The sequence below is a fragment of the Cricetulus griseus genome, chromosome 2 (assembly GCF_003668045.3).
Source record: "Cricetulus griseus strain 17A/GY chromosome 2, alternate assembly CriGri-PICRH-1.0, whole genome shotgun sequence".
Taxonomy (NCBI): domain Eukaryota; kingdom Metazoa; phylum Chordata; class Mammalia; order Rodentia; family Cricetidae; genus Cricetulus; species Cricetulus griseus.
Window position 1 is genome coordinate 427,431,889 of NC_048595.1, and position 140,752 is coordinate 427,572,640.

The 140,752-nt window shown below is 46.3% G+C and overlaps 6 protein-coding genes across 10 annotated transcripts; 3 read left to right on the forward strand and 3 right to left on the reverse strand.

Annotated features, from left to right (window-relative positions):
• Positions 1–7,122: 7,122 nt before the first annotated feature.
• On the reverse strand, positions 7,123–8,166 carry LOC100769459 (C-X-C chemokine receptor type 1). Its single transcript, XM_027396069.1, has one exon. The coding sequence runs from the start codon at positions 8,164–8,166 to the stop codon at positions 7,123–7,125; it is 1,044 nt and encodes a 347-aa protein (XP_027251870.1).
• A 34,999-nt stretch (positions 8,167–43,165) lies between these two features.
• Arpc2 (actin related protein 2/3 complex subunit 2) lies at positions 43,166–74,591 on the forward strand. The gene is made up of 11 exons (XM_027397199.2): positions 43,166–43,302; positions 43,510–43,591; positions 54,473–54,507; positions 56,153–56,265; positions 60,852–60,897; positions 63,624–63,810; positions 64,871–64,964; positions 69,336–69,462; positions 70,649–70,749; positions 71,324–71,424; positions 74,138–74,591. Exons 2-11 carry the CDS (start codon positions 43,518–43,520, stop codon positions 74,160–74,162), a joined length of 903 nt encoding a protein of 300 aa, XP_027253000.1. The 5' UTR covers positions 43,166–43,302; positions 43,510–43,517; the 3' UTR covers positions 74,163–74,591.
• A 9,704-nt stretch (positions 74,592–84,295) lies between these two features.
• On the forward strand, positions 84,296–87,219 carry Gpbar1 (G protein-coupled bile acid receptor 1). Its single transcript, XM_027397204.2, has 2 exons — positions 84,296–84,822; positions 86,058–87,219. Exon 2 carries the CDS (start codon positions 86,100–86,102, stop codon positions 87,093–87,095), a length of 996 nt encoding a protein of 331 aa, XP_027253005.1. The 5' UTR covers positions 84,296–84,822; positions 86,058–86,099; the 3' UTR covers positions 87,096–87,219.
• Positions 87,220–87,364: 145 nt separating this feature from the next.
• On the reverse strand, positions 87,365–92,389 carry Aamp (angio associated migratory cell protein). Of its 2 annotated transcripts, none has more exons than XM_027397200.2 (11): positions 92,177–92,389; positions 91,575–91,733; positions 90,646–90,765; positions 89,917–90,056; positions 89,512–89,656; positions 89,213–89,296; positions 89,006–89,121; positions 88,794–88,897; positions 88,580–88,670; positions 88,262–88,416; positions 87,365–87,833 (listed from the first exon to the last, which is right to left on the reverse strand). In XM_027397200.2, the coding sequence occupies exons 1-11, from the start codon at positions 92,295–92,297 to the stop codon at positions 87,758–87,760; spliced, it is 1,311 nt and encodes a 436-aa protein (XP_027253001.1). In that variant the 5' UTR covers positions 92,298–92,389; the 3' UTR covers positions 87,365–87,757. The 2 variants fall into 2 exon arrangements, with proteins under 2 accessions (XP_027253001.1, XP_027253002.1); XM_027397201.2 differs by having other exon boundaries at positions 91,575–91,730; positions 92,177–92,387.
• Positions 92,390–92,657: 268 nt separating this feature from the next.
• LOC100751315 (probable hydrolase PNKD) lies at positions 92,658–95,366 on the forward strand. The gene is made up of 3 exons (XM_027397209.2): positions 92,658–92,811; positions 93,543–93,711; positions 95,000–95,366. Exons 1-3 carry the CDS (start codon positions 92,745–92,747, stop codon positions 95,190–95,192), a joined length of 429 nt encoding a protein of 142 aa, XP_027253010.1. The 5' UTR covers positions 92,658–92,744; the 3' UTR covers positions 95,193–95,366.
• Positions 95,367–96,071: 705 nt separating this feature from the next.
• Tmbim1 (transmembrane BAX inhibitor motif containing 1) lies at positions 96,072–113,500 on the reverse strand. Of its 4 annotated transcripts, none has more exons than XM_027397205.2 (12): positions 113,368–113,500; positions 104,091–104,332; positions 102,875–102,966; positions 101,166–101,230; positions 100,992–101,045; positions 100,488–100,538; positions 99,755–99,794; positions 99,049–99,086; positions 98,844–98,931; positions 98,444–98,539; positions 97,610–97,663; positions 97,180–97,326 (listed from the first exon to the last, which is right to left on the reverse strand). In XM_027397205.2, the coding sequence occupies exons 2-12, from the start codon at positions 104,290–104,292 to the stop codon at positions 97,180–97,182; spliced, it is 927 nt and encodes a 308-aa protein (XP_027253006.1). In that variant the 5' UTR covers positions 104,293–104,332; positions 113,368–113,500. The 4 variants fall into 4 exon arrangements, with proteins under 4 accessions (XP_027253007.1, XP_027253006.1, XP_027253009.1 ...); XM_027397208.2 differs by lacking the exon at positions 113,368–113,500 and adding an exon at positions 103,685–103,757 and having other exon boundaries at positions 104,091–104,232; XM_027397207.2 differs by having other exon boundaries at positions 97,313–97,436.
• Between the last annotated feature and the right edge of the window lie 27,252 nt (positions 113,501–140,752).

Here is a 140,752-nt window from a genome sequence, read left to right on the forward strand (position 1 = left end):
TGGAAAACATGCTTGTTTCTGACATATAAATAAAGATGGTTGGAGCTATTCATGGTGGCCACTCCTGTGAAACTCATCTGATGATCAGACAATTCATTTCTTCTTGCCAATGCCCCGACCCGATCTCACAACCTGAACCCAGACTGTGGCTGGACTTCGGCAAAGTTGTTTGCCACAAAGCCTGATGACAACCCGAAAGTTGCCCTCTGGCCTTCACACAGGTGCCATAATGTACTCACATTCATATTTATTTCTTTATTTCTGAGGCACTTTATTTCTGTATGTAGCCCTGGCTGTCCTGGAACTCACTCTGTAGATCACAGGATGATCTGAAACTCACAGAGATCCACCTGCCTCTGCCTCCCAAGTGCTTTTTAAGGAAGCAAAACAAGACTGGCTTGGTGTTTTCTCTTCTGCTTTAATTTTTTTACTTGTTAATGTGCATGTGAGGTTGTTTGTGTGAATGTATGTCAAATGTGTACAAGTGTCCAAGGAAGCCAGAGGAAGGCACTGGATCCCCTGGAGCTGAAGTTACAGGAGGTTGCAAGCTATGTGTCATATATGCTGGGAACCAAACTTGGGTCCTCTGCAAGAACAGCAAGTGCTCTTGACCTCTGAGCCATCTCTCCCACCCCTGTCTTCTTCAGTGTGTCCTGTTTTGTTGTAATGTCATGGTATTCCTAGGATATGTTGCTCTAACAAAATGGTCTTAAAATGGGAGACAAGGGCTACAGTCTAGACAGCTCAAACTTAAAACCACACTGGCTATACTCTAAGAACATTCTCAGTCATACTTTTTAAATAGTTAAGAATACAATAAACTCCAAATATTACTAAATAAATTAAGACTTGATTAAGTCTATCTTTGCCCAAAGGAATAATTTATGCCTTTTATCTTGTACTGAGGATTGAATCCAAGACTTCACTTGTTTTAGATGAACTCTCTGCAGCTAAGCTACATTTCCAGCCCCACCAAAAAAGGCATCCTGAAGTCATTTCTGATGTGTATGGGCTTTTGATATATCCTTATTTATTACCTTTGGGTGGCAGTGGTATGGAAAGTGGGTTTTGAGACATGGTCTCAAATAGCCCAAGCTGGACTCGAACTTACTATGTAGTGAAGTATGACCTGATCCTCTGTCTCCACCTCCCAAATGCTAAGATTTCAGGTATGTACCTCCGTGCCTCAAACTGTCTCGGGTTCTGTCTGTCTGTCTGTCTGTCTATTTGTTTGTTTGTTTGAGACAAGGTCTTGTGCAGTGCAAACTGGCCTGAGTTTGAAATACTCTTGCCTCAGCCTCCTGAGTGCCTGGATGTCAGTGCCTGGCTTCTTCTCACTTTTAGTGTCCATCCTGAGGAAGAATGATATTCCAAGAGGATAAGACATTTACTTCCTGGAACTCTGGGACTCTGATCCTCTATTTTGACCTGGTTTCAATTAATAGTAGTCTTTAAATTAGGCATGATGGTGTATTCCTATTATTCCACCACTCAGTGGGTGGAAGCAAGAGGATCAAAAGTTTAAGATCATTCTTAGCTGCATAGACAATTTGAGGCCAGCCTGAGCTGCATAGAGACCCTTGTAACATGAGTTTTCTTGGCCCAGCTAGGTCCTGGTGCCCTTCTCTGCCCCAAAGAAACACTCAGACACTATATTAATTATAAAGCTGTTGGCCGTTGACTATGGTTTCTAATTGGCTAGCTCTGACTTAATTATTAACCCATAACTACTAATCCATGTATTTCCACATGGTCTTGGCTTACCAGACCTGCAACTCCTTGGCCTGCTACATGATGACCGCTGGATCAGCATCTCTGAAGGGAAGAGAAGAGGAGAGCAATTTCCTGTTTGTCCCTGCTTATATTCAGATTCTGCCCAGCTACGTCACTCCCTGACTGGCCGATCAGCCAATCAGCATTTTATTCATTAACCAATAGGAGAAACATATACACAGAAGGACTTCCCCCATCAGACCCTGTCTGGCTTCTTCTCACTTTTAGTGTCCATCCTGAGGAAGAATGATATTCCAAGAGGATAAGACATTTACTTCCTGGAACAAAACAAAATTAAACCAAGTAATCTACAAAGTGTTCCTTGCATGGAAGTGCCTGCAACAGTGTATATATTAGCTCCCCACTTTGTTTTTTGAAGCAAGGTCTCTCACTGACCTGGAGCTTACCAAACTGGCTGGTCATAGACCCCAGGGGTTTGCCCTGCTTCCTCAGCACTACTTCACAAGGTGCACCACCATGCCCAGCACCTTGTGTGAGTTCAGGGGTTCAAACTCAGATCCTCATACTTGCAAGGCATGGGCTTTATCAACTGAGCCATCTCCCCAGTCCCTCAAAAGTTACCCAAAGACATCTATGAATGCTAATGGCAACATTACTCACCATAGCTAAAAACTAGCAATGACCCAGATCCACCAGGGGAAGCAGCGACTGTGATACCCATACAATCGTGCACTACTTCTTTGTGAATATTTACTTGCAACACTTCAACACCAAGTATTCAGGGGTCTCTTTCCATACCAACCAACCCTCTGTCTCTCCAGACACGAACTGGGTGTCCAATGGTTTAATTCAATTTTCACAGGCAAAGTTAGTGAAGATTCCATAGTCTAAAAGTTCAGGCTTGGGGCTGGAGTGATGGCTCAGAGGTTAAGGGCACTGGTCACTATTCCAGTGGACCCAGGATCACTTCCCAGCACCCACATGGTAGGTCACAACTGTCTGTAACTCCAGTTCCAGGGCATCCGGCACCTTCCCACAGACATACATGTAGACAACACACCAATGCACATAAAAATTTTTAAAAAGTAACAAATATTTTTTTAAAAATGTTCAGACCTGACAAGTGTGGTGATCAGTTAAGTGTCACATGGTCTACCAGGCTATCAGAACACTTCATTGCCGCCAAGGAGGCTGTAGATAAACATATATTAAGATGAAGACTTCATGAAGAGCAGACATGTCTTCTCCAACAGGACTTGGAAGCAAGAAAAATTGTCGTCCTCTTGAATGCCAGGACAATTGGCACATGCCACCATGCCTTGTTTATGTGGTACTGTCAATGAAACCCAGGGCTTCATGTGGGGTAGGCAAGCACTTGCCCACTGAACTGCATTCTGGGGTCACCTTGATGGTTTCATCAGGATAAATACATACAAGTGGAATCTGGGTGGAAGAGTATAGCAATTTGGTTTGAGAAGCTCTCATGGCTAAACTTGGTTGTTAATTTGACCACATCTGGAATGAACTGAGAAATTCTCCTGATTGAATCACTTGAGGTGGGAAGACAGACCTCAGTCTGGGTCACACCTTCTGGTGGCAGCCCACATGAAAAGCACATAGAAGAGGAAGTGTACTTATTGCCTGCCGGTTCATCTACCCTGTTGCTGAGTCATTCCTTCACCGGTGTCAGCACCTACTTCTTTGGGATTCCAGTGTGGACTGAAGACCAAAGCTCTCTAGGAATTCCCTGAGACTCCAGCACCAAACTGAGACTGCTGACACACCCACCTCATGGACTGAACTACCAGATTTGGCCTTTCTGTCAGGAGACAGCCTGCAAGCTACTCTAATAAAGTCTAAAACCTAGTATGGCAAATTATATTTACGTGTGTGTGTGTGTGTGTGTGTGTGAGAAGCATATTACTAAACTCATCATTTGCCTGATGCTGAGGATCAGGCTGAAGTGGTCCTAGCAGATACAGGGCCTGGTCTTCCTGAGGTATACACAGTGCTAACAGCAAACAACTAAACATAAGTGTAGTGTCAGGTAGTAATGAGTGCTATGCAATGCAGATGAGGATGAACTTGAACTCCTCATGCTCCTGCCTCCACCGCCCAGGTGCTGGGATAGCAGATATGTCCCACCATGTCTGGTTTAAGTGCTAAGAATTGAACGTGGGACTTTATTCATGCTAGGCTACCACCCAACCAAGTGAACCACGACCCAGCCCCTTTTAGTCTTTTGGAAGCCCCTCTTCCTCTTTCAGTCCCTTGAATACTGGCATTCTTTTTATCTGTTTATCTGTCTGTTTTCTACCCTCTCTAGTAGCTTTCACAATCTGCCACCTTGATGAGAAGGAATTCTAACAATGTGAGTCCAAGCTAGCCAAATTCTTCCCGGACTTTCAGAACTAGCTTGCCCCTTGTAAGTGGGTATATCTCCTTGTACCCCACAAATGGAAGGCAACCTTTTCCTGTAAACATTCCCCCACCCCCACATTTTTTTGGCTTTTTGAGACAGTCTGTAGCCCTGACTTGACTATTCTGGAACTCTTTCTGTAGACCAGGCTGGCCTCAAACTCTGAGATCCTACCTCTGCCTTCCACATTCTGGGATTAAAGGCATGCACCACACTCACCCGAGATCTTTTCTTTTTCTTTTCTTTTCTTCTTCTTCCTTTTTTTAAACAGGGTCTTTCTCCATAGCCCTGGAGTTCAAATATTGGTCACGCTGAGTGGTCTTTGAGTCTCTAACCTGAGTTCCCCCTCTCCTTCCATCACTGTCACTACCTTGTCCATACCCTCCCCATTTCTGCTACTGCCTCCTAACAGGATTCCAGTGTGTGTCTCTAAGATCAGCAACAGCCAGCTCAAGGAAGCCACCTGACTTCATTACATAAGCTTTAGGCTCAACCCGGGCTGGACACAAGCTATGGTGTAAGGTTTGCAAAGCACTCAGTCCCCTTCCAGGCTTGGCCTGCTGGCCCAGGCTGTGCCCTATCTCTCCCACATTTGCTTATGCTCTGCAGGATTTCTTAGATCTCCCCTAACCCACCGACAGCTGTTCCCTGGTAAGGTCAGAGGAGGACAGCTATCAATAATAGGGGGAAAATCTAAACATGGGGAGACTGAGAGTGGGAGAGTAAGATTTAGGGACCTGTTGAGGGTTGGAGACAAGGAGAATCCAGCGAGGAGGGCCTGGACCAGGTCAGGACTAGAGGAAGGCATATGAGAATGTCAGAAATGGGATGAGTGCCAGTGATGATTGAAACTAAAAGACCTCACAGGTAGGGTGTTAGCATTCAGGCATCGGTACTGGCCTGCCCTTGGTGTTCTGATAGGACGCGTCCTCAGTTGCAGCCACTAAGAGCACAACCTGTGAATATTCACTGTTCTCTCCCATGTCCCCATCCCCCTTTCCTTTTCCTCTCTGCTTCTCTGCCTATCTCTCCGTCTCTTCCCCCTCTTTCTCTCTCTCTCTCTGTATCCTCTTCTGCTGTTCCTGTCCCCAGAGGCTGGTCTCGTCCCTCCCTTTCCCCCCTTTTACAACCCCTTCCCCCCAATTAAAAAAAAAAACCCTCCACATGAACTCTGTCACACAGTGTCTTTCTCTCTTGCTGTGCTTTATTTAAAAAATTACAACATAGGGTCATCATCCTCTTTGGAAAATTATCTCAGACACAACTTCCTGAGTCAGGAAAGAGGCTTCTTGGGGGTAGGGGAGGAGTCAGGAGCTCGAGCCCATGGAGATAGATCTGAGTCGGGGGAGAGGATACTTTAGTTCTGTTTCCCTACAGTTCATGAACTCTATTGCCTATAGCAATAATTGCAGTGGATATGTGGAGTACTCTCTCATGTTAAGAACTATGCTGAAGGACCTTGCCTTATGCCAAGCTGTCACCCAGCCCTGTATCCACCCCCAGGCTTACTCCAGCCTTGGTTCCTGATCCCAGTCTCAGACTTCACTGCAGTCCCTCCTGGAAGCTCAACCTCAGGCCATCCTGGACCCTCTCCATCCCCACACAAGCCAGTACCTTCTCCATTTTTCTTTATGCTAGTAGAAATTTCCATTTCTACTGTGCATATCTAATGACTACAGAAGTCAGAAGAGGGCATTGGATTCCCTGGGACCTAAGTTATAGATTATAGGTTGTGAGCTACTATGTGGGTGCTGAGAATTGAACCTGGGTCCTCTGAAAGAGCAGCAAGTGCTCTTAACCACTGAGCCTTCTCTCTAGCCCCAATCACAATTTCTTGAAGTCATTTGAAGGTGAGGAAGTCCGGGCAGGTCAGGAGACAATGGTTATGCATAGACATAAAGCTGAATGCACACATTTTCATGTACGAGGGACAAAGGGACTCTCCTGAATGTGAGATGTGTTGATGATCATGAGACTGTGCCTGCAAAGATGGCTCTAGCAGGGAGTAAAGCCACTAGCCCACAGTCAGTGAGGAGAGCTAACCCCATTCCACCACCAGCCACTCCACACACACCTTATACTCTGTGGCATACTCAAGGTACTTTCACGTGGACAAACATGGAACAGAAATTTTGTTGGAAGTAACTGCCCGTCCAGCTAATTGACAGCTATATTTTGGTTTTTAAAGTTGTTGTCCCCTGTCAAACCGGAAGTGCCAAGAGGGCAAAAGTTAGCTGCCAGTGTTGCTCCATCCTTGGCTCAGCTGGTCCCCAACACACACACACCCCTCTGTGACTCTGATCACAAGGTAAAGGGGATTCTCAGACTTGGTTTCCCAAACACCCTTTGTCCACCCATGACACCTAAAAGGAAGACTCCTTCAGCTCCATCACAAGGCTGCCTGGTGGCTTGGTGCTTCAGCAGCACCTGACTGATGTCCTCAGCAGGCACTGCAACATTCCCCAACATGGGAAAACAGTTTCATGAACTCTGATCACAGGACAAGTAGTTACTAGACAGCCTGCTGGAATGTGCTGAGCAGTCGGTGAAGTTCCAAGGAGAGAGTCCAACCCATGAGGGCTAATGTCAGATGCAAGCTCCAGTTCTTTGTTCTAGCAGAGTTAGCCTAAAGATGTGATCGCAGTCATTACCCAGATCACAAGTCAAAGATGTATGTGTTCAATAGAAGTGGTGACATTCTTTCTCATGGAAGTATAAAGGCAGTCCTTGGAGGGCTATCAGTACCTCTGCAGAAAGTATGTGTGGGCCCTACAGACAGTCCACTAACTTCTCCTGATCCTGTCACCTCCCTCCCCATACCAGATAGTATCTGTTCATAGCCATACTGCACACACGCACACGCACACGCACAGAGCACAGCACATTAGCATTAGTTATTCTCCCCTTGAGGGAGCGATAGTACTCTCTGGTAATTTTCAGAGGTTTAACAGACAGACAGTGAGAGGCGCTCAAAAAGTAGCACGATGATGTGTCAAAAACTCCTTTCGAATCAGGCCACAGTTAACAAGCATCTTGAGGAATTCATGGCGAAAATTTTGGCCAATGAAGGCATAGATGATGGGGTTGAGGCAACTGTGAGAAAAGCCCAGGATCTCAGTGATATACAGGGCCTGGTCAATGTCATTGCGGCGCTTGCAGGTGTCCTCAATTAAGTGGGTTCCTAAGAGAGTGTCTGAGAACAGGACCATGTTGTAGGGCAGCCAGCAGAGCAGGAAGACAAGCACAACGGCAAAGATGACCCGCATGGCCCGGTGCTTCTGCCCCATGCGGGCCTTAAAGAGTGTGCGCAGTGTGGACCCATAGCAGAACAGCATGATCAGCAGCGGCAGAAGGAAGCCAAACATGTGGGACAGGCCACGCAAAATTATCCGAAAATATGTTGTGGCTTCACCCAGGACCTCGTAGCAGATTGTTCCAGAACCGTATGGCTTATATGCCTGGCGGAAGATGGCAAAGGGCAGGGACAGAATCAAAGATAGACCCCAGATGCCTAGACATATGAATTTAACCAAGTGGCGCTTTTGGGTCAGTGTGCCTGTGGCATGGACGATGGCCAGGTATCGGTCCACACTGATGCAGGCCAGTAGCAGGGTACCACTGAAGAAGTTGACTTCTTTCAGGAGTGAGATCATCTTGCACAGGGGAGTTCCAAAAATCCAGCCTTTCAATTTGGAGACAGCCCAGAAGGGCAGGGTCAATGAAAAGAGAAGGTCGGCAAGGGCTAGGTTCAGCATGTAGACATCGGTGACAGAGCAACTCCTTCGTCTGTATAAGATGACTAGCATCACCAGCGAGTTTCCCAGCAAGCTCAGCAAGGACACCAGTGCATAAAAGACAACTAAAGCCTTTGTGTTGCTTATTGGAACTCTCTTACAAGGGCTGAAATAATCTCCAGTAGGTGGCATTCTGGTGCTAGTCCCAAAGTCTTTCTCAAAGTCATCCCATGTCATATTATCAGGAGCAACCCAGTAGAAATATTCAGTCTTGGCCATGCTTCAATCTAGGTGACAGGTTAGGAGAGAAATAGGATTTAGTAACCAAATTCAAGTGTCATGAATGTTGTGGGATAGTATTATTGGCTTCTCTGTTGCTTTGACAACCAGAGTTCACCCCATTGGACTTCAACTTGAACTTCTGTAAAAGTTAGATTCCTAGTGCTGTCAAAGTTCTTGGAGACTCAGTATGGGATAAAATAAAACACAGGGAAGATGCTTTTGCCTTCAGTTGGCTCTACAGTTCTCACCTCTATCTCCGGATACTTTGTCTCCTTTTAGTCATCTTTGTCCTCAGCCATGCCCCTGCATTCAGATGCAGCCAGAAGGCTGCTCTTATATACTCAGGAAAGAGCCAGCACACAACAAAACAGAAGAAGGTAAGGTGTATCTGGGTGCCCCTTCCTACATTATTTCATATATGTATCCCCTCAATATTGTTTTCCCTTTTAAAAGCAGACTTATTATTTCTCATTGCATTTACTTACGTGTGTGTGCAGGATGCTTGTCTATATGTAAAGGCCAGAAGAAGGCATCAGACCCCTTGGAACTGGAGCTACAGAGAGTTGTTAGCTGCCCAGAGTGTGTTCTGGGAACTAAACCCTCAAGACCAATTCATGCTCTTAACTACTGAGCCATCTCTCCAGCCCCTTGTTTGCCTTTCTTGAAATCTGCCTGGAGAAAAAAGTAAGAGAGACAGATTACATTGAACTATCCAGTGTGCCTTGACTTATGATGAGGTTCCGTTCAATTTTCATAGCTGCAAAAATCACATCAAAAATACAAGAAGGGGGGTCAATGAGGTGATTTGTGGACAAAGGTACCTGCTGCCAAGCCTAACAACTTGAACTTGAGCCCACAAATTTGAAACCTCAAGGTAGAAGGAAAGGGCCATCTCCTTCAGGTTGTCCTCTGGCCTCCATACCCAAGCGCATGCACACACACACTAAATGTGGAAAAGAAAAAAATTAAATACACTTAACAGTTGGTGAGATAGCTCAACAGGCAAAAGAACTTGTCATACAAGCTTGACAACTTGAGATTGCTGCAAGAACCTCTGATGGATGGAGGGAACCATCCCCTGATAGATAGATAGATAGATAGATAGATAGATAGATAGGTAGGTAGGTAGATAGATAGATAGATAGATAGATAGATAGATAGATAGATAGAGATATATTCCTGAATACACACAAACACACACACACACACACACACACACACACACACACACACACACACAAATAAGCCTCTACCCAACTGAAGATTCTCCAATCTGGAAGCATTTAGAAGTTAACCAGGTTAGAAATGAGCTGACTGTTACTGAATGCTCACTCTCTCCATGGTGAGCTTGACTGAGGCCTTTAACTCCCTACAGAGTTTCATTCATCATCTGCAAATTGAGGGATGACAAAGAAGCTCTTACTGGCTCCCAGGCCTTGGATTCTATGGCCAGTGAATTCACATCCCCACACCTTGGGATGCTCTCTCCCTGCCACTGTTTGCATCTTCACAGAAGACGAAAGCTTATCGGGGAGCAACCACACTGAAATGAGGAATTGTCCATCTCAGCCACATAACAGGAGAGGAATAAAAACAAAGAATGAGGGGACTGTGCCACAACCACTTAGGAAGTCAGAGTTCAGAACTTACTCCCAGTGAGTAGACAGTGGTGGTGCATGACTTTAATCCCAACACTCAGGGGCAGAGGCAGGTGGATCTTTGAGTTTGAGTCCAGCCTGGTCTACCAAGTGAGTTCCAGGACAGCCAAGGCCACATAGAGAAGCCATGTCTCAAAAAAGGAAGGAAGGAGAGAGAGAGAGAGAGAGAGAGAGAGAGAGAGAGAGAGAGAGGGAAGGAGGGAGGAAGGAAGGAAGGAAGGAAGGAAGGAAGGAAGGAAGGAAGGAAATAGTTTATCAGAAATTCCTAAATTCCACAGAAACCAGTCAGTGTATTTTCTAAAATAAAATTGAAGCAAGCCTTCCTACCCCAACAAGTGTGCTGATACACAAGGATGGCTTCCTACCTGAGGCACCAGGTGCATATGTTCTGTGTATAGGAGCCTGCAGTTCAGGGACCAAAATGACCCAACAGTTGAAGGAACTAGATGGGTAAAGAAAAGAGAAACCACACTAGACCATACCTCCCCTGAGAGCCCCACCCACGTCTGCATTTGGGTGCAGATTAGGTCATGGGACCCAACAGCATCAGAGGTTCTGTGGGATCAGCAGGGATAGCAGGATGAAGCTGCAGTTAAGGGTATGCTCTCTAAGTCCCTCCCTCCATAGATGATCGTTTTCAGGTTCTTGAATTTCCCCTCATGTGCTATCCCCAAGTTCCCTAATAGAACTGGGAACCTTCCAACTTTCCCTGAGAAGAATAAAAGGGAGGGCCTTTGACTTTCTACAACAGAATTTTCAAAAGTCCGTGGTATGAAAGACTTGGGGGAGTCTATAAGGAGAACTTAGGGGACAGCTAGAGAGAGATGGAGAAGTCTATTCTCAAGCTGTGTTTGGACAGCTTATGTTGGAGTTGAAATAGAACCCAGGACCCGGTACATGCTGCGACAAGCAATCTACCACCAAGCTCCATCTGCAGCCCCAATGCTTGCATTCTGGTTTGGTTTTGTTTTGAGACAGTCTTTCATAGCTCATGCTGGACTTGAACTCTATGTGGCTGATGAGCATGACCCTTCATCTATTTTCCAAATGTTTCAATTAAAGGTGTGCACCACTGGGCTCAGCTATAACTACACCATTTCACTTATGGCATCTTTAGGGTCTTTGTGGTAGAGACTTTGGAAGAAAAAACTAACCACCCTTCTACACAACCATTTCCAATTACTGTTTGGTTAGAGTAGCAATGAGGTTTGGGGCATGGCCACGCCCTTCCCTGGAGTCTAGCTGGAGGAGAGACCGACAGGGCTAGGAAAATCAGTGAAGGACCAGATGAGGGTGACGTAATTGGAGGGTGATGTAATTGGTTATGTAATGGGGAGCAGCAGCTCCCCATTTGGTACTGAAGGACAGCTTCTCTGGAAAACTGCCTGAGAGGCCCCTGCGCTGTTCACAGCTGACCCCTGACATTATTCCTTTAGCTCAGTGTCCTGGTTAGCTTTGACTATCAACTTAACACAGCCTAGAGTCATCTGAGAAGCGAATCCCAGTTGAGGGATTTCCCAGATGTGGGTGTGTCTATGGGAAACTGTCTTGATCACCTATCGATGTGGGAGGCACTGTGGGAGGCACCATCTCTAAGCAGGTCAGGCACAACACCCATATACACAAGGTTGCCTTTCTGTGTGCCAATATGAACTTTTCCCGAAAGCAGTTTACAAAGAATTGCACTTAAAATGTAATATTTTCCTACTTGTTTCCTCTTCTGAATTTATGCTTATAATTCACATAGCAAATAAGTTACGCTCTATTATCTCCTGTATATTTCATGCGGTAATTCTTCCTTTCCAAATAAAAATGAAACCTTTGGGTTCCACAAATTAAAAAGAAAAAACAAATTTAAACAAAAGCTAGCTAAGCATGACTCTGTGGGTGAGCCAACAAGCAGCACTCTTCTGTAGTTTCTGCACCAAAGCCCTGCTTGAGATCCTGCCCTGAATCCTGCTGTGTTGGACTGTGACTTGCAAGGTGAGATACATTCTTTCCTCCCCTAAGTTGCTTTCAGTCACAATCTTTTATCACAGCAGTAGACATGAAACCAGAGCACTTTCAAACCTCCTTCTAGTCTTACACAAGCTTACACACGCTGCAAAGATGTGCTTACACCAGAGGCCCCTTCTTTGCACTGTGAGAAGCTAGAGAACAAAGATTCCCTTTCCTTTTGATCTGTCCTCTGCCAGGGGACATAGTAAGTGACTGCCAAGGGTTTTAAAGAATAGTGTTTCTCCTATGACTCATGGAGCATACAGCACCATGATAAGAAGGCCGGAGACACTCAGAAGCTCCTGGGACAGATAACACTGGAGAGCCAAGAGGAAACTGTGGGACCGAAACCTCAAGAAATTATCCCTCCCTAGTTGGGTCTTATGCAGGTTCCCCAGCTGTCAGTCTGGAGTCTGTGAGCTCCCACATGCTCAGGTCAGCTGTTTCTGTGGGTTTCCCCAGCATGGTCTTGACCCCTTTGCTCATCACTCCTCCGTCTCTACAACTGGACTCCAGGAGTTCAGCTCAGAGCTTAGCTGTGAATCTCCGCTTCTGCTTCCATCAACTACTGGATGAAGGCTCTATGATGGCATTTAAAGTAGTCATCAATGTTCTCCCCTATAATGACATTGATGACTATTGCTTAGACTCTTAGTTGAGGTTATCCTTGCAGATTCCTGGACATTTCCCTAGTGCCAGATTTCTCATTAAGCCCATAATGGCTCCCTCTATCAAGGTATCTCTTTCCTTGCTCTCCTTCCTGATCCCTCATGTTCTCCTCCCCCTCCCTTTGTCCCCTCCTCTCTCTCCTACCTCCTTTCCCCCTCCCCCCACACTCCCAATTTACTCAGGAGATCTTGGCCCCCTGAACTGAGTGTCAGTTGGGGGACTTGGGCAGTCAATGAGACCCAGTGGCAGTGGATCCAGTATTTATCCCTAGTGCATAAATGGACTTTGGGAGCCCATTCGCTATGGAGGGATACTCTCAGCCTAGAGAGTACACAGGGGCGGGCCTCAGTCCTGTCCCAAAAGATGTGACAGACTTTGATGATTCCCCAACGGAGGCCTCATCCTCTCTGAAGATTGGATGGGGGAGATGGGGGGATGGGAGGGCAGAAGGGAAAGGGAACTGGGATTGGTATGTAAAATAAGATTGTTTTTAATTAAAAAAAAAAAAAAGTATCCCAGCCGGGTGTTGGTGGCACACACTTTAATCCCAGCACTCCGGAGGCAGAGGCAGGCAGATCTCTGTGAGTTTGAGGCCAGCCTGGTCTCCAGAGCAAGTGTCAGGATAGGCTCCAAAGCTACACAGAGAAACCCTGTCCAAAAAAAGAGCACTTGCTGCTCTTGCTGCTCTTGCACGAGACCCCGATTCAGTTCCCATCACCCATCCTAAGGGCATCTCAAGCAGAGGTTGTACAAAACACCTATGTACGTAACATAATAAAACTTAAACTAAATAAGATCTAGTTTCAAGTTCTTTTAATATAGTTTCCTCTGTTGAGCCAGTTCACCATTCTTGTGGATTTTAATGAATCACAGAGAGATTGGGAAGGGCAGGATCTGCCCCACAGTCCAAGAGCCAAAGGGAAACAGCCCCCTGAATGAGTGTGGTGGAGGCAGCATCCTTTTCAGGAAGATGCAGCTGAAGGATGAAGGTCAGAAGCATCTCTCAGCTCCAGGTAAAGCATTTCACCGGAGGAGAAGAAAGACACAAAGATACAGAGGGAAATAAATCTTTCCCACTTGAAAGGCCAGCCAGCCTACCAATGCGTCCTCGGCAGTCGGTTTCCCACTCACAAGTGCTCCTGTATATTCCAAGCACAAAGCTCCCAACGGGGAAGTGCTCTCTATTCTAAGAGAACACTCAGTGCCACAAAGATGACTGAATGCAGCCTGGGTTCCAGGCAACTCGCAATGTGCAGGCTCTCTGTGATAGCGCCCTTACCACTGTGTCTTAAACTCAGTGACTTCTCTGCAAAACAGATGGCAGCACAGGAGGGCTCTGGGTCGGCTTTTGTTCATGCATGAACACTTTTAACACATAAACATCTGTTCACATCCTTCCAGGAGGACCCACTTCAATCTGGAGGTCAAAGTGGAAGAGTGTTTCTCTCCTCTTCCTGTGACATCCCCGTGGCCACAGCAACAAGGGTAGAGGGCAAGAATGTGACCTGAGATGAGCCAATCAAAGCGAAGGCCAGGGTGTTTGCACAACGCAGAGTATGTCATGTCATCTTGTGATAAAGGATGGACATTTTGTTACCACAGTGACAATATTGTTCAAGGGCCCAAACAAACACAGACAAGGGAAGAAGATCTGAGAATAATAATAATAATAATAATAATAATAATAATAATAATAATAATAGAAAGAAAGAAAGAAAGAAAGAAAGAAAGAAAGAAAGAAAGAAAGAAAGAAAGAAAGCCAGGGTTGGAGACTGTCCTGGAACTCTCTTTGAAGACCAGGCGCCTATAAATTCTTTATGCAGTTCAAACCAGTTCTGGAGCTGAAGAGAGCTCAGTTTTTTTGTTTTTGTTTTTGTTTAAAAAAAAAAAAAAGCCTCCCTTACGAGTGCAAAGATCTGAGTTTGAGCCCCAGAACCCCACCGTGCACACACACACACACACACACACACACACACACACACACACACACACACGGAGGACCAGTTCAAGTTGAGTTTTCTGTTCTGCGCAGCTACAATCATGCCCCAATAGAATGGGTATTTGGGAAAGCAAAAGCTATCTAAGAGGAGAGTAAACAGTCAGTGTGGACTATAATGAGAAGAGGAGGGGGCAGAACATCCATACACATAAAATAAAGTATTAGCAAATATTTAGAAAGAAAGGAAGGAAAGAAGGAAGGAAGGAAGGAAGGAAGGAAGGAGGAAGAAAGAAAGAAAGAAAGAAAGAAAGAAAGAAAGAAAGAAAGAAAGAAAGAAAGAGGGAGGGAGGGAGGGAAAGCAGGGGAAAGAGGGAGGGAGGGGAAAGGAGGGAGAGAAGGAAGGAGAGAGAGAGAGAGAGAGAGAGAGAGAGAGAGAGAGGACAGACATAGTAGCACACACCTGTAATCCCAGCACTTGGGAAGCAGAGGCAGGCAGATCTCTGTGAGTTCCAGACCATCTACATACAGAGTTCGAGGACAGCCAGAGCTACATAGTGAGACCCTGTCTAAAAGCAAAGATCAGGCTACAGTGTTGCATGCTTAGTCCCAGTGTTGAGAAAGTGGAGACAGGTGGATCCCTGGGTCTCAGTGCCCAGCCAGCCTACCCAATTTGTCAAGTTCCAAGCCAGTGAGAGAGCTTGTCTCAAAAACGGGTAGATAATGAACTAAGAAATGATACCCAAGGTTATCCTCTGGGTGATGGTGTGCATCTGTAATTCCAGTACTTCAGATGCTGAGGCAGAAGAATCACTGATTAGACTCCACAGTGGAACCTTGTCTAGGGAAGAACAATAAATAACTTTAGAAAAAGAGAGTTCCACTGGTCATGGTTGCATTTAGCTTTAATCCCAGCTCTCACTAGGTAGGCAGAGGAAGAGGATCTCAGGCAGATCTCTGAGCATTCAAGGGCAGCCTGGTCTACACAACAAGTTCCAGGCCAGCCAGGGCTACACAGTAGTACCTTGTCTTAAAAAGAAAGCTGGGGTCTTAAATAAATAAATTAAATAAATAAAACCCAAGATAAACTTAAATAAAAATAAAAACCAAATAAACAAACAAAAAAAAGCATTCCTCCCTTGGACCCTTGCTGCTCAGAGCTCTTTCTCACTTTTTCTTAGTGAGTCAAATGTTTACTATGTACACAACAACAAAAATTCTTTTTTTAAAAGATTTATTTATTATGTATATAGTCTTTTGCCTGAATGTATTCCTGCACACCAGAAGAGGGCACCAGATCTTACTACAGATGGTTGTAAACCATCACGTGGTTGCTGGGAATTGAACTCAGGACCTCTGGAAGAGCAGCCAGTGCTCTTAACCTCTGAGACATCTCTCTAGCCCCCCAAAAATCCTTAAACTTTAGAAGAAACAATATATACAAATCTGTATTCATTCACTCATTCTTGTAATACTAGGAATCAAACCCTTGGGGCTTCACACATGCTAGGCAAGCACTCTGCCACTGAGCTAGGTCTCCAGCTCTCCATCTGTTTTAATTGGCACCTAAAACCACACATACTTCTGGGTGCTATGTTTTCATTCATGTACATACTATGGAATTTTCAATTCCAGGTAAGTATATTGACCTCCTCAAAAGCCATTTTCTGTGGAGAAAACACTCAAAACTCATCCTATCTTTGTTGAAACATAGACCACATGATCGTTATCTACATTCAACCTGGAGTAACAGATCACCAAAATTTATTTCTTCCATCTTGCCAAGACTTAGTAGCCACTGGCCACCTCATCATCTTCCTTTCTTCCCTCCCCACTCCCTCCAGACTCTTAGTTTCCATTATATATCACTACTGTTTTCTTTCTAGATTCCAGATGAGGTCATGAAGGATTTGTCTTCTAGTGCCTGACTTAATTTCATTTAATACAATGTTCTCCTGTGTATTCCATGTCTTCACAAAGGACAGGATCCCATGGTGTGCACATACTATACCTCCGTATCCACTCCTCGCTTGGCAGGTACCAACTTCCATTCCCTGGCTGTGGTGAATAGAGCAGCAATGAGCTTGCAAGTGCAGATGTTTCACCAGCAGGCCGACTTCATTTCCTTCGATGGAAGACCGAATCACACGAAGGTTCTGTTTTTAATTTGCCAAGGAACTTCCATGGTGCTTTTCGTAGTGGCTACATTGATTTCCACCCCCACTGTCTTTTATCTTTTTACTGATAGCCTCTCTAACAGCTATGCACTGATGTCTCATTGTGGGTTTTTTGTGGGTTGTTTTGTTTTGAGACACAGTCTCATTGTATGGCTCTGACTGGCCTGGAACTCTGTAGACCAGGGTGGTCTTGAACTCACGGAGATCTGCCAGTCTTTGCCTCCCAAGTGCTGATAGTAAGAATATGACGCTGTGGTTTTAATTTGCATTTGCATTATTATGACTGGTAGTGTTGAGTATTTTTTCATGTATCTATTGGTCATTTGTACATCCTCTCTTCCCTCTGTGCATGTGCTCATGTGGGCAGGTATACATACATGTATACGTGCAGGTTTACATGTGGAAGACAGAGATTGGTGTTGGGCATTATCTTCAATCCCTCCGCACCCTTTTTTTAGATTTTATTTTTATTTATTTTTAATTATGTATGTGCACATGAGTGCAGTGCTCTCAATGATCAGCAAAGGGTGTTGGACCCCCTGGAGCTGGCGTTGTAGGTAGTTGTGAGCCACCTAACATGGGTGCATGAAAACTGAACCCAGGTCCTCTGGAAGAGCAGGGAACCATCCCTCCAGGCATCCACCTTAATTTCTGAGACAGGGTGTTGCAAGTTATTTGATTACACTGTGTAAAGATATGTCACTGTGATCAATTTAATAAAAAGCTAAATGGCCAATAGCTAGGCAGGAGGTACAGCAGGGACTTCCGGACAAAGATGGCTCTGAGAGGAAGAAAGGTGGATGCAGAGGAAGCAGGACAAGCAAAGAAGAGGTAAAAGGCACAAGCCTCATGGCAGTGCATAGATTAATAGGAATGGGTTCATTTAGGTTTAAGAGCTAATTGGAAACAAGCCTCAGCTAAGGCCAAGCTTTCATATATTAAGAAGTCTACGGGTCAGGGGGCTGGAGGGATGGCTCAGACGTTAAGAGCACTGACTACTCTTCCAGAGGTCCTGAGTTCAATTCCCAGCAACCACATGGTGGCTCACAACCATCCGTTATGAGATCTGGTGCCCTCCTCTAGTGTGCAGATATACATGGAAGCAGAATGTTGTATACATAATAAATAAATAAAATCTTTAAAAAAAAAAAAAAGAAGTCTACGGGTCATTTTCTGTGAGCTGGCAGCTCGAAGAAAAGTCCAACTGCAACACGGTCTTTCACTGAACCTCAAGCTCACTGATTTAACTAGACTACCTAACCAAACAGTCCCCAGGAATTCTGTTTCTGCCTCCCTAGAACTGAAATTACTGATGTGTGCTACCAAACCCAGCTTCTACAGAGGTTCCTGGATCCAGCTCAGGCCATCATGTCTGTACAGCAAAGACTTTACAGATGGAGCTGTCTTCCCAGTTACTTGGTGTATAGAATCACTAACAATGACTGTCTGCTTTTGTTTTGTTTAAGATTGCTTCACTGGCCTCATATTTACAATTCTGCTTCAGCCCCCCAGTGCTGGAAGCACAGGTAGGTGCCACCATGCCTGGCTTAATGTTCTTTCTTTGACCTGATTGCTCTTGTTAGAAATAACTAAAAAATTAAAGCTGGGCAGTGGTGGCGCATGCCTTCAATCCCAGTGCTTCGAAGGCAGAAGCAGGTGGATCTCTGTGAGTTCAAGGCCATCCTGGTCTACAGAGTGAGTTCCAAGACAGCCTTCAAAGCTACAGAGAGAAACCCTGTCTCAAAAAACCAAAAGAAAAAAGGAAAAATAAAGAAAGCAGGCTGAGCAAGCCCTGGGGAGCTAGCCAGTAAGCAGCCCTCTTCCATGGCCCCTGCATCAGTTCCTGCCTCCAGGTCCCTGTCTGAGTTTCTTCCCTGACTTCCTGGATGATGAACAGTGCTGTGGAAGCATAAACTAAATAAACCCTTTCCTCCCCAAGTTGCTTTTGGTCATGCTGTTTCATCACAGCAATTAAAACCCTAAACAAAATTTTTATTTGTTTTGGTTTTTCGAGAGAGGGTTTCTGTGTAGCCCTGGCTGTCCTGGAACTCACTCTGTAGACCAGGCTGGTCTTAAACCCACAGTGATCTACTTGATTCTGCCTCGAGGAGTGCTCTGATTAAAGGTGTGTGCCACTACCACCTGAAACAATATTTTTTTTTTAAGGCAGAGTCACTCTGTGACCCCGGCTAGTTTCAAACTTGTGTTGCTCCTCTTTCCTAGCTTTGAGAGTGCTAGTGTTACAGGTGTGAGCCACCCACCTGGTTCAATAGATGGTTGTTAAATTGTTCCAATTTTGAGCTTATTTTTTTAATCAAGAATGGGTTTTGAATTTTGCCCATTATGTAGATAATCATATGACTGTTTCCCTCAAAATAGATTAGTAAATGATTTGTGTTGGTAGTTTTCTAATGCTGAAAGGTGCTTGGACTTTTAGAATAAGTACCATTTCTTAAATAAAAAGAATGGAATAAAAGCTGGAGCGCTTAAATGATGTTGTCTTAGTTAGGGTTTCTATTGCTGTGATGAAATACCACCACTAAAAAGAAACTTGAAGAGAAAAAAAAAAGGGGGGTTTATTTCAGTTTACAGTTCCACACCACAGCCTGTCAATGAGGCTGAATCAGGGCAGGATCTCAAGCAGGGCAGGAACCTGAAGGCAGGAACTGATGCGGAGGCAACAGAGGAGTGATGCTTACTGGCTTGTTCCCCATGGCTTGCTAAGCCTGCTATCTTAGAGAACCCCAGGACCAGTCCAGGAGTAGCATCACTTACATTGGGAAGGACCCTGCCACATTAATCATAATTATGAAAATGCATCACGTACTTGTCCTATCTGGTGCGGATATTTCCTAAACTCAAGTTTTGACTTCCCAGATGTTTAGCTATATCAAATTGACATAAAACTAGCCACAAAAATGGCCTTCGAGGCTCTGCTCCCTCTGCCTCTCCCTCTCTTCCTACTTCACTCTGTTACTCCCCTGTAGTTGTTTTCTCGGGCTGCCTTACCCGAGTGGCTTAAACACTGGAAACTTACTGTATCATGGCTCCTGAGGCCGAACATCCCAAACAGAGATGTCAGCAAGATTTTTTCCCCTTGAGGGCAGTGAAAGATGTTCTAACCTATTCCATACATTGCCCCCATCCTCTGGTTTGCTGGGAAAAGGTAGAGTTCCTTGGCCTGCAGAAGCATAATCCAATCTCTGCCTGTATGTCCCCATGCACCCTCCGCTATGTCCCCATTCATGGGTTCCTAGGCACATAACCCATTTTATAAGGACACCGGTTTTAGAAGACTGGAGCTCCTTTAATATCCTCAGGGGAACTAACTACTTCCTCAACACCCTAATGCCAAATGATGTCACATTCTGATGTCCTAAGGGTTAGGTCTTGGACATAAGACTTTGTAAATCAGCAACACAATTCCACCATCTAGGAGCATCTGCCATAGCCTCTGGCTTTGGCCTTGGGGTAGTTACTGCTCCAGTGTTCAGCTGTTGACTTACTGTTTCCTCCATCCAGAAGGGCCTGCCTGCTTCACCGGTGATGTAAGGCACTTACATGCCCCAAGCTTGCAGCCTGGGACTTGACCCACTCCTGACCACTGTTTATAGCTCTCCAGGCCTTCCTGATGTCCTTCCCCCCTGACCACTCAGGGACACACTGCACACCCCACTTTTTCATCACGTATCACTCATTTCCACCCCCTTAAGATTATAAGTATCAGGAAGACCTGGATCCTTTTGTGGGTTTTGGTTTGGTTTGGTTTGGTTTTTGGTTTTTCGAGACAGGGTTTCTCTGTGTAGCTTTGCAGCCTATCCTGGAACTCGCTCTGGAGACCAGGCTGGCCTCAAACTCACAGAGATCCGCCTGCCTCTGCCTCCCAAGTGCTGGGATTAAAGGCGTGCGCCACCAACACCTGGCTTTTTTTGTTGTTGTTGTTGTTGTTGTTGTTGTTGTTGTTCTTTTGGCTTGGGGTTTGTGTGTTTATTTGTTTGTTTGTTTGCTTGCTTGCTTGTTTTTCAAAACAGGGTTTCTCTGTGTAGTTCTGGCTGTCCTGGAACTCGCTCTGGAGACCAGGCTGGCCTCAAACTCACAGAGATCCGCCTGCCTCCACCTCCCAATTTCTGGGATTAAAGGCATGCGCCACCAACACCCGACTCCTTTTGTGTTTTGACCACCATGTCTCATGCACTTTGGAAATAGCTTGGCAAGTGGAGGGTGAAATAAACGTTACAGAATTAAACTCCATGGAAAGATGGATTGTAAAAACTAGGAGACTCCACCTGGTATGTAGCCAGTAACCAGATTATCCTGGACAACTTCAGCCTGTGTCAAAAACAAACAAAATAAACAGGGAGACCCACCAGTGATTTTTCCCTATAATTTTCTTGACCCTAGGCTCTGGAAAGTCACACTACAGAGAAGTTCAGGCTACGTGTCTGTAGGAAATGACTTAGCAAGTTGAAGTGTTTCAGAAATGCCTCAGATCAAGCAGGAGTGGAAAAAAAAGAGAGAGAGAAAGATCTACTCCCAAAGGTCGGAGGATGTAGTTGCAAGGCTCGACCAGCAGAGGGAAGCATTGTCTTCAAAGCAAATCACATAACTGCCATGATCTGATGAAACCACTGCCAACAGCCACATAGCTGGAACCTAAGGCCACCATAAGGCTTGAAACTCTTTGACATGCATTCATTTTCTAAGTTCTCCCATGCAAGTGTTTAGTGATTTGCAGAGTGTGAGCAGCCTAGTGACAGTACCCATGTGTGCTCAGGAGTTACTGGAGTTGTCATGGGACTCAAGCACAAGTCTTGTCTCTAGGGTCGACTCCTTCCTGCAGCCCCAGACATTTTCTCCTTTGGGTTACCTTACTTTCTTCTTCATCGAAGCCATTAAAAGCTACACAGAAATCAGGCACACGGCTTGGTTGGTATAGAGTGTTTGTTTTGCTTGCACAAAGCCCTAGGTTCCATCACCAGGGAGCTATCCGTGAGGCTTAGAGATGAGGCTACCTTCTTGGTTGTTTGCCTTCAGAAGGGAGGGACGCTCTGGTATTTCCCACTTCTGACTTTTTTTTTTCCCTCTTTATAAGTCAGGGTTGGAGCTGGGAGTGTAGCTCAGTGGTAGAGCACTTGCCTGTAATGTCCAAAGCTCAGCCGAGCGGTGGTGGTGCATGCCTTTAATCCCAGTACTTGGAAGACAAAGACAGGCAGATTTCAGTGAGTTTGAGTGCCAGACTCTTACACAGAGAAACCGTGTCTCAAAAAACAAACAAACAAGCAAACAAAGAATGACCAAAGCTCTAGTCCCTGCATCCTCTCCTTCCCAAGAGAGGTCTTGCTGTGCTGCCCAGGCTACCTTGGATGCATGGGCTTGTGCAATGCTTTGCCTCAGCCCCCCAAGCTGGGACTATCAGCACTATCAGCCCAGCCCTTTCCTCCTTGTACAAAGCACATTGATCCCGTGATAGGGCCCCAGACTCCCTTCGTCACTGGGATACAAACCTGTCAAAACCATCTTAGAGGAAAGGCTTGCTCCCAGTTTCAGGTGCCTCAGCCTGTTCTGATGTGAGGAAATGGTGGAGCATAGCATGAAGGCCTAGAAGCAGCTGTCCTCCTTTCCCTGTTAATCCTTTTACTGGATGATGCCTGCCTCCTCCAGGGCAGGCTTCTCCGACTTAGTTAATCCATTCTGGAAACACCCGGACAGACAACCCTAGTGGCATTTACTGATCCATCAAGTTATCAATCTAGATGAACCATCACAAGGGCTGGGGATACAGTTCCATGATAGGGTGCTTGCCTGATATGCTGGGTTCAATCCCCAACACCCAGCGTATACCTCATGAGAAGAATATAGCATCTCCTAAAAGACTGTCCCAAAACCCAATGTCCTCTCAAAGGTCTCTCCTCCAAATGCCATCACATTGGCATATCTGGAGTATGTGGATGTGGTAATACCTTTTTCTGAAAATACCTCTTTCTTTTGAAGAGACTGAACTTTCCAGCAAACCTTGTATGCTGGATGGTTTTATGTCAACTTGATACAAACTAAAGTCATTTGAGGGCTGGTGAGATGGCTCGGTGGTTAAGAGCACTGACTACTCTTCCAGAGTAGTTTAATTCCCAGCAACCGCATGGTGGCCCGAAATCATCTGGTGCCCTCTTCAGTCATTAAGTTGTACATGCAGACAGAGCACTCATACATGAAATAAATAAATCTTAAAAAAATAAAAACTTTAAAAAAATTTTAAAAAGTCATTTGAGAGGAGGGAACCTCAGTGAAGTGGTGGCCTTTAATCCCAGCACTCAGGAAGAAAAGGCAGGCAGATCTTCATGAGTTCAAGGCCATCCTGTCTGCAGAGCAAGTTCCTATCTCAAAAAAAATTTAAAAAAGAAAGGAAGATAGGAAGAAAACAACATTCTAATCAACTTAACTGTGCCTTGACTTTTCCATTACAATCAGCTTTTCCAACTTAAGCTAATGCATAGCTTTAATCTTTCCTTGTGTTTTCTTCCAAACCCCTGACCCAGAAGAATGTTTGTGTATATGTGTGTTGTAGTCATTTGCTGATAGCAGCCAAGAGGTTGAAAGCATCCTTAAAAAAACAAACAAACAAATATCTGTTAATGGGTGTTTTATCAGCATGTATGTCTGTGCACCACGTGTGTCACTGGGACTTGAGAAAGTCAGAAGGGGGCATTGATCCCCTGGAACTGCAGTTAAGAGCTGCCATGTGAGTGCTGGGAATCTAACCCAGGTCCTCTGGAAGAGCAACCAGTGTTCTTAACCACCAAGCCATTTCTGCAGCCCACTGTGTGCAGTTTGAGTTAGTTAAGAGTCAACAGAGTAAATTTTTTCCTTGTAAAACTCAATTAAAGATTTCTGTGCAAAAGATTTTCTCATTCTTTTCCTGTACGGTGATTCCTGTGCTGTTCAATACATACAGGACAAAGCTCTTTATTAAGGACAGGTAATAGAGAAAGACACCAGAAACACAACAGAGAGGCAAGGAGATGAACACATCAAGCACACACAACAGATAGGCTACAGTCAGGCTAAAGACTACAAACTAAGGAGTGATAGAAGACACAGGGAGGGGAACGGAGAATTCAAATTTGGCCTCACTCTTGGTGGAAGCCAGTGCTTCTCAACCTTCCTAGTGCTACTATAATTTAGTACAGTTCCTCATGTTGTGATGACCCCCCAACCATAAAATTGTTTTCATTGCTACTTCATAACTGTGATTTTGCTATTGTTGTGAATCCTAAGGTAAATATCTGAGTTTTTCTGATGATTTTAGGCAACCCCTATGAAAGGTCATTCAAAGGGTCATGACCCACAGTTGAGAACCACTGGTCTAAACCATTCCAAGAGGAAGTTCCTTCATTCCTTAATGGGACATCAAAACATTTAGGGCTTCAACCCATGAGCTACTCTAGGGCGGACACAAACATACACTCTGTGACGAGCACCATAGCAGTTTGATTGAAACCATTTCCTTCTCTGTGGGCAGGGTTTTGCATCTTGGTGAGGTTCCAGAGAGTTCTAATGAACATTTATGTCTCTGATGTAGGCTTGCTTATTTCCTCTTACAGGCTTCCAACAATACCCAGTTCTACCCTGTGTGTCCCAACCAGCAAAGTCGACATTCTGTCTGACAGACTGACTGTCAACGCAGTCTCCTTGGTTGCAGTAAAAATAAACCACACAAATGGTTGCTGCGGGTGAAGGGCTGGAGCTGGGAACCGGGCAGATGGGAGACAGGTGGGGAAGACTGCTCATTAATAGTTGCTTTTTGTTTTAAAAACAGCGTCTCACTTTGTGCACCCAGAGAGCACAAGAGGCCTCCAGCCAGCAGGGGGGTCCATGCTTCTGGGCTTCATCACTCGTCTGCACCACCCATTTTGTTGGTTTTTGTTTTGTTTTGAGATTTGGTCTCACTGTATAGCCAGACAATCCTTGAACTTTGATCCTCCTGTCTCTGCCTCAGAAATGCTGGGATCACAGGTGTGCACCACTACACTGAGCTGGCTGACTCCTTCAAACTGCCCTATGTCCAGTTTCATGCTCTCCAGCCCTGCCCTGTCCTGCTTTACTCCCCGTGCGCTGCTTAACACATGACTTTGCTCTGTAGTGCACACCACATGCGTGCACGCTGTTAGCTGAGTCTCTGGAGGAAGTAGGATGATGCTTATACCTAGGATATGGAAAATGCAAGAAAGTCAAACTCCAAACTAAGGCCAGAAAGATGGCTCAGAAGTAAAAGTGCCTGCCATCACGCCTGGATGTGAGTTCCATCCCCAGGACCCACAGGGTAGAAGGAGAAAACAGACTCCCCAAAGTTGTTCTCTGACCTCCCCAGATGTGCCTATATACAGAAATCAATAAAAATTAAAAATGTAAGTATATTTTCTATCAGCTAGTCAGAGTGCCTGTGTAAGCATGAGGACCTAAGTTCAGACCCCGACACTCACATAAAACGCTGGATACACCACCAGGCACCAATACCCCGAGGCTATGTGAGACAGAGACAAAGGGATCACTGGGATTGCTGATCCCAGATTCAGTGAGAGAGATCTTGTCTCAAGGGGCCAAGGTGGGGACTGATAGAGCAGGCCACCCACCTGAAGTCCTCTTCTGACATATGTGCCTCACACATAAGCACGTGAGATAAAAAAAAAAATGCATGTGTTTATTTTTTAATAATAACTTTTGAGTTATTTTGTATTAGTCCCTCTTCCCCTTTCACTCCTTGAAACTCTCCCATGTATCCCCCTTCTCTCTTTCAAATTCAAAGCCTTTTGCTTTAATTACTGGTGTGTGTGTGTGTGTGTGTGTGTGTGTGTGTGTTAGAATATCATATTTTGCTTATGCCGCATTTGTTTATCTATGTGAAGCTGTGATTTTTTGCCTGTCTAAAACACCTGATGGTCCTAATAAAGAGCTGAATGGCCAATAGTGAGGCAGGAGCAAGGATAGGCGGGGCTGGCAGGCAAAATATAAATAGAAGGAGAGCCAAAGAATAGAGGAGCAGCAAGAGAACAAGAGAGGAGGACCTTAGGCCAGCCACCCAGCCACCCATCCAGCCACAGAGTAAGAAGGAAAGTAAGATATACAGAAGTAAGAAAGAAGCTAGTCCCCCAAACACCAAACAATCCAATTAAAAAGTGGGGTACAGAACTAAATAGACAATTCTCAATAGAGGAATCTAAAATGGCTGAAAGACACATGAGAAAGTGTTCAACATCCTTAGCCATCAGGGAAATGCAAATCAAAACAACTCTGAGATACCATCTTACTCCTGTCAGAATGGCTAAAATCAAAAATACCAATGACAGTTTATGCTGGAGAGGATGCGGAGAAAGAGGAACACTCCTCCACTGCTGGTGGGAGTGCCAACTTGTACAGCCACTGTGGAAATCAGTATGGCGACTCCTCAAGAAAATGGGAATGAGTCTACCACAAGATCCAGCAATTCCACTCCTAGGCATATACCCAAAAGAAGCACATTCATATAACAAAGACATCTGTTCAACCATGTTCATAGCAGCATTATTAATAGCCAGAATATTATGTAATAGCCAGAAACTGGAAGCAGCCTAGATGCCCCTCAACCGAAGAATGGATAGAGAAAATGTGGTACATTTACGCAATGGAGTACTACTCAGCAGAAAAAAACAATGGAATCTTGAAATTTGCAGGAAAATGGATGGAACTCGGAAAAACCATTCTGAGCTAGGTAACCCAATCACAAAAAAACAAACATGATATGTGCTGATTAATTTTCTTGAGTGATTCTCAAGAGTTAGAGGGGTATTCTGTTTGTGCTATAATACATATCATAGAAAAGATAGAAGGATACATGTAAAGTTAACCATAAAAGGTGGGGGCATAGCTCATTGCTAGCATGTTTGCCTAGCCTGCATGGAGCTCCAGGTTCCATCCCTAGAACAAGGGGAAAGAGAGAGGGACTGTGTGGAAGGTTTGCCCTCCAGGGACCTCCCAGCATTCAGCATGCCGGAAGTTCCTCGAACCCTGTCATTTGAGGTGCTTACAGAACAACTGCTAATGGATTGGGTAATGAAGCCAGATAGGCCTTTCTGTTCAGATTCTTCCCTTCGGGGGGTCCAGGCAAGAACCTCTCTGGCATAACACACAGGTTGTATATCACAAGGGTCAGCTGCTGAAAGTTCTTTTATTTTTTTTTAAGGTTTTTATTTCTTTTTATGTGCATTCTTGTTTTGCTTGCATTTATGTATTCGTGGAAGTGCCAGGTCCCCTGGAAATGGAGTTACAGAGAATTGTGAACTGTCATGTGGGTGCTGGGAATTGAACCTGGGTCCTCTGGAAGAGCAGCCAGTGCTCTTAACCACCGTGCCGTCTCTCCAGCCTCATGCTACAGAAGTTCTCTATTGTTGACTCCAGGACAAAATAAATAGGGGGAAGATTAGTTTTTATAAGTATCTTAGGAGAATAATAGAATAGATTCAAGCTACAAGGGCAACTTAGAAGCTTCCTACGCCTACATTTTATATATTTATTTTCTATATTATATTTTATTATTTGTGTTTGAATAATAATAATAAAATATGTATATGAAAATTTATATGTATATAAAACATCACAACACTAATTCTGCTCCTCAGCAATTTTGTTTGGTTTTGTTCCAATTTTTAATTTAATTATGTGTACAGGTGTTTTATCTGCACGTATGTCTGTGCACTGATTGCATGCCTAGTGCTCACAGAATCGAGAAAGGAGAACTGGATCCCCTGGAACCAGGGTTATATGATGAATCACCATGTGGGTGCTGGGATTTGAACCTGGATCTTCTGGAAGGGCAGCCAGTACTCAACCACTGAACCATCTTTCCAGCCTATTGGCCATGCTACAGAGTGCAGGTTGACCATAGCACCATACCACAGCACACTTTAAAAAGATACCAGCAGGGCTGGAGCGATGGCTCGGCAGTTAAGAGTACTGACTGCTCTTCCAGAGGACCCAGGTTCAATTCCCAGCACCCACATGGCAGCTGACAACTGTCTATAACTCCAGTTCCAGGGGACCTGACACCAACGGTAAAACACCAATGCACATAAAATAAACAAATCAAATAACTCCTTTAAAAATATATTTAAAAAAAAATACCTGCAGGACACAGTGGCCTAGACTGTTGAGGGACCAGGAAAATGCCAATTCTGTCCACTGGAACAACTACTATGCACTCATATCTCCATCCTATCTCCATCCTGTGGAAATGAGTCTAGAGAAAGAGCCACATTATAGGGTGAAAAGGGCCGAGGAAAAACACCCTTATCCTGATTTGACCCCAGGACCAGGGCTTGAAATCCCACCAATCTCTGAGTTTGTCCCAGAGTTAGGCTGCAGAATCCTACCAACTCCTGAGCACAGAATCCCACCAATCCCTGAGCTTGCCCCAGAATCAGTTTATAAAAACCCACCAATGAGCCGGGCGTTGGTGGCGCATGCCTTTAATCCCAGCACTCAGAGGCAGAGGCAGCTGGATCTCTGTGAATTCGAGACCAGCCTGGTCTACAAGAGCTAGTTACAGGACAGCCTCCAAAGCCGCAGAGAAACCCTGTCTCGAAAACAAACAAACAAACAAAAACAATGGCAAGCCACCCTGGAACGCTCCACCTCCCAAGAAACCCTATATAAGTTCTGTGTCCTGTTTACTTTGCAGTGGCTTCTCACCCTAGAGGCAACCACCCTCCAGGATTCTTCCCAATAAATCCCTTGAGTTTTGTTGTACCGTGTGACATTTTTGTCTGAGCAGAGCCAGAGTAAAGCTGAACTGTAACACTTTTGCTGGGGAAACTTTCCCTTAGTGGAGCAGAAGTGTAACAACTTCACTGGGGAAACCCTCCCCTGCCAGAGCAGAGTTGTTACAGTTGCACTGGGGAAACCTTTCCCTGGAGCAGAGCTGTAGACTGTACATTTACAGTGACTTTGTTGTATTCCTTGGCTCCCAACTGCCAGGATATCTTTCCGGTTGAGCTACAATGCTTACACATGGTAAACAGTGCCCTATGTTTTCCAAGGTCCAGGAGATAACAGACCCATCCTCTGAAAGGGAGGCTAGAAGTCAAGGTCCAAGAGGGAAAGAAACATGGACTAGATGTGATGTCCTGCATAGCGTGGGGTGGGGTTTCCATGCCTGGTGATGATGTCCCTCAAGCTGTCTGCATTGTGCCTTCTTAAAGAGCAGGGCACAGGCCTAGCAGTGGTGGCACAAGTCTTTAATCCCAGCCCTTGGGGGAAGGCAAATGTCTGTGAACTCAAGGCTAGCCTGGTCTATTTAGAGAGTTCTAATTAGATAGATATATATAGATATATGTGTGTGTGTGTGTGTGTGTGTGTGTGTATTATTTCATGCACATTGTTTTGCCTGCATGTATGCCTGTGTGGAAATGTTGGATCTTCTGGAGCAGGAGCTACCGACAGTTGTGAGTTGCCATGTGGTTACTGGGAAATGGACCCAGGTCCTCTGGAAGAATAGCCAGTGCTCTTAATCGCTGAGCCATCTCTCCAGTCCCCTCTACCCTATCTTTAAAAAAAACAAAAAAGACGCAGAGCAGACAAGCTGCCTCCTGCCTTAATCCAGGCCTTGAAGTACATCTTGTCCTTGTGAGACTGGAGCTGGGGGCCTGCTGTTGCTTCTGTGGCAGTGTTCTCTTAGGAGCCATATGGTCCCCATCTCTGCTCTCTCCCTGAATCCACACATGCCTGCACAGAGATGTGACAGCTGTCCATCCAGTACGTTTCTCTTCCTCTTTCTCTAGCTGGTCCTCAGTGTGAGGAAGCTCATCTGAGCCATCTGATTAAAAGTAAGCACAGAAGAACAAGTTGGTTTTCTATTGTTTAATTAAACCATAGGATGTGGCAGATGGTTCAGTGCTTCCCAGGCAAGAATGAGGATCTCAGTTCAGGTACCTAGAACCCACTTAAGTGCTAGGAGGGAGTGGCAGGCCACCTGTAACAGTAGAACTCCAATCTCTGCCTCAGTGAAGAAAATAGAATTTATGGAAGAATACTCCAGATGTCAGCCTCTGGCCTAGACACACACACACACACACACACACACACACACACACACACACACAGACCCACACACGGACCCACACACATAGATATATACACCCACACACATGCAAACATGCATGCATGCTTGAATGCACATCATACACAGACTCAAGTCAAAATCAAACCACTAGGTAGAAGAAAAGTCACAGAATTATTTTTAAATTGTGATATTATTAATAGTATTAAACCATGGATTACTTTGAAATGCTTAAGAAAATACAGTCTCAGTTTTACAGCAGTAAAAGCATGAAAAGCACTATTAAAAGTACATGCTGGGGGCTGGAGAGATGGCTCAGTGGTTAAGAGCAGTGGCTGTTCTTCGTGAGGACCCGGGTTCTACTCCTAGCACCCACATGGCGGCTCACAACTGTCTGTAACTCCAGTTCCAGGGGATCTGATATCCTTACACCAATGCACATAAAATAAAGTTAAATAAATTATTTTTAAAAATAAAAAATAAAAAAGTACATGCTGAGCCAAGTGGTGGTGGCATATGTCTTTAATCCTAGCACTCAAAAGACAGAGGCAGGTGGATCTCTGTGAGTTCAAAGCCAGTTTCAGGACAACCAGAGCTACATAGTGACACCCTGGCTCAAAAAAAAAAAAAAAGAAAAAGAAAGAAAAAACATATCACAGGAGCTGAGCACAGGCTCAGCATAACTCCAGTTAGAGGCTCCAACACCCTCTTCTGGTCTTTGTGAGCACCAGACACACTTGGTGTTCAGACATACACACCAGCACAATACCCACACATATAACATGTAAATAAATCTAAAAAGTAAATAAAAATAAAGACATGCCTGTAGGGAGACACCCTAGCCCCGCCCAATAGTCCTGGGACAGGTACCAGGTGGACCCGGGACTCGCCCATAAGGGCGTGGTGAAGGAAAGCAGGGGTGACGTAAGGGAGCTTCTTAAGGGGCTGCACATGGGGACCCTGGCCCATTTGTTCTGGCTGCGCTTGCTGGGTTCTATAACCTAGCTCTGGCCTGTGACTTGCCTTGGTGTCATCTGGAATAAAGAGACTTTAATCCTACACATGCCACAGGCCAAAATTCACATTTGAGTCATTTAATCTCACTGATAATTGCAGAGAAGCAAATTAAAATGAATTATCCATTTTCTTTTGATAGACAGGACTAAAAGGGGGTCTAGCCAATTGTTAGCAAGAGAGGAAGAAAACAGGTGCCCCTTTATTCTGTGAAGGGAGCCTAAATAGGCACAGCCTTTGGAGGGTCATTTAAAAGCCAACTGTCCAAATTTGAAATGAGCAGGCATGTTACGCCCTTTGGGTTCCCTGGGGAATTTATTTTAAGGAAATCATGGCACAGGTGTGTCAAGCTTTTTGAATAAAAATGGCCATCGTATTGAAAAGCTGTAAATGGGGCAGGAGGTACCACTCAGTGGAAGAATGCTTGCCTTGAAAGTACCAGGCCCTGGGTTCAGTCAGAACCACCACCAATTCAAGGAAGAAAAAAAGGAGCTGGAAAAGTTTAAAACAGCCTAAATGTCCATTAGTTCGGGTTTTTTGTTTGTTTATGAAGCTCAGAGACAATTCTATTAATCTAAAAGAAACCCCTAGGGCAGGCGAACTGTAATCCTTTAGCAGCTGCCTGGAAGAGAATGGGGGGGGGGGGTGGCTGCCATTTAAACCAGCAAGCAGGCAGCATGGTGAGCTTTAGAGAAAGGGTAAAGAAGCTGACAATGGCAGGGGAAGTGTACCTAGGCTCTGTCTGGACAGAACAGATGAGAAGAAAAATGATAACTAGTCCTCTCTGAATCAGAAATGTGATCAGAGCCCATCCATATGGACTGCTCATTACTAAGGGTTTGGTTAAGAGTTTATGAGGTAGACGTTATGAGGACCAAGCAGGCATTATTAAAGACAGAACTAACAAAAGCGTGGTGTGTGTGTGTGTGTGTGTGTGTGTGTGTGTGAGAGAGAGAGAGAGAGAGAGAGAGAGAGAGAGAGAGAGAGAGGATAGGAGAGAGAGAGAGAGAGAGAAAGAGAGAGAGAGAGATATGCTGGGAATCAAACTTGGAGCTTTGCCCATTTTTTCTTTTATCCTTCCTATTCTTTTGATTCCTCCTCCCTTTTATCTATAGTTTGTATTTTATTCATTTACTTATTAGTGTTGTGTGTGCATGGGTACATTGACTACGTGTATGTCTGTGCATATGTGTGCGCAATGACCTCAGAGGCCAAAAGAAGGCACCAAAGCCTCTGAAACTAGGGTTTCAGAGAGTTGTGAATCACCATGTGGGTGCTGGGAATTGAACTTGGGTCCTCTGAAAGAGCAGCCAGTGCTCTTAAACCACTGAGTCATCTCTCCAGCTCCCTTCTATTTAATAGGAAATTCTGCCCAGCCATGGTGGTGCAAGTCTTTAATCCCAGCACATGGGGAACAGAGGCAGGTGGATCTCTGTGAGTTCAAGGCCAGCCTGGTCTACAGAGCAAGTTCCAGAACAGCCAGGACTGTTACATAGAGAAACCCTTTTCCTGTCCCATCCCACCCCCCCCCATAAAAAAAGAAAGAAGAAAGAAACTCCTCTCCTTGAATGGTTTTCATTGCTCACAGGGCAAAGATAAAGAAAACAAACATAGCTGGACAAGTTGTCTCATGCACATAATCCCAGCACTTGAGAGGTGGAGGCGAGATAATCACGACTTCAAATCTATGGCTTCCCAGAGAGAGTGAGGACCATTGCACAGCCTTGGTGACTTCTGAAATTTGTCTTCCACAGAGACCTTGCACCCACTTCCCGGGGGTGGGGTCTGCAGAGGCCTCAATCTCCAAAGATTTCATCTACTCACTCATCATATTGAACACCTACTGTGTGACAGGAACGCCAGTGGGCACTGTCTATGGAGTAAAGAACACAATAGCCATGGCCCTGAGTACCTTAATTCCACAAGAGGACAACTGAGTTCAAGGCCCTCCCTCAAGCCAGGTGCAGTGGGTAATAAGCTGCAGTCCCAGTACTCTAGAGGCTGAAGCAAGAGGATCATCGGTTCAAGACCAACATGGGTTGCAGAGTAAGTTCCAGGCCAGTCAGAGCAAGATAGATACATACAAATACATATACATATACATACACACATGCATGCATGCATGCATACATACATACATACGTACATACACACATACATATATACATATACATATACATATACACATACATATATACATATACATACATACATAACCCAGGACATGGCATTAAAGACATGTAAACCCAGGGATTGTCATCTTGGTTACACAGTCTGGACCCTGTCTTTCTCTCTTGAGAAGCCTATACCATTCACTGAGTATGTTTTACTTTATCAGCTCTTTGAGAAGCCCATGTCCATGCTCTCAAGTGTGCCTTTCTTCTGAGTACATCTCTTGCTCTTAACCTCATACTTAAGCCTATATTAAAAGATCTTTACTAAACCCTAACTCTACTTCATTTTATAAAAAGGTGGTGGTGGGGGAGATGGAGTTCAGAAGACATCTTGCTCTTCCAGAAGACCCAAGTTAATTTCCCAGAACCCATGTCCATTTCCCAGAACCCATGTCCAGCAGCTCACAGCTCACAACCATCTGTAACTCCAGCTCCAGGGCAGTCTGGCTTCCAAGGTCACCTAAACTCATGGGAACATTCCCACACATAGGCATACACATACATATGATTTAAAATAGTAAAAATGGGGGCTGGAGAGATGGCTCAGCGGTTAAGAGCATTGACTATTCTTCCAGAGGTCCAGAGTTCAATTCCCAGCAACCACATGGTAGCTCACAACTACCTTGAATAAGGTCTGGTGCCGTCTGCTGGCATGCAGGCAGAAGACTGTATACATAATAAAAAAAATTTTTTAAATCGTTTTAAAAATAGTAAAACTAAGTATTTTCTAAAAAGTAGAGGCTGTAATCCCAGCACTCGGGAGGCAGAGGCAGGCAGATCTCTGTGAGTTCGAGGCCAGCCTGGTCTCCAGAGCGAGTGCCAGGTAAGCTCCAAAGCTACACAGAGAATCATCATTAGGAGTGTTTGCTGCTCTTGCAAAAGACTGGAGTTCAGTTCCTAACACCCATGTCAAGTGGCTCACAACACCCTGTAACTCCAGCTCCAAGGGATCTGATGCCTTCCTCTGGCTTCCACAGGCACCTGCACACATGTGGTATTCATTCACACAGATGCCATGCATGCCCATAAAATAATAAAATAAATCTTTGAAAAATGAAACAAGGCAAAAAATGGAATTTTTTTAGATTAAAATTAACATAAAGAGTCAGGTGTGATGGTGCTCACCTGTCTCTCAGCACTTGAGAGACAGAGGCAAGCTGATCTCTCTGAATTCAAGGCCACCTGGTCTAGATGGTGAATTCCCTAACAGTCAAGAGTATGTAGGGAGACCATGTCTCAATAAGCCACAAAAAAAGAAAGTAGTTTTTAAAAATCCTCCATGTTTTGGTTTGGTTTGGTGTGCTTTTTCGAGACAGTGTTTCTCTGTGTAACAGCCCTGGCTGTCTGGAAGTCACCTTGTAGACCAGACTGGCCTTGAACTCACAGAGATCTGCCTGCCTCTGCCTCCCGAGTTCTGGGATTAAAGGCAGGCACCACGGCCGACCAGCTCCCTTCATGTTTTTTCTTAATAAAAAGCATAATTTCTTTCCACATTCATACCAGAAATCTGAAAATTACATACAGCCTATGAGGGATACTCTACACATGCACGCGCACACACAAACACACACACACACACACACACACACACACACACACACACACACAGGAGCAGAACCTGTGACGTGCTTCCCATTAGGTTAACAACTGTCAGATCACTATAACATCTGCCGGAAGATAGCTGTCAACCTGAGTTGTGTGTTAAGGGTAACAGGAAGTCATTCATTTGAAGACTGGAATGAGAGAGACCCCTTGAACTTGTTTTTGTTTGTTACCAACTCAGAGTCTCATGTAGCCTAAGCTAGGCTCAAACTCTCTGTGATGCCCTTGAACTTCTAATCCTCCTGCCTGGTTTAAGTGGTGCTGGGGATTGAACCTAGCACCCACCTAAGCAAGCACTCTACCTAAGGGCTGCAGCCCTAGCCCTTTGCAAGCTTTGAAGAAGTATGCTGTCATGTTTGCTAAGGACTAGCAGGTTACAATCACACTGTGATAGCTTCAAGAAGTTGAATTTTACCAACATTCTAAGGAAGCCTAGAAATAGATCATTACCCTAGTTAAGCCTGGGATAGACCATAGCCCCGGCCAACAAATGGAATAAAATCTGGTGGGATCCAAAGCAGGGCACCCAGACATGCTACATCTGACTGCTAGCCACAGACACTGTGAGACAGTAAATGGTGTTTAAGGATTTGAATTGTGGCAGCTTTTTATTCCACATGGAAAATAGTGCAGCACCTATCGAATTCATCAAAGAAGCTCTTAAAATAGCCTCCTGGGGGCTGGGGCGAGGAATCAGCGGCTCAGCGCACTTGCTGCTCTTGCAGGGGAGTCAGCATCTGTAACTCCAGCTCCTTTGGATGTGATGTCCTCCTCTGACCCCCAAAGGCACTGCACAGTACACAGACATACATGCAGTCAAAACACCCATATACATAAAATAAAAATGAATTACTTTTTTTTTGTTTAATCCACTTCTGGGGCCGGGGAGATGTGTATAAAATACTTGCCACACAAATGTGAGGACTGGAATTTGGATCCCCAGGTAGACAAGGCAGCCCATCCTTGTAGTCCCAGCAGTCAGGAGGCAGGGACAGGAAGTCCCTGAAGCAACTTGGCTAGTTAAGACTTGTCAATTAGGTCAGCTCTGGGTTTATCTGAGAACAAAGAACAGCTGAGTTTGAAGACCTCCCTCAAGCCAGGTATGGTGGCATATTTGCAACCTTAATGCTCTGGAAACTGAAGAAAAAGGATCACTAGTTCAAGACTAGCCAGAGCAAGAAAGTTACATGTATACATACATACTATATACATACATTAAAGTTTACATACATAAAGCAGTAATGTAAATAAAATGGAGAGTGATTGAAGAAAACATCTGAGGTTAATCTCTGACCTTCACACACACAAGGCCACACATACATATGAAATCACACACCTAAATACCTATACACATTTGAATGTGTACCCATACACACACACACACACACACACACACACACACACACACACACACAGATACAATTGTATATCTGTCCATCACCACCACTCTACCCAGAGCAAGCTGACATCACCTTCTACCCAGACAAACTGAATATACTATGGATTTCTGCCTCTCCTTATAAAATTGAGCCAAGACACAGAGCCCCCAGGCAAACCAATAATTTGGCATGTCTTCCTTTTAGTAGAAATGGGAGATTTTGATAGTCTATTAATAAAAAGGAGTATGCTTCTACTTTTATGCCAAAATGAGACGTTCGATGACAGCTTCCTGGAAGGCACATTAAGCCTCTTAATGTTTAAACAACAAATTGATAAATCCCTGTTTCCAGTAAACACAGCTCACTGCTGACTCTCAGCTGACTGTAGGAAAGGATAGTTCTTGAGGGACTCATACAGGGTTTGGAAGAACAGTTTGTATATGCCAATCGCCAGTTTTTAATTTTGATGAAGAGCAGTTTATCTTTTATTTGGTGTTTATGCTTTTAGGGCCAGCTCTGAGGTCATGAATATTTGCTCTTATGTTTTCGTCTAATAATGCTACAGTCAGAGCATTTACATTTAGGGCATTGATCCAGTATGGATTGTTGTTTATATATAGAACAAGGAAGGGTGTGTGGCTCAGTCAGGTAACACTCACATAGCGTTCATGAGGTCGTCGGTTCAAGTCTCAGCACAGGCAAGGAAGAAAAGAAAATAACAATGAGGCAAGGATACAGTTTCATTCCTGTGTTGTCTTGTTATCTAATTATCCACAATTTGTTAAAGAGATTGAATTTTAGGCCCATTAAATGGCACTTTGCCAAAAATCAACCAGTTGCAAATGTTTTGATTTGTCACGAGATTTTAAGATCTACTATGTTGTTCTATACACGCCTAGCTACATGCCAGCTCAACACTGTCATGACTGACATGCAAAAGAAACCAGAAAGTATGAGTCTTCCGATTTTATTTTTATTGCTCAGTATTTTTTTTTTTTTTTTTTTTTTGGCTACACAGAGGTCCTGGCAGCTCCTTATCAGTTTGAAGGTCAGTTTCAATTTTTGCAAAAGAAAAAGAAAAAGACATTGCAAATTTGATAATGATCGAACTGAAGCTATAAATTGCTTTAAATAATAATAGCTTAGTAACATTAACTGTTTCAGTCTATGAACATAGGGTGTCATTCCATTTTATAGATCTTTTTCAATGTCTTTCCCTGGTGCTTTATATATTTAGTGCAGGAGTCTTTCATCTCATTTAAATTTGTTCCTAATTTATCCTTTTGGGTGAAGTTTAATATTTTCTGGCCTGGAAACTTACTGTCTAGACTAGGTTCACCTCAAACTTGCAATCCTCCTGCTTCAGCCTCCTGAGTATTAAGATTATAGGCATATACCATATTTTGCCTTGTTCTTAATTTTTTAAGATTACTTTATTTCATTTTATGTGTATTTATGTTTTGCCTGGTGTGTGTGTGTGTGTGTGTCTGTGTGTCTGTGTGTGTGTCTGTGTGTCTGTGTCTGTGTCTGTGCGCGCACACGCGTATGGTTGTAGTCTTCAGGCTCCTGGCACCTCAGTTTCAACAACTATAAGATGAGGTTTAGGAGCCGGGCGTTGGTAGCTCACGCCTTTAATCCCAGAACTAGGGAGGCAGAGGCAGCAGATCTCTGTGAGTTCGAGGCCAGTCTGGTCTCCAGAGCGAGTGCCAGGATAGGCTCCAAAGCTACACAGAGAAACCCTGTCTCGAAAAACCAAAGGGGGGAAAAAAAAAAAAACAAAGATGAGGTTTAGGAGCATCTACTTCTTAGAGTTGTCACAGGAACTTAATGAGTCAGCACAGGAAAAGCACCTAAAACAGAGACTGCCTTCAGCCTCTGAGAATTAGTCTCCATCTGTCCAACTGTACTTTCCCCTGCAGCGTTACCTGTAAGTTACTAGTCTGTTTCCCTTCCTGGATGACATCATGTTCTCTTCCCTGTAAGTATTCATCCATGATTCTCTAGCTGCCTGGCTAATTACTATGTTAAAACAACCAGACACTTTATCATATTGGTCCATTTTAAAGTATAACAGAATTAAATGCTAGCAAGAGGCAGGCTTAAGGGCTGGACAGATGGCTCAGTGGTTAAAAGCACATACGCTACTCTCTTGGAGGACCCAAGTTTGGTTCCTTAAACCCACATGTTAGCTCGAAACCGCCTGTAAAACTCCAGTTGTTGGAGATTGACACTCTCTTCTGACCTCCAAGGGCTCCAGCATGCATGAGCTACATACACGAAGGTAATTTCAGGGTCACACATATACATACAAAAATGAGTAAAAATACAAAAATATTTAAATAAATTTTTTAAAAGAAACAATTTTCAAGTAGGAGATAAATAGTTTGATACTATTAAGTTTATAATAATGAAAAACAATTTTTTTGGTTTTTGCTTAGAAGAAAGTTGAGCTTTTGTTTTCTTTTTGTTCTTTGTTTCCCTCAAGACTAGGTTATTCTGAATAACAGCTCTGGCTGTCCTGAAACTTGCTCTGTAGACCAGTCTGGCCTTGAACTCCCAGAGATCCACCTGCCTCTGCCTCCCAAGTGCTGGAATCAAAGGCGTGTGTCTCCATGCCTGGTGGTCCTCCTTCTATCTCATTTGAGACAAGATCTTTCTTGCATGTTCTTCTTGTTGTCTGGTCTGGAATGGCCTGGAACTAGTTATAGAGGTGAAACTAGCCTTGAACTCTTAACTTTCCTGCCTTCGCTGTCCAGGTGCTGGGATTATAGGTATGTGCCAACATGCCCAACTTTGTATACTGTTTTTAGACACATGCATATAGAATAAGAGCACAGATTAAAAACATGCATGGGAAAGGTAAATATCAAATATCATGGTTCTATTTTCAGAGAGATTTCCAAGGAGAAGAGGAAGGAATATACTTAGGTGGAGATGACAAAAGGCTTCAGCTAGGTGGGCAGTGTTGGTGAACACCTTAGATGCCAGCACTTGGCAGAGGCAGGTTGATCTCTAGGAGTTTGAGACCAGCCTGGTCTACAGAGTGAGTTCCAGGACAGCCAAGGATACCCAAAGAAACCCTGTCTCAAAAGACAAAAACAAAAGACTTCAGCTGTATTTCATCTTTAAAAAAAAAAAAAGACCCAAAACAAGTTTATGAATGTTAAATTTCAAGAAAGCTTGGTAGTAGGTATAAAAATATTTGTTTTCTTAATCATAAGTTTAAATAGACCAAAAGCAAGACAAAGGACCTGGGAGTGCTGGCTAAAAGTCAGTATTAAAAGCCTTTAGAATTCTTGGTCCCCAACCAGTGAGTAGTCTCTGTCCCAGCCACCCATTCCACCCCCACCCCTTCCTCCATCTTCACCATTGTCAATTATTTCTCCATAGACCATAGCCCAGAAGAAGGCCGTGGGAGGCACAAGCTGCTGGGGCTCAAAGAGCTCTCTCCTCCTGAGCACACACTTTGGTTTCTAAGCCTCTCTGCTTGGGAACATTGTCTGTGCAAAGCCCATCAGTCCTTCACTTCTCAAACTGAACTAGGGCTGCTATTCACAAGGTTCTTCTGGTTTTATTTTATGAGACGGGGTTTCATGTAGTACAGGCTGGCCTCAAACTTATATGTAGCTAAGGATAACCTTCAATTCCTGATCCTCTAGCCTCCTCCTCTGGAGTGCTGGAATCATAGGTATGTGCTCCCCACCACCCATTCACTTCACAGGATTCTTTTGTCCTTTTGGTTGGTGGGTAGGTTGGTTGGTGGTTATTTTTTGAGACAGGGTCTCTTGGAACCCATACTGGCCTTGAACTGGCTGTGTACCACCACCACTAAAAGTTCTCTTATTGTGTTATTGTTTTACTGAAGAAAATATGTTAACTGGGTTTTATTTAAATGCAGATTATTTTTGCTTGATTGTTTTTTTTTAATATTTAAAGATTTATTTATGTGCGTGTTTGTATCATTGCCAGTGCCCAATGAGGCCAGAAGAAGGTACTAAACGCCCTGTAACTGGAGTTTCAGATGGTTGTGAGTCACCCAACATGGGAGCTAGGAACTGAACGCTGGTCTTCTGAAAGAACAACTGCTCTTATACACTAAGCCACTTTACCCACTTAGGTCCCCAGGCTAGCCTCACACTCCATTTATGTGTCCTTCTGCCTAATTTAGGTTTTAAAGATATGAAGTTTGTGTTTCAATATTATTATTATTATTATTATTATTATTATTATTATTGTTACATTTATTTACTCTCTTTCTGTGTGTGTGGGGGGGGTCACAGATATGGAGAATAACCTGCAGGAATTGATTCTTTCCCTTTACCACGTTTGCCCTGGGAATCCATTTTACTTATATGAATGTTTGTATTTATGTATGCGAACCTCTTCTTTATTTTAACTTTTTTTATTAATGTTGGGGAGATGGCTCAGAAGTTAAGAGCTGCTCTTGCAGGGAACTCAGATTCATTTGCCGTCACCTAGATGGTGGCTCACAGCTGTCTGTAACTCCAGTCCTACACCCTCTTCTCCCCTGAGAGGGTACCAGGCACACATGTGTTGAACACTCATGTACACAGGCAAACATTCATACACATGAAAATAATCTTTCTAAAAATAAAAATGTTTTAAAAAAAATAGAAAATTATAGAATCAATCCAGGAGGTGAATGAGTGAGAATATTAATGAGAACTTTTAAAACTAAGTACCACTTTCCATTCTCAATGAATGCCCAGAGCAAAGCATTAAGAAGAAAGTATTACATGTGCTTGCCCGACCTTGCCTTGGTCACTAGGAGGTCAGATGCCTGCCTCGTGGCAAGGAACCAATCAGAAGTTAGCTGGTGGTGCTATGCTTTACCGCTCTGGGTGTGCTTTATGGACAAGCGCACAGCAATGACCGTGCAGAGCATAGCAACCACCCTGGGAGGGCCTATGTGCCATAACCACCAGTTGACCAATCAACACAGGGCAAGCCCTCCAAGCCTGGAGGCACACCAATCCTGAGCCTGTGCGAACCCCTAGACACTCCCCTTATGCTGCCATATAAGATCTCTATGCAGTGGCTTCTCGCCATCTTTCCTAGCCATCCGCCATGATGGATGATTGAAAGGCCCAAGGTTAGCTCGTTAAAAAACTACAATAAAGCCTCGTGTTGTTTGCATTAAAAAAAGAAGAAAGTATTAAAGCAGGGCTGGAGAAATGGCTCAGTGGTTAACAGCACTGGCTTCTCTTCCAAGGACCTGGGTTCAAGTCCCATCCATCACCCACGTGGCAGGTCACAACTGTCGGTAACTCCCAAGATCTAATACCTTCAATGCATATAAAATGAATTTTAAAAAAGTATTAAAGCAAGGCTCATCATTATAGAACTTCCAAACAACGGGCTAAAAAGAAGCTCTTAATGCTTCCAGAGATGGGGGGATGGAACACGCAAAGGGTTCGGAAGAGGAATCAAACTTTTTTTTTTTTTTCTCGAGACAGGGTTTCTCTATGTAGCTTTGGAGCCTATCCTGGCACTCACTCTGGAGACCAGGTTGGCCTCGAACTCACAGAGATCCGCCTGCCTCTGCCTCCCGGGTGCTGGGATTAAAGGCGTGCGCCACCAACGCCCGGCAGGAATCAAACTTTTTAAAATATAATCCTACAAATGTGAAGAAGATATAAAGCAAGCACAAGTAGTTTGTGCTTCCCAAACCAAACTGTGGCTCTTCAGAGTGCACATGCTTAGGGAAGGGCAGTGCAAATACCTTCCGGGGATGGGGTCTTGTTCCTCAGTGGGCAAGAGGTCAGCTATCAGACACTTGCTTAAGCCTAAGGGGTCTGTGGTCTCACTTTGAGATAGACAGATGCTGCCTTCAACTTCCTGGAAAAAAATAACTGGGCAAAGATTACCAAGGCCTTTACAGCATAGGTGTCATCTATGGCAAAGCTAGTGGGACTTTTATAATCTATTGCTTAACATAAACAGACCCTTAAAATTGGTGCTTTGGGGCTTGAGAGATGGCTCAGCAGGTTAGAAGAACTTGCTAGGCAAGCCGGACAAGCTGAATTACATCCCCGGATTCCACAGTAGAAGGAGATAACCCATGTCCTAAAGTTGTTCTCTGGCTTCCACTCAAGCACCATGGTGAACACGTACTCACTCTCTCTCTAATAATAATACATTTTAGAAATATTTTTTTTTCTTTTTTCTATTCTAAAAAGTTTTTTCATTTGTTTTGAGGCAGGAGACAAGGTCTCAACTTGTAGCCATGGCTAACCTGGAACTTGCTATGTAGCCCAGACTGGCCTTAAACTCACAAGAGATCTGTCTCTACCTCCCAAGTTCTGGGATTCAATGCCTCACCACACACAGCAAAAAGTGATTTTTAAAGTCAATTAAAACCAAGCAAGAAGCCAGGTGGTGGTGGCATAAGCCTTTAATCCCAGGCAGCACTGGAGGCAGAGGTAGGCAGTCTGAGTTCAAGGTCTGCCTGGTCTACAGAGTCAGTTCCAGGAAAGCTAGGGCTGTGATACAGAGAAACTCTGTCTGGAAAAAAGGCCAAACAGAAAAGAAACATTTTCATTGCATGGAAAAGAGACTTAATTAAATTTACTATATTGTCCCTGGAAGAGGGAAAAATGGAAACATGGTACCCAGGCAGAAAGGTCAGGTGGAGCATAGTGATGAATTCCGATTCTAGCAGAGGTACTGGACAGTGAGGATCACCTGAGGCGGCACCTCTGCCCAGAAACGGAGATATGACGGGAATCAAGGAAGGCCCATCTGGATTCCTGTTAACCTTCTGGGCCACTCATTCCTTTCCTTTATTGCCCTGTAATAATGTGTAGTTCCTTGAGAATTTATTGTGTCTCCTTTATCAGACTATAAGCTTTAGGAGGGCAGGTCCTTGTATATTGCGTTCATCATTGGCTCCCCAGGAAGAAGAGATGCCTACTAAACAATCACTGGCTAAAAGAGGGCCTGATGGTGCTTCAGGGTGGCCCCTGAGTACCGAATGGGTCGAGGGCATCCTCAACAAGTTGGAAAGCAAGGAAATCCCCAAGGGGAAGCTTCTTAAGGGTCCTCTGAAATGACACCGGAAGGGTGGAGTCAGACCTCTGGAATACGCAGAGAAGGGAGCAGCAGGACACTAAGGTCAACCTCGAGGAATGACAGGTGTGAGCGTGGGACTCTAATGACCAGGAGAGGCGGGCCGGTGTGTCGCACATGCGCACGCGCGCCCTCTGCCTGCTTCCTCACCAGGACGCGCTTGCGGGCGTGTGCTCGCGAGGTTGAAGCGGAAATGGCGCCGCGGGGCCGCGCGTCCTGGCGGCGAGCGGAAGTGGGTGTGAGAGCGGAAGTGGCCGGCTGGAGCCGGGGGCTGGGCGGGGACCGGGATCGTCGGGGAGGCAGCGGCGGAGGCGGCGGCGGCTCGGCAGGCGGGTTGAAGCTTCAGGGGCCAGGTCGGTCGGGTGGTGGCTGCCTCCAACAGGCAGCGCGTGCCGGGCCAGCGCGCGTGTCCGCCTCTCCCCGCCCCGCTCCCCGTCCCCTGCTCCCCTCACCTACCGCACCCAGCCCCCCTCGTCAGGGGCAGCGGGGCCGCTCCCTCCGTCCTGCCCTCGCTTGCCCACCCTCACCGCCCTTGTTTCTCCTTCCCCTGCCCGGGGCAGCCGCCGCCATGATCCTGCTGGAGGTGAACAACCGCATCATCGAGGAGACGCTGGCGCTCAAGTTCGAGAACGCGGCCGCCGGGTGAGCGCACGCCGGGTGGAGGCCGGGTTGACCCTAGCTAATCCCGGGCGGCATCCGGTTCCCAAGCCTCGGACGGGGGAGATCGGGAACCTGGGGCGGCTTCGGGGCTTCTCCGGCAGGGTGGACGTTGGGAGGCCATGGGGCGCGGTGGGCCGAGGGCCTGAGATGCGTGGGGAGAGGCTGAGACAGGGATGCGGAAGCAGCGAGTGGACAGGAGCAAGGCGTGCCAGCGAACAGACCTGTGGGACGTGAGGGCAGCCCAGGCCAGAACTCAGGCCCGAGAGCCCCACTGCCTTGTGCGGGGAATGGAGGGGCCCACTTCCCTCTGTAGTCTCCGTCATTGTTCCGAACCCAAAGACACCCCTTTGGGAAAGCTGGATTGAATGGAGCTTTCAGGAATTCCCAGGGCGAGGTGGGAAGAACATGCAGGCCCAGATCGCCGGCGGCATTCTGCTTCCCCACCCCCATCTCTCCCCTAGGAGAAGCAGGAGGCGAGACTGAAAGTAGACCCAGTCTCGGAAGCTGGGGGGCCGGGGGGGGGGAGGTAGGGGAGCAGGAGGAGAGAATAGTGATCTCTACCTTCCTCTCTAACCTGTGAGAGAAACTAGCCATTTTGTTATATATTCCTCAGGCAAAGCCAACAGTCCTCTATCCACACCCTCCTTAGCTCTCTTGAGACCAGCTTTTTATGTGGTTGTATGTCGTCAGTTCTTATCCAAGACTCCTGGCCTTTGATTTCGTCTGTGGTAATGCTGACCTGACCTGGTTAATCTACTTCTGCTCCCAGAATCTGTGAAGTTTTTAGATACCCTTGTTAAAACATCGGCATCGTAATATACGGGTCGTATTTCGAGCCTTTTCTGTCAAACACAAAAAGACAAACTCCTCCCCCGAAGCTGCTTTGCCTTTCTAATACATTTAAAACCTGAGCAGAGAAATTTTGGGTCTTAGGTTCTAATTTATGGTGGCCTGTGGCCATTCCTTTGCCTCATTTCCTCATTGGTGAGGATGGGGCTTCACATTTTGGTTTCACAGTTAGGAAATAAGTGCTGGCTGTTTTCTGTGAACTAGGAACTGGAAATTGGATAGTAAGTGCTTGTAGATCCCACAGAAGAAGCAGATTGGGAAGATTCTAAGCATTCATAATGAACTTGTGGCTCACAGACCACTACTTATATCGAATATATTGTCTGTCCTGTCTCTTTGGTAAGGTCACAGATTTTATCTGCAAAACAAAACAGGAGTTCCCTTGAATCGGTGAATTCAGTGAGCATATTGTTTCCTGCCCAGGACTGCAGTTGAGTATGTGTGCAACTCTCTTGCTTCTTCAGCCTCCCATACCAGTTCTTTGCATTTTAAGTTATGAAGTGAATCAACCCCGGAACTTGGTGTAGGTGATGGGTGTGTACTTTTTTTTTTTTTTTTTTGAGTAGTGTAGCACAAAGGAGGAAGTTAAAATAACTTCTGCATTTTCACAACTGATCTTAATACATACATTCTCAAGTCTAGACTAGCAAAGAATGAGTCCTGGGTGGTTTATACGCTGATCCTCAAGATAAATGGCTGTGTGTTCAAGTGACGGCATGCCTTCTAATGCTGGAGGACTTCCATGTTTGTGTATTGATAATGTGTGATTCCAAAATGAGACACATTATTCAGAACTTTACTTAGTCCTTTCTCTTCTTAGGAAATTTTCCACAAATAGTGCTGGGATTGGTGGTGTGTGGTTGTAGTCCTCACACATCCAACTGTAAACCAGGCTTTCAAGAATCTGAGATAGGAGCAAAAGCTCTGGGCTATAGTGAGAGCCTGTATCAAAAAAAAAAAAAAAAAAAGGTGGGGAGGGGCAGCTGGGTGTGGTGTGCCTGTAATCACAGCACTTGAGAGGTGGGAGCAGAAAGGTCAGGAGGGCAAAGCCAGTTTGGGCCACCCTGTTGCAAATAAAAAAGTTTACCCTTTCAGAGAGCTTAAAGTGGGTTTTTAAATCTGGAGGACAGAAAATGGAATTTCTAAGGCTTGCTTTTTTTTTTTCTTTTTTTTCTTTTTTTTTTGATGTTTGAGGAGGTGGTATGTTTTGTCTCATCCTTTGGAGATGCTCAAAGCATTTTGTTTAAAAATACTTTGAAAAGAGACTAGAGAAGGCATGGTTTTCCTAAGATTTCCTGTTCTACAGAGTGTGGTTGCACCTTCCTATAATCCTAGGGAGGCAGAGGCAGAAGAATCAACACAAGTTTGAGTCCAGCTAGGGATATATAGTGAGACTGTCTCAAAAGAAAAAGAAAGCTGAGCAATGGTGGCGCACACCTTTGATCCCAGAGATTGGGAGGCAGATGAAGGTGAATCTCTGAGTTCAAGGCCACTCTGGTCTACAGAGGAGTTCCAGGACAGCCTGCACAGAGAAACCCTGTCTAGAAAAACCAAAAAAAGAAAAGATGGGGAGCTTTTCAAAGAGAGCCTGTTAGCACTGTTAGGGAGGAACCGATAGATAAGCTGTGTTGGGAGAAGATAGTGACCTTAAAGGAAGGAGTATCCCAGAGGAGAGCCCCTGGAGTCGTGAAAGGCTGTGCAGTGTGGAAACCTGGGGGCACTTAGCTCTAGTCTGCTGGCTGCACTTCTCAGAACAAATTAATCAGGGAAATTACACTCAGGGAAGCCTTTGCCAGAGGGAATCTTTGTGTTGTGCAGTGTCCTGTGCCATAGGCACTCACTACATGTAGCTTGCTAGATTGAAGGAAAAGATGAAGTGAAATTGGTTTCCTGAGTGGCACTATCTGTGCTGCATTTCTAGGACTCCATTGCCACTTGTGCTGTCTTTGCACAGTGTCCATGTCCATGATCACAGACAGTGCTGTTCTGCCTGCTGAAAATGAAATCATGAGATAGTTTAGTTTTCGGGGAGGGGTATGTTTGAGAACCCAGAGCACCTAGGTAATTGTTCCCATTGCACTACTTCCCAGCCATCATGAGGTATTCTTCAAAGTAGTTTTAGAGTATGTGCTCCGTAATGAAGTTGCATTATCATTCCTTTTCAGTTTTTTTTTTTTCCACTTTATCCTATTTATTTTTAATGATCCCTTGGGGTCATCTTGCTGGATCTTTTTGCCTGTAGCATCAGACTGAAAGTTTACACTTGCATCTGGGTGAGTATTCTGTAAGACAAGCTCTTTAGCATACAGTTGGCCACAGTCATCTTGTATTTTAAAGGCAATTTGAACAAAGCTTCCCACTTTCCCCACCACACCCCTCAGTGGTGGCTTTATTGGATCTATTTGTGCGTCTTCACAAAGGGATACAGTGAAGCACCTTCCTGACAGGTCTCCACACTGTGACTAATTAAAAGTTACGCCCAACAGTGTAAATAATGTCCTGCACATGTCTTATCAACAGCATTGCCTTTTCATTTAGGAATTCTTGCCCAGACCACAATTAAAGCAGAAGTAATCTGGAAAATTAATTGAATTCTTTTGGTATCTCATACATACCAAGAACCTTTCCATCCTCAGAAGCAAGGCTTGTCAGCTTCGCAGTTACACAGTCCAGAACTGAGGAAAGCTGTCAGATGCAAGCTACTGTTGATTTAAACTGCCTTCTGGCTCCTTACCACAGCCTGTGCATGTTGTGGGGAGCTATGGTTCTGTGAGGGGGAGAAGAACTCGGTAAGCAAGCCGCACTGAGTGGGGTAGGCGAGGACTGTGGGAGGAGAAATTTGAGAAAGGAATAAATTAAGTCTTGCTGATACCTTGTTCTCATTCCCAACTATGCCACATATGTCCTCAGAGAGGCAGGCTGGCTTGAAGATACTCAGAAATAGGACATTGTTTAAGTCTATAAATGCAGTGGAATGTACTATCTGACTATAAGATGGAGTTGATCTTTTTCCAGGGCATTATGGTTGATACACTGCTACCTGTCCTCTGGCCTCTTTGCATTTTCTTTGAGATATGAGTCGCCAGAGTTACATAGGACTAGATTGAGGGCTGGGACTATCATTTCAGCCATCTTCGTTTCCTCAGAATCTTCAGAGTATGTGTGTGTGTTCAGCTCAGTAAATATTATTTTGAAGGAATTAATGGGGGCAGATAAAATGATCCTTTGTTTCTTTAGAAGCTTATCCCTTTTCCTTTTTAAAGTGTGTGTGTGTGTGTACATGAAAATACTGGTTGTCCTGCTCTATCCCTTTTTGCCTCATTCCCTTGAAACAGGGTCTCTTACTGCTTTAGGCTGGCAATCAGCAAGCCCCAGTCATCCTGCATCAACTGAGGTTGCAGGCTTTTTCTGTGGGTGCTGGGGATTCTAGCTCAGATCCTCTTGCTTATCCAGCAAGTACTCTTACACTGAGCCATCTCTCTCCATCATTTTTGTTGTTGTTCTGAGACAGGGTCTCACACTGTAGCCCATGATGGCTTCAAAGCCATTGGCTCCGCCTGACTCAACTTCTTATATCTTCCGCCACACCTAGCTTGTTACCACTTTTCTGAGAGTGTGTGTCAGCTTTTATATCTTTTTATTCTCTGTATTTTGAGGTATAGTTTAGTAAGGAAAAGGACCATCTTTTACCTAATATGATCTGTCTGTGGGCTTTGCTCAGAAAGAATGATCAGAACCTTGTAGAGGATTTAGAGAAAGTAATCAAAAATCTTTAGTGAGCACAACAAAATAATTCCTCTAATTCAGGACTTGGAAGGATAACCAGAAGAGGGTCTCAAATGCCAGAGTGGATAACTGTTTCCTGGGTGCATTTAGGAGTAAAACCTCCAAAGACCTCACACAAAAAATGGGGCACAAAAGTTGCTAGTAGTACTTGACTGACGGTTGGCATTCTAGAAGCTTCCTTAGAAAAATATAGAGCTCCACACCCAGTTTTAAGGAAATATTTTGGGTGCAAAAGAGATGGCTGGTCAGTTTAAGAACACTTGCTCAGGCCAGGCGTTGGTGGCGCACACCTTTAATCCCAGCACTCGGGAGGCAGAGGCAGGCGGATCTCTGTGAGTTTGAGACCAGCCTGGTCTACCAGAGATAGTTCCAGGACAGCCTCCAAAGCCACAAAGAAACCCTGTCTCGAAAAATCAAAAAAAAACAAAAACAAAACAAAAGAACACTTGCTCTTCTTACAGAGTATTCAGCAGTTCTGAGCCCACTTCAGGTAGCTTACAGCTACCTGCTGCTAACTCCAGCTTTTCCAAAGGATCTGATGCCCTCTTTTGGCTACTACAGGAAGGCGCCCCCCCCCCCCCCCCGCACTTAGCATAGACACACATGCATACAAATAAAAATAAATCTTTAAAGAGAGACTTTCCTAAGGAAATTCTTTTAAGATTCATTTTTTACTTTATATTCATGAGTGTTTGCCTGCATGTATGCATGTGCACCACATACAAGCCTAGAGCCTGTGGAAGTTAGAAGATGTCTGATCCCCTGGAACTGGAGTTGTAGACAGTGCAAACCACCATGTGGGGGGTGGGAACTCAAGTCTTCTGGAAGAGCAGCCATCTGCTGACCCATCTCTCCTTTTTAAGAGATTTTTAAGAATATCTATTAAAGTCAGATGTGGTGGTTCATGCCTGTAATCCCAGCACTTGGGCAGGAGAATTCCCATGAGTTTGTGGCCAGCCTAGGCTACATAAGAACAACCCAGCATAGGCTACAGAATCTGTCTTTAAAAAAAAGAAAGAAAGAAATCAGCCCATCTGAGTGAATTGGGTAATGTTTCAGTGTCTTAGGCTGTCCAGTCAATAACCCTAAGAACCATCCAGCTTTCTTAGTCACAAATTACAGTCATTTTAACAGTCTGATGCTAATAGGAATCCTATTTCTCCTTTGACTGGGTAAGTAATAACTGATCTTGAGAGCTTCCACAATCCCCAAAACTTCCAACCACAGCTTCAGATCTGGTCCTTTGTAACTCCACCTGGAAGAAAAGCCTAATTTATAGATTGTCTTCTGTAAACCAGGTATTGTGCTATGTTGTATGTGTGCTTGTACCTATGTTTTTGACACAGTTTCACTTAATTTCAAAATGTGCCTATGTGACAGATTAGCATTGAGAAAACTCAGGGTCTTAAGAATCCAGGAGCAAGCTGGGAGGTGGTACACAGCTTTAACCCCAGCACTTAGGAGGCAGAGGCAGGTGGATTTCAGTTCGACGCCAGCCAGGTTTACAGAGTTCAGGACAACCAGGACTGTTAAATAGAGAAATGCTGACTCGAAAAACCAACCCCACCCCACCCACCCCCCAAAAAAATCCATCGTGTAGGCTGACTTCTGTGACCTGGGGATTGGGGACTGTTGTGTGCTAAGGACTGTTATGTGGCTCTGTGCATGATTTCCACCACTGTGAGTGCTGAAATGTATCATGCAGCACAAACACAACATAGTGGTGCTGTGTGGCACATTTATTAAGATCTTGCCATTCACTGCTGTGAGAACTATAGGAACTATTATCTCAACATACCTGTAATTTAGTCACAAGCCACTTGTTGGAAAATATGGTGTGTATGTGTATGTGTGTGCTCTTTATCATCTCAATTAAGATTCAGGACAGTCTTGTAATATGGATCTTTTGTCTCCATTTTGTAAAAAAGGAACTTCAGAGACAGCCGCATCTTAGAGAACTGAACACTCAACTCGAGAGGACTAATTTACATGTGTCTGTGCACACCATGAGATGAGCATGGAGGTCACTTACACAGGACTCAGTTCTCACCTTCCACCATGTGGCTTCCAGGGATTAAACTCAGGTCCTTGGGTTTGGTAGCAGTGCCTTGCTGAACCATTCGCCAGCCCCTAGGACTTGTTCCTTGAACCTGAAGCTTGAGCAGATGATAGAACAGTAAATGCTTCCTTCATCTTTTTGGGCTATTAAGTGGAACATTCTATTACCATGATTTTAAGCCATAGAAAGGCAGAACAAGCTAGGTGTGTGATGCACCTGTAACCCCAGCATGTGGGAGGTGGAAGCAGAATGGTCATTTGTAGTTCACATCCAGCCTCAGCTACATGAGATTCTGTTTCAGAAATAAACTAATTAAAATAGAGGGATGGTGGAGGCAGAGGCAGGCAGATGTTTTGAGTTCCTGGACATCCAGAGCTACACAGAAGCCTTGTCTCAAAAAAAAACCTCTCTCACCCCTCCCTCCCTCCCTCCCTCCTCCTCCCTCCCTCCCTCCCTCCCTCCCTCCCTCCCTCCCAAATGCTGGAAATAAGGACATGAGCCACCATACTTGGCCTTTTGTCATCCTACATGGATGACTTTGAAGAAGCAGGAGCCAGGTGTTGGTGGCACATGCCTTTAGTCCCAGCACTTGGGAGGCAGAAGGCAGGTGGATCTCAGTGAGGACAGCCAGGACTGTTACACACAGAGATATACCCTCTGTGGGTGTGTGTGTGGGTGTGTGTGTGTGTGTGTGTGTGTGTGTGTGTGTGTGTGTGTGTGTCACTGGGGAGTTGAAGATGCAGGGTAAACTTTGATATGTTTTATGCACACACACAGAGGTACATAGGCATGTGCAGTGATGAAGACCTGTTCTTGGATTAAGTAATAATTGTGACACCGTGCACCGTGGGGTTTTTTTGTTGTTGTTTTGTTTTTTGGTGTTTTTTTTTTTTTTTTTTTTTTTTTTTAGACGGGGGTTTCTCTGTGGCTTTGGAGGCTGTCCTGTAGACCAGGCTCGTCTCAAACTCACAGAAATCCACCTGCCTCTGCCTCCCAAGTGCTGGGATTAAAGGTGTGCGCCACCAACGCCCGGCTTGTGACAGCGTGTTTTATATCCAACATTCTCCTTGTTGGGAAACAGAGCTTACAGACCTCCAGCTCCTAGATATGTTCTATTCTTTTTTGTTGTTGTTAAGACAGGGATTTCTGTGTAGCCATGGCTGTCCTGGAACCTGCTTTTTAGACCATTCTGGCCTCAAACTCAGAGATCCGCCTGCCTCTACCTCCCCAGTGCTAGGATTAAAGGCATGGGCTACCACTGCCTGGTTTGTTCTGTTCTCTAATCAGGTACCTTAGCAGCCTTTCTCCTCCAAACCTTTTGTGCACCCTTGAAGAGTGAACTAAAATATTAATGGCAGTGGTTTAATAGATGCTCCCAAGTCGAATGGCAAGCTCCTTAGAATTGATCTTAGTAGTGTTTCCCAGTGGAGACCTATGCTTAGGGTGCTTTCGAACCCAGAGAAACAAACCTTCAGTGGGTATCACTTAGAACATTAAGGTTCTTCTTAAGTTGATTTTTCTCGGGTCTACTAAGTAGTAAGGTGAGAAACTCTTATCTTTCCTGACTGAGGAAATCTTTCAAGCCTAATTAAGGGGAAAACAACACCCCCAAATACCCCACTCCACCCCAGTTAAGTCAGGCAGTATGGTTCCTAACTCCAGGACTGCCAGGAGCCCCTCTAAGAAAGTATGCTTGTATGTTTCCTCTACCCTGGGACATCTGGGCTTTTTAAAAATTATGTATATGTTTGTGTTTTAGAGGTAAGGAATGGTTTATTGTCAATCATTGTCTTTATTTCTTGGGTACAGTTTGAAAGTGAAAGCTCAGGAGCAGTTTAAGCTTTTTTTTTTTTTTTTTTTTTTTTTTTTTGGAAGGGGCACTCATTTCTTGAGACAGGATCTAACTCCATCTCAACATTCAGCCACAGATGACTGAACTATGATACTCCTGTAACCACCTCCCAAGTAACAAAGTAACTCCGTCTCCTTTTTTTTTTGTTTGCTCTTGGTTTTTTGAGAGATAGTTTCCCTGTATATCCCTGACTAGCCTGTATTGAATATGTTTTCTATAGGTGGGTTTTCTCCATCATACACTTAATAAAAAGCTAGTTTGTTTAAGGGATGTCATTTAGCCTCTATATCAGCATATTCACAGTCATAAATTACATTATGCAGAGCTGGAAGGCATCTTGATTCCTTTCACAGTGAGGAAGCAAAGAGAGGAAGGAAAAGATTCATACTCAAGGGCTGAAGAAATGACTCAGCAGTTAAAAGCACTTACTGCTCTTACAGAGGACACAAGTTCAGTTCCCAGCACCAACATGGCAGCTCACAATTGCCTCTAACTCCAGATCTAGGAGATCTGATGCGCTCTTCTAACCTTTGAAGGCCCTTGCTCCTCATATATGGTGTACATACCTTTATGTGTAAATAAAACTTTTTTTTTTTTTTTTTTTTTTTTTTGGTTTTTCGAAACAGGTTTTCTCTGTGGCTTTGGAGCTTATCCTGGAGCTTCGCTCTACAGATCAGACTGGCCTCGAACTCACAGAGATCCGCCTGCCTCTGCCTCCCGAGTGCTGAGATTAAAGGTGTGCACCACCAACGCCTGGCCCTAAAACATTTTTTTAAAAAAAGATCTTGAGTAGGGGCTGGAGAGATGGCTCAGAGGTTAAGAGCGCTGGCTGCTCTTCCAGAGGTCCTGAGTTCAATTCCCAGCAACCACATGGTGGCTCACAACCATCCGTTATGAGATCTGGTGCCCTCTATTGGTTTGCAGAATGTTGTATACATAATAAAAGAGATCTTGAGTAAGGGAGCAAAATGTAAAGTATGGATATCTTGTTTGCTAAATGTGAAACAAACTAGCATCATTTGAATTAACTGCTAGCAAGTTGTTAATACAGTAGAGTTTTCTGTCGGTGTTGAAGAGAAAGATAGACTATGACTTTTCACTGGGGTTTAATTTAGTTGACTAAAATATGAAGTAGCTCAAGGCCTGTTTGTGAAGTAGCTCAAGTTCTGCAAGATCAGTGAGATCTTTTGTATTCTCTCATTTTATAAATGAGATAAGAAAAAGGATATAAGAATTCTTATTTGTCCCTGAGCATAAGCCTAGTAAGAAAGATAAAATTGGAAAGCAGATGCTTTGACTGTACTTGATTTTTTTTTTTTTAATTTTGTGCCATGCTTCTGTGTAAGACCTGAGTTAGAACAAAAGTAAGGTAGAACCAAAGCAGGCTTGATGGAGTGTGGCAGGTACTTTGATGATGCAAGGAAGGAGCTAGGCGGTGGTGGAACACGCCTTTAATCCCAGCACTTGGGAGGCAGACAGAGGCAGGTGGATCTCTGGGAGTTGGAGGCCAGCCTGGTTTGCAAAGTGAGTTGCAGGATAGCCAGGACTGTTTGTTGCACCACAGAGAAACCCTGTCTCGAAAAACAAAAAAATCAAACAAACAAAAACTACAAGGAAAATTGCATAGAAAGGCTTAAGAATGTTCTTTGGTATGGTATGACTTCAAATAATCCTTTCACCTTAAACACAGTAGAACCATTCTATATTATTACACTTAGCCATATTTGTGTATGTTACTTCCATAGGCACTATCCTATGGGAGGAGGCATTGATCAGAATGAGCACTAGCTGTGGCAAGCAGTTGAATAACAGTTGGAAAACACAAGCTGTAGGTGTCCTTTGTCTAATCCTCCACCTTAAGCAAGTCTAAAGATTCAGGCCCATGAGAGAATGAATGTGTATTCTCTTATCTTTAAGCCTTGAATTTATATAGAATGCTTCAGTCTTAAGTAAAAATCGGTGCTGGAGAGATGGGTCAGCAATTAAGGTCACTGACTGCTCTTCCAAAGGTCCTGAGTTCAATTCCCAGTAAAAATCAGGAGCCTTTTCAAGTCCCCCTAAAAGACAGCAACAGTAAAATTATTTCCCCCACTTACATTTGATCTCTTTATTTGTGTATATGTGTGGATGTACATGTCCAGCTTGTATTTGGAGGCTAGAAGACAACACGGAAGAGGCAGCTCTCTGCCTTCACCCTAGGGATCCTACAGATCCACCTCAGGTCCGAGGTCATGAGGCCTAGCTGGCAAGTGTCCCCATCCACTAAGCTATCCTATCCTAAAATTACCTTACTAAGGGCCTTTTTGTTGTTTTACAGAAACAAACCAGAAGCTGTAGAAGTAACATTTGCAGGTAAGTGTCTTATCTCATCTCTTTTTAAGAGAGGGTATAATAGAAAAGAAAAAATTGATGTATTGGTGTTTTGCCTGCATCTGTGCTCCATGTGTGTACCTGATGCCCAAGGAGGCCAGAAGAAGGCATCAGCTCTGGAACTAGAGTTGCAGAATATTATGAACTGCCAAGCAGCTGCTGGGGATTGAAACTGGTCCTTTGAAAGAATAGCCAGTCAGTTCTCTTGAACACTTGAGGCAGCTTTACATTCCTGAAAAGAAAAGTTTTGATTGTCAAGTTTTTGAGTCTTTCGAGGACTGTTTCTTGTTACAACATTGCTAACTGACTTTGGGGTTAGGTAAACTATGTACTTTACATATCTTAGTGGATGGGGCACTCCATATCTTAGAAATTTGGGGTTTGTTTTATACAAAGAACCTTCTTTTTACTTTGGAAGTCTACAGAATTATAATCTTGTAGCTATCATATAAGTTTGCCTAGCATTTGGGAGAGGCAAGGTAAGAAGGTGCTGGAGCTTGTTTGTCAAATCAAAGCAGTAGTGTTTCTTCCATTCCCTTTTGTCCAGGCATGGTGGCACAAGTCTTAAATCCCAGCCAGCACCCAGGCAGGTAGAAAGTTCCAGGCTGACCAGAACTACATAGTGAACCCTGTTTAAAAAAAAAAAAAAAAAAAGAAAGGGGGGAGGGGGCTGGTGGGAGGTTGGGGGAAGGGGAGGGAAAAGGAGAAGGGATTGACATGTGACACAAGCTTGTTCCTAATTTGAACTAATAAGTAATAAAATAAAAAAAAGAATTGGCTATTCATATGTGACCCTGGAGATTTTACAGCTAAGTGCCATCTAGAAAGACAAGTGCTTGACTAGATCATCTCAGAAGACTTGCCGCCTAAGGCCCTAAGGTGGTTACCATCTGTGCCTCCTAGTCACTAGCAGTACCAAGTCCTCATGGTTCTTGTGGTTCCTGTGCAAGTTCTCTGTGATCTGGACCTCCGTGCCTAGCTTTTGCAGTGATACAGATGAGCTCATCTCACTTTGTAGGACAGGAAGAGAGAACCTAAAAAGAGGATAGGCCAAGAGATTAAAACAGACTTACAAGATAATCATCTATGTTGTGTTGATCTTGTTTAGATCCTAGTTAGAATATTTAAGACAAGAATGTTTATAATTTTTTTGAGACAATAGGTAATAGTTGAATAGCTTACCAGGTATATCTCCCAAAGATACATCCTGAAGTATATATTGATCAAATGTTGCATCTGGAGTTTGCTTTGTAGTGAATTGGGGTGGGGGCAAATACGTTCTGACAAAAGGGCCGTGTGCTGATCAGTATTCATGCTGCATGGGTGGATATCAGTTTGTTTATAGCTCTTTCTCCTGAAAATGTGTCACAATGAAAGTTTTTGTAAGGTTATTTTAGTACAAACTGTGGATGCAGTAAAAATAGCTTTGTAATTTTAAGTAAGACCAAAGATATGGCCACTGAGCAGTTAATTCCTCAGCAGCTTTTCTGTTGGCTCCCCAGTGAAATCAAACGAGCATCATTTACTTACATGCTCTCTTATCAGAGGTCTCGTAGCCAGCCCTCTGGTGGGTGCTAGGAGATTGCTCCCGTTTCTAGAGTAAGCAACCTTACTTGCTTTTTCACAGATTTTGATGGTGTCCTTTACCATATTTCAAATCCTAATGGAGACAAAACAAAAGTGATGGTCAGTATTTCTTTGAAATTCTACAAGGAACTTCAGGCACATGGTGCTGATGAGGTAAGCCCACATTGGTTTCCTTGGGACTCTTATTTTCCCTTCACCTTCTGTTGGCCCCTTGCTGCCCAGAGAATGGGCCAAACTACTCTTACAGACGGAGGGGACTTTACACAGCTAACTGAGGAAGGACTCCGTTTCCCACAAGGATGTGAAAAATATTTTCCAAAGAAGATTTTGGCACTCTGCTTGTTTGCTTTTAAACTTGGAGAAATAATGATGTTCCCTAAGGAAATTTTTAAAGCTTTTTTATAAAAAGGATCTCATGTAGCCCAGGCTGGCCTTAAACTTCTCATGTGTTTGAAGAAGTCCTCAAATTCCTGATCCTTCTGCCTCTACCTTCAAAGAGCTAGGATTACAGATATGTACCACCACACCCAACTCAGGATTTTATTCTTTCCAAATTATTAGGTTATCCAAATTTTACAAAATAATGAAAACAGAACAGTTAATCCTCCAGTAACAACAGAGAATATTTTCTTAACTAGTACAAAAATAGTTATGGTAACCCTAAATAAGACAGGTTTTGTTCCGTATTAAAATCTTATCAAGCATGAAATTTGTGGCATATTAAACCTCATAATCTTCGTTTTAGTTTTGAAGGTTGAAGCATAAGTAACTGCCTTATAATCTTTTTTTTTTTTTTTTTAATATTCTTTAGAACTGACCTTTCCAACTATCTCTTCCTTATAATTACCTTGGGGGGAGTAAGAAGGAATGTCTAGGCCTTGTGCCCTGGCTTTGGATAGCTAGAGTAGGAGGTTTGGTTCCTGTTGAACTGCAATTGCTCTGGGGAGAGCCATTTAAGGAAGAAAGAAAATGCTGTTACACCAGTGTGTGCACATTGTGGTTGGGTCTCAAAGCAGGAAGTATGACTCAGTTCCTGAATCAGTTTTCAAATATCTTAGTTTTAACAAACTAGGCTCTTCCTTATCTGCTACATGAAGATAGAACCATTTCTGTCTCTTTCTGTAAAGTGGTAGCTTTTGAACAATGTCAGATTTCTGTAATGGAAGACCATTTGTCAAGGAATATGATCCAAAACTTTGTAACTTTTTGCTCTAAAATGAGACTTAAACAGACTATTAAGAACTGTAGGGAATTGAGTCTTTTATTGTTCAGATGCTTTTGGTTTGCTCGTGGAAGAGAAGAAACTAAGGGAATGTGAAGTAAATTCATCAGAAGAGGAGGAACTGGTTCGCAGCTTGTAGCCAGATCTGGCTTGGGTCTCTTAGACTCTTTCCATCCTGTGTTTGGCCTGCTAGTGTAACTCCAGAACACACTGCAGTTTTCATAGCTGCCACACAGGCCAAAAGAGCTCAAGTGGGTGAAGGAAGTAACAGGCCCAGTGTGGGAGCAGAGTAAGCAGTAAATGACTCCCTAGGTGGTTTAAACAGTGACCAGCCTGTGGTAACCACAGGAAGCTTGTTGTATTTTCACAGGCCCTTGTTAAAGGCAGAATGCTCTGGTTCTCAGGTAGGCAGATCTGATAGTTAAAGTTGACAGATTGCCTCCACTCTTCTCTTGACAGTCAAAAAGAGGCACACATTTAAAAATGAATCATGATTGGAGGTGTAAGTGAGCAGTGTGATGTAGTGGCACACAAACGATGATCCTAGCGATGGGGGGGAGGGGGTGGAGGCAGGAAGATCATGAGTTCAAGGCCAGTGTGGATTACACAGTGAGAGTGGTCTTTAAAAAAAAAAAAATGTCAGTGAAATAGCAGAAAAATGTTCAGGAGTTATGCCAAGAATAGAAAGGCTTTCAGGATGGCTCAGTGGGTAAAAGCACTGATGCAAACCTGATGACCTGAGTTCAGTCTCTGGAACTATGGTCGAAGGAGAAAATTTGACTACCACACTTGGCACTAGCACTCACACCCATGATAATAATCATAAATTTAAGAAATATATTAAAAGAACAAAGAAATTAAAAGTGGTATGGATATGGCTCTAAATACTTCATAGATTTCAGAATATTCGCTCAGTAAAACTGGAGTTAAACTAAATTGAAGGGGCTTTGGTTTCTCCATGTCTGATATCCCCTTTCTTCAAGTACCAGTGGTTTAGTGTTGTAGCTCAGGGAGCATGCTAATTACCCCAGACTCTTGGAGAAGTGGTACATGGAACACCTAAAGGTCAAAACTCCCATGTGCCACCAACAAATTCTGTGACCGTGAGCCCTTCCTTCCCTGCAGTTCCTCTTCAGTAAAAGCTCACTTTGCTGTGTGATCACCACCTAGAAACTGTACCAGACATTGCTTGTTTTTCCCTTTATGTCAACAAGTGTGGTCATGAGTTCATACTGCTACCAAATTCTGTAGATAAGGAATTTCTAAAGTGATCAAGTATAGAAATACTATACTATTTTCAGGCCTTTACTAAGATATTTCTAAAGGATATTTGAGTAGCAGCTGCTAGAGGACATAGCTCCATGGTGAAGTGTTTACCGAAGTTTTAACAAGGGTGCACAAAGCCCTAGGTTTGGTCTCTGGCATCACCAAGAAAAGGAATGGGTTGGGAGTGAAGGGTTTTTTTGTTTGTTTTGGGGTTTTTTTGGGGGGGGGACTTTCAAATGGAACATAAACATAGTTTATTGTTAGTTTTTACTTATTTTAATGCTGTCTAGAGGGTTCATTGAATGTAAGATAAAAACATTGGTGCGCCTTTGGACAGCCATTGAATGTCTGTATACAGGGTGGTTCTGTCTGAATACAGCAGTAAGCCTGACAGCTCCTGCTGTTACGGGGCTGGCCTACTGCTACCTATATTTGTCTGGGTACTAAAACTCTGTTTTTCTTCTTCCTCCTCCTCCTCCTCCTCTTCTTTTTAATTAAATGTCTTAGGTGTGTGAGTATTTTGTCCACATATGTATCTGTGTATCATGTGTAAGAAGAGCATTGTATCCCCTGAAACTGGAGGTCCAGAGGGTTGTGAACCACTTCGGGTGCTGGGGATTGCACTGGGGTCCTGAAAGAGCAACCGTTGTTCTTAACCACTGAAATGTCTCCAGCCCCTACCCTGAGATTCTTTTAAAGCATGTGTAACTCTTAACCAACAAGACAAAAGCTTTATTTGCCTCTGTAACTTGATAATGGCGTAGCCGATACTTTGTGATACTGTAGACTACAAAAAAGGTTATTTGTAGTAAGCAACAGAATGGTGACTGGATACCTATAGACAGAACTTGTATCTTCGTGGGCACATACCTGGAATCCCCAAACTTGGGAGGTGGAGACAGGAGGATCATCCTCAAAGACATAATAAATTCCAGACCAGCCTGGGATACATGATACCTTATCTCCACAAAAGGGAAGCCCTGCTTCTTCTCTACACTGCTGGGTTTTCAGTGTGTTCTTTACCATCTGTGGAGCAATGGTGCCTCTCCCTTTCTAAATTTTTGTTGTTGTTCTGTTTTTCCACCCAACCCTCACCCCCACTCCTTGAGACAGGGTTTCTCTGTGTAACAAACAGCTCTGGCTGTCCTGGAACTAGCTCTGTAGACCAGGCTGGCCTCAAACTCACAGAGATCCACCTGCCTCTGCCTCCCAAGTGCTGGGATTAAAGGTGTGTGCCACCACTGCCCGTCCAATCTGGGATTTTGTTCTGGCAGCGTTTACTTCTGTTTTATTTTTAGAGGTTTGAGACTTTTTCCTTTGGTTTTGAAATAGTCTCCTTTGTAGCCCTGGCTGATCTTAACCTGGAGGTCCTTCTGCTCCAGCCTCCTGAGTATTGAGGTTACAGGCCTGGACTTCCTTATCTAGCCCCCATGTCTGTGTTCAACTGTCGGGGAACGAATGAAGTCTACTAAACCCTGAAAAGCTTCTCAGATTGTTCTCAGTTTTACTACATGTTTTCTTTCTGTCTCTAGACATCTCCCTTTCCACTACTTACTGTGTTCCTTACACACTTAAGTGAGCCTGGATCCTGCCTAAGTAGGATGTCAGTTAAGGAAGATTTCACCAGGGGGATAGTCACTCTAGCAGAAGAAATTGAGAGGAGTGTGAGGGGCTTTTGTTTGTGCTCTGCTTCCAAAAGCTGGAAAGTAGTCCACAGAGTAAGGTGTTGGATAGGGAAATCCAGCTCGCTAGGATACTGTTGTGTGGGCACACTGTGTTACTAGCCAGCTGAGATTTTGTCATCCTTTGTCCTTTCCATTAAAAGCCCGCTACACATACAAGATTAACACACTAACAGAAGTCAGTGCCCAGAAATTGGTTTTATCTCTTCATTCACCTGGGTTAGGGTTTCAGCCTGTGCTTAATAATTGATGCAATCTGTTGTCATAGCTGCATCTGTCTACTCTCAAAAAGGATAGACTTGAGTACATTGTAGAATCTGAAAAGAAAAAATAGGAGGGGTATGGTCAGGTCTTTGAGAGACAACCTCTGAACTGACCTTTGGATTATAATCCAGTTCTATGAGAGATCTGCTTTGTCACTTGATGAATTCACTTCCCCTCTAGTTTGCCACCCACTAAATGAAAATTAAGCATATTGGTTTAGGAAGAGCCTATTACAAAGTACTGTGTGTTTCAAAAATAATGAAATTACCATGGATTTTGGATTAACTTTTTTTTTCTCTCTCCAGTTATTAAAGAGAGTATACGGGAGTTTCCTGGTAAACCCAGAATCAGGTAGGTAGAAATGCTAATGGCTATGGAATGATGGCAAAGCACCACATCCTGTTTGTATCAGGTCTTTTTTTTTTTTTTTTTTTTTTTTTTTTTTTTTTAGCTAGAGGATTTCACTTAAATTTTCATTCCATAAAATACGTCTGCAGGAGCCCAGTTCTTGAGTCACCGCCCTCTGTATAAGTAGCCATTAGAGGTTTCTACCTTTTTCTTAAGCCATTGTGATAACACAATGGCTTAAGAATTGATAGGAGTGTTACTAACACCCCAAAATGATTCTTCTAATCTTTTAGCCAAAGGAGCCTCCTTTGTCTGAGCAAGTGCCCTTTGAACATAGTCAGAAAATGTTCTTGGGGCACTAGGGAGATAGCTCAGTTTGTAAAGCAGTTGTCTCCAGAGCATGAGGACCTAAGTTTGAACACCAGCACCTAATTAAACAATAATGTACAGTTGTAATCCCGGTCCTGGGGAAATCACTGGCGGTCCTAGGGTCTGCTTATAGCCAGTCTAGTCTAATTGGTGAACCCTAGATCTCTGTGAGAGACCCCTTTTCAAAATGCAAACTGGGGGGCTAGAGAGATGGTTTAGTGGTTAAGAGCACTGATTGCTCTTCCAGGGGACCCAGATTCAATTCTCAGCACCAACATGGCAATTCACCAGTGATTGTAATTTCAAATTAAAATAAAAACCAGTGGTTACTTTTTAAAATTTTGTTTTAAAAAAGTAAGGACTAATCCTGAGGAAATAACCCAGATTGCACCCTAGTTTCCATTCATATACACACATACACAAACAAATAAATGGACAAACATTGGTTCTCACTCAGCAACCCCTGATAATTAACACTAGTATAAATAACCATGTAAAAGTAGTATCTTTTTTTTTTTTTTTTAAGATTTATTATATATACAGTATTCTGTCTGCAGGTATGCTTGCAGGCCAGATGTCACTACAGATGGTTGTGAGCCACCCTGTGGTTGCTGGGGATTGAACTCAGAACCTCTGTCTGGAAGAGCAGCCTGTGCTCCTAACTGCTGAGCCATCTCTCCAGCCCCGTAAAAGTAGCATCTTACTAAGGCTGTTTTGGAAACCACAGCCAGCCACATGTGATTGATTCTTTAAAAATAAAAAAAAATAAAAAGTATTGTTTATGTGTATGGGGAGTGTGCACTATATGATGCTTATGGTAGCCAGCAGACAGCTTCTTGTCAGTTCTCTCCATTCACTTATAGGCAGGTTCTGAGGTGAACTGAAGCCATCACAGGGTTTATAGCAAACACTTTACCCTCTGCTGTCTCACTGGCCCTCGATTGTTACTTTGCATCTTACTACATCCTGTTCCTATCTAAAGTTTCATTTGAGGTCAAACGTTAGCTATACTTTGCTTTTAATGTGGACTCAGAGAAACAGCAAACCTCAACTCTTTGTTGTTGTTTTTCAGATTTCCCAAAATCCATTAGCGATTGTTACTATTTTTAACGTTAGCATGACAAAAATGAAGCTTTAAACAGCCTATGCTCTCAAAGAGGTACATAGGGAAAATAGGACTCAGGGAATAACTTTATTAATAATAAAAATATAAAGGTTAGATATTTGGGAATGTGGGATTCATTCATATGGTTCCATCAGTTACTGTTTTTAAATGATCCCCAGTGGTTTAAAAGTATTCTTGAGAAAACATGTATAGACTTTGGAGTACCATTAATGACTTGATTAGCCCTGTTCTTGGCATTCACAGAAGGGGCCAGTAGCTTAGTGGTTAGTAGACATGATCCCCAGTCCCTGTTCTGCCCCACTTATTGATGACCTTATTCATAAATTCTGTGGATGTTCTAGAGATAGTTGTGTTATGTAGCTCAGGCTTTCCTGGAAGTCAAGACACCTACCTCCATTTCTTTCTTAAGTGCTGATATTGTAGCCCTACACCACCATGCCTAACTTAACTACTATACTTGTGCCTAGTATAATCTCTTCCCTCTACCTAGTACATTTTCCACCACCACCTCAGACCCCTCACACCTTTTTCCCCACAGATGAGGACCTTGTAGACATTGGGCAGTTTTTCAGGTCACACAGTGAGGTGAGAATTTGGACCCACTTCTGTTCAATTTAAAATATGGAGCTACATAGCTATATGTCATGCTGTATTCAACAAGGTACTGCTTCTCAGAACCACTTTTCCATTGTAAATGAGGATAAGCTTATCTGTCCTGATATCTTCAAAGAAAGGCATGGGGTCAAATGAAATAGAATTCTGAAAACCCTGGAAATATAGTTTTTCAGATAGACGCTGTTGGGGAAGTATGTATGTGAGAAGCAGATTTCTACCTTGCCCCTCTTACAAAGGATTTGCAGTGGTGGTGGGGGTCAGATTTTATTTCTAGAAACCTTCCACCTACTGACCATATGGCTGTGTATTAAACCATGGGAGAAAATATGTGACTTGTACTCCTTGAGTCATGTCGTCTCCCTTCACAACTGTCTATAGGACCCCAAAGTTCTAATCAGAGTTCCAGATTATTCTTCCCATTACATATTTGTAACTGTTCATCTTTGATACTGCTTGGGATTTATTAACTAGCTATAAGTACCTACATTTTATGGTATGGAGTAGATAGAGATGGGAAATTGCCTCTACCCTGTTTACTTGGAAGAGATAGGTTTGGTTTGGCTTTTGTTTGTTTTTTCATTTAACTGATGGGTGGTTTGTTTGTTTTTTCTTCCATCAGGATACAATGTTTCTTTGCTATATGACCTTGAAAATCTGCCTGCATCCAAGGATTCTATTGTGCATCAGGCTGGCATGTTGAAGCGAAATTGCTTTGCCTCTGTCTTTGAGAAATACTTTCAGTTCCAAGAAGAGGGCAAGGAAGGAGAGAACAGAGCGGTCATCCATTACCGGGACGATGAGACCATGTAAGTGTGAACTTCAGCTCCAGCCTGGTGGTGGCCTCCATACAGCACTGACTGAGAGAGATACAGTATCAACCAAATGAAAAGAAACCCTGTGCTGTCCTTAAGGCACTACTCTTTTTTTTTTTTTTTTTTTTTTTAAGATTTTATTTATTATGTATACAACGTTCTTCTTCCATGTATATCTGCACACCAGGAGAGGGCACCAGATCTCATAAAAGATGGTTGTGAGCCACCATGTGGTTGCTGGGAATTGAACTCAGGACCTCTGGAAGAGTAGTTAGTGCTCTTAACCTCTGAGCCATCTCTCCAACCCTAGGCACTACTCTTATTATTTTATGTGTATTGGTATTTTATGGTTGTGAGCTGCTTTGTAGGATGGGAATTGAACCCATGTCCTCTGGAAGAGCAGCCAGTACCCTTAGCCAGTGAGCCATCTCTGCAGGTCCAAGGCATTACTTTTCTGAGTTTTCTTAAAGGAGTTTCCCATGGGCTAGGGAGAGACTCAGCCCTTCAGAGTACTGTCTGCTTTTCCAGAGGCTCTGAGTTCAGTTATCAACCCACATGGCAACTCATAGTCGTCTGTGACTCAAATCCAGGGCATCTGACTTTCTCTTTGGACACAAAGCACACACATGCACAGTTATACATACAGACAAAACACCTGTACATATAAAATTAAATAAACACATGAAAAAATTTAAAAATGGCCTAGATAGTCAGACACCAGAGACCAAGCATAGATGCTGTAACTGCAGCTCTTAAATGTGTACTATGTATGGATCCTATCATATGTAAAGAAACTTTTTTTAAATGACATTATTAAGAATTACTAATTTAAAATAATGTTATGCCTTATATACAAGATTTAAAAACCTAGTTTTGTTAATTCCACTTCCTTCTTGGGAATGCATTTACTACCCTGACTTTCTTGACTGCAAGTACTAGTCTCTGGCACACCTTTGTTTTATTGAGTTGGAGACTGCACTTTACCCTTCTTGCAGATAGTTAGTGACAGAATCTCCTGATGCTGTACTTACACGCCCGAGTTTGTTTCCCTCAGGTATGTTGAATCTAAAAAAGACAGAGTCACAGTAGTCTTCAGCACGGTGTTTAAGGATGACGACGATGTGGTCATCGGAAAGGTCTTCATGCAGGTATGGAGCACAAATCTTCAAGGGAAATGGTGTTGCAGGAAGTTAAATCTTTACACTCTGCATACCTAGCCAACATATGGGGTAGGGTTGTATAGATCAGTGGTTGAGCATTTGCCTAATATGTACATGGTTTGTGGTTCAATCCCCAGTACCTGGGAACATGGTAACAGAATAACATACATGTAGGCCATATCATAGGAAAGACAAAGTTCTGTTAATGTTGGAACTTGGAAGTTGTGATGAACAACCCTGTCTTAGTTTGTTTCTTTGTTGCTATGATAAAACACTGTGGCCAAAGGGTTTATTTTACCTTAGACTTCAAGGTCACAGTTCATCACTGAAGGAGTCCAGGAGCCCAAGAGCCTGAAAGCAGGAACTAAAGCAGAGACCATGGAGGGGTGCTGCTTACTGGCTTGTTCCCCATGGCTTGCCTGTCCTGCTTCCTTATACAGCCCAGGACCACCTGCCCAAGGGTGGCACAACATACAGTGAGCTGGCTCCTCACATTAATCATTAATCAGGAAAATGCCCCACAGACATGCCCACATGACAGTCTAATGGAGGCAGTTCCTCAGTTGAGGTTCCCTCTTCTCAGAAATGTCTAGGTCTGTGTTGAGTTGACAAAAGCTAACCAGCATGGCCCCCCACCAACTTATATGAATATACTATTTCTTCTTGATGGTTCTAGCCTTTTGCAGGACAAGGCAAGAGGGAGAGTTAATTTTGACTGAATATTAACTATCCTTCCTTCCTGTGACAGAGTCCTTGATCTAAAGTGTGGTCTCATTTCCTTATCTCATGTTTACTCAGTTTTTGTATCAAGGACTGTTCTTGGCTTGCATTAGGTCCCATGTCTTCAGAATGATGAATAATGAATTCCAAAGTAGGAGATAACATTCAGTAGGTGGAATTGTGGCTGACAGGAGAGCCCTGCCATAGTTTGAATGAGTCACCGTAGATTGCCTCCTGCTGGGAAGAGTAATGGGATTTAGAAGAACATTTTGTCATTGGGATTCTGGTGCAGTGGGACTCAGCATATTGTAGACCCCTTGTGACTGTGTCATTTTGCCTGCTGGCCAGTCACTGGCTCTCAGACATGAGAGCTTATTGATCAGGAGATACTCAGGCTGCTGCCTTCTGAAGTGGATAAGCATTCACACTGCAATATAAAGCTTTAATACATTTTCCTGTTCTCTGGCAGAATGATGGATTTTATTTTGTTTTGTTTTTAATTCTGAAGCAGACAGGCTTATTGCCCAGCGTCTAATCCAACCACTTAGAAGCCTGAGGCAAGAGGATTGCTGCAAGATGGCCTAGGCCTCAATTTTTTTTTCTTTCAGAGAAAAAAAAAAATTTTAAAGTACAATCTCTACCACCACCCCCCCCCTTCCAAAAGAGGCTTAAAAGAAGCTGTGGTTACCACAGTGAGGCTTTATGTATGGACCTTCTACCTAGCAAGGGAAAATGTCAAAATGCCATCCTCATTAATGCCTTTTTTTGGGACTGACTGATCAATAACTCTTGTTTGGGAGTCCCTTTGTGAAAAGTGGAATATTGACACTTTGGCATTTGATAGTACTGGACTTCATGAAGAAAAAGAGGGTATGCATATATGACTCTTAAAGGTAAGCCCCTAGACAGACATTCCATAATACTGTTTGCATAATTAATGGGAATTAAATGCAATAGTTAAGAAGTGGACTAAATCTAGGCTAGGCTAATTTAAGATGCTACCTTTATCATACACAGTTTATCCCCAGGATAAATTGTACTTTGTTGGAAGAAAGAAATAGTGCCATGGTAAAATCACAAGCTCGATGGCCTGATTTGAGTTCCATCCCAAGGTCCTACATGGTGGCAGGAAATAACTAACTTCCTAAAGTTGTCCTCTAATCCACATATATGTGCAGTAGACCAGATGCTCACACTCACAGAGTGAATGAAATGTAATAAATGTTTTTAAAAAAAGTAATAGTGTACTTGGTGTTCAGCCGACATCCTAACAATCAGGTTGGTTTTTATGTGACGGCTAGGCTAATAATGAAGACTGGGGCTGTTTGGTGGGGCTGATTGCTGTTGTTATTTCAAGAGAGAGCAAGGGAGAAGCAAAGACATCAAGTTGTCTAAAGGCAATTTCCCACTGCAGAAATAGTGTTGATTAAATCTCTTGAGGAATGGGGAGAAGGAGGAAGAGAACTCATCTTATGTAGCCAAGGATGACTTTGAATTCTTCGTTTTTTGTTTGTTTTTTGTTGGTTTTGTTGTTCATGGATGTTTTTTGAGACAGGGTCTTACTATGTAGCCCTGGCTATCCTGGAACTCTATATGTAGACCAGGCTGGTCTCAAACTCAGAGAATCTGCCCTCCTCTGCCTAGATGCTGGGATTAAAGGCCTACACCACCACGCCAGGCTGATCTTAAATTCTTGATCTCATTACAGTGGTTCTGCATGAGCAGGGCCAAGGGTGTTTTCTTTTACTCAGCAGGACTATTCTGTCTTTGAAGGACAGAGGAGAAAAGGGAATAAAAGCAGGAGCTTTGACCTAAGGAACTCAGCCTGGCAGGGAAGACAGACACCCTAATGGATAATGAAGAAATGCTTGCAAAGAAGGGATAGTAGCTACCAGAGCAGCCACTTGCCCCAGGTGTTAGATGCTAACTCTAGAAGAGGTGTGAGCAGCAACAGCAGCCACCCTTCTGATCATATGGCTGTGTGACCACCGTCCTTAGCTTCATGCAGCTGCCCTTTTTCAGAAAACCCACTCAGTCTACCCATTGGATTTGAGTCTTTTTTTATTTATTTTTTTTTAAGGGGGGCGGGTTTCTAGGGAGTAAATTCAAGGCCTTGCATCTGTTGCTGTCATTGCTGGGACTCCAGGAGAAGGATGTCATATTTACTCATTTCTTTGTATAGGAATGCATGGGTGCCTGGGGATTAAGCATAGGAGGAATAGTCTGGTTTTGTTGTTGTTTTGCTTTGTTTTTTTCTCCTCTAGACCTTTTTTATAGTTTGATAAGCACTGTGTTTTTGCTAAGGATCATGAGCGCTTTTATTTTGGGCGAGGGGGTGTTTGGTTTGGTTTTGTGAGACAGACTCTCCTGTAGACTGGGGCTAGCCTTGAACTGCTCAGGATGACCTGAACTCTTGATTTTTTTTTTTTTTTTTACCCCCACCTTCCAAAATCTAAGATTATGAGCATGTGCCACTATTCCTGGCTTACTAGAATTTGTTAGGGTTTGTTTTTACAGGGGGAGGGGTTAGGAGAAGGTCTTTCTACATAACCCATGCTAGCCTAACTTGATTTTTCTGCCCTACCCTCCTAAGATAACTCAGTTTCTTTCATTCTATCATCTTTAGCCACCAGGGAGGGGTTAAATTTGCTTTAGAGTTTTGATTGATGAATTCTAAATAGTAATAGATGAAGAGTATGTTAAACAGTGTCATCAAAGGCCCAACACCCAGTAAAAGCATGGCATTCATGAAACTGGAAATAGAAGATGAGGTGTGGGTGTACTGACGTTGTAGAGGCCCGATGATCGGGAGTTAAAAGTCCTCATTAGCTGGAGAAATGGCTCGGCCGTTAAAGGCTACACTCACAACCAAAAGTTCTTCTCATCTATTTAGTAAGTTTAAAACCAGCCTAGCCACATGAAGCCCTGTCTCAGGGTGGGGGTGTGGGGGCAAGGGGACATGGGTAGAAGGAAAGCAAGAAACTGCAAAGAAGTGGGACCAAGGGAGCAGTGGGAAATTGTTCACATAATTTATTTAAAACTCTAGCTAAAGGCTGGTACTAGTCACCATGAAACTCTAACGATTTCCTTAAAAAAGAACTCCTTTTCACAGTATACACAAGGGAGTAGTAAGCAGCAGTGCTTATCTTAAGTTTTGTTTTCTGAGGCAGTCTTCCCACTCTGCCTTGACTGACATCCTTTTGCCATGTTAGTCCAAAATAAGAGAAAGGGGAAAGGGCTTGTCCTGCAGTGCTTTGTGTCACAGTCTGAGGATGGAGATTGTTCAGTGCTCTATCATCTCCCTTTTGAATCTAGAGTGCAGTGGAAGCAGCTGGCACTCTGTAGCTTAGGTGGGTTTTGGGGGTTTGGTTTGGTTTTTCGAGACAGAGTTTTTCTGTTTAGCCCTGACTGTCATGGAACTCACTTTGTAGACCAGTGTGGCCTCAAACTTAAGAGATCTGCCTACTGCCTACTGAGTACTGGGATCAAAAGTGAGCACCACCACCACCAGGCATGTAGTTGAATTTGACTGTTCATTTTTAGTTACTTTCTGGTCCAAAGGACTACGAAGGTCAGAGCACATAGTATGGGTAAGGTGCCACTCGAATCATGAATTTTTCTCTTGCTGTATCTCCACAGGAATTCAAAGAAGGACGAAGAGCCAGCCACACAGCCCCCCAGGTCCTTTTTAGTCACAGGGAACCTCCTCTAGAGCTGAAAGACACAGATGCTGCCGTGGGTGACAACATTGGCTACATCACCTTTGGTGAGGCTGGAGAGGTAGTTCAGTGATAGAGTGCTTGCCTAGACACACATGGCCCTGAGTTCAGTCCTCAGCACTACACGGAGCATCCCAGGCCCTTCCATCAGCAAGTGGAGTTGCCTCTTTCACATGACAGAATGCTTAAATCTGGACAGCCTTCGCCAACTTTTTTAGAGGGCAGAAGTAGGCATACCAACATGTTTGTGTTGCCTTTTCAAAGCTGTGATAGGAATGTCACAGGGAACTGATTACAAAGCAAGCTGGGTGCTATTTAGCTGCAATAATCATTTTCTGTTGCTTTTGGTTTTTCTTAAATGGTAAGAAAGGTAAGCTCTGGTTCCAGGATGGCCATGTCAGCATTGCTTGGCCGCTGAATAGAGTTCTCTGTCATGTTACAATGCTTGCTTCCAATGCCTGCTCTCAGCCATGATTTGCTGAGTCTTCTCTTCCACTGAAGATACCAAGCTTCACTTGTGTCAGCTTTATGAGCTGCCTGATGATGGCAGCTGACGGCTCATTTCCATGCTGCAAAGCTACAAGAACATCTCCTGCAATTCTCCTTTAAGCTAAAGGTGTAGGTGTTTGTTGCTGGTGAATACATTTTCCTTCCACATGATTCTTGAAGTTGAGGTGTATCTTACAGTTGATGGCATGTCAATTTCATTGAGAGCATTTCTTTATGTGCATAAATCATGGTAAACTTGGAATAGAACACATTTCATGGCCTGATGTTCTTCATCCCCCCTGTCGCCCTTTAAGCCAGGATAAACTGAGAACCATTTTAGCCATTTCAGCACAGGGCTCTTGGTGTTAGTGAAACAAGTATGGTAAGAACTGGAGACCAAAGGCAGGTCTGCTGCAGTACAACAGTCTGAGCCTCTGGGTTGAAAGTAGCCACCCTGTTGAGCCTACCTTATGTTTGGTTTTCATGCACAGGAGATAAGTATTCTTTGGAACCTAGTTTTACATGACAGCCTATGCTTTAGCACCAAGGACCCAAAACTAGCAGCTTTGTCCTAAACAAAGCTGGAATCTAGAGTTCAGTATAGAATCAAGATTTGGAATGAGTGCCCAGAGTCAGACCTGTGTTTTGTGCCTGGAGCTTCACTGTGGCACTCCCATGATTGTGTTGTCTATGATGGTAGTGCACACACCACTGCTAATGCTTTGTTTGTTTCTCCTGCCTTAGTGCTCTTCCCTCGCCATACCAATGCCACTGCTCGAGACAACACCATCAACCTGATCCACACGTTCCGGGACTATCTGCACTACCACATTAAGTGCTCTAAGGTGAGGGGCACCAGCATCTCTACCAGCCTGTTGATTAACTCTCAGTAGACACTTGGCACATGGGGCTGGGAAGAAGGGGGGGGAGAGGAGAGAGCTCAGCCATTAAGAGTACTTACTGTGCTGGAGGTGGTGGCACAAACCTTTAATCCTAGTCCTTGGGAGGCAGAGTCAGGTGGATCTCTGTGAGTTCAAGGCCAGTCTGGTCTACAGAGCTAGGTCCAGGACAGGCTCAAAAGCTACAGAGAGAAACTCTATCTAAAAAAAAAAAAAAAATGTTCTAGAAGCCTGAAGAAATCATTTCTTGGTATCTCTTGGTGTGGCCGGTCGTAGAACACTTGCCTAGCATGTTCCTCATACCAGTTTGGCCCCACAGTAGGAGAGAGAAATGACCCTCTCCCCTTCCCCTCTTCCTGCCTGTAGTAGAGGGGTGAGTCTGTATCTCCGGTATTGCTGCCTGACGGTCCCACCCTCCCTTACATGCTCCTTAACATACTCCATGGCTCCATCCCAATGAAAGCAAAGCTATTTCTCTAGAACATGGGCCTGTTTCAGTTCCTCCTGTGTTTGCTCTTAGGCCTATATTCATACACGAATGCGAGCAAAAACATCTGACTTCCTTAAGGTGCTCAACCGTGCACGCCCAGATGCCGAGAAAAAAGAAATGAAAACAATCACGTAAGTAGGAGGACTCCACCCCCACCCCCTTCCCACCTCAGTTCAGAAGAAGGAGCTGCTGGTCCTGATTTGATGCCTGCACACAGGCTACTAAAGAGGCCAACAGGGCCAAGCCTAAAGCTACCAGAGTGAAAGTGTAATGAAAAGGGCTTCCCTTCTGAGGGCATCAGGAAGAGTTTCTCCATTCCACAGTCTTTATGAGCTACAAGAATGACAGGGAAAGAAAAGGAAACCCCTCCTCCCCCTTTCCCTTAAACTAAGAATCTATTCTTTGTGGGCTTGAATTTAAAGAGGTCCCTTCTGTGTTCCTGGAGAGGTGGAGTCAGTCAATCACTTGAGGACATAGTTATCTGAAGAGGCCTGGAGGCAATACCTCTGTTCTTTCTGCTGCTCTGCTCTCGGCAGGAAAGGTGTACAGGGCACAGGCTGCCTGGGTCAGGAACAAAGATGACAAGCAGAGCAGTAAGCAATGTGACTCTGCTCAAGGGGCCAGCGTGGTGGGAGACCTAGAGCGTTCACTCTAGTGTGGGTGGCAGGCGTTCAGAGCACCTTCAGCTCCTGGCATGTGCTGCTGTATCAACTCCATTGACATTGAGCGTTCCACTGAGTCCTGAGAAGTAGGCAAGGACTTTTCAGTCACAGGAACATCAAGCATCTGTGTGCTTGGTGGGAAGTCTGACTGTCAATGCTGCCACCTACAGCCTAAAGGTTGGTATTCCATCTGACCTCTGTAGAGAGATTGAATTGGATGTCATGTCATGCTGTGGCAGCTGCATAGCATATCTAAAAAGTGCAAAGCTGTAGACGAGGTAGGAGAGTATGGTTATGTCCAGGGAGGCACTTGTTTTTTTTCTGTCCTTTTAAGACCCTGTATCCTAGTGCCTGCAGTTTCTCCTTTCCCACCTTGTCTTTACAAAAGTGCCCCTTGTGTGACCTGGGATAGAAAGAGAAACTTGCTCTGGATGTCAGAACCACCAGCCTGTGGCATGAATCTGTGGTCCTAGCTACTGAGGCTGTTGGGGACTGAAGCAAAAAGATAGGTTGAGCCCAGGAGTTTGAGGCCGACCTGGGTAACGTTAGCAAAATCTTACCTCCAAAAACAAGCAGGTGGGCTGGGAGATGGCTTAGTTGGTGAAGCACCCACTGTGCTAACTTAAGAACTTGAGCTGGGATCCCCATCACCCATGTTAACTAGGCATGGTGATACATTCCTGTAACCTTAGTACAGAGGGCTCAGAGACAGGTGAATTGTAGGAGCTCTCTAGCCAGCCAGTCTCAGCAGTCACTGAGTTCCAGGTTCAGTGAGAAACCTGTTTCAAAAAATAAGATGAAGAGTCAGGCACGGTGGCACACATCTTTAATCCCAGGATTCACTTGGAAGGCAGAGGTATGATCTCAGTGATCTCAAGGCCAGCCCGGTTTAAATAGCAAGGTCCAGGCCATCCAGAGCTATGGAGTGGGACCTTGTCTCCATAAAAAAAAAGAAAGAAAACCAATTGACCCATTGAGGGAAAACACCCAGTGCTGACTTCTGGCCTTTACACAGACACACATACAAAGTAAGCAGAGAAAAATAAAACCAGACAGAAAGGTCAAAAAGTGGGATATTAAAATAGTCCTGGAACTGTTTGCATCACCTGTCTTCACCCTGGTAACAGTCCCTTCATCAGTCTGTTCTGTGGCCAGCACGTGTTCCTGGTGGTTACTGCCAAATTGGACAAAGACAGGAATTGATCAGTGCCCTGATGGGGGACCTGAGGAAAGATGAGTCCTTCACAGGAGTAAATTTAGTTGTTCAAAAGACTCTATCCTGCTAAATGTGGACAGATTAAAATAATTTGGGCCTGCTATTGCTATAGGTATGGTCCTGAACTAGAGCTGCCTGTAGAGTCAGCATTCTGCAGTACTCTGCTTGTCTCAGGATAAGCAGGAAACATGGAGAGCGGTTTTTACTCTTCTATAGTCCTCAGTTCTCATTCTGGGCTACTTTACCAAATACCCTTGGGTAGGAACCACTTGCAGGTTCTTTGGGGGTCTAGTAACCCCTATGGGGATTTACTGTGCAGAAGAGGACACCACAGCTCAAAAACCCAGAACCAGCCAAGTGTTCTATGAGCCAGAGTCTACTTACAACATGACAGCAGAAATGTCTTTAGCTTTTCAAAGATAAAGTGTGTACCACACCTGGCTAATGTTTTTAAGATGCCTTTGAATTTCCTACCTCCTCTTGAAAGGTTAAGGGATTGTTATCTAAATGGGATCAGCTGGGTAGAAGGAGCCTCGGTGAGCAGAAATTCAGGTTTATCTAAGCTGTCTGAAAACTAGAGAAAGTGGGCATGGTGGCACATGCTTTTACCTGGCACTCAGGAGGCAGAGGCAGGTCTAGTGTACATAGCTAGTTCCAGGCCATCTGAGGAACACACTGAGACATCATCTTTTAAAAAAAATTGCAGACAATTTTCCCATCTGCTGGGAACATCCAGTGTCCTGAAGGGCTGGGCATAGTGCTACTTAGTATTGAGTCAGAAGAAAGGTAGCAAAGCTATTCTTTTACAGCTGGATTTGACTGACACCTGTGGCTCCAGCACCTTTGCTTGAAGACTCTCCCTTCCCTCGTTGTCTAGTGTCCCTTGGGCATTCCACCCCAGGTCAAATGTAGGATAGAAGGAGAGGCTATCTGGGACAAGCCTTCACACTGTCTCTGTTTTCAAAGGGGGAAGACATTTTCATCCCGCTAACGCTTGGGAACTGAGGAGGAAGCGCTGTTGATGGAAGGCTGGACCGCTTGCTACTGGATAATCGTAGCCCTTCATGTTGCACCTCTCCAGGTTCTTAAGGGATTCTCCGTTTGGGTTCCATTTTGTACGAGTTTGGCAAATAACCTGCAGAAACGAGCTGTGCTTGCAAGGACTTCATAGTTCCCAAGAATTTAAAAAAAGAAAAAAAATTCCACTCGATCAACTTAATTCCCTTCTTTTATTTTTCCCCCTCCCTCACTTCCCTTCCTTTTCACCCTTTTCCAAGCTGTTTGCTTTGCAATATGTTACTGGTAATGAGTTGCAGATAATGCAGTCTTAACTTGTTTTCTTCTAAGTATTTGAGTTCAAAACTCCTGTATCTAAAGAAATACGGTTGGGGTCATTAATAAAGAAAATCTTTCTATCTTACTAGAGCATTTGCTGGGTTTTTTGGACTGTGAGTCCAAAAGAGAAAAGGGTGGACCTGCACTGCCCTTGAACCAGCAACCAGCAAGCCCTCAGAGTTTGGAGCCTCTCTTCTCTATGGGAAGGAAGGGCTGGTTTGTAAATTGTAAGTGGGGTGGTGGGAGCTCGTTTGTTTGTGTTTCATTTTATTGGTTTCACTTTATAGCCATGTTGGCTTCAAACTCTCCAGCAATCTTCATGCTGAGCCTTCTGAGTTCTGGAATTTTAGGAATAAGCCACCTTTGTTTTGTTGTTTGTTTGAACATGCTTCTCACATTGTAAAGCGTGGTTGTTGACACTACCCAGCTGAGTAGCCAGGAAGCTCCCTTAGAGTGACAGGCAAATTAAAAGGTTTTCTGGGGCTAGGAATGTACTTCAGTTGATAGAATGCTTGCCTAACCTTTCACGAACCCCTTGGTTCAATCACCAGCCCCACATAAACTAGGCTTGGATATTTTTATGTGCATAAATGTTTTGCATGTACACACACATATGTGTATGCACCAGGTAAGGAAATGGGTATTGTATCCTTTGGAGTTACAGGTGGGTTTGAACTGCTCTCTGGGTCCAACCTCTACAGAAGCAACAAGTGCCAACCACTAAGCCACCCCTCCATCTGCTATGGCATACACCTTTTAATCTTAGCACTTGGAGGATGAAGGCAGGAGGACCAGAAGTTAAAGGTCATTCTCAGGTATACAAGCATTAAGACCAATCTGGGCCATGTGGGACATCCTCTCAGAAAAAGAAAGGGATGGATGGATGGAAGGAGGGAAGGAAGGAAGGCTTTCTGTCTAGGCTGTGTGTGTATGAGAGATTTGGGATTTATGTGGGGGTTGGTTGGTTTTGAAATAGGATCTCACTGTGTAGTCCAGCTGCCCTCACTGAGAGATCCACTGCCTCTGCTTCTGAGTGAGCGCTGGAATTCAAACTGCTTGTTCTTCAATCGTAATTAATGGGCATTTCCTGTAATGGGGTTCTCAGGTCCTTGATGGGTATTCCAGTGTGGAACTAATGTATACTGGCTGTGAGGCCACACTCCCTCACCTTCCAGCGGATTGGAAGTACTATACAAAGCTCACAGGAGGTGCCTGCGGAATAGATAGATACCTGGGAACCTAGCAAAGTGTGCTGTCCCCTAGCAAGATATTGGTGCCAAAAATAAAATTTGTTTTGTAAGGTCTTGTCCTGAGAATTTGAGGGTATTCAGAATGATTTGAAGGCTGTTTTTTGTTTTGTTTTTTTTTTTCTTTTTTTGTCTCCATTTCAGGCATTGTGTTTCAAACTAGTTTGACAGTCATAGTGAATTGTGTTGCCACCTGACTGTATGTGACAGCACTTTTATTTTCTACAAATTTGTTTTTCAGATAATGATACATTTGTTTGCATGCATGTTAGAGATAATAAAGCAAGGTCCTGTCACCTTCTCAGTGGTGACAACTTGAGTGATTGTAGCCCAGTATCACACCAGTAAAATGACATATTTTATGTGTCCACTTTCTTCACATTTAATCAATTTTATTTAACACTTGTTTGTGCCTTTGTCGTGTGTTTCTGTGTATTTTTCTCACTAGGATTTTTTCTGAACACCAGCATTTGTTTTTAAAAGCAGAGTACTGCAATCAGAGCAGTCACTGTATCACACATAGTATCAATTGGGGATTTTTTTTTCATAAGTGTGCACCAGACCAGGGTTAGAGAACTATTTATTCCATCCATTGTCAAATTTAAAATACTGCAAGTTGTTCCAATATTAGACTAACCTAATTGAAATGGGGTTCCAGGGACCCGTAGGTTCTCCTGGTCTCCTTCTGGGAGGTTAGAAAAGGGGGAGGGGGGGAGTGTATCTTGAGAGGTATTTTATTTAAGAGAATTTCAGAGGTAGTTTTGGTAGGGTTTTTGTCCTTTCTGTTTTTGAGACAGGATCCAGTTATCTAACCCAGGCTGGCCTCTGCCTCCAAAGTGCTGGGAATACAGGTATGCACCACCATGACCAACTACTTTAATTTTCATTCCATTTTTTTTGTTTTGTTTTGGTTTGGTTTAGTTTTTGACAAAGCATCACTCTGCCCAGGCTGGTCTCAAACTTCTAGCAGTCTTCCTGCATGTGCCTTCAAGTTCTGGGATGACAGTTTTGCGCTACCCAACTCCGGCTAACATTTGCCTTTTTGCTGATTTTAGAACAAGAACTCTGGATCTCTCTATGCATTCTTGGCAGTAGTGACAGCTTGCTTTTTTTCTTAATTATTTTTTATTAGTTCAAATTAGAAACAAGCCTACTTCACATGTCAATTCCTGCTCCCTCCCTCCTCCCCCACACCCCCCACCAACATGCCACCCCATCCCCCCTCTGCTCCCCAGGGAGGGTAATGCCCTCCATGGGAGATTTCCAGAGTCTGTCATATCTTCCTGGGCAGGGCCTAGGCCCTCCCCCATGTGTCCACGCTGAGAGAGCATCCCTCCACATGGGACGGACTTCAAAGTCCTTTCTTACACCAGAGATAAATACTGATCTACTACCAGAGGCCCCATAGAGTTCCAAGGCCTCCTCACTGACATCAGTCAGGGGTCTGGATCAGTCCCATTCTGGCCTCCCAGACATCAGTCTGGGGTCCATGTGCTCTCCTTTGTTCAGGTCAGCTGTTTCTGTGGGTTTCACCAGCCCAGTCTTTTTTGGTTTTTTGAGACTGGGTTTCTCTGTGGCTTTGGAGCCTATCCTGGAACTAGCTCTTGAACTAGCTCTTGTAGACCAGGCTGGTCTCGAACTCACAGAGATCTGCCTGCCTCTGCCTCCCGAGTGCTGGGACTAAAGGCGTGTGCCACCACCACCCGGCACACCAGCCCAGTCTTGACTTCTTTGCTCTTCACTCCTCCCTCTCTGCAACTGGGTTCCAGAGTTCAGTTCAGTGTTTAGCTGTGGATGTCTGCCTCTGCTTCCATCAGCCACTGGATGAGGGCTCTAGGATGGCATATACGGTAGTCATCAATCTCATCATAGGAGAAGGGCATTTAGGGTAGCCTCTCCACTATTGTTTAGATTGCCAGTTGGTGTCATCCTTGGAAATCTCCCTAGTGCCAGATCTCTCCTCGAACCTGTAATGGCTCCCTCTATTATGGTATCTCTCACCCTGCTCTCCTATATTCTTCCCCCAGCTCAACCTTCCTGTTCCCCCATTTCCTCCTCTCCTCTCCCCTCCTGTTCTTCTCTCTTTCTCCCAGGTCCCTCTCCCCTACCCCCATGCTCCCAATGAAGATTATTTTCACACACACACATACCCCACTACTCCTTGGTATACCTTCCTTTCCCCCTAAACCCTATTTTTTCCTACTTAGTCTCCTAGTGGCTAGACTATTAAAACAGTACCCTCTCCCAGCAACTACTAGCAGTCATTATCAGTTCCTTAAGGAAGGATGAGGGTCCACGGGAAGTTGGAGAGAGGTCTTATGCAGGTATCCAAAGCCGCTGAGTCTGTGGTTCTAATAGCAGTGTCAGACCTGGGTGGCAGTGTTTCATGATACTCTTTCCCCATCTTCTTTTTTTTGTTTGTTTTGTTTGTTTGTTTGTTTTGAAGACAGGGTTTCTCTGTATTGCTATGGAGCCTGTCCTGGAACTCGCTCTCAGGGTGGCTTTGAACTCACAGAGATCTGCCTCCCGAGTGCTGGGATTAAAGGCATGTGACACCAACGTCTGGCTCCAGGTCTTGAATTCTTTTTGCCTTCACTTCTGTCTTAGGGTTTCTTTGCTTTGAAGAGACACCATGATCACAGCAAGTCTTTAAAGGAAAACATTTAATTGGGGCTGGCTTACAGTTCAGAGTTTTAATCCATTATTGTCATGGCAGAAAGCTTGGTGCTGGAGAGGTAGCTGAGAGTTCTCTATCTGGATCCCCAGGCATCAGGAAGAGAGAGTGAGCCACTGGGCTTGGCCTGGTCTTCTACAACCTCAAAGCTGAACCCCATGACACACTTCCCCCAGTTAGGCCACACTTACTCCAGCCAGGCCACTTGTCCCAATACTTTCAAATAATACCACTCTCTGTGAGCCTGTGGGGGCCATTTTCATTCATACTACCTCATCTTTTATTATGTCTCCCAGGCCTTAGCCACAGAAAGGAGGCAGGGATTAGTGTACATGTCCAATTTAAGGCTGGGCATCCATCAGTCTCTTGACACAAGCCTCTCCATTAACCACCATCCTCTACAAAAATGAACTGCTTTGACCCCAGCTGAGCGCTTAACAGCCTGTGGGTAAAAATATTTAGAAAACAGTTCATTGGGAGAAAACAACTATGGTTGGTTCCCTGTATTACGCCATCAGGTTTATGTTGCCAGGTTAGTGCAGTCTAGCCAATCAAAGTAGCTGGTTACCCCCACAATGATCATGCACTGTTATACTGCTGGCCCATGTCTTGCCTTGTGGATTAGTACTGTGGCGCATATGGTCTTTAGCTGGGTAAGATCATTCTGGCTTAGTTCCTCCTCGATTTCTCTGTGTCCTTTAAACAAAGTGTATTAGTAGTGTCTTCAATATAGGGTCTAGACTTGAAAGAGAACTTAAAGATTAAAAGCCGTGTAGTAGTGACTCACACCTTTAATTGGAGCACTAAGGAGGCAGAGGCAGATGGATCTCTCTTGAGTTTGAGGCTAACCTAGTCTATAGAGCAAGTTTCAGGACAACCAAAAGTACACAGAAAAACCCTATTAAAAAAACAAAAAACAACAGCCAGGTGGTGCACACCTGCAGTCCCAGCACTCGAAAGCAGAAGCAGGAGGATCTCCGAGTCTGAGGCCAACCTGGTTTATAGAGCTAGTTCCAGGACAGCCAGGGTTGTTACACAGAGAAACCCTGTCTTGGAAAAAATAACAAACAAACCAAACGCATATGCTAGAGGACAGGATTTGAGTTCCTAGCACCCACACTAGACAGGCAGCTCACAACTACTTGTAACTCCAGCTGTAGAGGTATCCAACCCTTCCACCCTCAGCAGGGACCCCCACTTACGTGGATGTGTCCACACACAGACACACACAATGTTTAAAAATAATAAACCCCAGTCCTCGGGAAATAGAGTCAAGTGGATTTCTGTGATTTCAAAACTAGCCTGTTCTATGCAGTGAATTCCAGGCAGGCCAAGGCTACATGGTGTGCCCTTGTCTCAACAAAAGCCCAATACCGTATAGTGCTGGCAGACAGCCACTAATAACCGATATTCTTTTGGGGATCTCTGAGACATTAGATTTCTAAAGAAATACACTATAGGAGCCAGGTGTGGCACACACCTTTAACCCCAGCACATGGAAGGCAGAGGCAGGTAGATCTCTACAAAGTGAGTTCCAGGACATCCAGGATGATTACAAAGAGAAACCCTGTTACAAAAAAATAAATAAAAGAAGAAATTGGAGGAGAAAAGTATAATGGCGTTAAATTTTTTATAATAGTAAATTCTGTCTAATTCCACAATACTTTGCCAACATCAAAAGTCCATGCTGGCTGGATGAGGCAGAGACATTTTCTTAGTGATTTAGCCACAGGTAAAGTGTTTATGCTCCTGTAAACAACTCAAATGAAATTCATTGACTCCTTAAAAGAAAAGGGAAAGTAGGACAGTTGGGAAGAGGACAGGAGTCAGCTGGCATATTGGGACAAGAGGGTACCAAGTAAGTATGGTGGTCATGCATTGCATGCATGTAAGAAAATGTGATGGAACATCGTGATAATACATACTAAATGGGAATGAAAATGCACTTTGAGTTGGGCATAGTGATTCATACTTGTAATCCTAGTACTCCTAGTTTCAAAATGATGGGAAGAACACCTAAATACATGTTATACAGCATAGGCATCTCTGATGCAAATATACAGATACATAGGAGGGGTTCCTCCCCCACCCTGTGCTAGGGATGAACCCCAGAGCCTCATGGGTGCTAGGCAACCACCAGCCACCACTGAGCTACACTCCAGATCTATAACATAGCCCTCTTATTTGTTCTCTTAGGTATGTGTACATGAGTACAAGTCCCCATGGAGGCTAGAAGCATTGCATCTCTCTGTATCTGGAGTTACAGGAGGTTGAGTTGCCCAACATGAATGCTGGGAACCAAACTTGAGTCCTCTGCAAGAGCAGTGTATGCTCTACACAGCGCCTCCCCCCATACATTCAGAAAGGGCCAAAAGGTGTTAGAATGTTGGATAGTGGTATTTAAGTCAAGCTTTTCTATGTCTTGGGCTTTCCAGACCTTCCCTAAGATGGTTGTATACTCTCCCCTTCCTTTATTAGAGAGGGCAGGAATCTCTATATCTTAATGGAACGTGTTTAGCAGGAAAGGAAATGAGATTACAGTAAGAAATAGAGGAGGTGTATTAGACACAGAAGGAGCAAGCCTAACCTAGCTACTACATCTACAAAGTGTACTCTGTAGATGCCCAAACGTGGCAGTTGACATCCAGCTGCTTTCTCTGTAGAGCTCACCTGACACCTCCTTGTGCAGTCCTCCCTGAAACCTAAGCTGAGGGAGAGTATGTGAGGACGGATAGATTCAAGGGTCTCATATAAAATGGAGTAGTGCTCAACTAGTTTCTATTTCCATCTAATCTAGCGATTCAGATTAAGAGCAGTTTCTTCTCCGCCAGCAATTGAATAGGGGTTTCTCAGAGTCAGCATCCTGGCCAGTCTTAACAGCATCCAGAAGGTGTACCCACATCAGTGGTGAGCCAGCTGGGTGTGGTCGTCCAAACCAGTGATCCCAGCGCTTGGAGACCGAGGCAGGAGGATCAAGAGTTAGTCTGTTACATATCTAGAACAATGGTTCTCAGCCTGTGGGTTGAGACCCAACTTGCAGGGGTTGCCTGAGACTATTGGAAAACATGTATTTACATTTATAATTCATTACAGTAGCCAAACTACAGCTATGAAGTAGCAACAAAAATAATGTTGTGGTTGGGGGGTCACCACAACATGAGGAACTGTATTAAAGAGTTAGGAAGGTTGACAACTGCTATTTCAAAGGTATATCCATGTCAGCCTTAACTGTGGGCCCTCTGGGTATGGTAGTGCAAACTGGGGTTCCCAGCACTTGGGAGGCTGAGGCAGGAGGGTCAGGAGTTCAAGGTTAGCCTGGGCTCCATACCAAGACCCTGTCTCATTAGTGTAGGGGTGTTAAGCAGTAACTGGGAAAGCAATTCAGAGTACCGGAAGTTTCATCTGCCTCCCTGAGCCATAGTAACTACTTTCAGACCTCATAAAACCCACCCACTCAGTCCCAGGAAAACAAAATAGCAAAGTGGACCAGGGAGGTCCAGGAGGCTTCTGGGACTGTCTGGATTGGCCCCAGGAAAACAGCAGGTTAGGGCCACAGGCAGCAGCAGAAGCATCTGAAAACCTGCACCGGCCTAATGTGGGTGGAAGGGCAAAAGAAACTATCATGGCTGAGGGCTTGACAGAGAGGAAGCAGATGAGCTGGTAAGGGAGAAGCTGGGCTGAGCACAGGACAGAACCCAGGCTCTCCAGCTCCCACTGCCTGAGCTGTCCCTTTAAACGTCATACCACACACAGTGTTTAGACAGAACAGAGAAGAAACAGACATCCTCAATCTCTGGGGAAGGAGGCTGGAACAGAGGATGGACTGTTTATTCCTGGCAGCCCCATACCCAAGGGGTCTTGCACCACTGTAGTCCGGCCCCAGACAACACTCCCAGAGCCTGACTCTCAACCCACTGCCACTGCCGTTGAGTGGGTCTGAGACTGTGCGGCTGGCTTCCTGGAGAATGAGTTTAACGCAGCTCTGCTTAGTCTCCCAGCAGAAGCCCCGCCTCTCCATGACCCAGGAATGTGTGCTGTGGGGCAAATGGTGCCAGAGTTCTCAGACCTCTAGCCTTTGAAGCTGCATTTCTCCAAGGGAACTGAAGTTCTCTTGCTCTATTAGGAAGGAGGTTAGTCTCATCTCAATCCCAGCTTTCTTGTTGCAGTCTTGACCTATTTCAGTCCTTAAGAAATTTGGCTGGACTCTTCTCCCCTCACCCTAACGCTGCACTTGAGACAGGAGTGCAAATCAGGCACAGAATTCTTGGCTTACACATGTGAACATGTGCTTCTTTTTCTCACTCTACCTAATTTCCTCAGTTTCCCTGTAGATCAAAAAATGCCATTCCTCTGATTCACTAGGCTCTCTATCTGCCTTTCTCGGCAGAGTGTTTGTTTGGAGGGGACAGGTGCCCAGAGGAGCAGACATCCATCCAGTGATGTTAGCATTAACAGGAATCGAGTACTCAAGAGCCAAGGGTTGAGCTGGCTCATGTTACCTCCTTTGCTGGAGAGGGAGTCTCTTATTTCGTTTGGTTGGTTGGTTGGTTTGGTTGGTTGGTTGGTTGGTTGGTTGGCTGGCTGGCTGGCTGGTTTTGTTTGTTTGAAACAAGGTCTCAACTATGTTTCTGAAGCTGGCTGCAACTCACTGCAACCCAAATGTCTCAGCACACAAGTGCTCAGATTACAAACTAGGGTAAGGAAGTACAAGTTTTAGCTCCACTATGCAGAGAAAGAAACTAAATTGTGTCTCACATGGTGGCACATACCTTTAATCCCAGCACTCAGGAGGCAGATGGATCTCTGTGAGTTCAGGACTAGCCTGATCTACAAAGAGAGTTCCAGGACAGCCAGAGCTGTTACAGAGACACCCTGTCTGGGGGAAGAAGAAAAAAAAAAAAAAAACAAAAAACGGAAAAAGAAACTAAGTTGAGAGAACTTAAACAGTTTGCCCAAGTTCCAAAGTTCCCACAGCTAGAACAGTGGGCCCACTGCCAGCCCTGTGTCAACCACAGTGTATGCCTCAGCTTCATGGAGGAGGAGGAGTCTGTCATTAGAGTTGATCTCCCCTCACTACTGTCAAGCATTGTGTGCACAGGTGCCTCCCTGCTACAATCTCAGCAGGTTGTTTTTCCTTTGGGGGAAGACTGACAACATTGAAATAGGCTCACTGTAACCCAGGCTAGCCTCAAATTTACACTGATCTCCATGCCTCAACTTCCCAAATATTAGAATTATGGGTTTGAACCTCTGTACCAGATCCATTTGTGCCTTATGAATACACCCAAACTTAACTGAGAAAACAGTTGAGGACTGGGGATGAAATTTGAGTTGATGAGTACTAATCTAATGAAGGATTCTGTGAGTTCTATAACCTGTCTGTAATATGGTCCACAGATACGGTGACAAAGCTATCACCCTAGCACTTGGCGGGGGTGGGGGTGGGAGGTGGGAGTCGGGGGGTGTAGACAAAAGGATCAGAAGTTCATGGTGATACTCCACTACATAGGAATTTGAGGCCAGCTTGGATAATATGAGACTCTATTTCACAACAAAATAAAAGTTGAGAGGTATGTAGGATGACCCCAGACTCAGGAAAACAAGGCTGGATTTCTAAACTAAAAGACTTACTGAGTGATGAGGGTCAATGAAGATTCTCAGGCCCCAACCCTTAATTAACCACCACTCTCCATCTTGCATACACACTATTCTTTGGTGTTTCTAGCTAGTTTGCCAGCTTCTGTGGCCATTCAGGGTTTAAGATACCTAAAACAGCCGGGCGTTGGTGGTGCACACCTTTAATCCCAGCACTCGGGAGGCAGAGGCAGACGAATCTCTGTGAGTTCAAGGCCATCCTGGTCTCCAGGGCGAGTGCCAGGATAGGCTCCAAAGCTACACAGAGAAACCCTATCTAGAAAAAACAAAAAAAAGATACCTAAAACAACTCTATTAGCTGATGTGTGTGTGTGTGTGTGTTGTGTGTCAGACAGTCATTAGCTGGAATGTATTCCCCAGATGAGCCTGGCAATGACAGCAAGAGGGTTGTCAGAGGTAAGGAAAAGCCCCTAGGCTTCATGATGTGGCAGACTCCTAGGGAAAGGTTCACTTAAACGGGAGGGGAGGCCTCTCTGTAACAGCAGTCAGGATGTGCCAAGTCCCACCCCAGAGGCGGGGCCAAGACTGAGGCCCTCCAGCTTGGACTCCTCCATCCCTTCAGGAACCCAGACCAGGACAGAGCCTGAGTCTGCTTCCTGCTGTCCCCAGCATAGAAGCAACATGTACTCATTGGCCAGGACACCAGGCATGGCCAGAAGCCCTGCAAGAGTGGCTGCTGTGAGTCTCTGATCCTCAGAGGAAGGCCCAGCTAGCAAGCACCACCTGCTCCTAACAGCCATGTGAGTGGATACACCCCAACCCCTCCAGGTCCGATCCTCGAGTATTCGGGAGACACAGTTCCCACCCCACCGGGACATTACCCCCGGATGTAGATTCTACCTTTCTTTACTCTTGAGGGAGGCTAGTAAGGGTCTGAAGGGCTGGGGGCTCAGGCTCAGGCTCAGGCTGGTCCTGTAGTTTATTAAAAGTGGATGGTGTAGTGGGGAAGGGGAGCAAACTCGAGGGCTGCTAGAAAGGGACAGATAATCCTGGGTGACAGGCTGGTGGGGGAGACTGATGAAGAAATAAGGCCACGGGAGGGAAAAGCATCAGGTGTGCAGTTCTGGGAGCTGTTGGGATGAAAGGAGAACATCTCTCAGCTTCAGGTAACCATAGAGCTGATGCAGGTCCTGGGAGAGGCCTGAGGAGGGGAGGGCAGAATCCTTCCTTATTGACTTTGATCCTAGCAACAGCAGATGCTCTCCAGTTGATAGGATCCAGGACCCCTCCCACTGGCCCTTGAATGTGGCTTGGGGCTGAGACCAGGCAGCCAAGTAAACGAAAGCAACGGTCAGTTTGAAGGCTCTGCCTTGTCCCCTGGGTTCAGCCTGTGCTTAGAGGTTAAGGGGGTCCCTCTCTGTTCTTAGCACCCCCAATTCCTTGCCAAGCATCTCCCCACCCATCCCTCTAGTTCCCAGGAAGGGCCTGTTGCTAGTGTGGAACAGACGAGTCAAGTTTATGGGCTGGAAGTCCTACCCAGAGGCTGTTCACTGAGCTGTAACAGACTCCAAGTGTAGACAGGGTGGGGGTGCAGGGACAGGGCACTCTGTGACTTCCCGTGGCTGTCTGGGCACTGTCCTCTCTTGGCACCCCAATGTGGGCAGGCAAAAGTTGACATACTTTGGGTAGGTTGCCTTACAGTCTAAACAGACATAAACACAGCTGTCCTCAGGCTGGAGGATGACTGAGATAGGTGAAGCTCCCCAAATGTGGATATTGACTGAAGGGCAGCCTCTAATACCTTACAAAGGACCATGTTGTCAGAACTGATTTCCCAATCAAAACCAAAAGCATGACTTCCCTATGTAATTTTTAATGTTTCAACTGAGAAAGTCTGTATCAGCAAACAGGGTATGGCCCAGGCTGAGTCTGCAGCCTCTATGTTAATGTGCTGTGCCCCACCCCCACCCCACCCCCACCCCCACCAGGACGGTAACTGCAGCGCCAATCTAATTCTGCCCACTCCTCCATCCAGGCATGCTGACTGCAGCTCCAGGCCCTCCGTGTGCCAAGACCCATGATGACACCCAACAACACTGGGGAGGTGGCCAGCTCCATTCCCATGGGGGCACTGGAGCTTTCCCTGGCCCTGGCAAGCCTCATCGTCGTCGCCAACCTGCTCCTGGCCCTAGGCATCGCCCTGGATCGCCACCTGCGCAGCCCACCTGCCGGCTGCTTCTTCCTAAGCCTGTTACTGGCCGGGCTACTCACAGGGCTGGCACTGCCCATCCTTCCTGGGCTGTGGAGCAGGAGCCACCGGGGCTACTGGTCCTGCCTCCTTCTCCACTTGGCACCCAACTTCTCTTTCCTTTCCCTGCTCGCCAATCTGCTGCTAGTGCATGGGGAGCGCTATGTGGCAGTCTTGCAGCCACTCCGGCCCCATGGGAGTCTGCGACTAGCACTGCTCCTCACCTGGGTCAGCCCCCTGCTCTTTGCCAGCCTGCCTGCTCTGGGCTGGAACCACTGGAGTCCTGGTGCAAACTGCAGCTCCCAAGTTGTCTTCCCAGCCCCCTACCTCTACCTCGAAGTCTATGGGCTCCTTTTGCCTTCTGTGGGGGCTGCTGCCCTTCTCTCTGTCCGAGTGTTGGCCACTGCCCACCGCCAGCTGCAGGATATCTGCCGACTGGAACGGGCAGTGTGCCGTGATACACCCTCAGCCCTGGCCAGAGCTCTCACCTGGAGGCAGGCTAGGGCACAGGCAGGAGCCACGCTGCTCTTTTTGCTGTGCTGGGGACCCTATGTGGCGACACTGCTCCTGTCAGTGTTGGCTTATGAGCGGCGTCCACCACTAGGGCCTGGAACTCTGTTATCTCTCATCTCACTGGGCAGCGCCAGTGCTGCAGCTGTGCCTGTAGCCATGGGTCTGGCTGATCAACGCTACACAGCCCCATGGAGGGCAGCTGCCCAAAGGTGGCTGCGAGTGCTTCGAGGAAGAGCCAAGAGGGACAGTCCAGGCCCCAGCATTGCCTACCACACCAGCAGCCAAAGCAGCATGGACCTGGGCTTGAATTAGGGAAACAGATGCTGCCTCCCAGGAGCATCCCTCCATCTCTTATGCCTGACTTCTTTAGAGTGGAGCCATTGCTCCATGAGACCTCACCCTGACCAAATAAATTTCTGGTCATAATTTCACAGTATCTCCTTCAGTATCTCAATGAGGGAGAGGGCGGGTTGACTGCCCTAAAATGACCCAGAGAGAGCCTGAGCACCAAGGAGAGATTTCACCTCCAACTAGGCACTGTTCTCCTGTCCAGCCACCACAAAATGCACACAGACACTGCCTCTGGGAAGTATATTTTATTTACATTTTTAAAATCTGTAACTAGTCTCTCTTCCTCCTTTCCTTCCCCAGAGAGTTGGGAAGGGAAAGAACGGGAACCTCAAAGACCTAACCCCCACATACAAAGACGCACCCCATGGCTCACACCAGCAAATCAAAGTGAAAGAAACATGGGCCTCCTAAAGGGCCCCAGGGCTGGACAGGGGAGGGAGGGCCTGGTAAGGCGGGTCTCCAGGGAAGAAAAGGACAAGGAGCGGGCAGGTCAGCTGAAGGGGTTGGAAAGCAGTCCAATGCCCTCCCCTCCTTCTCCCTCTGCACCCTGCCACCTCTGCTGGGGGGGCAGGGGTCTCCCTTTATCCCCCTCAACACCAGACACTATGCCAGAGCCACAGCCGTTAACGGTCAGGTCTCTGGACACAAAATACTTTCGCTTTGTGGTCTCCTGATGTTGTCACCACCAGGGAGGCATCTCTGTGGATAGAAAACAGGGGTTAAACGACTGAGGCACCTGAGGCCTAGTTCAAGCCTATTCCCCAGAGATCCTAGGGCAGCTGCTCTAGCATCACCTCTATTCTAGGTCCCTAGCAGAGCCTGCACCTGGTTCTCAAGCCCTTCCCACAAAGCCAGGGAGCTGACTCAACCATGTCCATGAAAACTGCAAGAGAATCAATGAAGGAAACCCCGAATATGGGAACAATACAGATCCAAATGGGACAGGTTCATTCTTAGCCTCCTGCCCCACAATGGGTAGGTCATTGCCAATCTCTGGGACAGGAATGGATCCTGACTACACAGGTGGCCTGGCATTCAGGCATTGGGTCTCATTTCCCATTCCCCAAAAGACCTATGTTACCTCACGCCAGACCCACTTGCTAGAGGTGCCAGTCCATTGTGCTTACTTGCTGAGGGCAAAATCCAGGATCTCAGCAGTGTGGCCCCGGTAGTCAGTAAGCAGGCGGCCAGTTCGGGCATCCCAGAGACGAACAATGCCATCCAGGCTACAGGTGTACACCACAGCAGTGCCAGCCTCCCACAGCAGCTGAACAATGCCCGACTGTCCCAGGTTGTGACACAGTAACAGAGTAGGGAAAAAGAAGGAAGAGAAGAGACACTGTCCCCACCCTCAGAGAGAGGTGGGCACAGGGCCATGGAGGACAGGCTGCCCCTTCACCAGCACAACAGCCCACTAAGTAGGAACAAAGCCCCAGACATCATACCTGGTGCTGGCATTGGTGCCGGAGTGTCTGCGTGGACAGGTCATAGATAGCCAGTGTTCCATCCAGATAGCCAACAGCAGCCAGAGGCATCCTGGTAAGCAGGTGACACAAGGCTCTTGAGGCTCTAGATTCATGCACCTTTCCTCCTCCCTGGTCCTAATGCCTGGGTCCCTCTGCAAAGCCACCTCCTCCCTCAGTCTCTGCTCACACTCACACACTGCAGAAGCCCAAGGACTCCACAGAGTTCGACTCACTCTCCTCCCCTTCTCCCAGGCTGGGCTGGGAGGTGACTGTCTCAGGTCTGAACACACCCACAACCTATAGGTAAGAGAAGAGGGGGGTCACAGAACTGAGCTCCAGGTCTCTTAACAGAAGAAAAGGGCAAGGGAAGGGCAGAAGGTTCAGACAGAAGCCCAAGCTACTTACCTTGCCTGTGGTGGCACTGACCAGCTTGGCCTGGCAATCCACAGAGCCAGTGAGGATCAGGCTGCCATCCTGGTTGGTGGCAACACAGGTCAGAGGGCCCTGGTGACCCTCAGTTCCTAGGACAGAGCAGGGGAACATTGGCTCCGAGTCCCTCACTGGCTCTCTGGTTCCCCCAAGCCCAGGTCAACATCCTCCCTCCTCTGATACCTTTCAGTACATGGATGGGGTTTCCCTGCTTGAGGTCCCAAATCCTGATGGTACCATCTTCATATCCTACCACAGCTCTCTTCCCTAAAGACCAAGGCACGAATGACCAAAAGACACAGGGTACAGTCAGATACACCAAGCAAAGAATTAGCAGGGAAAATAGAGTAGAGGACCCCAAAATTCCCCCTGGAGTCACAGTAAGACCTAGTGTGGGGCAGCAGGAGGCTGGGATGACTGGAATACCCCCCAAGTCACTGGATCCACCTCTACCCTCAGGAAGAAGAGACAGCTGCTCTCACCATCAGGGAGGACACGGCCACAGGTTGCAGGGCAATTGGGGCCCTGGAAGGTCTTACAGTCACCATTCGGTACCTTCCACATCCAAGTGTTGCCGTCAGCTGTGCCCGCTAATAGGACAGGTGCCCGAGGGTGCCACTCCATCCACTGGGCAGAGAGGAAGGATCAGCAAGCAAGCCTGCTACCCAGCCAATCTGAGAGTCCATGAACCCCACCCATGTGTCCCTGCTTCTAGGGTTAGCATGTACGTTACTGGTGAACAGACATAGTGCTGAAGCTGAGCTACTATGGTTACTATGGTTCAAAGCAACCTTCTCCAGTATGGCTATGCCTGCCCCTCCCCCTCTGAGAAGTGCTCATCCCTACTTGAGGTCCCACAGAGTTGAAGCCCACTCCAAGGATCTCACCTCCAGGTCTCCTGCTTCAAAAGACCAGACTTCTTCCTTAGTATCAACTTGCCACACTTTCAAAAGACCACTCATGTCCCCTGTGGCCACTAGGGTGGAGTCATGGCTAAAACCAGCACATGTCACAGAGTCTTTATGGCCTGCAAAGAGAAATGGGCAGACTTTCAGTTCAAATGTGCCTGAGGTGTAGCAAGTTCAAGGCTAGCCTTGGCTACATAGTAAATCCAAGGCCAACCCAAACTATGTAACTTAAAAGAAAAAGTGGCAGAAAAGGAAGGACAGTAAAAGGTGTCTAAATGCTGGGGACATATGACCCATATATTTGGCTACCTTTTAAAAAACAACTAACTAGAAAAAAGGTAGGAGGGCCTCAGCAGAACAAGTGACCAAACTCACTGTAGCTCCAGGGCCCAGAAACTCCAGGTGTTCCAAGAAGATACTGTTGACCCCACTGTTCAACCACCCAAAGCCTGGGACTCCCAGGCCATACTTCTGTCTTCTGTTCTCCGTGCCTCTATCTACTCCTACACAGTACCACCTCCTCCCGTGCCCACCTTAGCCACACTCCTTTGGCCAATTAGCACTTCCTGTCCAAGTGCCCACAAAAGTTATTCTTCTAGTGTGGGTTCCTGGATCCAGCACAAGACAAAGGCTAGTAAATAGCCGCTGTGCGTTCACACAGGCCACCTGCCAAGATGTCCAGAGGGACACAACCTCCCAGCCTCTTACCTGCACACTCGAAGAGCAGCTCTCCATCACTGAGTCTCCACACAAAGGCTTTGTCATCTTCACCCCCTGTCACTGCCAAGGTGTTGGTTTTGGGGTCCAGGCTCACGCAAAACACAGATGCTGTCCCAAGAGATAGTCCACAAGAAAGGGGATGGAACTGGGCTCTCACCTAGAGTTCTGGTCTTCAAAACCTTTGGGGAGGCACACCCCTTTTCCCCAAGGCCACAGGTATTCTCTCCTGGACAGGCTACACCCAGTAGCAAGACCCAGTTCTTGTCTGAAGCATTAGGTTGTTAGGGAAATCCTTCACAAGTCCTCCTCCTGCTGCTGTCCTGTTCCCATTACCATCCCACTCTGAGGTACAAGCCAAGCGGTGGGTCCATGGGCACAGCTAACAGCACAGGGTTCCACCAGGCTGGGTATGAATTAAGTGATGGGAGCCTCATGAGACTGGCTTACAAAGAACTAGCTCCTGAGAAGATTATCGTTAAGGCTACTTTTGGAGTGTCACTTGCCTTTAATTTCCACCAGGATTACGTCCATTCACTTTCATCTAAGAGGACTTCTTTTGTTTTTCCAGACAGGGTTTCTCTGTGTAGACCAGGCTGGCCTCAAACTCAGAGATCCACCTGCTTCTGCCTCTCAAGTGCTGAGATTAAAGGTGTGCACCACCACCACCACTACCAAGTTGACTTTTTAAAAAGGAACACCAAGATCCAGAAAGCTAACAAAGGTGATAAACAGCAGAGGTAGGATTTGAACCTAGGTGTCTCACTTGACACCACTGCCAAATCTAATCCCTTTGGTCCTTCCTGTGAATTTCCTGCAGGCTTTCCTATTTGTCTCTCATAATATCCTGTTCAGGGCCAACTGGTCATACTCAAAAGTCCATCTGCACTGATCTGAGGTGAGCCCCTTCAAAGGCCTACCTGAGTGCAATGCAAAGGTGACCTCGCTATCATCCGGACCCTCCATGCTGCCGACCACCCCTTCCTGGGGTTCCAGGACCCAGCCCTCGTCATTGCCCTCTTCCTCCTCCTCTTCTTCCTCAAAGTCCACGTCTTCCATCTCCTGGGCCAGATCATCTGCTTTGGGAAAAGCGTTAAAAGATGGATCTCGAAAGATATAAGAGGAATGGGGTGAAGAGTGAATAGGACGACGCCAGAGTGGGTCATGTGGCCAAAGGTTAAGGTGTCGTCCCACACGTACCGAGGAGGAGGAGAGCGCTTGGGGGGCGGAGAAGGGGAGAGAGGCTAGGTCTGAAGACCTGGCGTTGGCCAGCGACCGTGTGGGAAGAGAGGACAGAGGGCATGACGGGAAGGGGGTGTGTGAGGGGAAGGGCCAGGGGAGGCGTCAGGGAACCCCCACCCAGCCAGGCCTCGAAACTAAGTGTGGGGGGTAGGGAAGGAGGGCTGGGAGAGAAATGTCGGTAGGAACGACCGGTAGGGAAGGGGGGAGGGGGAGGAAGCAGGGGTCAGAGGCCAGGGGTGAGCGCCTCCTGTCCCATGGCCTGAGGAGCGACAGTTCTCACCCGGGTCGGGCGGGCCTGGATCCAGCTCTACCACCTCAATGATCTCTTCATCTCCGTGGAAGCTTAGAGTCTCCAGCGGCGGGGTGTCAGCGGCCGCTCCGCTCTCCGATTCGGACTCCATGCGGCGAAACCTACCGATCCACTTCTCTGGGCCCAAACGCCTCCCAGAGTCAGCTCTGCGCGACGACGCGGAACTCGAGCCCCTCCTCCCGGGAGGAAGTAGGCGTAGGCGACTCCCGGCCGAAAGAGCGACGGAATCCGGACCAATAGCGACGGAGGTGGGCTGACAGAGCCGCCAATCACAAGGCAGAACTGGGATGACCAGGCCGGGGCGTGGCGGGAGAACCCAAGCTCCTCCCGACATGACTCCGCCCCCAGCTGGAGGGAAACAAGCGAGCGTGCGCGCCTCCGGGGTCTCCTGGGAGGAGTAGTTCTCCCGGGCCCGCTACGCGGACTTCTGGGAAATGTAGTTTCTGAGCTGTAGGCACGACGGAAGGCGCGGGGGAGGCCCCTTACGCAAACTACAATTCCCGGCGGGGAGCGCAGTGAAGGGGGGTGGGACCTGAACATGGCGGCGGTGGTAGCTGCTACGGCGCTGAAGGGCCGGGGGGCCAGAAATGCCCGCGTCCTCCGGGGTAAGGAGAGGGACCCCCGGGAGGGCAGGGCTCTAAAAGATCCCATTCCCTTCACATTCCACCCAGCACGACAGCAGGAAGTCAGGCTGCTAATTGCTGTCCATACCTCTCGGCAGGATCTTAGAGAGTCTGGGGGTGAAAGATGCTCTAGAGGTCACCCAATCTAACCCCTGCGTTCAGGTTACACTGCATGTCTAGGGTCTTGTTGATAGAGGGAGTCCCAAAGAAGCCTTTCGTCACCCGCGCGTTCCAGGGGTTTCACACTCACCGCAGTGCAGAAGAGCGAGCCCTGGGCTTCTGGAGGCTTGAGTTCTAGCACTGGGTAATTAGCGGTTTGACCTTGTGCGGAGCAGCTCGTCTCTCGGGGCTTCAGTTTCCTCTTCTATAATACGAGGGGATGGAGTTAGCTATCCTTAGGAATAGCTAAGGTCCTGTAGTTTTAAAACAGTTCCCAGGATTTCCTTCATACGTATGTCTCTGCAGTCCTTCCCAACCGGTCTTCTGAATAGAAAGCAGCAAAGCTCGCTGTCCTGGCACGAGGATGAGGATCCCGCAGTGACGTGGAAGTAGCTTCCAAAGGTGTCACCTCGATGGCGATTTTCCCATTTCTCTTTGGATTCTTCACAGCACTTGTTACTCCAAACTGCAGTCACTCCCCTCCCTCAAAACTCAGCCGCTCCTCCCCTCCCTCATCCTATACTGACCTACCCCCACCGTTCTTTTATTCACAGGGATTCTCTCTGGAGCCACAGCTAACAAGGCTTCCCAGAACAGGACCAGAGCACTGCAGAGCCACAGCTCACCGGAATGCAAGGAGGAGCCTGAGCCCCTCTCTCCTGAGCTGGAATACATCCCCAGAAAGAGGGGCAAGAACCCCATGAAAGCTGTGGGACTAGCCTGGTGAGTTTTAACTGCCCCTTTGCCTACCAGTGGGGAATGCACGCAAGGGATGGATGTCAACCTAGAAACTTAAGTTGCAGATGATGAGCTGAGTCCAAAGGAAGAGAATCGCTGGGTTCCAGGGATAGAAGCTCAGAGTGAGATGGGGGTGAGATGGTGAGGGGAACTTTGAGGAGACTGTCTTACGGTGGAGCAACTTGAGCTGATCTGGTTTGAATTTGGGTCACTGGCTTCATCCTTCCTTTTGGGAGCTGGGATAAGATCCCAGTCTCAGTAATCACTTAAAATTGTGTTGAAATATGTTGTATAGAAGCTAGAAATGGTTTTGTGGGTTTATTTGCTTCTGATTCTGGTTTTAATACATATTTTTGGTCAACATTAAAGGGAAAGGAAATTAACATTTTGTTTCCAGCAAGTGCCTGAGGTATGACAGTACTTTGCCATATAACATTTTAAGCTTTCTGAGGTAAACATTGCACTTCCGTCTCACCAAGGAGGGAACTGGGGCTCCCAGCTGGGATTCTCACCAGGTTGTGACTTCATGCTCTTGGGCTCCTACCCAGACCCCCTATGAGTAGTAGTTGGTAAGATTAAGATAACTGTTGGTTGATATACTTTAGTGGTTAGGCACGTGTTTAACATTCTTGAAGCCCGCTGGGCATTGGTGGCACACGCCTTTAATCCCAGCACTCGGGAGGCAGAGGCGGAGGCAGAGGCAGGCGGATCTCTCTGAGTTCAAGGCCAGCCTGGTCTCCAGAGCAAGTGCCAGGATAGGCTCCAAAGCTACACAGAGAAACCCTGTCTCGAAAAACCAAAAAAAAAAAAAATAATAATAATAATAATCTTGAATCCCTAAGTTCAATCTGCAGCACCAAAAAGAAAAAAGAGGGGTCTGGGAAGGGATGTGAGGCTATTTAGGCAGAGGGGAACCTTGATAACTCAAAGAGGGCTATCACTGTCACACATGAGCATTCAGCAGAAGAGCCGATAAATTTCAGCTATAGCAAGAAGAATGAAGAGGTAGGCAGGACCACACTGGGCCTTTAGTGTCTGCCATGCCTAGAGTTTGGAGTTGACCAGGGTACACTAGAAAGCTGTTAACAGTGTCTTAGCAAGCAGCAGCAGGATCAGATTTGTGGGGTCCCTCCAGCAGCCGGCATAAAGACAGGTAGATACAGAGGTATCACAACAGCATTTGGACATTTGTCAAAGCTGGACTGATTCTTCCAGCTCCTCTGGCTCAGTCCCAGTCCCTGCCCAAACCCGGTGCACATCTCCCCATCCCTAGGGCCATCGGCTTCCCCTGTGGTATCCTCTTCTTCGTCCTCACCAAGCAGGAAGTGGACAAGAACCGTTTGAAGCAGATGAAGGCTCGGCAGAACATGCGGGTGTCCAACACGGGCGAGTATGAGAGCCAGAGGTTCAGGGCTTCCTCCCAGCAAGCCCAGGTCCCTGAAGTTGGGTCTGGGGTACAGAACTGAGTGAGGACCACTGCAGCCTTGCACTAGACTGTTGACTGGAGTCCTGTGTGGCTAATTGTGGTCATTTCCCCAGCGGCCCACCAGAGGGCGCATGATGCTCAAGCTGCCCCAAGCACCCACCTCTTCCGCACAGAGGAACCAGCCAAAGGCAAATAAAGTTATTAAGTACTGGCATGGAAAGAAAGCAGGGCTGAATTTTTAAGCCCCAGGGAGGGGAGGGGCAGAGTGGGGCTGGCTGTTCATCCCTGTTCCCTCACAGAAGACCTGTGTTCCCAGCTGGGTGGTGAAGTAACCACAGACTCAAGTGCAACATGCCTAGGTATAGACCTTGGAGACCCAAGTCTTCAGAGCCACTGGTCAGGAAGTCAGGTTCCCATGTAGCCTTAAACCAGTTAAAATCAGTCAGGCATGGACATCTTTAATCTCAACACTCAGGAAGCAGAGGCAGGTGTATCTCTGAGTTTGAAGCCAGGGTTCCAATATAGCCAGAGGAACATAGTAAGAGCCCCTGTCTCAAAAAAAAAAAAAAAAAAAAAAAAAAAAAAAAAAGGCACCCAAATATGTCAGCTTCTCTGGGCCTCATTTTCCTCATTTATAAGAGAAATTCTAAACCCATGGTCTATCCCCTTTCCTGCCAAAAAAAAAAATAAACTATCAAATGTTTACAGAGGGTTCATGATGCAAAGTGCAGATTGGAGCTCCCTTCCCCAGCCAACTTTTGACATTTCAGCAACCTGTCTCACCCATCACCAGAATTGCTCCAAGGAAATTTGCTTGGTTCAATAGAACAGGCTGGAAACTCAGCCTGGGATGCAAAGGAAGTGGACACTTTTGCCAAAGCCACCACCTTACAGTTAAGAACACCACAGCTACTCAGAGTCTCAATGCCAACATAAAATTTTATTACGTTTCTGGTTGTGTCCCTTTGTGATATATTCAGAAGCAAGGACTGGACAGAATAGGTCTAATCATGTCCTTGGGCTAATAAGGTGTCCCACCCCACCTGATAAAACTGGCTTCTGTCTCCACCCTGGTACCAGCTGGAGGTACTTGGATTATACAGAAAGCAGTAGCTAGCTTGGAGAGGAGTTCTCGTCTAAAACCTCCCAGCAGACCGAACTTGTGTTAGAAGGGAAGATCACTAGGTACCAGAGTGGGCTTCAGTGTTTCTTAGACCAGAGAGGGAACCCAAGGCACTTTCCCTGTCCCCACCCATCTCTTCCCCAGACTCCTTTCCCAGCCACACTCAGGATCCTACAAACCACCTTACTTGCTGACCTCCACCTCTCACCTTCTCCTAAGTTTCTAAGCAGAGAAAGTAGGAGGGCCCTTTTTAGAAGTCTCAGATGGCCCTGAGCACTTTGGGCCAGGATGGTAGACAGGATGGGTGCCAGCCAGGTGGATACCATTCTTAACCCACCATACTGAATGAACTTTGCTCACTGTCTTTCCCCTAACCCAGATAAATAATCTATACATGTTACTGGAGGAGGGGGTTGGAACAGGGAGACAGTAGGGCACAGATGTAGCTTTCAGAGCTAAGAGATGCCAAGCCTAAAGAGTTCTGACAGGGTAAGTGGCCTGTGAGTACTGGAGAGGAGGGCAAGACATCTGGCTTTATTGGATCCAGGAGGGGAACAGCTCCAGCTCCCTAGCCTAGAACCCTATGGCCAAGGCGGGACGGGAGCCTCTTCACCTTGAAGCGCCTGTGTTCACAGGCTCCCCACTCCTCCCCCACCACACTCTAGAAGTTTTGTGCATGCTCACTGTGGATAAAGGGGAAAAGATACTTCAGTCTCTAGTCCTTACCAAGCCCACCAAGGGCAAGAGTTTTCAGTAACTTCAGCACCCTTGGTTCTCATATAATGCAGCCAGAGGCCCTCCCATCCCCAGGACAGAGAGGAAACTGGGCAGTTTGAGGGGGAAAGGACCTAGGGCCCAGCCCAATAGGAAAGGATGAGTCCCAGGCCAGTGAAGGGGATAACGCTCAGTCTCGATTCCCCATGAGCTGTAGTACATAGGTGAAGATGTAGACTATATCAGTGTAGATCTGCAGGGCACCTAAGATGTAGTCCTCTGGGCTGATGGTGTGTTTCCTGTTCCCCAGGATCAGCTGTGTATCGTAAGCCAGGAACTGCAGGGAAGTCAGACATGAGTGCCCAGGAGCTCAGCATCCAGAGTTCATCTCTGGTCAGCAGAATGCCCTGAGAGCTGTGCTGTCCATCCTGCTTGCTAATGGGATCACTAAGGAGTAGTGTGGTACATTGTGAACAAAAGACAACAGGGATGCCAGAAACTTCTCGAACCTCCAAATAGGAAAGAGAACAGTTGTCCGTGGCCCCTCCCCACTTCCCAAGCTGCCTAAATTCCATCTCTACGCTCTCAGCTTCCCCTCCCAGTACAGGAACCAAACTTACCAGGGTGAAGCAGATGGCCCCCAGAGCAGCATAGACCATGTGGAGCCAGTAAATCTGTGAAATAGCACAGTACAGCATTAGGAAGCCAAGCAAAGCATGACAACCATGGGACTCCAGCAGCAGAGCAGGAGAACAAGGGAGCTACCTCTCCAGGGTCCCCTACCCTGCCTCTAGATCCTGGGAGAAACTAAGAATGTGATTTATTTGCCAGAGAGCAGAGGCTGTGCCACAGCACCCATGTAAAACCAGCCTCATCACCTTTCAGTCAAAGTATAGGAGTGTCTGTTATAGGTCCTGAAAACAAGGCAACTGAGCAGAGCAAACTCAGGAGGGGCAGGCCCAGCTAAGCTGCTCACTGGCTCCTACTTTAGGGATGGACAGCTTAAAAGAGGCCCATCAGCAACCTTGAGTTGCCTGCTACCCTGCTCAACACCGCTGCCAAGTGCCTGTGCACAGACCAGGACCAGCCATGGTGGAGCAGGCAGCACCTCTTGTCCTGATCCTTCCCCTTCAGCCCTGTGGTCTGCCCTCGGCTGATTGGAAGCAGAGAAGGCATCAGAGCCCCTCACATCCAGGCTAACTTGGCCCTTTAGCTTTGCCTCATAGAATCTGTTCTCAGTTAACCTACCATTTCCTGTAGGAATTCAGTGGTGCTACCCAGGGCCCAAGGGGCTATGCCTTACCATCTGCCAAAAGAATTACGCTAACCCAAAAGGATGGTATTGTGTTGGTGCCAGCACTAGCTATTGGAGAGGTGTGGGAGCCAGAGCCCACTCCTGCTCTACAGGAAGTCTGCAGCTGGGTCACTGCCTGCACTTGTGGCAGGACACTCACATATTTGAATGACAGCACAATGCCAGTAACAATCCCAGTCACCATCAACACAATTCCCATGACACAGAAGAGGCCTGTACACGAGGTGAAGTCCACCTAGAAGAAAGGGAGAAGGAGGTACTGTCAGTTAACTGCCATCCTACGCATCCCAGAGGACTGACGCTGCACCCAGTTGGGGAGTCTCAGTGCTGCTCCAGGGGGGCATGGCAGTGACCGTGATATGCTAAGGACACATACAGGAAGCAACTTGGCAGGTACAGACATGACAGCAAGACATTAGGTAGGGAAATCCCTGGTCTACAAAGTTCTGGGCCCTCCCAGGCCTGCCCAAGCGCCAAACCCAAAGGTATGGATGTATAAAAGGACTGGGTGGCCAGGGAAGGACCGTCCCCATCCTCACCTTAGTCTGAAAGCTGAAGATGGTGACACAAATGGATACCACAGCAGTGATGATCATTGCTATGATGACAGCTTTGGTTTGGTACGTGCTGGAGAGAAGGAAGAGTTGAGATGGGAAAGAATATGTCCAGGATTGTGCCCACAGTCTGTCCAACCCTTTCCAACACTCCCTTCCCAAGATTATGGAAGAATGTCCCTAGGCATACCTGGAAATGGTGCCCGTCATAAAGCCTAAGGCCAGAGTCTGAAGGAAGGAAAGAAACAAGGCCAACAGTTAAAAAACAGCAAGTGTCAGGGTCTGAGGTCCATCCTCAACACTGGTCACTGTGGCCCTACCAGAGCTGAGGATAGATGAACTGTACTGGAAAGAATAGCCACGAAGGAAAGCATCAGGGCCAGGTAAGGTGAAGTGTAGGGAGACATGTAACCACACTTCCTAAGAGTTGGCTACAGGTGTGCTTAACCACGCCTGTCAGGGCGTGGTCAGGGGAGGTTCAGGATGATGCTTGGAGAATTCTTAAGGTGCTCTCTCTTTGGCCTCCCTAGCTTGCTGTCTCTGGGCACTCTCTGGCATATGCTTGGCCGGTATTATTTGAGTAAAGATATCTTTTTTTTTAAGATTTATTTATTTATTATGTATACAGTGTTCTGTCTGTATGTATGCAGGCCAGAAGAGGGCACTAGATCTTTTTACAGATGGTTGTGAGCTTCCATGTGGTTGCTGGGAATCGAACTCAAGACCTCTGGTAGAGCAGTCAGTGCTCTTAACCTCTGAGCCATCTCTCCAGCCCAAATAAAGATATCTTAACCTACAACCTCGCGGTACAGTGAAGAGACAGCCAGGGACATCTTTCCACAAGGTGTCCCCAACTCTTCTCTGGGAGAGGCCTCTCATTCCCCTTTTAGACTTACATAGATAATCAACAGGATGATATTCCATGGGAACCGGCGTCTGAAGAGAGAGAGAGAGAGAGAGAGAGAGAGAGAGAGAGAGAGAGAGAGAGAGAGAGAGAGAGAGAGACCCTGGTTAACCTGCTTTGCACCCATCAATCTTAGCAGTTCCTTCAGCAGAAGGAAGTTTCTAAAGAATAAGCCTTTCCTTTAGGGAGGGTACTCAAGTGTTTACACATGGATAACCTGGGACAGACCTGCCTATGGAGCCCGCAAAACTTGTTAGAGCACTCACATGGCCTGTGTGACCGTGACAAAGTTCCTCAGCCTTTTTGAACCTTTGAGTTCCTCCTGACAGGGATTCGTGATTTTCCCTTTTGTATTTTTAATTTTTTATTACTTGTGTATGTATACATGCACCCCCAGAACAGCTTGTGGGAATCATTTCTCTTCTTCCAACATGTGGGTCTTAGCCTCAAACTTTGATCATTAGGTATCATACCTTTATCTAGTGAGCTGTTTTGCTGCCTCCTTCCCTTTTGTCTTTGTTTGTTAAATGCTCGCAATGCTGTATTATCTTACATGTATGACTCTTGTGTATCTTGTAAGGACAATAGATAGGTAGGTGTCACACTCTGTAACCGCTGACCACCTCTTCCTCACACGTGCCCCTCGCAAGTCTCTTACCACTGTATGAACCCTTTGTCCCTGTCCCACTTTCTGCCCTCCTTCTGTCTGGGTCCCCAGCACTCACCTGGGTCCCTGGCAGCAGGCAAGGATCAAGTAGGTGATGATGAAGACAGCACTGGAAGAAGAGACAGGACATAGCTATAGTCCAAACCACCCTGGGCCTGCCTCTAGCCCATTGGGGCAGCACAGCGCTCAGCAGCCTAGGCTTCTTGACAAGCTACTTTCTTTGTAGGAAGCAAGGGCAAGATTTTCAGCCAGGGCACTGAGAAGCCTGGGACAGGGTTTGGACCAGAAAGATGTGTAGAGTGATCACAGACACTGGGTAAGAGAGCCTGGACAGCACCAAGAACTCTACATGTCACCACCACACTCTGTCTAGCGGGTCCTGTTCTAGCATTCTGTGATGTTACTCCCCCTCAGGTGGCCCCCAGCCCCTGCTGCCTGAAGCCTGGCACCAGCTTCTGGGAGGGCCTCTCTCCTAGGGCATATTAACCCCCGCCCTGAACAAAAGTTGGTCAGCTGCCTCCTGCCCCCATCTCCCATCCCAGCAGCAATACCATGCACTCACTAGGACACGTAGTACACAGCCACATTTTTCCTCACGAAGTCACTGAGTGGTTCCCTATGAAACAGAGGATGCCAAGAGAGGAGTCATACAATGGATAGTCTGCCTCCAGCTGAGAGCCACCCCTCCATGGGCAGCTCAGCAGGTAACCCAGGCTGGGAGAAGGAAAAGACTCACACAAAGATAAAGATAGCAATGATGGCCACGGTGATGAGCAGCTGGACGGAAATGATGGAATAGACCTAGAACAGACAGCCAGGGATACAGCTCACATCTCATACTAGCCTCTCCCACCTTTCCCCACCCACCAACCCACCCCTGTCTTGTTAGTGATACAAGGGGTCTCTTTTTAGTTTGGAAGGCTTTGACTGGGGAGAGGACTCAGTGGTTAAGAGCATATATTGTTCATGGTCCTACCTGAGTTCAGTTCCCAGCAACCACATCAGGCAGCTCACAACTACCTGTAACTCTAGCTCCAGAGGATCTGATGCCCTCTTCTGGACTCCTTGATACTGCACTCGCATGCACATACCCACAGACCCCACCCCACCCCCACACACACCTTAATCAAAAATAAAATCAGTTTTGAAAAGACAAAGAATTGATGGGCAGTGGTGGTGCACGCCTTTAATCAGAGACATGGGAGGCAGAGGCAGACGGATCTCTGTGAGTTCAAGACCAGCCTGGTCTACAAGAGCTAGTTCCAGGACAGCCTCCAAAGCCACAGAGAAACCCTGTCTCGAAAAAACAAAACAAAAAAAAACAAAACAAAAAAAAAATGACTGTAATTTGGAAGACTCTTATTTTTTTTTTGTTTTTTCGAGACAGGGTTTCTCTGTGTAGCTTTGGAGCCTATCTGGCAAGACTCTACTTTTTGAGCCCTCAAAGATTCTCCCTAGCCGGGTGTTGGTGGTGCACGCTTTTAATCCCAGCACTCGGGAGGCAGAGGCAGAGGCAGGCGGATCTCTGTGAGTTCAAGGCCAGCCTGGTCTCCAGAGCAAGTGCCAGGATAGGCTCCAAAGCTACACAGAGAAACCCTGTCTCAAAAAAAAAAAAAAAAAAAAAAAAAAAAAAGATTCTTCCCTGACTGCAGACTAGCATAGAAGTGACTCCACTGCCCCCTCCAGTGTTTCTTGGCCCCTTTCCTCCTAGCCAGCATCCAGCTTATATTCAGTTTACTGTTCTCTTGTCATGCCTGCCTGCTCCTGTACTAAGAGCAATTCTCTGAGACAAGGGTTAAGAGAAGGGATGTGCGGTGACTTAGACACAGCGTGTTCATTTCAGCTCCCTGCTGCTTGCTGTCTAACAGAACAGTGGGAGGGGAAGCGCAGAATCCAAATAGACTTTACCAGGTTGACTCCATCATCCCAAAACAAAGTCAAGGCAAAAGGGATCATAAAGAGGGGGATCCCAGGGCTGGAGAGATGGCTCAGTGGTTAAGAGCACTAACTGCTCTTCCAGAGGACCTGGGTTCAATTCCCAGCACCCACATGGCACTCACAGCTGTCTAACTCCAAGATCTGAGACACTCACATAGACATACATACAGGCAAGAACAACAATGCAAGCCAGGCGGTGGTGGCGCACGCCTTTAATCCCAGCACTCAGGAGGTAGAGGCAGGAGGATCTCTGTGAGTTCGAGACCAGCCTGGTCTACAAGAGCTAGTTCCAGGACAGCCTCCAAAGACACAGAGAAACCCTGTCTCGAAAAAAAAAAAAAAAAAAAAACAAAAAAAAAACAACCATACACACAAGATAAAAATAAATAAAAATTTTAAAAAATAGGGGGGATCCCCTCTGAGGATAAGGAGACAGGCAACTAAGGCATTTATGTGGGCATGTGTACCTGTGCCTAGGCATCTCCCAAGATCCAGACCATATCTCACCTTTCGGATGAAGGTATGTCGGACTTTCCGGTCATCCCATTCTCCAGAACTAAAGCTGTCACTTACGGGGCTCTCCTCTGCAGAGTCATGGCCTGGGACCAGACACAGATCTCATCAAACAACTGGGGACCTACGACAGGTAGCCTCTATCTCAAAGCACCCCTGACCCTGTCTCAGACAAAGGCTCGGGTACCTCTGTCCAGAAGAAGACACATTTGTAACTCACAGACTCCTTTATCAAGCTAGAGTTACTCCGCACCCTCAGAATGACCCCAACTGGGCTTAGGTGAGAAAGAGCTGTCAACGGGTACTGCTGTAGGCTCTGTGCCCAGCCCCCATCACTGGGGGCAGGATAGTGGCATCACCATCTAGGGAAGCAGCTGGCATCTAGGGAGTAGAACTGGCTGGCAGAGCAGTAGCCTTGGGGATGGGGGGGGCAGAGAAAAGGAGGGGAGAAGTACACAGACAGTAGGTACAGGAGGGCAAGGTCTGTGTTCTACAGCAGTCTTCACAATGCACATGCAACTGTCACCTGTAAGTGACACCTTAAGGTCTGCCTCAGAACACATGCCCACAGAGGAGTTGGCCACACACTTACTGGCTCTGGAACACTGAGGCTACTGCAAGCCACCAACATTCCATGGATGCCTCTTTGGGAACTGCTTCCAAAGTCTACCCAGAGGAGTTGGGGTACAGCTCATAGGCAGAGCACATGCTCAGCATATAATGACCTTGAGTTCAGTTTCCCATACCAAAAAGAAATGCAAAATCCACCCCCCAGAAAGGAGGCTTACTGTAGTCTAACCTCACCTTCACTGACCAACCATGACATTTTGGCTGTTGGCAAAAATCAGACTGTATATAAAGGATGGAGATGTCAGCCCTAGGATATTAAAAACAAAAAGGTGCTTAGGGTTCCTAAGGAAGACATGGAGCCCCCACACAGTGGCAACAGCCTTGTTGAGAAACCAGAATGGTTCTTTAGGCAACCACCTAGAAGCCATTAATTCTGGCATATGTCTTATGGCCTCAGTCTCCTTATTGAATACAATAGGTCAGCAAGTGGCTGGAGGGAGGAACAGGAGGCTAAGGGGAAGGTGGGACAGGAAGAGGAAAAGGGTATCAAAGGGGATGGTAGGAGGAAGGTAATGAAAGGCCTCCTTGGACCCCAAGTCTACCTCATCCCAGCCACCCCCAGCCATGCTCCAAGACTCACCGTAGCTCATGGGCATTGGATGGATGGGAGGCATCGGCTGTGGATAGCCAGCAGGGTGACCGTAACCTGGTTGAGGGTAGGCAGGGTAGGCAGGGTATCCACCTGGCAGGACAGATGGCTGCCCGTAGCCCCCAGGAGGTGGAGGACCAGGGTACAGAGGATTTCGGTCCTCATAGGGAGGTGGGGCAGTGGGATTGGACATGGCCACTCAAGGGCTGAGGGGAAACCCCAGTTGCTGGGACCTGCAATAGGAAACAAGCAAGCAGTCATGAGTTCTTGACCACTCATTCCATCCTTGCTCCCTTACAGGCTATGTCTCTAGACCAGACATGCCACTCACTGCCCACAGGCCACCACCCGCTGGGCCCCTGGCTTTTATATTGTCACAGCAGCCTTTATCTGGGGCCTCCCCTTCCCTGTCCCACAGCAGAGTAAGAGTGGGAATTAGTCAGACAGCCAGCATCACAACCGCAGAACTCCCTGTCCTCCACCCAGGAACTCCCTTGCAAGGAAACCTTGCCATGGTGGCTCGACAGTGGAACCAGGGAAGAAGTTGAATGGCCCCTGGCAGGGCTTCCTGGTGAGTCACAGGGCTGACCAGCTGGGACCCTCTGGAGGGGTCAGCCCAGCTCCCATAGCAGCTGGCCGGAGCAGCAAGTTGAGAGCCAGACACAGGGTGGAGCCAGGCTAGAAGCTGAGCAGGAAAGGAGGAGGAGGAAAACAAGCCTGCCACTGTGCCAGAGCTGCCAGGCCCCGAGGGAGGGGTGGGGCAGGCAGGAGACAGGACATTCGGGTTCCCACCACAGAGACATGTGGCAGCCTGTGCCTGCTGCTCCCTTCACTGGCTTTGCCTGGCAGTAGTGGCAGGGTCAAGGAAAGTTATCTGAGGAGGGAGAGCACAGGATGGAGTGCCTCTGACAGGAGAGCCCTGCAACTTGCTGGGAGCTCCAGTCAGGGAGAGGGGCACTCCAGGTGCTATGCTCACTTGAAGTGAGCCTCAAGGCCTAGCAGAGTAAAGCAGCTCCCACTGTCCTAGATACCCCACTTAGGAGCACAGCCTGAACAGAGGGAGCATTTTGGGGTCTTGGTATATGTCCTTTGTGTCATGCTGTACTCTCTAGGCCTCCTCAGCCAAGTTCTTCACAGCCTGTGGGGCCTCTGAGATGGTAGCGATGAGGAAACAGACAACCTAAGGAAGAGGTATCCTAATTTCCCTCAGAACCACCCCTTCCTGTGTACACCCCCTGCCTTACAGGGAAGACCCTCAAATCCAGGCCAGCAGCACCCTCAGCTGCTGCTGGAAGCACTAGAGTCCCAGCTTCTCTTTTCAGGGCACCTAGTGCAGCGCAGAGATCAGATAGAGGGCCGCCACATCATCTCTCAGGACAACAGAAGCTATTCACAAGGGAAAGTGGTCAGTATCGAGTGACAGGCCAGGTCTCTGAGCTGGTCACATTGAGGAAAGCTGTTCTTCATCTCCCCAGAGCAAGAATGTGTCAAGCCAGAGAGAAGAAAGCTCTTCTTTTGACAGTGAGGGTACAAGAAGTGAGCCAGGCAGAAAAGCATAGGAGGCAGGCAGTGAGCAGGGCAGAGCCCCTGGGGAAATGGGTACCAACAGTGAAGAGTGAGTTTAAGACCGAAGGACAGAATAATCACAAGCAAGATACAAGAAGCAGGTCCTTTCCTGTCCCATCGTCTGACCAAAAGGCTTCTTCCCCTAAATGCTACTCCCTACCCTTCAGAGTCCCCTTCTGACTCCACAGAAAGAATGGCATTCTAGTGGAAGGAAGAGCACAAAGCAGGTTACCTTTGGTGTTGATGTGCCTGTCATTTCATTATGGCACTCATCTCAATAACCCTGGTCTATCTGACAACCACCATTGGGGTGGTTGTGCAGGCTGATGGCTAAACCGTCCACAGGCACTGCCAAGAAAGGCCCTGTTGTCAGAGTCCCAACAGTGCCACCAAGCCATGATGTCACAATGACCTGGCCCTTCACAAGGTACAAGGGAAATGGAGTGGTTCAGTGATCTCAGGGCTCAATGACAGCTCTGGGAGCCATCTATGGCCCTGGGAATGGGCTATTCAGGGCTTGCCCTTGGCTTCGCAGACAGCTGTCCCTCCCACTTCCCTGAGTGTGAGGCTGTGGTGATGTGGGGGTGAAGAGTGACTCACTGCCAGGGATGGGGCTCCAAGGTCTAGAGTAGCTCAGCTGCTTACTCATGGGCCTCCCTCCTGTCCTCCCTGGCCCTGCCCTGTCATGCTTGTGGTCAAGAGGAATTTGCCAGTGGACCTGCCTGATCCCGGTATAATTGTCTGAGTTCTTAGTCACCTGCCTTTCTGAAGCAGGGATGTTGCTATGCATCAGTGTCCGCACCTGGAAAATGGGTTCATCACCAGTGACAGTGCCTCCCGAGGAACCGTAAAAATGAAAAGGGAAGATGCATGCCCCTCTGGCTGTTTTCAGCTGTGATTTCTCTAACTCCTTAGAGTAGTCCAGCAGGTGAGCATTGTCATTTCAAAGACACTGGAGGCTTAGCAGAATGAAGGTTGACCAGAATACCTCACTGGGTATAATGAAGTCAAGGCCTGCCCCCAAGGCCAACTCTGCTGTCCTTCTGTTTGAGTTCCTTATTTGGATGGTCTGTCTGTCCCAACCTCTCATCCGTCATAGCTTTGGTCTCATCCTCCAGAAATGACAAGAGCAGGCTTACACAGAAACGGATGCCTAACCATTCAGCCTCCCCTCCCCACAGTAGCTCCAGTCCCATTCATCAGCACAAGGGGGACGATTCGAAATGTCAGAATCTAGAGGATACCCACCCACGAGCTAATCCTAGGCCACAATACAATCCTGGCTGTCTGACCTCAGGTTCAAGAGAGTAAACCCCTTGTATTAGTACCAACCAGGAAGTTGCCAGCCTTTGCCACACTCATCAGAGTCATGGCAAGGACAACATCTGTTAGACCAGCGAGAACCTCTGGAACTCAGAACCCCTGACTTGGCTTCTGTGCAGGCCCCAGCTCCTGCCTGTACTCCACGAGGATCCTACCACCAAGGCTTCCACTAGGGCTGAGGTCTTGGCTAGCATCTACCAGTATATAGATTCCTAGGGAAGGGATATGCCATTCTGCTCTCAAGTTTTCTGTTCTGTTAGCCTGACTATACAGAATCAAACTGGCAGGACTGAAGTAGATTTTGAACTTTCATCCCAGGATATACCCATCTAACAGATGTAAAAATAGAGTCTGGAAGTGGCCAGCCATTTTCCTAGGTAGGCCAAGGCATGGGGACCAGAGGAGGACAATAGGTAGGAGGAAGGGCAAGGATGGAGCCGAGGAGGCAGAGTACAGATGAGGCCTGAAGCTACGACCAGGTCTTCTGGGCTCATCCAGGGGCTGTGAGGGCTTCACAACATCCTGGGGCTACAGAGAATGGTGAGCAGTCTAAGTTCAGGAGGCATCCAGCTTCTCTGTGAGCAAACACCAGCTTGTGAGCCAAGTGTCCATGCCATGTCCCATCCTGGTAGTTCCATGTCTTAGCTTGTATCTCTCAGGTAATCCATCCCATCTCAGGAAAGTACCAGAGCCTCTCCCTGACTCAGTCATGGTGGCCACAGGAGTGTGTATTTGGTTCCGACAGCTATTTTTGGTGGCCAAGGTTTTCAATGTGGCATCTGAGTATACCGTTCCCCACTAAACCCTGGGTTGTATCAGGGAGTCTAGTTTGTACCTGGCCTACTGAGGTCAGACTCTACCTCTGGCTCTCTTGGGCCATATGAAATGTTAAGACTCTGGAATCTATAGAGAAAAGGCTGAGCTGCTGGGGTTACAGCAACAGGGTGTGTGTTGGAGGGAAGGACAGAAAAGAGCAGCTGACTGGTCCAGGCAGCTTGCCCTCCTGACTGCCAGGAACTCATGCCCAGACCAGAATGGAAAGAATTGCTCAGCGAGCATCTCAGGAAGCCCCACCCCTGCACGCAGGTCTCAAGAAAACACCTCCCACCCCTGCAAATAGCCACCAGGAAATAGTTAAAGAAGCAACCAAGAGCATCTAAGCCAGCCATCGGGCTGGATTCTGGGAAAAGGAACCCACAGTAAACTTCATACTCTTAGGGTGGCCTGGCCTAGGGACAAAGAGGTGAAGTAGAGGGGTCCAAACACTGAAGTGTCAGTTGGAACCAGGAAGCTTTAGAGCTCCAGCCCACGTCAGGCCCTCTTGGCCAAGAATTTGGAACTTCTAGACCAGGTATGAGATGTCCTGCCTTTAATTCTAGCAGAGGCAGGCTGATTACTATGAGTTCAAGGCCAGTCTGGTCGGCGTAGCAAGTTCCAGGCCAGTCAGGAAATGATAGTGAATTGCTATCTCAGGGAAAAAAAATTCTTTAAGTAATTTAGAACTTACCTTCCCAGCCTGTCCCAGCAGGAGAGCCACAGATGCCAGAACAAGCCACCTATTCCCCAGGTCCCTCAGGATTTCCTGTTCACACTGCCCACCCCACTGCTTTCCTCCCAGGCTCCAGGCCACTCCCTAGATACAAACCCCTAGAGTCCCTCTCTCTGGATCCAGAGAAACAGAAGGCTGAGTCTTATCGAGAATGCGAAGGCCCAGTCCTGCAGCTTGCCCTTCACCCTTATCTCTGAGGACAGAATTACGTCACAGAGTTGTAATCTCAGAGATCCCAGCTACATCACCAGTCAGAGTGGCCTAGGTACACATATAAGAAAAGAGGACTAGTCATAGTGGCACATGCCTTTAGTCCCAGCATTTAGGAGGCAGAGGCAGGCAAATCTCTGTGAGTTCAAGGCCAGCCTGACCTACAGAGTGAATTCCAGGATAGCCAGAGATATATAGTGAGACCCTGTCTCAAGAGGAAAAAAAAAAAAAATCAAAAAAGAGGACACCATTAACAAGGCTGCTGCCATTTCTGACACAAAGGCCCTACCTACCCCATTTGTGCTTACCTCTCCATCTCCAAGTTAAGAAGGGAGATAAGCAGGAGAATAGGACTATTAAACAGACCACAGTGGAAAATCACAGAGGGTGGAGAAGAAAGCCAGCCACCCAAGAGTGGTAAGGTCAGTACTGAGTAAACAACCAAGCCAAATGCTACTAAGTTCCCTCTGATGCTCACAAAAGATCACTCTGCCAATAAAAATGCTAAATATGAGAGCCAGGAATGGTGGTACAAACCTGTAATGTTAGCACTTAGGAAACTAAAGCAGGCCGGGCGGTGGTGGCGCATGCCTTTAATCCCAGCACTTGGGAGGTAGAGGCAGGAGGATCTCTGTGAGTTCGAGACCAGCCTGGTCTACAAGAGCTAGTTCCAGGACAGCCTCCAAAGCCACAGAGAAACCCTGTCTCAAAAAATCAAAAAAATTAAAAAGAAAAAAAAAAAAAAAAGAAGCAAAAGCAGGATTGCTTCAAGTTCAAAGCCAGCCTGAGCTACACAGTGAGCACCAGATCAGCTAGGGCTATATAGCAAGACCCTTTCTCAAAAAAAAAAAACCGGGTGTTGGTGGTGCACGCCTTTAATCCCAGCATTCGGGAGGCAGAGGCAGGCGGATCTCTGTGAGTTCGAGGCCAGCCTGGTCTCAAGAGGGAGTGCCAGGATAGGCTCCAAAGCTACACAGAGAAACCCTGTCTCAAAAAAAAAAAAAAAAAGTTAAATCTGGGGTGGAGGTGCAGCTGTGTGTGTGTGTGTGTGTGTGTGTGTGTGTGTGTGTGTCTGTGTGTGTGTGTCTGTGTGTGAGTGTGTGTGTCTGTGTGTGAGTGTGTGCGTCTGTGTGTGTGTGTCTGTGCGTGTGTCTGTGTGTGTGTGTGTCTGTGTGTGAGTGTGTGTCTGTGTGTGTCTGTGAGTGTGTGTGTGTGTGTGAGTGTGTGTGTGTGTGTGAGTGTGTGTGTGTCTGTGTCTGTGTGTGTGTGTGTGTCTGTGTGTGAGTGTGTGTGTGTGTGTGTGTGTGTGTGTGTGTGTGTGTGTGTGTGTGTGTGTGTGTGGTGGTGGTGGTGGTGGTGTTAGAATTTAAAGGCCCAAGTTTGCCTTTGATATCTGATTTGGGTTGCTTTTACAACTGCTAGGGGAGACCCCTGGGCACCCTAACCTGGTGGGGGCAGCACAGGACTAAGGGTGAGGTGGTAAAAAGAGGACAGAACTGAGTGCACAGTGGATATGGATGCCTTTTCCCATCTTTGCCCAAGTCTCCAGGGTAGGAGCAGGGTAAAGAAGCCTGGCACTTAGGAAGTGCCTTCCTTACGTTGACACTGACTCCAGGACATGAATTGGGTAGGTCACTTCCTACATCCAAACTCCATTTTTACATCTGTTAGAAGGGTATATCCCGGGATGAAAGACCAAAATCCACTTCAGTCCTGTCAGTTTGATTCTGTATAGTCAGGCTAACAGAACAGAAAGCTTCAGAGCAGAGTGGCATCTACATACTGGGTGCCCCTAGTAACGTGTAAGACATATACAGAAGCAGAGGCACACAGCATGCTCTAGGCAAGAGGGTGGCCATTAACTCAGTCTTCTAAGGTGTTCACATAAGGCCTTCACTCTTGACAGGCCAGCTGTTTATTACACAGGGACCAACCCTAAAAAAAACCCTATGTCCCTTACCCATCTCTTAAAGCCCAATGCTCCCACCAGCCTGCTCCTGCGAACAGTTGCACTAAGAATGAGGCAGAAGGTCTAGGTGGATCAAGCAGGTAAAGGCACTTGCTGCCAAGCCTGACAACCTGACTTGGAGCCCTAGAACCCCGTGGTGAGAAGAGAGGAACAAGTCCCGCAAGCTGTCCTCTGACCTCCATGCATGCACTCACTTTCACACACATAAGTGAATAAAAGTGAGCAGGGCATGGTGGTGTACACCCGTAATCCTAGCACTGGGTTGGCAGAAGCAGGAAGATACCACAGGAAAAACTAAGGCCACAGGAAGAACCTGTAGGTATTGGATGAGTTCTCAGGGAATCATCTGAGTGCTATGATCCTCTGGAGGGTCTTCCCCTACGCTTCCTTCCAACTGTTCTTGGAACCTCCCTGGTAGGATTTTTTGTCATGGCCTGGAGGAAAAGGAGCTCCCCTAAACATCACCCATGCCATAGGAAGTACACCAGTCATTCTACATAAGAAAGTCTTATCTTCCTCCCTAACTGATGTATTAAACCCATGACACGTAGGCCTGTGGACTTGTGCATCTTATTCCTACTTCAAAACAAGTTCCCAAATCTCAGGCCAGGGCAGGAAGATTCTGTCCAGGTTATCTTTTCTTCAGCATTCCCACGAGAACTGAAGGCACTCTGAAGATAATGTGTGTCCCCTCACTGTTGGCTTCTTGAGACAGGCTGGCTCCAGATCTGCAGTTTGGCTTGCAGTCCTCCTTTTGTCTGTCTTCTAAGCAGAGTAAGGTCCCATGCCCCAATGGTGTTACTGTTTTGTTTTGTGAGGCAGGGTCTTCCCTTATAGTTTAGGCTGGTCTTAAGCCCACCACTCTGCCTCAGCCTCTGGCATGAAAGGCATACACCACCACACATTCACTCCTGGTGCTTCTACTCTTTCCTAAGAACCCTACCTCCTCCCTGTGAGAGGTCTTGGGGTTAGACATGCTGTGCTGTAGATGGCTTCTACCTGAGGGTCCCCCATTCCCAGGGAATGGGCTGAGCCAAAGTGCCTATTACCCTAGCCCATGACATGAGCTTCTCCTATTGCTTGCCAACTAACCAGTCATTACCCCTCTGATCTGCCCAGTTTTACAAGAGCAGCCCTGAGGTCAGACAGGAAATCAGGGCCCTTGAAGCATTGGTCTCACTTCCCTTGAAACTATGAACCAAGACCAGGTTCCCATGACTGGAGAGGTAAAGAGAACAAGCAAGTGGAGAGGAAGTATGGTGGCCTCTTTTATGGCAGACAAAGCAGCTCTAAAAAGCACCTGGATTGTCAAATGTTGGTGGCACACACCTTTAATCCCAGCACTGGGGAGGCAGAGGCAGGCGGATCTCTGTGAGTTCAAGGCCAGCCTGGTCTACAGAGCAAGTTCCAGGACAACCTCCAAAGCAATAGAGTAACCCTGTCTCGAAAAACCAAAGGAAAAAACAACAAAAAAAAAAGCACCTGGCTTGCCCTGTCACCCCTGGCCAGGCCACAGACACCAGCTGTGAAACCAAAGCTTAGCACTGAGATAAATATTTCAGAGTCCCAGAGAACCAGACACCTGACAGACCTTCCATGACAGCCCTCCCCACTTATCCTGTGTTGAGGGTACTCAGGTTGACCCCCAGCCTCCTGGGTACCCCAGAGGCCACAGTGTAGTGAGTGGCAGGGAAAGGAGCCCCCAAAGGATAGGAACTGGTGAAGAGAGTACAGGCTCCACCTGGCAGAGAGCCTTCCTTCCCTCTCTCTTTTTCTGGCTCATTCCCAGTCCTCCCGACCCGGTTTCCCTTTTCCCATTTCCTTATTTTGTTTTTATTTTTACTCAGACCTAAGGAAGTCATGAGAGTCAGGCATAACAGCTTTCACTTGTACTAACTACTACAGCACCCAAGAATCTGAGGCAACAATTTCAAGGCTACAATGGACTGAGTGAAAAAACAAAAACACAAAAAAGTTCATGAGTTTGAAGGTACTTCCTGAGTGGCTCCTCAACCACAGAACAAGACAGCAGAGCCTGGGGGGTTATGGGGGAGGACAGGTTATGAGTAGGAATGGACTCAACCTTTCGACCTAAGGTTTGGTCCACTGGCTTCTACCCTAATCACTGTGCTACGGCTCCCTCCTCCCACCCCCATCCCCCACCCCCAGGTGACTTAGACTCTGGTCATCTGTGCCCAGCTTGGTGGCGCCAGGATACACAGGAGCAGCTCCAGGTGGGTTGGCTCCGGGCTGGCTCCCTCCCTCCCTCTCTCTTCCCAGCTGAGGGCCATGATAGCCCCCATCTCACTCGCAGCACAGACACTCTGGGGCCCCCGAAGCGGGGGGCACCCCCTGCGACAGACAGGCCTCTCAGCCACCGAGAGGGACATCCTGCAAAATTCTGGTCAGCTCTCGGGTGCGCACCGCACGCGGCTGCGCCACATGCCCGGGCCATATGCCCTACCCAGGCGCACAGGGAAAACGACAGGACGGAAGAACCCCACTCTGGCTCGGGCTCACGACCGCAGCGGGCAGGCCGGCCGCGCTTGCCAGAAAAGTTTGGGCGCCTCTGCACAGCGCCGCCCCAGTCCGCTTCCAGTCCCCGCAGGCCCCGGGTCCCCAACTCCGCCGGCCGCAGCCCCCTGACTTGCCTTGCGCTGTTCGGAACCGTGAGATCCGCCCGGGCCCTAGTGCCTGCGAGGACTGGGCTGGGCCCGGCTGCGCTAGGACTCGGGGCCCCGCCCCGCCTCTTTCGGCCGCCCAGTGGGGAGGAGCCGCCTGGCCCGAGGCCCGAGGGAGCCTGGGGTCCGCCCACACCCCAACCACCCACCAGCTAGGGTGGGTGATTCCCATTTACAGGAAGCAATGCCAACTCGCGGACGTCGACAAAACTCTAATTTTTTGTTTTTGTTTTTCGAGACAGGGTTTCTCTGTGTAGCTTTGGAGTCTATCCTGGCACTCGCTCTGGAGACCAGGCTGACCTCGAACTCACAGAGATCCACCTGCCTCTGCCTCCCGAGTGCTGGGATTAAAGGCGTGCGCCACCAACGCCCGGCGACAAAACTCTAATTTACTGGAAGAAAATAACTTCTTTCCACCAATTTCAGACCCCACCCCAGGAGGAAGCGCGAGTTAAACGTCGTCGCTAGAGCCTATGTACCGGCGCTTAGCGCTAGGAGCTTTAGAGGGAGTCTCGTCTTCTTAAAATTTGTGTTTATTGCATTTTGTCTCTCTCTCTTTTTTTTTTTTTTTTTTTTTTTTTTTTTTTTTTTAATTCTGGGGGAAAGGGCGATCTCCCTAACTACCTCAAGAAGGCCTCCAGCGCTTTGTCACCCTGCCTCAGCCCGAGTGTTGCAATTACCCACTCTGGTTTCGAGAGAGAGGAGAGAGAGAGAGAGAGAGATTTTTTGCTTTTTTTTTTTTTTTTTTGTCACTAACTGGTCTTCAGTACAACTTCAGGGCCAGGGCACAGCTCACAGGTAGGTCTCTGATCTTCTGTGTGAGAGACCCAGCTGGCTTTAATCCCCAGCACAGCAAAAACAAACAACAAAGGATAGTTTCAGTGATGAACAATATTGTGTCACATGGCTATGCCATGTTTACATCAATTTCATCCTACATGATCATTTTTGTCATAAAAAATCTGTGATAATTATCTGACAGTTCTGTGCTTTTAAGCAAAATTTCTTTTCAAGTTTAAAACTTCAAATACGCAGACATGAGACTCAGAAGCTCTGCTTGAATCAGTCCTGTGTCACTTAATGACAGAGACTCTTTAAGTTAGGGGATTTCGGTAATGCTCAATTCTCGTGGGGCATTTACACTAACCAATCACTATGAGTCACTGGGAAGCAAAAATAATCTTACTTCAGTTTAGCATGCAAGAAGCCCTGAGTTCCACCTCCAGCAACACATAAACAGTATGGAGTGGGGTAAGTATGTAATACCAGATATTTTGGGAATGTCAACACTAAGGTAGCTGTTACCTCAAAGGGGTTAAGGAGCCAAATATGTTGACTATGGTCAGGGAACACAGATTTGGTATCCAAAATTCCTTGTTCCAACATAGTAACAATTTAATGAAGCTTTTTTTTTTTGCAGGGGGTGTTGTTCTGGGGGGTCTCACCATATAACCATGTAACTCTAGGAGGCTTGGAAAGCAATATGTAGATCAGGCTACCCTGGAACTAACATAGACCTGCCTGCCTCTGTCTCTGGAGTGTTGAGATTAACAGTATGCACAATCACATAGCTTGATGGGGTTTTTATACTGGTGGAACAAAAAAAGTCCTAAATTGAGACACTTTTCAAATGCATTGTGGGAAAAACAAGTAGGCAGTTACAGCAAAATGTAGACATCTCAGCTATAGACCTCAGAGCCTGATGACACTCAGCCTTTGAATTGATAGGAAGGTTTTTATCTGTTAGTCACTGAATGTCAGATCAGGCACAGAGATAAGCAAGGGATGGCCATTTAGGGGGCTGAAAATAAAACAAGAGAAATTGAAATTAGGCTTTGGGTTGGCAACATTCCAACCTCTGAACAGTCACTTTAGTTCTGGTCAGTTAACCAGCCTGCTCCAAAGTGCTGATGAGCATGGGATTTCACTCTAGGAACCTTCATTCAGGAGACCAAGAAGGGTCAGGATTATTTCAGCTATGTAGCAAGTCTGAGGTAGCCTGGGCTATAGAGACCCCACCTTAAAATGTAATGATTTTCATGGGCCTACCACCATATATTCAGCCCCTGTTTGATCTCATTATGTGGTGCATGGCTGCACTTCAAAAAGGTGTGAAGTTTTTTTTTTTTTATTGTTGTTGTTTTGGTTTTCAAGACAAAATTTCTTTGTATAACAGCTCTGGCTGTCCTGGAACTCGCTCAGTAGACCAGGCTGTCCTCAAACTCACAGAGACCCACTTGTCCCTGCCTCTTGAGTGCTGGTATTAAAGGTGTGTGCACCCCACCCGGTTCAGCTTTCTTTTAAGTTGTTTTAATTACGTTTCTTTATTGTGTGTGCATTTGTACATCTGTGTGGGTGACTGCTTGCCACATGACACCTCCACTGGCTTCGAGGACAGTCCTCCTGCCTCCCAGGTGCTGAGTGCTGTGGTTACAGGTATGTGCCAGCTCATCAGACTCACTTTGACTTTTTGAATGGACTAGGATTACAATGAGAAAGCACAGCTAGAAACTGAGTCAGCTAGAGGGTGAGTACTCAAGAGCAGCTCCTGACACCAGGCATTTCTACACAATTATTATGTCTCCTGGCACTCCCCACCCTTGCCTAGAGCAACATTTAGGCAAGAGCTTGCCAAGGAGGCTAGGCTGCATAGCCAGCTAGCGCCGTCTCCACCTGCCCAGAACTGGGATTAAATTCAGACCCTGATGCTTGCCTAGTAAGCTAAAACACATCAAGTGCTTCCTGCACAGGCCTGAGACCTAAGTTTAGAGCAGCAGCAGCCAGGTGAAAGCCGCCTGTAGCACTGCATGCTTGTCACTGCATGGCTGGTTATGTGGGGACAGGCCACAATAATGGCACCGCTCTCCAAGAAAAGTGTGTGTGTGTGTGTGTGTGTGTGTGTGTGTGTGTGTGTGTGTGTGTGTAGAGTAACAGAGGAAGACACAGACATCAACCCAGAGGTAAGCGCACCATACCCCAACACTCCTTGCATATGCCACACCCAATAAAATAAAACACATTTGATGAACACACACACATGCAGTATGCATATTTATTTGTATAGCAAGGTATAATTTAGATGGAGATTGCAGAGGAGGACTAACTAGCTCCGCTGACAACCCCAACCTTTCAGTGTACTCCAAGTTCCCACTGCCTGTAGACCTCTTTTCTTTTTGGGAAGTCTCTTCTCCTAAAAAGAAGTCAGCAGAAAAAGCACAGCTCTGTTGCTCAGTTTTGGTCTTTTGCTACAGGGATAGGATCCTATGTGAGTTTTGCAGCCTTCAAGGTTTGGCAGGCAGCATCTTGAATCCCAGCACTCAGGAGGCAGGGGAAAGGGGATTTCTGTGAGTTCAAGGCCAGCCTGATCTACATAGAGAGTTCCAGACAGCCAAGGCTACACAGAGACCCTGCCTAATATATACATACATATATGTGTATGTATATATATGCCTCAGCTACATAAGGAAACTGGTGGGGCTTTCACTGTGCCCTGGGGCAAGGCTGCAAGTTTAAAAGCAAAACTCTTGGTTAAAAGCCATGACCCATATCTGTATTTCCAGCAGATTAGAGGCAGAAAAGTCCAGGAGTTCAAGGTCATCCTATAATACATAGCCAGTTCAAGCCTAGAATGGAATACCTAGCAAACTATCTCAAAACAAAACAAAGACTCAAAATAACAAATAATTCTGTTTTGTGTAAGTATGCCCCCATTGTCCCAGGCAACATTTTGTAATACTTACCCTCAAAACAGTATTCATTGTTTATCTGGAATTCAAACTCACCCTGTGTCTGTCATTTCCCTGGCAATCCTACAATCCTACTGGAACAGAAAGTCAAGTCAGGAAGGGGTGGAGAGTGAAAGATAACAGGCTGAAGTTTATTTCCTGAATGGGTTGAAGCCAAAAGGTTGACGGGGAGGAGAGGGTCCCGGGAACATGAAGGGAGAGAGTAAGGGATGGGAGGCTGGGTTCATTCTCTGTTGCTCTGACCTCTCCAGTCTGGTCTCAGGCTCCAAAATTCCTTCCATAGCTTCATGATTACCTAGGCAGCTTTCTCGGAGTTTTCCACCCCTGTGAGATTGTTGGTATTTATATCTACTTCCCTGGACTCTAAACAAAGTCCACTCCTCTACCCTGCCTGGCCCTACCCCATCACCTGGAGGACCAAGAATGCCCTGCAGCTCTTAGGTGGGGTGGGGAGGCCCACAAGGGTGAACAATACAAGAGGAGAGGAGAAAGGGGGTGGAGGAGACATTGAGGGTCTTTCTCCTACAAATTAATCTGGTGTTTTACTTCACAAGTTTGAGGCCAACTTGGTCTACAAAGCAAGTTCCAGGACAGCCAGGGTTGCAGAGAAACCCTGTTTGGAGGGGGAGGGGGTCCTGGGAGAAAAGAAAGGAAGGAGGGAGGCAAGTAGAGCAAGAGGGGGGAGGGGAGGGAGAACAGGGACTGGGAAGACAAGAGTTTTCTACCAGGGGGGAGCATTTTGTCCCAGGCTTGGCCTGCAGGGCTGTTATGCCTGGCTCCCCTTCACCTACAAATGGATTTTACATACTGCTTTCCCCACCTCTGGTTACTGTAGGCCTTGGGTGATTTCATTTATGCAACAGTCCTGTGGGGTTGTAACACAGACCAACTGGAAATGGAAGTGAGTTATGGAATGAGGAAGCTGCAAGCTGTTTGGTATCCGAGAAGGCACAGTCAAGGCCAGGGCACCCTGTCTGTCTCCTCTAACCACTGAAACCATCTGCAGTGCTTGTGAAAAAAGCGCAGGTCCCCTGGGAGGATATTTCCCTCCAGACCTGGAAGCCAGCTGTACACTGAGGCCCCAGGGAGAGTCACTAGCAATTTCAAGTTCAAATTACTCATGCTTGTGGGACCTTGGAGTTAGTCCTTGACTACTCTAAGCCTTGGTGGCTTTGTCTGTACAAAGGAAGGTAATAATAGAACGTGTTTGTAAGGATTAAAAATAGTAGTTGTTAGTGCTTGGGGCAAAGTTCAAAAAGACCATTGTTACAGGTCTGGAGCCAGAAGCCCAGTGACTTAGAGATGAACTTGAACTCAGCCTGGTGTTTCAGTAATGAACGGGACCTGTTGGGATGAATTTGTCCAGGCCACGATTCTCAGAAAGGTCAGGATCACACTGGACCCTTATACCCTGCCCAATACCACCTTGTACCTTGGCCTCTTGAGCCATCTGGCCTTTTTGGAGAGTTCAACATCCGGTTTCCCCACCACACACCCATCCCCCTCCACCTCCTGCTTCTCCCCCACCTCAGGCTCCCAGTCAGGAAGCTCTCTCTAACATTCTTCCCACATATCTGAGAAATTTGCTCCCTGAAGAGAGAAGAGCCAGCATTCACTTGCTTCTCACCCCAGCCTGGTGGGTAGCTACTGCAGGCCTCACCTTACCAGATCTGTACTGTGTTCCCAAGTTCCTATCACCATCTCCCAGCTTTCCAGCTCTTGGGACTCTGCCTCTGGCAATTCTGTGACCACATCAGAATCAATGATGTATTGACCTTAGCAACTCCCCCACCAGTGCTGGGGACTGAAGCTGGGGATTAAAGCCAGGGTCTCACATAGCCTAGGCAAAGTGCTCTACCATGGTAGAGCATCTATACCATCTATACCATCATCTATACCATGACCCCAGTACCTCTTCCTTATACCTCAAAAAGTCATTTGTTCTGTAATAGACAAAAAGAGGACAAAAACTGGACTACACTAACAACACTTGAAGTCTCAGTATCATAAGCGGTTAGTGGCTACTATGCAGAACAGCTCTGGAAGCCAGGGTGTATATAGTTCATAGTTCATCCAAGGTACCTAACCAAAGAGACCTGTACCAACTCCTGGAATCCAGTTGCAGAGAGGAGTAATGAGCAAAGGGGTCAAGACCAGTCTGGTAAAAACCACAGAAACAGCTGACCTGAACAAGGGGGAGCTCATGGACCCCAGACTGATAGCTGGGAAATCAGCATAGTACCTGCCCAGACCCCCTGATAGTGGGTGTCAGCTAGGAGGCCTGGGCAGTCTATGGGGCCTCTAGTAGTGGATCAGTATTTATCCCTAGTACACGAATGGACTTTGGGAACCCATTCCACTTAGAGGGATACTCTCTCAGCTTAGACACATGCTCCAAATGATATGACAAACTTTGAAGATTCCCCCATGGAAGGCCTCACCCTCCCTGGGGGGTGGCGGTTAGTGGAGGGCAGGGGAGAAGGGGAGGGAGAGGGAGCTGGGATTGACATGTAAAACAAGCTTGTTTCTAATTTAAATTAAAAAAGAAAAATATTTTATGAAAAAAAAAAAAAAGACCGGTACCATAGGTTTTAGTTTATAAGACAGTCTCGTAGCCCAGGCTGGTCTTGAACACACTAAACCGACCTTGAATTCTTCATTCTCCTTTTGCTTCCGACTTCCAAGTGCAAGGATTCTAATCATGAGCCCCCTTGATCAGCCCTGTACTAGTTAGTACTTTTTACTGAGTTTGTTTTCTTTGCCACAACCACACGCTTCCCGGATCCCTAATATCTAGGTAAAGGAAATGCGCTGTCAAATCCCAGTCATGACCACTAGATGGTGTGTTTTGGCTATCACACTTGACAAGAAGTAGGCTTCAACAACTTTGCAGACACAGAAGAACATTAACTCAGTGCTTTTGATGCTGCGTCTAACATTAGGGAATCCTAGCCAGAATTAACAAATATAATAAAAACAGACTAAATAAAGTGGGGCTATTGCTCAGTGTAACTCTGTTTCCAGTTTATTTACTGTGTATGTCTAGTATGTGGATCCAGTGTAAAATGAAAATTTCCCCCTTCAATCCAAACATTGCCAGAGCATTATATTGGGAGGAGATTCATATTTAAAAGCTACAAGGGGCCACCAAGATGGCTCAGAAGGTAAAAGACGTGCTGCCAAATCTTGCCCAAAGTTTGACCCCTGGGAAACACATGCTAGAAGAAGAGAACTGACTCATGAGTGAATGTTGTCATCTGACTACCACGGGAGCACTGTGGCACATGGGACACACACTCACACTGGAGCACAGTCACACTAAATAGGCTTTTCTCTCTTTTTTTAATTAGTTCTTTGAGAATTTCACACAATGTGCTTTGATCATTTGTTTCCATCGCACTTCTCCAGATTCATCCCCACTTCCCTACACAGCCAACTTTGTTTCCTCTTTTTCTAATCTATGGAGTCCTATTTGTGCTGCCCATATTCTCGTAGATGCACTGCCCTCCACTGGAGTGTGGATGGCCTACCAGGAGCTACACTCTAAAAGAAAAAGGACTCTTTCTCTCTCTGCTGCTATCAATTGCCAGTAACTCCTAAGCTAGGGGTGGGACTGCATACGTCCCTCCCCTCTCCAGGCTGGATTTTGTCTGGCTTAGTTAATTTTAAATTATAGTTATTGGGGGAGTGGGGAGAGGATAGCCTACAAAATGTATGTTATTGAGATCCATAGCCAAAAAGTTTGAAAATCATTTTGATCTGTTAGCTACAGATGAGGCATTGACTCTAGGTGATGGGTATATGAAAGCCTGCTCAGTTTCTTTCCTGTGTTTTCTGTTGTCTGTTTAAAAACACCATGACTAAAAGCAACCTGGGGAGGAAAGGGTCATCAGGGCAGGAACCTGGCTCAAAACAGGAGCGGAGACCAGGGAAGAAGATTTCTGCTCACCGTCTAGCTCCGTGCTCAGAAAGATGATAGCTAAGAAAAGTCACCTACCTAGTGTACACCGTCCAAGCCCACCTGCCTAGAAATGGCATTGCCCACAGTGGGCGGGGCCCTCCTACATCAATTAGCAATCAAGAAAATGCCCCTCAGACGTGCCCAGAGGACAGGCATTGGATGGAGGTAATTCCTCAGTTGAGGTTCCTTCTTCCCATGTGTGTCTAGTTGACAACTAAGATGAGCTCAGTTTGTTTCTGTGTTTGTGTTATTTTGAGATATGATCTCACTAGATTGCCCAGAATGGCCTTGAATTCATCTATAGAAGACCACATAGACCTTGAACTTGCTTAGTTTGGTTTGGTTTGATTTGGTTTTTCCAGACAGGGTTCTTCTGTGTAACTTTGTAGACCAGACTGGCCCTAAACTCACAGAGATCCACCTGCCTCGGCCTCCTGAGTGCTAGGATTAAAAGTCATGTGCCATCAACGTCTGGCTAGACCTTGAACTTGCAATGCTCCTGCCTCAGCTTCCTCAGAAGCTGGAATCTTAGGCCTTTGTCACCAGTCATGGCTTCTCACTGTTCTTAGCAGCTTTAAATTCTGGAGGGCATGGAGTGGGGGAGTCAGCATAATAGCAGGACACAGTGATGCACAAAGTGGGCGTCTAGGCAGGAGGATTGCTGAAAGTGTGAAACTGACCTGCACTTCCAGTGAGATCCTGTCTTTAAAAAATAAATTCTCCACTGGGTATGGTCACACACACACCTCTAATCTCAGCACTAGGGATGCAGAGGCTAGTGAATCTCTGTAAATTAAAAGTCAGTTTGATCTATAGATTAACTTCTAGGTCAACCAGGGCTACCTGTAGTGAGCCCTGTCTTTAGAGAGGAAAAGACTCCATAATAAAAAGTTAATTTGAGCTGGGTGTTGGTGGCACACGCCTTTAATCCCAGCACTCGGGAGGCAGAGGCAGGCGGATCTCTGTGAGTTCGAGGCCAGCCTGGTCTCCAGAGCGAGTGCCAGGATAGGCTCCAAAGCTACACAGGAAAACCCTGTCTCAAAAAAACAAAAACAAAAAAAAATTAATTTGAAAAGAAACTGAGAAAAATGGGCATATGCTAAGAGAGGGGACCTCATCTAGATGTTCTTCTCAGGGAAAGCTTTTATGACAATATAGCATGTAAGGATAACCTGAGACTGGAGAAGTGGGGGTGGGGTGAGGTCCTCTGCCAGGAGCAGCAAGCACTCTTTTTTTAATCATTTTTTATTTGAATTAGAAACAAGATTGTTTTATATGACAATCCCAGTTCCCTTCTCCCTCCTGCCTCCCCTACCACCCCCCAACTAAAACCCTACCTATCACATACCGTTTCTTCTATTCTTCCCCTGACTCAACCTTTCTGCTCCCTCATGACCTCTGCATCCTTCCTCTTCTTCCCTTCTCATTCTTGTAGCTCCCTCCCCCCTCTTCCTGTGCTCTCTCGATGCAGCAAGTGCTCTTAATCCCTGAGCCATTTCTTCAATCTCCTTGGTGCTCTTATTTTAAAAGAGGAACTCATGTAGTCCAGGCTGGCCTCAAACTTGTTATATAGCTGAGGGTGACCTTAAACTCTGGAGACCAATGTATAAGAGGACCAGAGGCTAGATGACCCGCCAAGGCTAGGAAACAGTCTATGAGATGGTGCTGGAGTAAGTGTCCAGGTTTTGTTCTGGTACCCATATGTTGGCTGAGCTGCCAGCCGAGCGTGAGTGGAGAGTACAGATTTCAAGTCCAGTAAAACCAGAACTGAATTCTGATCCTGTCTCTTGCCAGCCCCATAAAGGAGTAAGTCATTTATTTAGCCTGTCTGAGATTCAGCTTGCTCATCTCTAAAAAAGAGGCTGCCATTTTCCTCCTTCCAGAGCTGCCATGTGATGGACAACAAGGGTTTCACTCGTGCCTTCCACTTTCCATAGTCAACACTCTTGCTTTTCCTGTCCCACAAGTGAATATTTATTACACTCCAACAGTTGAGCAACGCGCCTGCTATGGGCTGGGAGAGTGGCACAGGGTACCAGGAATGAAGCATGCAGCATTGTTCCTGCCTACAGAGAGGTAGGCCCCAAATTTAGGAGACTGTGGCTCCCTTCAACTCCCCCAGAACCTCAAGTACAAAAATAGCTACTTTTCAAACAATTCACTTCTGACTATTATGTGTCACTTTCCCCAGGAGGAGGCGAAGTACTGACCAAACACTTGTGACCAGAAATACCTTCAAGAAGGAAGATGAATTTATTATTTATTTTGCTATGCTGGAGATCAGACCAGGGCATGTCTGTGTCAGGCAAGGGTGCCACTGCGGGCTGAGCTACAGCCTCAGCCAATTGAATTTGTATTTAGCTGCAAGGAAACTGAAAGGAGAGTTTACCTCAGCTTCCCTGAGGACTGAAACACACACACACACACATACACACACACACACACACACACACACACACAGTCCATTTGATTCCCCAGATTGGGAGCTGTGGCCTTAATTAGTTTTAATTCCTCCTGGGAGTATAGCATATCCCCAGGGTGGGCTGGGCAAAAGGCACCTGGGACCTGAAGAAATTTTCTTTAAAAGATTTCTCAGGTGGGCAAGGTGAGCACTCCTGGGATCCCAGCACTTGGGAAGGGGAGACATGAGGGTCAGGAGGTTAAGGTCATCATCAGCTCGGTAAGAGGTTTGTTTGAGGCCACATTAGAATCCATCCCAAACAAAACAAAGATTTCTCCCAATGTCGTGGGGCAGAAGACTGGACAGCAAGCAGTGCTGGCTGGCTGAAGGAAGCACGTGGGGACATGGCACTAGAAAAGTGGCTAAAGCAAGCATGTGCACTCGGTTGTATAGATCCTGGCTTCAGGCAGAGCTTGTGGAATCCCAGCAAGGCTTCTGGACTGCTTGATGTGGATGGGTGTGAAGGGGCCTGCAGTGGGACAGACATGTCATTCTGACTTGTGGTGATGGCCGTGAGGAATGGAAGAGAAGCATCACACCCTGTGTGATGTTTGAGCACCTGTGAAGACCAGAGGTTGATTTCACAGTTATGGTACATGAAGCTGGACCTAGTTACTAGGAGAATTGCTCAGTGGGTAAGCTTCATCCAGCAAGCCTGAGAGCCGGGGTTCAGACCCCCAGGACTCATGTAAAAATTAGGTGCAATGTTCCTGTGGGGAGATGGAAGGCAGAGTCTCACAGGCTGGTGTAAGCAGCAGCAAACTTCTGGAGGGACCTTTTCTCAAATAAGATAGAAGGAGCCCACTAGGTACCCATTCAAGCACTTGGGAGGCAGAGGCAGGCAGATCTCTGTGAGTTTGAGGCCAGCCTGGTCTACAAAGTGAATTCCGGGACAGACTTCAAAGCTACACAAAGAATTCCCATCTTGAAAAAAACAAAAACAAAAAAACCAGGTGAGGACCAATACTTGAGGTTGTTCTCTGACCATACACATGCAGTGCAAACACATACCCATGATCACATAGAGCAACACCCACATACACACAACAAACATATACACATAGCACACACTCACAAATGAATATGCACACATAGGTACACACATACACACACTCACAAATACACACATATACATCACACACACATGCACAAATGCACACATGGGATTTTTGTTTGTTTTGTTTGTTTGTTTTGGGTTGTTTTTTGTTTTTTGTTTTTTTTTGAGACAGGGTTTCTCTGTAGCTCTGGCTGTCCTGGAACTCCCTTGGCAGATCAAGCTGGCCTTGAACTCACAGAGATTCACCTGCCTCTGGCTCCTGAGTGCTGGGATTAAAGGCATGCACCCCCATGTCCAGTTTACAGACAAGATTTTTAAAAATTGTCACCATGGGCTAGAGTGATGGCTCGGTGCTTAAGAGCTCTTGGAGAGGAATCAGGCTCAGTTCCAGCATCCATACAACAGCTCACAGCTGTACATAACTAGTTCTAGGGGATGTGACACCCTCTTCTGACTTCTAAGTGCACCAGGCATACACAGTACATATACAAAAGTTAGTTAAACTCTTATACACATAAAAATAAAAACAAAAAGAGAAACCCACAATATTTTAATTTTCACCAAAGTAGGCACCAAGTAAATAGTGGAAGAGTGAAGACACAGTCAGTCAGTCAGTCAGTCAGGCTGGCGCCTGCCTTTCCAATAAGGAACTCCAGATGTCCTTGAGTAGCACCAGGAACTCCCCCACAACCTGCTGAGGACAATGACAGAGATGTGCATTGAACTAGGGGACATCATTATTTAGGCTAGAGTCAGGATAGAAAAGGCCTCTTCTAGAAGCTGACCTCGTAGTTCATATATCATTTGACAGATATGTATTCAGGACTCTGTGTGCCAGGTACCGTCTCTGGACTGGGAGCACAGCTGTCACCCAATAGATGGGACTTTCTGCTAGAGGAGCACACAGGGTCTTGGGAAGGAGCCCTCTGCCACAGCTGAGTCTTCCGAGTGTCTGGCACTGCTCTGAAGTTCTGTGTCCTTAGTTTCCTTGCAGACTGGTAAAGGAACTGAGGGCTTATTCCAGGGATAGTAGATGGTGAGCTTGGAGTTCACTGGGGAGTAAGACAGGAAAAGCAGCTTCCTAAGAGAAGCAAAAACAGGTGCAGAGGTAGAAGAGAAAGACAGTCAGTGTCTGTGGGGCCTCAGCTAGGAGAGACCTGAGAAGTCCTCTGGGGATGCAGGAGGAGTGGGTGGGGCACGCTGGAGACTGAGAGTAAGAGGCCTGTAGCATCTTCCAAAGGAGAGGGATGCACTTGGATTCATGGGTTAGGAAGAGTGTAAGTGAAGGGCCTCCTGTGCCATAGGGAAGGTTGTGGCGAGGGTCCGGATGAAAGAAATTGAAATCTTTGAAAACAAAGCCAAAAGCAATGAGTGGGCAACAAGAGAACAATTCAATGAGTAGGAGGACTGCAAGATCCCCAGAAAAAGGAAACTGGTCAGACGTGCAGGAAAACCAAGGTTTAGGTTTCTTTTCAAGTCAATAGGTTTTGTTGTTTTCAAGACAGGGTTTCTCTGTGTGGCCCTGGCTGTCCTGGAACTCACTCTGTAGACCAGGCTGGCCTCAAACTCACAGAGACCCACTTGCTTCTGCCTCCAGAGTGCTGGGATTAAAGGCGTACGCCACCACTGCCAGGCAAGTCAATAGTTCTTGTCTATGTGATGGGCATTTTGCAGAGTGAGCTCAGCTGTTACCTCCTGTGAACCCCACAGAAGGCCTTGCAGGTAAACCCTCTTCTCATTTGACCTACAGATGAGAAGGCTGGGCCAAGGAAAGTGGCATAACTTACCCAAGATCACATGGCTAGGGCATGACAGAGCTAGGTCTTGGAGCCAAGACTCTGAAATGTGTAGCCTTGTAAATCCCTCTCATGGAACAAACAGGATGATGCATGTAGCAGTTTGAATGAGAGTAGCCTCCATAGGCTCATATATTTGCATGTTTGTTTACAGTTGATGGAACTGTTTGAGAAGGATTAGGAGGTGTGGTCTTGTTAGAGGAGGTGTGTCACTGGGGGCAAGCTTTGAGGTTTCAAAAGCCCACACTATGCCCAGTGTCTCTTTCTTTGCCTTCTACTTGGTATAAGGATGTGACTTCTCAGCCACTGCCTCGGCACCACGCCTGCCTGCCTGATGCCATGCTCCCTGCCATGAGGGTCATGGACTGTAGGATCCTGGAACTGTGAGTCCCAGTGAGCTTTTTCTTCTATAGGTTGCCTTAGCCATAGTCTCCTCGAAGCAATAGAAAAGTGACTAAGACATTTTAGCCACTAAAACAGTATTAGTCACTTCTCTCATAACTGTGAGAAAATATTGGACAAGAGTATAACTTAAGGAAGATTTATTTGAGCTCTCAGTTTGAGGGTACAGTCCATCATGGCAGAAAAGGCATGGCAACAGGAACATGGGGTTGAACTGCATGCATAATCAGGAAGCAGGAAGCAGAGAGAGATTAGATGAGCACTGGTACTTAGTGCTGGCTCTCTCTCTCTCATTCATTCTCACTCTCTGAAGCAGGGTCAGTCTCACCATGTAACTTTGGCTGGCATGCAACTTCCAGGTATGCTGGCCTCAAATTCACAGTTCCCCTGCTTTCACCTCTCCAGGGCTGAGATTAAAGGTGAAAGACCCCCGAAGAGGTACTTTCGTAGAAGGAGACCCGTACCCAAGAATCAGCGAGACCACGAACTTGGATGCAAATAGCAAGAGGCTTTATTGGATACACGGGTACCCGGGGCGACTTAGCTTCTGTGAGGCCAAGCGCGCCGAGCCAAGGGAGAGGGGTCCTTATATAGCAAAAAGCAGGGATTCTATTGGATAATTCAAATGAGGCGCAGTACAGAGCTATTCCCATTGGTCAATGTAAATGAGGCGCTACTCAGGGTTATTCAAATGAGGCAAAGTATAGAGTCATTCAAATGAGGTGAAATACAGAGTCATTTCTATTGGATGGTTCAAATGAGGCACAGAGCCATTCCAGACCAGCATATTCTCAAGGTCTGGTGTCTGGTACAACAGACTCAATTCCCCCCTCCGCGTCCAGATGGCTGACCTTGGGGGCGGAGACCTTGGGACGGAGTGTTCCCCATTGGGCGGGGGCGCGAGGGCGGGGACCCAGACCGGCTCACCTGGTGCTCGCCCTCGTGCCGGCCCACCTGGTGCTCACCCTCGTGCCTCCTCGCGGGCTCCTTGCTCGGCCCCAGCCCCGGGGCGCGGTGCCAGGAGGACGGGCAGGGGGCGCGGGGGCCCCGCCGGGGTGGACCAGCTTTGGAGGGAACCGGCGGCCGGACGTGCGGCGGCGGGGGAAGTGGAGGCCGGCGGGGGTGGAGATCGGGGAGGCGCAGGAGCGAGGCATCCGCCGCGCGCCCCATCAGCTGCCGACCGGAGGAGGAGGCAAACTTAAGAGCTAAGGGGCAGGGGTCTTTCAAAGGCATGCCCTACCATGCCAGTCCTTGCTTTCTCTTTTTCTTTCTGCCTTGAACCTCAGTTCCTAGAATGTCACTTCCATCCTCTTCTTAGCCCTATGTAGAGACTCCCTCACAGACCAGGCCAGAGGTTCATCTCCTAATTCCTAATTAATTTTAGGTCCTGTTAAGTTGAAGACGTCAATATTAAGCATGACAAGGATAGTGAAGAAGCAAGTGGGGTGATATCTGAGCATGACGGGGTCAGCTTTAGACAAATAATGTGGAAAAGCCCCTGGAGCATCTTCATGGAGGCGACCAGCAGGAAGGTGGGCACTGAGACTGGCCAATCATGAGGGGTCCATGGACATCTCTTTGGAGCAATGAGCATATCTGGGAAAGCAAGGATTGTACAGAAAAGGGTCAGCCAGGCATGGCAGCCTACGCCTGCAATCCCATCGTAGACTTGGGAGGTAGAGGCACTTGGGAGGTCATATGTGTGACAAGACAGCCACAATAGACTGCCAGGGTGGGACAAGAAGGGAATTAGGCATGCTTCTCTGTCACAGTTGCTGCCCTGGGGCTCAGGGGCAAGGACTGAGCAATGACAAGTGGGTTTGACCTTCAAGGGACAGACACAGCCTGTTGGGATGGACAGATGACAGCATTGCCCAGATGATGAGCTGAGAAATGGGAAGGGAAAGTAAAAAGAGTTCTGCTTTCATAAAGTAATCATGATGCATCGCATCATAGAAGGATAGAGATTTTAAAGGTTTAAGAAACAAGGCAAGTGATACCCAATAGCATATAAACAAGGTTTCTGTGCTAGCCTCATGTCTGTGGTTGTAATAAAATACTCTGATAAAAAGCAACTCGGGGAGCCAGGTGGTAGTGGCACACGGTATTAATCCCAGCACTCAGGAGGCAGAGGCAGGTGGATCTCTGTGAGTTTGAGGCCAGCCTGGTTTACAGAGTGAATTCTAGGACAGCCAGAGATACACAGAGAAATCATGTCTCAAACAACAACAACTAAACAAAAGCAATTTAGGGGTGAAAGGGTTCATTTTAGTTCAGGTTACATGTTCTATTATTGTGGGAAAATCGAGGTAGGAACTTGTCTTCTTGGTGAGCTCTTCTAGCCCACTGAGAGACCCTGTTTCTAAGGAGGTGGAAAGTGTTCCTGAGGATTACATTCAAGTTTTCTCATTTGGCCTAAACACATACTTCTCTCTCTCTCTCTCTCTCTCTCTCTCTCTCTCTCTCTATCTCTCTCTCTCTCTGTCTCTCTCTCTCTCTCTCTCTCTCTCTCTCTCTCTCTCTCTCACACACACACAAAACAAAAGGCAGAGTGAAATACCTGGCTAGAAACTCCAAGACTGGTTACTTCAAGACTTGTTTATTTGTTTGCAACTGACTGAGTCTGTGTCGCCCAGGCTGGACTATGAATTCTGCCTCATCTTCCCTAATGCTAGGATAGCGTGTGAGCCACCATGCACACTTTTCCATGAGGTCTTCAGAGATACAGGTTCTTGCTCCATTTATGCTCTGCCATCTCAGTGGTGGTGGTGGTGGTGGTAGTGGTGGTGGTGTGTGTGTGATGTGTTTGGGAGTCTGAATGTACATGTGTAGGTCAGAGGACAACTTTTGGGAGTCAGTTTTCTCCTTCCACCATGAGATTCTGAAATTGAATTCAGGTGGTCAGGCTGACCCTGCAAGTGCTTTTACTAGCTGAACTATCCTAGCCATCCTGGAATATCCTCCTAAACTGCTTTTTGATAGTACCAAAATGGCTACTGGGGTACCAGACACCACAGCAAGTGGCAGCACCCTGGAGCAGTAAAGGTGGCTTCTTTGTAAAAAGAAAGGGGACATTTGAGAAAGCACAGCTGAGCTAGGTAGAGAGCACTTGTAGTCCCAGCACTCAGGAAAGGGGAGGCAGAAAGGTCAGGAGTTCAGAGTCAGTCTCAGGTGCAAAGGAAGTAGTCAGCCTGGACACATGAAAGCCTGACCTAAACAAACAACAACAAAAAGCTGCCAGTAGGGATGGGATGCATCTCAGTAATTGTGAGCATGCCTAGTGTGCAAAGAACCCTGGGTTTGGTTAGGAACACTGAACAGTGCCGCTGCATTAGATTCCTTTTAAAAACAATGAAAACTTTTTAAGAAGGTCCCCATCCTGTCCCTCTTGTCCTCTCACCAGCTGTGTGACCTGGAGCCACTGAATTGATCTCTCGGTATTTGATTGATAGGGTTGAGTGGGAGCCAAGGGTTCTTCTATTTAAAGTGCTGAGAGCAGTGCCTGGCACATGCTGTGGGCTATATAAATATTTGCTATTTATGGCAGGAATTGCATCATGTTCCTGGGTCTAACCAATAGCTGGCAGGGTACCAATTAGCTTAGACCAATCAAGACCCACCCACCAGGGCTGGAGAGGAACTAAAGGCTGTGCTAAGGAGAATAAGCAAAATAGAAGTTAACAAGGAAAACATGGAGAGTGGTTAGAAAATGGCCATTCATCAGCCAAACAGAATTCGCCATGTCCATGTTCAAAAAAAAAAAAAAAAAAAAAAAAAAGAAAGAAAAAAGAAAAAAGCCAATCCTGTTTCAACATATGAACACAATTCTGTTTGTGTGTGTTCCAGGGTTTTTGTTTTTTTTTTAACTCTTTGTTTTGAGATAATCTCGGGTTTACAGAATATTTTTGAAAAAGTACAGGAGATCCCGTACAGGTCACTCTCTTTTCTAAAACTTTCACATTTTTTAACTATAAAATTAGTATATGGGTGGCTGGAGAGATGGCTCAGTGGTTAAGAGTACTGACTGCTCTTCCAGAGGATCCAGGTTCAATCCTGACAGCCACATGGCAGCTCACAACTGTCTGTAACTCCAAGATCTGACACCCTCAAATAGACACACATGCAGGTAAAACACCAGTGTACACAAAATAAAAATAAATAAATTTAAAAATAGCATCAAGTCCAGGAAATTAACAGACAATCAATTTATGTATAGTGTATTCCCAGTTTGACTTAGGGTCCCTTTTTCTGGTTTAGGATCCACAGTCATATATTTTCATGACAAACATCCTTCTGAGGTTCTCCAGAGGCCTGGCTGAGCCCTCCTCTACCTGTGGAACCTCTGGGTGGACAAGAGCCTCACCTCACCTCACCTCCCTCTGTAGCCCCAGCTGAGCCTCTGTGGCCTTCAGCCTTTACAAGCCTTTCAAATTATGCCATTGGGGAAGACGTCATAGTCTCTCTCTCTTTCTCTCTCTCTCTCTCTCTCTCTCTCTCTCTCTCTCTCTCTCTTGGGCATTCAAGACAGGATTTCTCTATATAACAGCCCTGACTGTTCTGCAACTCACTTTGTAAGCCAGGCTGGTCTCGAACTCACAGAAATCCACCTGCCTCTGCCTCCTGAGTGCTGGGATTAAAGGCGTGGTCCACCACTGCCCAACTTCTTTCTTTCTATCTTGTTTGTTTCTGCGGACAGAGTCTAGGGCCTTGCTCATACTAAACATATACTCTTACCCCCAGCCTGACATTAGAATTTTTCTTTCTTATTTTGTGTATGTGTATGGTATGAAGGTATGTTCATGTGTCTGTATAGGAACATGTGCACATGTGTACACATACTGGGCCATCTCCAAATCCTTATTTTTAGTTTGAATCCATGTATGCATGTATGTATATAGCAACGGTGATCAAACCTAAGGCCTTGTATATGCTAGGCTCTACCACTGAACTTACATCCCTAGCCCCGCCCCCTCAGGATAGTGGGGTATTGTTGTTGTTGTATATAGGGTATAGACTTGAACTTTGAGATCCTCCTGCCTCAGCTTCCTGAATGTTGCAATTATTCCATGCACCACTGAACTAGACTTTTGGGGGAAGCTTTGTCTTTTGGGTTTTTTTGGGGGGGGGTTGGTTTTTCAAGACAGGGTGTAGGGGACACTGTAGTCACGCCTGCTTAGGGGCTGGCTACAGGTGTGTCTGACTACGCCTGCGGGGGCATGGTCAGGATGAAGTAGGGTGAGGGTCATTCAGGTGGCTAGTTTTGTTTTGGGGTTCACCTTTCGGCTTGCTGTATAGACTGCTGCCTGCCAGCTGGCTAGGTCACTCTGTAAGTAAGTCACTCTGTAAGTAATCCCCACAACAGGGATTCTCTGTGTAACAGCCCTAGCTGTTCTGGAACTACCTCTGTAGACCAGGCTGGCCTTGAACTCACAGTGATCCACCTGTATCTGTCTCCTGAGTGCTGGGATTAAAGGCGAGCTCCACCACCACCCAGCAGAAGCTTGACTTTGAATTTGCTCTTAGAGAGGGAGAAAAGTGGTGGCTGTGAGTACCACTGTTTAAACATCTGAGCAGAAGGGCCATGGCACTCCCTGTGAGGATTCCTGTGGAAGAGGCCGATGTGTAGAGGGCCGAGTGGCCACAGAACTTTGTTCTTAAAGGACATTTGCTGAAGGCAAAGGAAATGAAGTTGGGGTCTGAGGTTCAAAATGACAGTTGTGGGTATTGAGACTATAATGGGAATCCTGGAGCCTGACACTGAGGGATACCTGCAGATGTCACTGAGAGGAGACAGGAATAGACTCTTGAGCACTGTGTCTTGATTCAGAGACACCTGTCACCTGACATCTGTCATCCTTGAATCCCAGCGAGCAGATTCTATATAGAAAAGGAATGTGGTTGTTAGTTTTTTGTTGCGTTGTTTTGTTTGTGGTTCTTTTATGAACTTGACACAAGCTAGGGTCATTTTGGAAGAGGGGACCTCAGATGAGAAAATACCTCCATCAGATTTTCTTATAGGCAAGTCTATTGAATATTTTCTTGATTAGTAATTGACATGGGAAGGCCCAGCCCACTGTAGGTAATGCCACCCCTGGGCTGATGGCCCTGGAGATATAAGAAAGCAGGTTTAACAAGCCATGGGGAGCAAACCAGCAAGCAGTGCTCCTCCAAGCCTCTGCTTCAGTTCCTCCTGAGTTGCTGCCCTGACTTCCTTCAGTGAAGTGGTAAGATGAAATAAATCCTTTCTTCCCCAGGCTGTTTTTGATCGTGGTGTTTATCACAGCAATAGAAAGCTAACTAGAGCAGGGGACAAAGGCAGTCAGTCATTCTCTGTCTCACTCTTGCCCCTCAGGTCAGATGGCTAGCCCGTTTCTGAGTCCTGTGAGATTTGTGCTTCCCTCCTTATTTCCCTCACACCTCCCTCATTCTGTGCATGTTTGGGCTCAGGCGCTCGAATCTCAGAGTCAATTAGCTTCTGGTGTGATCAGCCTTGTACTCCTGCAGGGGCGTCTGGACAGGGAGGGGATTAACTCAGAATGAGCAAACCATTAATAGAGTGATTTGCTAAACCTGGAACAACATGCACAGGCTGATTCCTTTGTATGACACTGGGTACAAGTGTGTCTTCTAATACAGAATATGAAAGTGCCCCATCAAGACAGGACCCCAGCAAGATGCATTATGTTGGGGTCCCAATAAGGCCTGAATCAAAGTGGTCCTGATTTACAGGAGACAGGAGTTTCCTATGCCATGCCATAGGAAGCTAGAAGTTAGGTTTGTACAGGTGGGCCAGGAGGCTAGTGGGCTAAGGCTGGATGGAAGAGGGGTGAGTGCTGCAAGGGGCTGAACCTCAGACCAGGTAAGGAGGGCATGGGTGTGGCTCAGTGGCCGAGTGCTTGCTTAGCAAGCACTAGGTTTGGGGTTTAATCCCCAGTACTGAAAAACAAACAATAAAATATTGGGAGGGAAGAAATGCAGTCTGAAATGTGGACTGAAGGGCTGGGAGGAATTGACTGATTCAAGGAACTGGAGGACATTGTACTGGGATGGGGGGCCAGAGAAGAAGACACTAGAGTTGAGTTTTTTCACAGTCAGAGTGGTCCAAATCAGTGAAAGGTATGACCCGTGAGCAGGTCCTTGCTGAACTAACTACATTGGAAACCTTGGAACTGAGGTCAAGGACAGAGGATATGGCTGAGTCCTGGATGACCAGTGCAGAATGTACGATGTTGGGCCCAGTGGACCTACTGCATGTGAATGTCAGTGGCAGGAGGTAGAGTCTGCACGGTTTTGTTTGTTTGTTTGTTTTTTCAAGCACCTGGAGTGGATCATAAGCTCCCTATAGCTCCAGATCTGCTGAATTAAGATCTACATAAGTCATGCTTGTTGGTTACCTAGAGGCAGAAATAAAAAAGAGTAAAATAGATGCTCAAAAGTCATGTCTGATGGTGCATACCTGTAGTCCCAGACACTCAGGAGGCTGAGGCAGAAGAATAGCATGAGTTCGGTAGTTCTAGGCTGTAGTGTGTTATGCTGGTTAGGTATCAGTACAAGTTTAGTATTCGCATGGTGAGCTGCTGGGATCTGGACCACTAGGTTGCCTAAGAAGGGTGAATGGAACCAGGTTGCAAAGGGAACAAGTCAAAGCCTTAGTGCTGAATAGTGCTAAGGATTAGTGCAGCCATGCCCAACCCAGAGCTAGGACAAGACAGAAACTACAGCTTGCCCTACAGAAGGCAGGTCAGTGGGCAGGTAGGAAAGCAAGGGAAAACACAAGGCAGGGCAGGTGAGAAGTGGCAGGGAAGTCCCACAGGCAAACCATGTTTTCAGAATATGAAGCACAATGGCTCAGAGGGAAGGTCACTATTGGTACAATGAGCTCTTGATGACAACATGACAATGGGGCTGGCCAGAGTGTCCAGCCACTACCTGAAGGCAGAGTTTAAATGAGTTCACCAGACCCAAGATAAATGATCAATAGGTGTTTTATTGGGGAAGGACTTACACGGATAAGAGTAAATAACCGCTGCGGACTTCCTGCTCCAGAAGATGTAATCTCTGCCCTTCCAATGCTCTCTGGGACCCAAAAGAGAGTGCTCCAGCAGCTTCTCTACCTTAAAGGTGTCACCTGAAACCACGCCCAAAGGGTGTGGCCACTACTACAAGTTCACTGGCAAGGCAAGATGCCACTGTAATTTCCCTTTTTGTCTAAAGAAGAAGGCTTTAAGCCTGATACAAAACTATATACAGTGATAACAAATGTCAAGTATATTCCAGGAGAAGAAAAGGTAAAAACATACACAATTCAAACCTACAGCCAGCAAGAGCAACATAGAGCAATAGACATATTCTACAACTACTTTTGCATTAGGTCAACATTTATAAACAAAATTGACTTTGCCACCTGGTCCAATAAGATAACCCTACTTTTTGTTTGTTTTTTGTTTTTTGTTTTTTGTTTTTGTTTTGTTTTTGTTTTTCAAGACAGGGTTTCTCTGTGGTTTTGGAGGCTGTCCTGGAACTAGCCCTTGTAGACCAGGCTGGCCTCAAACTCAGAAATCTGCCTGCCTCTGCCTCCTGAGTGCTGGGATTAAAGGGTGTGCCACTATGCCCAGCTGATATCTCTATTCTTTCACCTTGAAACAGCTCCATCTACTATGGTGTTATTGACATCATCATCATCCTCACCATCATCACCATCATCACCAATGATATCCTGTAAGTCAGCTATGCACCAGTCATCCAGCTTGAGCCATAATGCAAGGGTGAAGTCAGGCTGTCTTTCCAAGGGACACAGCTTTCGCTGGCAGCTGGAATAAGGAACGGACGTGAGAACATCTGCCTCTACCCCTGGAACCTGGAAGAAAGGTTGCTTTTTGGTGTGTGTGTGTGTGTGTGTGTGTGTGTGTGTGTGTGTGTGTGCGCGCGCACACACGCGCGCTCTCTGTCTTCATGTGTGTGAGTTTACTGCTTGCATCCATGTCTGTGTACCACGTTCAGGCCTAGCATCTGGAGAGGCCAGGATGAAAAGGGTGTTGGATCTCCTGGGACTGGAGTTACAAAACTCCAGTTATAGAATGAGCTGCCAAGTGGGTGCTGGGAATCCAACTGTGGTCCTCTCTTAACTACCGATCCATAGCTCCAGCCCTGTTTTGTGGTTTTTGTTTTCTTTTGTTTGCTTTTTTTTGCAAGACAGGGCTTCTCTGTGTAGCGTTGACTCTCCTGAAACTACTCTGTAGACCAGGCTGACCTCAGACTCACAGAGATCTACATGCCTCTGCCTCCCAAGTGCCAGGATTAAAGGTGTGTGCCACCACCACCTGGCTTGGTTTGTTTTTTTCTTTTTGAGACAGCATCTAGTTATATAGACTGGCTAGTCTTGAATTCACAGCTAGACTGTGAGTTCACAATCGTTCTGCTTCAGACTTACTAGTGGCAGGATTACAGGGGTGTTCTACCATGCCTAGCTGCCTTTGGTTGTTGCTGTTTGGAGCATACATTTGTTTGTTTTTGAGACAGGGTCTCAAAGGCCCAGACTGGCCTTGAACTCATGAACCTCTTGTCTCAGCCTTCCCAATGCTGAACTTACAGGCATAATGGCTGTGCTTTAGATTATTAATGGCCTATCTTGGAGAGTCAGAGGCAAACTATAGCCTTGGCAGTGCCTCTGAGAGGCTCCTAGGAGGAAGGATTGTGTGGCCGAATGTCTGGGTGTGTGAGTGCCTCAGAGATAGCTCCCCTAACAGCTTCCTGGTGTGGATTGTTCTGTAGTCTTCTATACAACTGTCCTCTAGGGACAGAACCCACTGGTGAGAACATGAGAATACCGGTTTCCTAACTGTCACAGTGCTCAGCAACAATAAATTGTAATTCAGCCATTCTTTGCTTCTATCATACATTCAGTCATTCATCAAATGCTAACTTAATGCTCTGGGCCAGCATTGTACATACCACCGACTCATGGGGCTTACATTCCAGCGGGATTGGCAGTGGGACTCATAAGACAATGTCCAGTTGTGTAAAGTGCCTTAAAGGTGAAGGACGTAGACAGTAATTATCTTGGCTACTTTTCTATTGCTGTGAAGAGACACTGTGACCAAGGCAACTTATAGAAAGAAAGAGTTTATCTTACAGGTTCAGAGGATTAGTCCATGAGCACCAGGGTGCAGAGCATGACAGTAGGCAGGTATGGGGCTGGAGCAATAGCTGAGAGCTTACATATGGAGACAACAACCATGAGAGAGAGAGAGAGAGCATTAACTGTGGATGGTGTGGGCTTTTGAAAACTCAAAGCCCACTCCCAGTGACACCCCTCTCCTCCAACAAGGCCATACCTCCTCATCCTTCCCAAACAGTACCACCAACTGGGAACCAAACAATCAAACATCTGAGCCTAGGGAGACAATTCTCATTAGACTCACCACACTAGCCAGGTGGTGGTGGTGTGTGCCTTTAATTCCAGCACTTGGGAGGCAGAGGCAGGTGAATCTCTGTGAGTTTGAGGCCAGACTGGTCTACAGAGCTACACAGAGAAATCTTGTCTCAAAAAAAAAAACAACAACCAAAACCAAAACACACCACAATAAAGTACAAGTGGTATAATGGGGGGGGTGTACAGAAGAGGCCTGGGTGGGGGACGGACCTACTATTCTTTTTTTTTTTTTTTTTTTTTTTTTTGGTTTTTCGAGACAGGGTTTCTCTGTGTAGCTTTGGAGCCTATCCTGGCACTCACTCTGGAGACCAGGCTGGCCTTGAACTCACAGAGATCCGCCTGCCTCTGCCTCTGCCTCTGCCTCTGCCTCCCTAGTGCTGGGATTAAAGGCATGCGCCACCAACGCCCGGCTCGGACCTACTATTCTTTGACCTACTATTCTTTGCGTGTACACACTCCTTCCACTTGGAAACTGAGGAGTGATCTGCATCTTGAGCAGAGGGGCAGCTGCTCCCCCATCCACCAGGGCTCCCAACTACACCTGGGCGGGAGAGGACACGATAGAATCTAGAAGTAGATGCTTCAGGTCTTGACAAAGTCCTGTAATGCCTAGGACAAGCCCACAACAAAGACTTGTGTGCCCCGAGATGACTGTAAGACACAGCCTGAGAAAGGGGCATCTGCAGATGTAAACTCCTTAGGGTGTAAGGTACGGACCTACTATTCTCTGCCCCTCTGCTCAAGATGCAGATCAGTCCTCAGCTTCCAAGGGGAAGGAGTGTGTACAAAGGACCCGTCTTGGTTTCTTTTCCTGATGCTGTGATAAAAATGCCCCAAGAAAAGCAACTCAAGGGAGAAAGGTTTTGCTTGGGTTTTGAGAAAAGGTCTCAACTATGTAGTGCTGGCTTGACCTGGAACTCACTCCGGAGACCAAGCTGGTCTGGAACTTACAGAGATCTGCTGGTCTCTACCTTCTGAGGACTGGGATCAAAACAGTGTACTGCCATGCTGAGTCTAAAGGGGAGGGATGTCATTTTAACTCAAAGTTGAAGAGAACAGTCCAGCCTGGCAAGGAAGGTAAGATAGCAGAAGCCTGCACGAACCTGGTCATATTGCGTCCAAAGTCAGGAAGCAGAGGGTGGTGAATCCCTGTTCTCCTTTTTCTTTATTTGTTTGTTTTTGTTTTGCTTTGTTTTTTGTTTGTTTAGTTGTTTTCAAGACAGGCTTTCTCTGTAGTTTTGAAGCCTGTACTAGAATTAGGTCTGTAGACCAGGCTGGTCTTGAACTCACAGAAATCTGCCTGCCTCTGCCTCCTGAATGCTGGGATTAAAGTTATATGCCATCACTGCCTAGCCTGTTCTCCTTTTCCTACAGTTAGGATTGCAGCCTAGGGAATGGTGCCACCCACGGAGTAGCCCAGAGAGGTCAGGTCATCTCATCTCAACTAACCTAATGAAAACAATACCCCACAGGCCAAGAGGTTCACCTCCCAGGTAAGTCTAGAACTCACCAAGGTAACAATAGAGATTAACATCATAGGGCCTGAGGTGGTAATGACCTTGGTACATTTGAGGGACCACGTAGCTGATGCAAAGTGACAAGGGGAATAATGCCATTTAAGAAGGATGAAGACAGGCTCAGCTATGGAGCAGAAGCCCTGTGGGCTGTGATGGGACTTTGGCATTTCAAAGAACATTTAGTCAGTATTTAATATGTAGGTGGCACCATGCCAGACACTGACAAGCTACAGATGAATACATTAAATTAGAGTTTCCACTCTGAAGAAAGATGGTGAAGCTTGAGACTACACTCTGATACCACCAGCAAACGGAAAGGTATGGCACTGGCATCACACTAAAGGGTCCTGGTAAGCATGAGTGTGAGCTCGTTCAGGAAGGCCTGTGAGATCTGAATCTATGGAACAAAGAAAGAAGGGCACTCCAGGCAGAAAACATAGTGCATACAAAAGCGCGGGAGCACAAAACAATATGGTGAATTCTAGAAACTATGGGTGATTAGATATTGCAGGGCAGAATGCAGGAAAGGAGTGAATAGCATCTAGTTTGCTAGAACAGCAGATTTTCATGGGACAGGAGAGAGGACTACAGCAGATTTGGAGCGATCCTAGAATGTCTTCCAGAACAGTCCAGAGTAGAGGAGGATGGCTCCCCAAGCCTGCATGAGTTTGCACAGACACTCTCCTTCAATCCCTATCCCCAGCCTTGCTGGACTCCAAGGATTCCATAAACCAAGTCTTGTGTTTATTATCCATGAATCTGTTAATGTTTGTTAATGGATATTGGAGGGGTGCAAGTGCCTGAGGTTTAAGATTCTGCCCTTTGGGCCAGGCATTGGTGGCGCATGCCTTTAATCCCAGCACACGGGAGGCAGAGGCAGGCAGATCTCTGTGAGTTCCAGGCCAGTCTGGTCTCCAGATCGAGTACCAGGATAGGATCCAAAGCTACAAGAGAAACCCTGTCTTGAAAAAACCAAAAAAAAAAAAAAAAAAAAAAAAAAAAAGATTCTGTCCTTTGTGTTTTCTGCAGGCCCATGCCTGAGCCTGCACTTCCTGTTTCAGATAATAAAACACAGGGACTGTGTTTTATTTTCTCCACAAAATGCTGCTCCACAGCAACTCTCCTCCAGCAGGGTATGTTCACAGTGACCCACAATCCTTCAGTTTTGCATGTGCAGGCACAGAGATACAAAGGCTCCCTCACTGAACTTGCCTTCTGTGAATTTGCTTATTGGTCTTCATCTCACCACAGCCCTTGGCAGCTTCAGCACTTCCTGTGCAATAGAACTGCAGTTAAGAGACAGGGAGTGTATGTCTACAGGCTACAGGTTGTGTCTCTCAAGATGGTCCAACAGAAAAGAAACTCCGAATTCCTGGGGCTTCCAGAGTAAAGCAAGGATTGGGTGAATTACAATGCAGTTTGGAAATGATTTAACCCACCCATCGGCTTTTTGGTGGGCAGTGGGTGAAGGGGATTGAAGTACAAACTTGTACGTAGGAACCTACAGTTGTACAGTGGGTACTGTGACTGACTCCCAGACCACAGAGGGTGATGGAAAATGTGATGTGGGGTCTTGTTATCTAGAGCTCTCAGGCTGAGCTCAGGAAGCAGGGAGGAAAACAAGAGTATTGCCTCACCTGCTTCCCTCCGCCTCTCCCAGTGGGAGTGATGTGAGCTTGAATTTGCAGCATTTCCTTCCCTTCCTGCAGAGGGCTGGGCAAGACCAAATCCAGCCAGCCCGGCCCTGGCTCCTGTGTGTCTCAATCTAAATGGCACCACAGTTGCTCTCACACCCACCTCCACCCCATTGACCAGAACAGCATCTAGAACTCTTTAGGAAGGCAGCAGCAATGGGGTGAGGAGACATCAATGTGGAAACCAGACCAGGCAAGGAAATGAGGGTGTCTAGCTGCTAGACCCGGCTCTGCCACCCTTGGCTGCATAACCTTGATGAAGTCGCCGTGGACTGCGGCCTCTTTTCAT

Bases quoted from the DNA above. Each gene is read 5' to 3' on its own strand.
- LOC100769459 (XM_027396069.1), bottom strand. From the start codon at position 8,166: ATGGCCAAGACTGAATATTTCTACTGGGTTGCTCCTGATAATATGACA.
- Arpc2 (XM_027397199.2), top strand. From the start codon at position 43,518: ATGATCCTGCTGGAGGTGAACAACCGCATCATCGAGGAGACGCTGGCG. The intron at 54,508-56,152 runs GTAAGTGTCTTA...GCTTTTTCACAG, and splicing joins TGTAGAAGTAACATTTGCAG to ATTTTGATGGTGTCCTTTAC. The intron at 60,898-63,623 runs GTAGGTAGAAAT...TTCTTCCATCAG, and splicing joins CCTGGTAAACCCAGAATCAG to GATACAATGTTTCTTTGCTA.
- Gpbar1 (XM_027397204.2), top strand. From the start codon at position 86,100: ATGATGACACCCAACAACACTGGGGAGGTGGCCAGCTCCATTCCCATG.
- Aamp (XM_027397200.2), bottom strand. From the start codon at position 92,297: ATGGAGTCCGAATCGGAGAGCGGAGCGGCCGCTGACACCCCGCCGCTG. The intron at 88,898-89,005 runs GTAAGTAGCTTG...TCTTACCTATAG, and splicing joins TCAGTGCCACCACAGGCAAG to GTTGTGGGTGTGTTCAGACC. The intron at 88,417-88,579 runs GTATGATGTCTG...AACCTGGGACAG, and splicing joins GGCACCAATGCCAGCACCAG to TCGGGCATTGTTCAGCTGCT.
- LOC100751315 (XM_027397209.2), top strand. From the start codon at position 92,745: ATGGCGGCGGTGGTAGCTGCTACGGCGCTGAAGGGCCGGGGGGCCAGA. The intron at 92,812-93,542 runs GTAAGGAGAGGG...TTTTATTCACAG, and splicing joins AAATGCCCGCGTCCTCCGGG to GGATTCTCTCTGGAGCCACA. The intron at 93,712-94,999 runs GTGAGTTTTAAC...CCCCATCCCTAG, and splicing joins AAAGCTGTGGGACTAGCCTG to GGCCATCGGCTTCCCCTGTG.
- Tmbim1 (XM_027397206.1), bottom strand. From the start codon at position 104,292: ATGTCCAATCCCACTGCCCCACCTCCCTATGAGGACCGAAATCCTCTG. The intron at 101,046-101,165 runs GTGAGTCTTTTC...TCTGTTTCATAG, and splicing joins ATTGCTATCTTTATCTTTGT to GGAACCACTCAGTGACTTCG. The intron at 98,932-99,048 runs GTATGCCTAGGG...CCTTCTCTCCAG, and splicing joins ATGACGGGCACCATTTCCAG to CACGTACCAAACCAAAGCTG.